The 133,809-nt window shown below is 45.3% G+C and overlaps 3 protein-coding genes and 1 non-coding gene across 9 annotated transcripts in view; 3 read left to right on the top strand and 1 right to left on the bottom strand.

Moving 5' to 3' along the window:
• Window positions 1–12,287: 12,287 nt before the first annotated feature.
• On the top strand, window positions 12,288–30,524 carry DAO (D-amino acid oxidase). Of its 5 annotated transcripts, none has more exons than XM_040250941.1 (12): window positions 12,288–12,516; window positions 16,317–16,519; window positions 18,519–18,633; window positions 19,645–19,721; window positions 20,747–20,812; window positions 22,443–22,497; window positions 23,946–24,050; window positions 24,958–25,040; window positions 26,843–26,960; window positions 27,598–27,696; window positions 28,872–29,470; window positions 29,786–30,524. In XM_040250941.1, the coding sequence occupies exons 2-11, from the start codon at window positions 16,326–16,328 to the stop codon at window positions 29,001–29,003; spliced, it is 1,044 nt and encodes a 347-aa protein (XP_040106875.1). In that variant the 5' UTR covers window positions 12,288–12,516; window positions 16,317–16,325; the 3' UTR covers window positions 29,004–29,470; window positions 29,786–30,524. The 5 variants fall into 5 exon arrangements, with proteins under 5 accessions (XP_040106875.1, XP_040106873.1, XP_040106874.1 ...); XM_040250939.1 differs by having other exon boundaries at window positions 29,555–30,524; XM_040250940.1 differs by having other exon boundaries at window positions 29,539–30,524.
• A 2,687-nt stretch (window positions 30,525–33,211) lies between these two features.
• On the bottom strand, window positions 33,212–105,606 carry LOC120871189 (SV2 related protein). The gene is made up of 16 exons (XM_040250936.1): window positions 105,370–105,606; window positions 82,961–83,121; window positions 80,380–80,465; window positions 78,620–78,718; window positions 75,103–75,174; window positions 67,450–67,574; window positions 52,187–52,250; window positions 50,644–50,769; window positions 48,881–49,009; window positions 47,453–47,526; window positions 43,189–43,265; window positions 40,951–41,058; window positions 39,568–39,679; window positions 38,547–38,628; window positions 36,416–36,505; window positions 33,212–34,855 (listed from the first exon to the last, which is right to left on the bottom strand). The coding sequence occupies exons 1-16, from the start codon at window positions 105,402–105,404 to the stop codon at window positions 34,649–34,651; spliced, it is 1,647 nt and encodes a 548-aa protein (XP_040106870.1). The 5' UTR covers window positions 105,405–105,606; the 3' UTR covers window positions 33,212–34,648.
• Window positions 74,063–74,135, top strand: TRNAG-UCC. Its single transcript has one exon. It is a non-coding gene; the product is annotated as a tRNA-Gly (tRNA).
• A 14,045-nt stretch (window positions 105,607–119,651) lies between the features above and the next one.
• USP30 (ubiquitin specific peptidase 30) overlaps window positions 119,652–133,809 on the top strand; it is a 23,827-nt gene continuing 9,669 nt past the window's right edge. Inside the window, exons 1-6 of one of the 2 annotated variants that reach the window (XM_040250930.1) lie at window positions 119,652–119,826; window positions 121,834–121,943; window positions 123,245–123,427; window positions 130,220–130,323; window positions 132,014–132,112; window positions 132,713–132,758. In XM_040250930.1, the coding sequence (XP_040106864.1) occupies window positions 119,744–119,826; window positions 121,834–121,943; window positions 123,245–123,427; window positions 130,220–130,323; window positions 132,014–132,112; window positions 132,713–132,758 (625 nt within the window). In that variant the 5' untranslated portion in view covers window positions 119,652–119,743. The remainder of the gene's footprint in view (window positions 119,827–121,833; window positions 121,944–123,244; window positions 123,428–130,219; window positions 130,324–132,013; window positions 132,113–132,712; window positions 132,759–133,809) is intronic. The other variant, XM_040250931.1, reaches the window with a different exon arrangement.

Below are 133,809 nucleotides of genomic sequence, written 5' to 3'. Positions count from 1 at the left end.
GCGCGGCGCGGGAAGCCCGAGGGGTGGCGGGAGGCCCAGGCCAGCCAGTCACATCCCTCGCGCGCACCCGACGCGCGCGCCCGACGCTCCAGCCCGCCAAGCGGGGGCGCGCTCGACGGCGAGCAAATCTTCCCCAAGAGGCCCATCCCCAGCGCAGGCCGGGAAACTGAGGTTCCGTGGCCGCGCAGCTTGGAATGCTCGTCCCTGGGCCTTGAACCTCGAGGAGGGGTCTGCATAAATTCGTTTGTTCGTTCATTCATTCGTTTATGAAATATTTATTGAGGACTTATTAAGTGCCCCGCATGGAGTATTCGACAGTAAACAACATAGAATTGACCTACCTAGGGGATTTGGCTCAAATGGTAAAGCTTCTGCCTACAAGGCGGGAGACCCGGGTTCAATCACTGGATGGGGAAGATCTCCTGGAGAAGGAAATGGCAACCCACTCCAGTATTCTTGCCTGAAGAGTCGGACACGACTGAGTGACATCACTTTCACTTTTCAGGGGATTTGATGAAAGTAAATTAAATTGCTAGAAACTCACTTTGCCCATCTTTTTATATGAATTCCTACCATGTGTCCAGAAACCCAGCTAACTCCTTGGGAAGTTAGGGAGGGCGTCTCCGAAAAGGGTGCATTTGCTCTCAGACCTGACGGTTGAGCAGGATTAACGGCTGAGGGTGGGAGCGGACTGCTGGGCGTGATCTCCCGGGGAGAGCCTGCACAGTGGCCGGAATCGGAAAGATTTCCATCAGCCGCTGGAGCCCAGGGATGGGGAAGAGGGATGGGGAAGAGAGAGTCAGGGTGCTCTCTAGAAAGCTCTGGCTAAGGCTTAGAGAATGGACTGTGGAACAGAGGCGTGAAGGGAGGCCAGGGATGGGCTGCTCTTGTTGTCCTGGGGGGAGGTGACCAGTGTGGGGACGGGAGAGAGACATGGAGGAAGATTCAAAGAGGGCGGCTTGACTTAGCGTCAGTTTCGCCCAAATCCCCTACTTCTCTTCTTTCACCCAGCCCAAGCACGCACGCATCCGCAGATTTACTGGTCCAGTGCTTGTCCCGTGCATCTCACTGCCCAACCAGCAACACAGCCAGCCTGGGCGATACTCCCGCTCTTTCCCATAGATCCAGGGGCTGGGACCTCCTCCATATTCCCTCAGTATCATTCTTCTCAACGGGGTTTGTGGCGGGTGGGGGGTGGTTTGGACTTTTTTTTTTAATGTGACATCTTAGTTCCCCCACCAGGGATGAGCCCATACCCCCTGCAGTGGAAGAAGGGAGTCTTAACTGGACTGCCAAGGAAGTCCTCCTCCCCTCTCCCGACTTTATTTATTTTCTTTTTTAATTTGTGTGAATATTTTTGAATGGCTTGGCAGATGGAGAGAGCTGTTGGTGGTTCTGGTGTTTAGAGGGCAGGAGCCGGAAATGCTGAAAATACTGAAAGTCCTACAGTTCACTGAACAGTGCCCTCCACCCTTCCCAACTCCCAAGAACTGCTCAGTTCCCATAAGACTCCTATGTGGGTGAAAGCACCCTTCATAATTATCTGACTCCATTTGACATATCAACACAAAGTATTTTTCACTGAATTTTAAGAAACGCAGCTATGTTTAAACAGAGGGCAGAATATACTTCGTTTTGTTTGAGAGCTTTGTCAGGAGCTATTCACCATTTGGGAAAGAGCTTATAGAGGGAAACATAACTCCTAATATTGGAGAAGTTGACCCAACACACTGGCATCTTGGTAGACAGACTGCTCTATTTATTTAGCACCTATTTTTAAATGCCAAGCCTGAGACAAAATTAAGGGCAGTATTCAATTGACTAATGACTATATACTTCTCAATTCTGAACACATTCATTTGAAAACAGATACGTGGGACTTCCCTGGCAGTCCAGGGTTTATGACCCTGAGCTTCCACTTCAGAGGGCACGAGTTTGATCCCTTGTGATTGAACTAGGATCCCACATGCCATGTGGCCTAGATAAATAAATAAATAAAAATTTAAAAAACCCAGACACTTCAATACAACATTGTAAATTGACTATACTTCAAAAAAAAAAGAAAGAAAAAAAAGACATACTACGGAGACTTCCCTGTGTCCTCCAGGGATGTTATTTCATCATAATGAATTTTCCTTATATGTTAGGGCATTATCAGTTAGTCCAGTCACTCCGTCATGCCCGACTCTTTTCCACTCCATGGACTGCAGCATGCCAGGCTTCCCTGTCCATCACCAATTCCCGGAGCCTGCTCAAATTCATGTCCATTGAGTTGGTGATGCCATCCAACCATCTTATACTGTGTATATATATCTTACCCTCTGTATACATATACACAGTGGAATACTACTCAGCCATGAAAAAGAATGAAATAATCAAGGCTGTATATTGTCACCCTGCTTATTTAACTTATATGCAGAGTACATCATGAGAAACGCTGGACTGGAAGAAACACAAGCTGGAATCAAGATTGCTGGGAGAAATATCAATAACCTCAGATATGCAGATGACACCACCCTTATGGCAGAAAGTGAAGAGGAGCTAAAAAGCCTCTTGATGAAAGTGAAAGAGGAGAGTGAAAAAGTTGGCTTAAAGCTCAACATTTCAGAAAACGAAGATCATGGCATCTGGTCCCATCACTTCATGGGAAATAGATGGGGAAACAGTAGAAACAGTGTCAGACTTTTTATTTTGGGGGGCTCCAAAATCACTGCAGATGGTGACTGCAGCCATGAAATTAAAAGGCACTTACTCCTTGGAAGAAAAGTTATGACCAACCTAGATAGCATATTCAAAAGCAGAGACATTACTTTGCCAACTAAGGTCCATCTAGTCAAGGCTATGGTTTTTCCTGTGGTCATGTATGGATGTGAGAGTTGGACTGTGAAGAAGGCTGAGCACTGAAGAATTGATGCATTTGAACTGTGGTGTTGGAGAAGACTCTTGAGAGTCCCTTGGACTGCAAGGAGATCCACCCAGTCCATTCTGATGGAGATCAACCCTGGGATTTCTTTGGAAGGAATGATGCTAAAGCTGAAGCTCCAGTATTTTGGCCACCTCATGCAAAGAGTTGACTCATTGGAAAAGACTGTGATGCTGGGAGGGATTGGGGGCAGGAGGAGAAGGGGACGACAGAGGATGAGATGGCTGGATGGCATCATGGACTCGATGGACGTGAGTCTGAGTGAACTCTGGGAAATGGTGATGGAGAGGGAGGCCTGGTGTGCTGCGATTCACGGGGTCACAAAGAGTCGGACACGACTGAGCGACTGAACTGAACTGAATGCTATTTACAACATCATAGATGCAACTAGAGATTATCATAGTAAGTGAAATAAGTCAGAAAGACAAATACCATATTGTTGTAGGAAGGGGGGACCCCTACAGGGCCCCAGGAGCGGGCTCTTGTCTAAAACTCGGAAAAGAATTGTCCAAGGAGACACATGTACTAACCAAGCAAGAGATTTTATTGGGAAAGGGCACCCGGGTGGAGAGCAGTAGGGTAAGGGAACCCAGGAGGACTGCTCTGCTGCGTGGCTTGCAATGTCGGGTTTTATGGTGATAAGATTAGTTTCCGGGTGGTCTTTGGCCTCATTCTAATTCAGAGTGTTTCCTGGTGGCGCACACATCACTCAGCCAAGATGGATGCTAGCGAGAGGAATTCTGGGAAGTGGAAGGACACCCAGTGTCTCCTTTAGACCTTTCCTGAACTCTTCCGGTTGGTGGTGGCTTATTAGTTCCATATTCCTTATCAGGATCTCCTGTCATAAAACAACTCATGCAAATGGTTACTATGGTGCCTGGCCAGGGTGGGTGGTTTCAATCAGTGTGCTTCCTCTAACAATATGATATTACTTATATATGGAGTCTAAAATATGACACAAACAATTCAATCTATGAAACAGAAAGAGAATCATGGACATAGTGAATAGACCGGTGGTTGTCAAGCAGGAAGGGGTTGGGAGAGGGATGGAGTGGGAGATGGGAGTTAGCAGATGTAAGCTTTTATATATAGAATGGGTAAACAACGAAGTCCTACTGTGCAGCACAGATATTCTGTATCCTATGATAAACCGTAATGGAAAAGAATATCTTAAAACAGAATGTATATGTGTGTGTGTCTGCACGTGTGTGTGTACTCAGTCATGTCTGACTCTTTGAGACCCCCATGGACTATAGCGCACCAGTCTTCTCTGCCTATGGAATTTTCTAGGAATACTGGCGTGGGTTGCCTTTCCCTACTCCAGGGGATCTTCCTGACCTAGGACTCGAATCCTGAGTCTGTTGTATCTCCTGCACTGGTAAACGGATTCTCCACCACTGTGCCGCCTCTGAGGCCCATACACGTATATGTGTATGTGTGTATGTGTGTGTGTATAGTTGAATCACTTTGTTGTATAGCAGAAATTAACACAACATTGTAAATCAACTATATACTTCAATTGGGAAAAAAAAAACCCTAAACCCTGGCCTTGCTTACCTCTCTACCCACACCCACTGGCCCAGAGGCCATCCCCACCCATTCTCACTTCCTCTTACAGCTGAGGGGCCCTCTTCCCTCCCACGTTAACTCTTGCCAGACACCACCTCCAAAAATCCCTCCCTGCTCCCTAGACTGGACTCAGCACTTTCCCAGGATGTCACTTCTCCCCCCACCTGCCCCCAGGCACACAGCAAGTTCTCTCAACATTGCCACAACTCCTTGTCTTGTCACATGTTTCTAAGAAAAACCTCAGGAGCTGGGCTGGGACCAGGGTGAGAACCCAAAATGTAAAGGGGCAACCAAAACAACAACAAACATTCAACCAAGAGAAAGACTACATTTTTTTTTCTTTTCCCCCCACCTTTTTTGGCCACACTGCGCAGCTTGTGGGATCTTAGCTTCCTGACCAGGGCTTGAATCCTGGCCCTTGGCAGTGAAAGCACAAGTCCTAACCACTGGACTACCAGGGAATATCAGAAAGATTATAGTTTCAGGAATCAAATGGTATGCCAAAAATCTTCAATGTACAAAATGTCAACATTTTGAATGGGATGGGTACTGTATTACTGGGCTTTCCCGTTGCCTCAGCCTCCAATACGGCACTTTCACTGATCCTGTCTTCATCTGACCTTGTCTGTATTTAAAATTTTGATGATTCTAAACACTTCTGTGAAAACCCAGCTCTGAAAAGACCTGTGGGCTTGCCTTGTGGCCTGTAAGGAGATGGGGCAGGGAGAAAAGAAGTGAGAGCTCCCTGGTCTAGGCTTCAGGGAATCCCAGGAGCGGAGGAGGGGAACCTGGTGAAGACCCAGCTCCAGAGTTTTCTTGCATCCAGTAGAGTCTTTTCCACTCAGTATCATAATTATTTTTTTCATCATACTTTATTTAATTATCATAGTTCTTGTAGTCTCAGTTTTGCAACTATTATAAACAGCCAGTTAATGAGTTATTTGCTGTATGCTAGGTGGTAGGCAAAGTGATTTGCAAATGTGTTGGGGACAGGGGTTTTTTATGTGAATGTCCCACATGCTACCTCCCAGGGCCACCTCCTCCAGGAAGCCTTCCTTGACCTGAGGCCAGATTAGGTATCCCTTATCAAGGTTCATGCAGCCTCTCTGCTTTGTCCTGGCTTGAACCCCTTTGTTTATTTCTTGTCACATGGTTGTGGTTCTTCTTTTATGGCTGAGGAAGCTGATGCACAGGGTGGTTTAGTCGCACGCCCATGGTCACAGAGCTAGGGCGTGGTGAACCTGGTTACTTGGACACTTGTTTTTCTACTTTAGAACTCAGACGAGAGACAGAGGTTCTTCCAGGATAGCCTAGGAGGGGAGAAGGGAAGAGAACGCTACTGATAATTCCATTTTCAGGGCAAGTGATTTGCAATTCACAAGTATTAAATAACAAAGCTCTGATAGACTGAATCATGGCTCCCCAAAGATGTTCATGTACACCTGTAATGTGTTACCTGATATGGTAAGAAGGACTTTGCAACTGTGATTAAGTTAAGGGTGTTGAGGTAGGGAGATTATCCTAAGTTATCTGAGTGGGCCTGATACAAACCCAAAGGTCTTTATAAGAAGGAGGAAGAAGGATCAGAGTGAGAAGTAGGAGATGTGACAGCACAAGAGGTTGGCGTGATGTGAGGAAGGCCACAAACCGAGGGAGGCAGGTGGCCGCTGGAAGTGGAAAAAGACCACGGAGTGAATTCCCTCCTCATCATCTCCGGAAAGAACACAGACTTGCCATCATCTTGATTTTAGACTTCTGACCTCCAGTTGCTGTTGTTCAGCCGCGAAGATGTGTCCAACTCTGCAACCCCATGGACTGCAGCACACCAGGCTTCCCTGTCCTTCGCCATCTCCTGGAGCTTGCTCAAACTTATGTCCATTGAGTCGGTGATGCTACCTAACCTTTTCTTCCTCTGTTGCCTGCTTCTGCTTTTGCCTTTAATCTTTCCCATCATCAGGGTCTTTTCCAATGAGTCAGCTCTTCACATCAGGTATCTGAAGTATTGGAGCTTCAGCTTCAGCATCAGCCCTTCCAGTGAATATTCAGGGTTGGTTTCCTTTAGGATTGACTGGTTTGATCTCCTTGCAGTCCTCTAGAAATATAAGAAAATAAATTCTTGTTGTTTTAAGCCACTGAGTTTCTAGTAATTGGTTGTAGGAGCTATAGAAAATGAATATAAAACAATACATATATACTGTATTAAAAAAAAAAAAAAACAGACCCCAAATGGAGTCACTTGGGCTGTTGACTTTTTTAAAAAATGCACATCAGAGTTGTGAGTTACGTTTTATTTGGGGCAAAATGAGGACTATTTAGCCCAAGAGACAGCATCTTGTATGGTTCTGAGAACTACTCCCAAGGGGTGGGAGGAAGGCCAGCACATACGTGATTTTGGTGAAGGGGAAGTACATGCGATCAAGCACACATTTTTTCGCAGAAGGTTTCTGGTGGTCATGAGGCGCAATCATCACCATGAAAGATTTCAGTGCTTTTCTAGGTATGAGAAGATACAAGAACTGGGTCCATAAAATCAGCTCCTGAAAAGATCTATCTGAAGACCTGTTCCGTCAGGTTTTCCCAGAGCACAGAGGGTCTTATTTCTGCCCTCACCCTGAACTCTTTTCAAGGGGTGTTGAAAGTCAGCAGCTGTTACAGCACATGATATAATCCTTATAGAGGTAGCAAGTCCTAATAGCAAGTGCCAATTTGTAGTTGACCAGGCTAAACCCCACATCAGCAAATCAAGACTTAATATCTAACCTAATTGCAGTTACAAAGTCCTCCAGGAACGTAGTCTTAACTGGTCACTCTGGAATTTTCTGGTCAGTACCAATGAGGTAATCTGCCACACAGTCCCCTTCTGTCCCTCATAGGTAGGTTTCCTAAGCCTGAAACAATTCATTCTTTTCTTCTTTCTACTATAAAAGGCTTCCTTTTTGTCCAGCACCTCAGAGTGTCTTTCTACTTGCTGGATGGCATTCTATCCATTTGTGAATCATTCGTGAATCATTCAATTAAGTCAATTAGATCTTAAAATTTTACTCAGTTAAAATTGTGTTATTTAACAACTATTAAAAAATTATTAGAATGTCATAATACAATATGTTGTAGCCAATTCTTGGGCACTATATCATTTTCACATTCACTCAATTCATTGGACAACAATTTACAGAGTGCCTATGCAACCCACTCCAGTATTCTTGCTTGGAAAATTCCACAGACAGAGGAACCTGGCAGTCTATGGTCCATGGGGTTGCAAAGAGCTGGACGTGACTGAGCATGCGTGCATCCTCCGCTGAGGACCAGTCTGGGAATTCGGGGTCCATCAGGGAACAAGCAGAGTCGCTGTCCTTGGTGGCATCCAATCAGGTGGGAGATAAAGCCAAACAGCATGTGAGTGAATAGATTTGCCATAACACATGTTAACATATGCATATAATATATGACTATTTAAATATGTCATTTTTAAATGAATCAATTCCAGTGAAGTTCTTTGAACATGACATGTACAGATGAGTATCAGATAAATAAAATATGATATCAAGTAGTAAAAAAGAGTTTGAGAGAAGGACTTCCCTGGCAGTCCAGTAGTTAAGACGTCATCTTACGAGGCAGGGGATGTGGGTTCAATCCCTGGGCAGAGAGTTAGATCCCACGCGTCTCACTGCCAAAAAGCAAAACATAAAACAGAAGTAACACTGTAACAAGTTCTATAAAGATTTTAAAAATTGTTCACATCAAAAAAACCTTATAAGAAAGAAATGGCTGGAGAGAGAAATAGAGCAGTCTTGGGGACATGGTGATGGAGGCGGCTATTTAAGTGGTCAGGGAAACCTCTGGCCAGGGTGACATTTGAGCCCCCAGTTTGTCTGTCATACAAGAGCTGTTAAAACTTTTGGGGGCAGCAACATGGATGGATTCAAGAGATTATCAAGCTTTGTATGACGGACAAATTGTTACACCCTGGCACTTTCCTGGTGGTCCAGTGGCTAAGACTCCACACTCCCAATGCAGGGGGCTCCGGGGGTCAATCAGTGGTCCGGGAGCTAGATCCCATATGCCACAACTAAGACCTGATGCAGCAAAATAAACAAACAAACAAATAAATAAACACTAAGACCAAACTCCATGAAAAAAACTGTTATATCCACGTACAATGGTAACCTGTGTGAAATGGATTCCCCGGGTCTACAGTCCTAAGGAAGGGTGTTCAGGATATGCCATATTGATAACAGAATGGAAGTCAGAAAAGCCCCATAATGTTTTAACATAAATGTTAAAAGGTTATTTTAACATTTGGGGACATTCACTCAAAATGTTAATGGCCCGTATTCTTGGTGGTGGGATTAGTGGTGGGATTAGTGTTGGGAAGTAACTAGTACTTTCTTCTCTCTACTGTCAGCGTTATACACATTTATAGAGGTTATGATGATGCTAATACTTAGAAAAGTTCTAATAAAACTAATTTCATCTGAGAGAGTGTGTGTGGGTGTGTGAGGTTAACTGGCTATTCTGTAACTTCACCTGGCCCACAGAGTTCAACCTCCTGCAGAGAACTCTCCTGGCCAAGGATCCTTTTGTCCTGGCTTGAGTATATTTCAGAGCTGCTAGAAGGCCATATTGTTATCAGCCAGCCGTTGGGTCAGAAGAATCTTCAACAGCTCCAGCCACATAGACAGAAGTCGCTTCCAAAGGTCCTTCAGGGGCCTCCTGGAGTCTCCTATCAGTATGATCAATGAACTTTGGACTTCAGAGTAGTTTCTCAATGTCCTTGTGATCAGCAGACCAAGTAAGCCCCATACCCCTGCAAGAAGAAGGGCGCATCCCTCCTGCTCTGGCCTCAGTGTACCCAACCATAAGATGGGCAGATTCAACCAGCTCAGTGTCGCTCACACTTTTTTCTTTTTTAAAAAAACAAAACTCATACTCCCTTCTGATAAAGACAAAAATCTCACATCCTTTCTGAGGGATATAGTAAATACTGAATTTGCTTTTTGCCCAGAGCCCAGGACTCTGAAGACATGGCCAGCCTCCCACACTGGGGTGGGGGAGCCCTGGGTGCCTGGTGCCTTTCTCGACTCTCAGTAAAATTCTCCAGGGTGGTGGCTGCGTGTTCCAGCTCTGGATAGAGACTGCCTGGGTGAGAGTCACTGGACATAACACAGGGTGTCCTGTATTTTTTTTTTTCCCATGGCAGATTTTCTGGTACAGACAGGAAAAAAAGAAAGTGAAGTCACTCAGTCATGTCCAACTCTTTGCCACTCCATGAACTGTAGCCTAGCAGGCTCCTCAGTCCATGGACTTTTCCAGGCAAGAGTACTGGAGTGGGTTGCCATTTCCTTCTCCAGGGGATCTTCCCAACCTAGGGATCGAACCTGGGTCTCCTGCGTTGCAGGCGGACCCTTTATCGTCTGAGCCACCAGGGAAGTCCTACCAGAAAAATTATTTAAAAACTGTAACACTTATTTTTATTTGTCGGATCTGGGAACACTAGGCTGGGTTCAAATTTGAGCCTCTGCTTGTAGGCTGTGTTCCTACGGGCAAGTTCTCTCTTTTCTCTTTCTCCCTCCGTCCCTCCTTCCTTTCTCGTACTCGCTCCTTTTTCCTTCCTTCCCTTCTTTCTTTTTATTCCCTCTCTCCCTGCCACTTTCTTTTCCACGTCAAGTCCTTTCATCTTAATCTTAAATGTGCAGCTTGATGGCTTTTCCCGTATGTATTATTGTTGGTCAGTGGCTCAGTTGTGTCCAACTCTTTGCGACCACATGGACTGCAGCACTCCAGGCCTCCCTGTCCATCACTGACTCCTGGAGCTTGCTCAAACTCATGTCGATCGCATTGGTGATGCCATCCAACCACCTCATCCTCTGTCGCCCCCTTCTCCTCCAGCCTTCAATCTTTCCCAGCATCAGGGTCTTTTCCAAAGAGTCAGCTCTTCGAATCAGGTGGCCAAAGTATGGGAGCTTCAGCTTCAGCATCAGTGCTTCCAATGAATATGACACACTCCCACAACCACCACCCAGAAAAGGGACATGCTTCTAGTGTCCCAAGAAAAATTCCTTGTGCCCCAGAAGTAAGCATGTTTCCCATATCCTCAACCACCATCTGCTAGTTTCACCTCTTCTACATCGTGTGGGCTCTTCCCTCCCTCTTCCACTCAACAAATTGACTATGAGATTCACCCAGTTGCTGTGTGTGGCAGCATTTCATTTCCTCATTGCTGTGCAATATTCCATGGTGTGCATTGTCTGAAAATATCACAATTTGTTTACCCATTCTCTAACTGATAGGCATTTTGGTTGTTTCTGCTTTGGGGTTATGAATGTTCTTGTACAGTCCTTTTGGGTGGTGTTTGTCTTCATTTCTCTTGGACATGTACATAAAAGGAGGGTTGCTGGGTTTTAAGATAGACATATGTTTAGCTATAGTGGATACTGGGAGCAAGTTTTTGAATTTCAACTATGAAGAGAAAGTTGATCGTGACCCTACCTACTATTAGGGTTGCTGCGAGATTAAATGAGATAATCTAGGCAAAATATTTAGAACTAGCACATTGAAATTCACAAAACCCAAATCATTGTTGGAATGGGGAGGGCACAAAGATGTCTAGCTGACTTTTGCTAACTTTTAAGTGTTCCCATAATGAATTAGAGGCACAAGCAATTTCCTAAGGTTGTGAGACATAATAGTGATACATGGGACTCCCCAGTGGTTAAGAATCCACCTGCCAGGGCAGGGGACATGGGTTCAATTCCTGGTCCAGGAGGATTCCATATTCCTTGGGGCAATTAAGGCCTAGAACCCATGCTCTGCAAGACCAGCCACACGCAATGAGCAGCCTGAGCACCACAATTAGAGAGTAGCTCCCATTCACTGCAACTAGAGAAAGCCTGTGCGAAGCAACAGAGACCCAGTGTAGCCATAAATAGATAAATGTGACCCATGACATTTGTTTAAAAAACGCAAATAAAATGGAATCATATAAGCAAATGGTGGAGTTCACCCCATCTTCTTTATTATTTAAGAAAAATGGAGTGCACTACTCTTTTGCATTTTCTTATGTTATCTGTACATTGTTATTTGAGGGTGCTGAAGGTAGGGGGTTAGAGGTTGGACTTTCAAAGCTAACCCAAAGGGTGACTCACGCAGGGCTGGCTGGTACCTGTCCCTGGGCCTCAGTCTCTCCATCCGTACAGTGAGGTGCCTGATGCACTCTAGGCTCTAATAATCACTGCTCCAGGTCCAGTTCTGGCAGAGGAGCGACCTGGCGTCCAGCCACGCCTGTCTCTGGGATAGAGGAGCAAAGACCTACCCATCTTTTTGGCCCAAAGAGGCATGGCCCTGAGTCTCATCCTTCTGGCATCCCAGAATGCATTAGGCTGGCTGGCTGGCCCCAGGAGCTCTTGTCCTATACCTCTGACCTCCCCTCAGGGGCCGCCAGGCTGACCACTCCCCCACCCCCTCAGGCAAGATGCACAGTGGTTCAGGAGGCCGCCGTCCCCTCCCCCAGGGTGGCAACAGGAAGAGGGAAGAAAGAGGATCGTCTCCAGCTGGCCCGGGAGACAGATCTCTCTGTGCCCATCAGCCCTCCAAGAACCCCCCTTCTTCCTCCCTCCTTCTCTGAGGCCTGTCCATGGGGACTCGGGGTCAGCCAGAAAAGTCAGGCAACTTCTCAGGGACCAGAGAGAGGGGAGGTGAGGTCTCCCAACCCGGCCAGGATCCAGCCCCTGAGAGCGGCAGCGGGTGCCCAGCCCCCCCCCCTCCCCGGCCGTGCCCTGTCCATCCCTTCAGACTTTGACCCTGAGCTCCAGTTCGGGCCGAGGACAGGACGCCCCAGAATCGGGAGCCTCCCTTCAGGAGATAGGACCCTGGGCCCACAGCAGCTGCCTCTTTGCTGCAGAGATTTGGCACGCCAGGTGACTGGGGACAGGGGTGGGGGCACAAAAGATCTGAGCGTTCCTCCCGGTGTCGCCAGAGAAGGTCCACGTTAGAGCCCGAAGCAGGTGACAACCTTGCAGGGACCACAGGTAAGTGCCTTCACCTCTCCAAGCCTCAGTGTCCTCATCTAGAACATGGGGATCATAACTCACCTCTTTTAGGGTTAACCTGGATATTAAAAGAGGTGATGACTGCAGAGGGCTTAGCACAGAACTGGGCATGTAGCAAGTACTCAATAAAAGGTTAATTATTATTATTTGGGGGGCTGGGAGCGGTGGCCTGGTTATCCAGCATTGATAGTATATGTTTCATTTTAAAAATAAACTCTGAAACTTTATAAGAGGTAGCCATAGGGAGCTGATTATATTTATTCAGATAACTCACCTGTGACTTGATTTAAAAAAAAACAAACAAGTCTTTCCTGTTTTTTGCACATGCAGCTATCAAAGGCATGAGCTGCTGCAAGGTCTGTTCTAGGGACAAGGGAGGTTATAAGCAAACTATTAGAAGACTGGAAAGTAAACAGACACTGTCATGTCAATTTCTTGATGGCTGCCTAAGAGATCTATGGTGCAGCCCAGGAAGCTCAGACAGAACTGGGTCCGGCTAAAGTCTGTGCCACACTGGCTGTGTGACTTTAGGGGAGTGACTTCCTCTTTCTGAACCTCAGTCCCCAGTCTGTAGAACCTCTCAGAGCAGTTTCGAGGATAAAGAGGATGTCTGTACTGCTTCTATGTGTGTCTGGCAAGTGGCATACGGCCAGAATTCCCTTCATGCTCCACGTATAGGTAGATATTTATAATTACACACACACACACACACACACACAAATCTAACAACCCCAGCTGTTTGTGTCTTCCTGAATGTACACTCCAAGCATGTTTGGTTAAATTAACAGCATAAAGCAGAAAACAGCAACACTAATAGAAACATCAGTAACAATAAGAAAATGGTTGAAGGATAACAGAGCTGTGTGCAAACCGAGTCAAGGAAATAATTATCAACATGCATAAATGATTTCACCCAAGGCTGGCTCTGTTAGATCCTACAGTCTGACTGCCGATTCTGATAAGGACCTTATCCATTTATATTCCACTTTAATACATGCAGAAATACACAGTTGCTGCAATTAGTATCAAATCTGATTCATTTATTCGATTGAGATAATTGACTTAGGACACATTTTTCCTTTAATTCTGTGCCTACCACCAACACACTAAAAATTCCTACACTCATTGAATTTCATGTTTGGTGTTTTTTTTAATGCAGAAAAAAAAGAAAGCAAACCCAGAAGCTTTGGCTGTTACTCTTCACCTGCTTGATTTCATGTTTCTTTTTTTCAAATCGTGGGATTAGCACATAGCCTTGTGAGTCAGGCCAGCCCGAGCTCTGCTTCTTACCAGCAGGTACCTGAACCTCAGTCGCCTCATCTGTAAAATGGGCATGATGACAACCCCAAGGGCTGTTAGAAGATTAAAGGAGATAATGCATGTCAAGTTCTTAGCACGATGAGTGACACATACTAAGAGTTGAAAAGCTCACAGCTGCTACTGTTTCTCCCCATTGCCAGGTTTTTCCTTTCACAGAGACTTTTTAACCCCAAACTCTACAAATCTTTTGATCACAAATGTGTGAGTTTGGCTGAGTGGACCCTCTTTCTGTGAGCTCTAGTTTCTTCTTCTGCATGATGCTATCGTGCTTATCTTTAAGATTTTAGACGCTGGAGAAACTGAGCTCCATGCTGTTACCTGTCCCTCTTTGTAATGGCCGGTAGGTTTTAGAACTTGCTCTGGGTCCTGCCTCATGTTCTTCTCTTGGGCACCTGCCTTCGATTCCAACCAGAGGCTTTGCCATCCCTGAGCAGCCTTGTTATCGGAGACATGCCACGTGACGGCTTTGGTCTGAAGTCTCTTTCTCCACGCCCAGAGATCTCTCACTCAGTCAAGTGAAGTGACTTACCCAGGGTCACACAGAGGGTGTGTGCCAGGCTGCTCAACCCCCAGCCTGGGCTGTCACTGACACCCCTCCATACCATAACACCTCCTCATTACAGGGAATTTTGGAAAATACAGGAAAAGCCTCTATTCCAGCCTTCTTCTTGTCAAGGTATGAAAGTGGTCAAATCTCCAGAGCCTATGTAGAGATGGAAAGCCCAGAGAGGGGAAGTAATTTGGCCAAGATCACACAGCAAGCCAACAGTGAAGCCAGATCTGACTCCCCTTGCTGTCTTCTCCTCCAGACCCAATGTTCTTTCTCTTGTTATTCTCAAGGTGCAGGGGACAGAAAGAGGTCACTACAGACTGAGGCCAGGCTCCATACCAGGAACTTTCACCAGGCTAGTTATTCAGTCTTTAGGCTGACCCGGGAGACGGGGGTTAACCCTTTTTCATGGCTGAAGGGATTGGATCTCCTGAGGCAAGGGGTGGAGGAGACGGTGAGGGGGTCCCCGAGCAGGTCCCCTGCCATCAAAACCAGGCTCGCGGCTAGAAGGAGAATTACCAGAGGACGATGCTTTTCCCTTTTTTGGGTTTATCTCCAACTTGGCTGCTGAAACCCCAACAGAGTCCAGTTCTTGTGGGCTGGAGCCGTTTTCTCCTTTATAAAACTAGGCCATATTGAGAATGTCCTGCCGTTCAGGGCCACGGGCCGCAGTTGCCCTTCCGGGCACAAAAAGTCCCCTTGTTCTGCCTTAGCAGGAGCCGGCAAAATATTTCCCTGCTGTGCATGGACCAAGCAGCTTCAAGGTCAAAAGCTGCTAGGTCTTCTAAATTTCTGAGGAGAAATTAGAAATTTAGCAGCCCAGTATCCCCAGGCAGGCCTGGAGGGGATGCATTCTGAAGGTCTGAGTTCTGAGGCCAAAAAATGCATCCCAGATGCTCACAGCTGCCAGCCTGGCACACAGTAGGTGTGCAGTAGATGTGTATCGAGTTTACGTGAATTAAAATGAAATCCTGGCAGCACCATTTACTGGCTGTGTGAACTTCTGTTAAGTTACTCCACCTCTCTGAGTCTTTGTTTCCTTATCTGTAGAATGGGATCAATAACACCAGCCCCTAAATCTTAAGAATGCAGGAGATTTAGGTGCAGTGACGCACAAGAAGTGTTTAGCACAGGGCTGGCCCACAGTAGGTGCCCCAGAAATGTCAGGAAATCGCTTCTTTTGCCCTGGACACTGTGTTAAGCTTTTTACATTTGCTGCCTTGTGAAAACTTCCATCTACTCTCTGAGGCATGAGTTAGTTTTCTCATTTCTCCAGAGAAAGAATTTGAGTCTTGAGAGGCATCTTACCCAAGGTCATAGCCAGCAGGCAGCAGAGCTGAGATCTGAGATTTGAAGTCCATTGTCCTAACCACTGGACTTCCCTGGTAGCTCAGATGGTAAAGAATCAGCCTGCAGTGTGGGAGGCCTGGGGTTCAATTCCAAGGTTGGGAAGATCCCCCCTGCCCCCAGAGAAGTGAATGGCTACCCACTCCAGTATTCTTGCCTGGAGAATTCCATGGACAGAGGAGCCTTGAGGGCTACAGTTTATGGGGTTGCAAAGAGTCAGACACGATTTATAAACTAAACACACACACAGTCCTAACCACCAGACTACCTAGCCAACAGCTGGGCTAGGCACTCTGCTGTGTACTTTTTATTCTCCCAGCCTGGGGACAGGATATTCGAGGAGGCTCCCCAGAGAAACTTGCATCATTTACTGGCTGTGTGACCTTAGGCAAGTGGCTTTGCCTCTCTGGGCCTCAGTTTTCCCCTGGGTAAGGGTCAACAAAAGGATCAAGTATAAAAAGGGCTGGGCAGTGTCAGGCATCTTCTAAGCTGTCAGTGGATGGTGTTGATGACAATGAAGGTGACGGTGATGGTGGCCCACCTCAACCCTTCCTTCCCGCAGGCTGGCACGATGCGCGTAGTCGTGATCGGAGCAGGCGTCATCGGGCTGTCCACCGCCCTCTGCATCCATGAGTGCTATCGCTCGGTCCTACAGTCGCTGAATGTGATGGTCTATGCAGACCGCTTCACCCCGCTCACCACCACCGATGTGGCTGCCGGCCTCTGGCAGCCCTACCTCTCGGAGCCCAGCAACCCACAGGAGGCGTGAGTGAGGGCCCTAGTGGGTGGTCGGGGTTGGTGGGGCAGAGTCTACAGAGAGGATGTCCCCTCTCAGGGTTCCTGTCCCCAAGAATGACTCTTCTTGGAGGCTTTGTCCTGACATGCTGTAAAAACAATACTAACACATATTAAGTCCTTGCTGTGTGCCAGACAGATGAAGGTTTTGTCTCCATCTCTTCCTTAAACTGGGTGGCAGTTAGTGCCCAGTGCACCCAGATATCAGGAAGACGTCTAAGAGGGTGGATTGATGTTCAAGGTTAGCAAAGAAGTGGCAGAGGTCATTGTTTCAGTTTAGAAACCACCAACTGCTTCAACACAGGAACCCTCAAATGAATATTGGCTTGATTAGAAGTTTCCTCTTCATGCCCATAAATTATGAAACCAATATTCCTGATCAGTGGGTGGCAACTCAGGGGCCTGACCTCCTTCCATCTCATGGCTCTGCCATCCTGCTCGTGGCTTTCGATGTTGCCAGGAGCCAGTGAATGAATGCAGAAGGAGAGAGCATGAGGGCCACCAGGGAGGAGTCTTTAGAGTCCATTGGCCAGAATGCAGCCACATGGCTGCAAGCACCCCTAACTGCAGCCACCCCTAACTGCAGCCACCCCTAACTGCAGCCACCCCTAACTGCAAGGCAGTCTAGGAAACGTGGTCGAGCTGTGTGCCCAGGAGAAAGATAAAGCATTTGGAAGCAGTAAGCAATGTCTGGGTGTTTATGGGGGGTTGGGAGCGGGTGGGGGGTATTCCCAGAGAGAGAGCCTGAACCACAGGACTCCCAGTCCCTAAAGCAGTCAAAGCTTTCATTTAAACTGGCAGCTACATGATCCCAAGCTGGAGGTGGGCTCCAAATATTAATAGTTGTGATGGAGCATTCTTTTTTGTCTTTTTTTTGCCACTTAATTTTTTTAATTGAAGGATATTTGCTTTACAGAATTTTGTGGGTTTTCTGTCATACATCAATAAGAATCAGCCATAGGTACACCCATGTCCCCTGTCTCCTGAACCTCCCTTCCATCTCCGTACCAATCTCCCTCTTCTAGATTGCCACAGGGCCCATGTTTGAGTTCCCTGAGTCACACAGTAAATTCCCACTGGCTGTCTATTTTACATATGGTACTGTAAATTTCCATGTTACTCTCTCCATACATCTCACCGTCTCCCTGCTCACCTCCCGCCATGTCCTTAGGTCTGTTTTCTATGTCTGTTTCTCCATTTCTGCTCTGAAAATTGGAACATTTTTAAAAAATGTTTAATTGAAGTATAGTTGATTACAATATTGTTTTAATTTCTGCTGTACAGCAAAATGATTCAGTTATGCATTTATATAATCTATATACACCCTTTTCTGAAAATATTCCTTTCCATTATGGCTTATCATAAGATATTGAGTATAGTGGGTGTGGTCCTCATGGTAAAGAACCTGTCTGCCAATGCAGGTGACATAAGAGATGCAGGTTCGATCCCTGGGTCAGGAAGACCCCCTGGAGGAAAGCATGACAACCCACTCCAGTATTCTTGCCTGGAGAATCCCATGGACAGAGAGGTCTGGTGGGCTATGGTCCATAGGGTTGCAAAAAGTTGGACACAACTGAAGTGACTTAGCATGCACATATTGAATATATTGTAGTTTCCTGTGCTGTTCAGTAGAACTTTGCTGTTTATCCATTCTACATATAATAGCTTACATCTGCCACCCCCAGTCTCCCACTCCGTTCCTCCCCAGCCCCCTCTCCCTTGACAACCACAAGCCTGTTCTCTGTGGTGGTGGAGGATCCTTTGTCCCTCTTCTTCCTTGTTAATGTTGAAATATGAAAACGTTTATGGAGGGTGATTAGCACTGGAGTCGCTGCAGAGTGAATGGGGTGAATTTCTGGATTTGGACACATCCTACCAGCCTGAGCACAGTCCCATGCAAGCCGACCCTTGGAGCTCTCTTGTCCAGCTCAGGGTATTAGATGACCAAGACTCTGGGGGATCCTTTCAGGCACTGGAACCAGCAGACCTTCAACTATCTCCTGAGCCTCATCGGTTCTCCCAACACTGCAAACATGGGCCTGGCCCCGGTCTCAGGCTACAACCTCTTCCGTGAAGCTGTTCCGGTGAGTGAGACATCTTTGGCCATGAACCGTACATAGAGCAGGGCCTTGATCACAGATCAAGGCGTGCCAAAGCAGGGTGGGAGGAGAGGGAGGTCCTTTAAGCCCCTTAGGCAGACTCCTGCTTCAAAACAGGCTTGCTTTAAGTTCTATCTTTGTGGGACTTCCCTGGTGATCCAGCGGTTAAGACTTCACCTCCCAAAGCAGGAGGTGTGGGTTTGATCCCTGGTTGGGTAGCTAAGATACCACATACCTCCTAGCCAAAAAACTACAACATAAAAGGGAAGCAATATTGTAACAAATTCAGTAAAGACTTGAAAAAACAAATGGTCCACATTAAAAAAAAAAAAAGTCTTGAAAAAAAGGAGAAAGAAATAACTAAGGTTTAAAAAAGTTCTATTTTTGCTTTAAAAATTATTTTTGTTTTCCATTTACTATTATTAAACTGCCTTCTAAGAGTATTATTTTAAAAAAGAGAGAGAGAGAGTGACTATTAACTCCATTATACAGACAAGAAAACTGAGTCTCGGAGAATTCAAGGTAGTCAGTAGTGAGGCCAAAATCTCCCCTTACTGGGTTGTCTGACCCTTCCCTCTGCAACTTTCCCCTATCATCCCTGGTGACTTTCACTGTCACCCCTTATTTTTCCTCCCCTATTTATGACCCTACCATATCATTCATTCTCAGCCTTATTCTTGCCCTTGCGTAGCACCATGGTTAAGAACATGGATTCTGAAGCCCCACTGTGTGGGTTCAAATCTCAGTGCCACCATTTATTAGCTGGGTGACCACAGACAACTTATTTAAACTCTCTGAGCCTCAATGGGCCCATCTGTAAAATGGGACTAAAAATAGCATCTACCTCAATGGGTTGTTGTGAAGATTAAATGGATTGGTATGAATAAAATGCTTGGAACAGTGCCTTACACATGGTAAACTTACATAAGTCTTTGTTATTATCAGTCTTGCTGATGTTCATCCATCTCTGTGCCACCTTCTCTTCTTCCTCTAAAGGACCCTTACTGGAAGGATATAGTTCTGGGATTTCGGAAGCTGACTCCCAGAGAGCTGGACATGTTTCCTGATTACAGGTAAGATTATTGTCATGGGTGAAGGAGCTGAGGTCACACAATTCAGATAGACTCATAGGGAATATGGTTTAATTGCTAAGTTTTGTCTGACCCAGGCTCCTCTGTCCATGAGATTTTCCAGGCAAGAATACTGGAGTGAGTTGCCATTCCCTTCTCCAGGGGATCTTTCCAACCCAGGGATCAAACTCTGGTTTCCTGCATTGGAGGCAGATTCTTTACTGACTGATCTACGAGGGAAGCCCAAATTTCCTGTTCCCTCCCAGGCCTAGAGCCCCTGAGACTCTGATCTCTCAGTGTTCTGTCCAACCCCTTCTGGAAACCCACCTATCCAAACTGTGCCTTAGACTGTGGTGGTAGGGGATATGGATACAGATCTCAAGCCCAGAAGTTCCATTTGTTGTTGCTAAGTCTTGTCTGACTCTTTTACAATCCCATGGACTGTAGCCCACCAGGCTCCACTGATCATGAGATTTTCCAGTCAAGAATACTGAGGTGGGTTGCCATTTCCTTCTCTAGGGGATCTTCCTGACTCAGGCATTGAACCCACATCTCCTGCATGGGCAGGTGGATTCTTTACCACTGAGCCACCAGGGAAGCCCTTGGAAGTTCCATACTACTATCCTGTTTTGTAGACGAGGGAACTGAGCTTCAGAAAGACCAAGTCACTTCCCCAGGTCACACAGCAAAGTGACCACAATAGAATTCCAACCCTGTCCAAAGCCCTCTATTCTTTTTTCTACAGCCTGATGCTTCTATGATCCTCTCCTCACCTTGCTCCATGTCTGAATCTTCTCTACAGATTCACATCAATTCCCTTTTGCACACCTCAGTGTCAAGGAGGGCTTTGATAGAAAATATTTCCTTGCTTTGAGCTGAAAATTGCTTCCCCTTGAATGTCACCTGAGGGTCCCTGCTCTACCCTTTAATGGGCCCAGAGAATGTGACAGCCACTCCTATTTGATAGCCTTCAAATACAGCTCTGATTCCAATCCTCTCTTCGCACCTTTTGCCTCTTGTGATTCTAGCTATGGCTGGTTCAACACAAGCCTGATTCTGGAGGGGAGGAAGTATCTGCAGTGGCTGACTGAAAGGTGAGATTTTCAGCTTTATTTTGAAGAAAGCAGCTCCCAGGAACGAGGGTTGTAGTGAATGACAGTTCATGGGATTTATCTTTGTACTGCGTGCGTGCTCACTCACTCAGTCATGTCCAATTCTTTGCGACCTCATGGAGTGTATAGCCTGTCAGGCTCCTCTGTCCATGGGATTTCCCAGGCAAGAATACTGGAGCAGATTGCCATTTCCTTCTCCAGGGGATCTTTCCAACCCAGGGATTGAACCCGTATCTCCCGTGTCTCTTGCAGGCAGATTCTTTACCCCTGTGCCACCTGGTAAGCCCTAAATGTTGATGAAAACCTTTAGGCTTGGTGGGAGCTATCCGTGGTCCTGACCACCTCTGTGCAGTAGGACAGTGCTTTCCACACCTGGTTGAAACCACTCGAGAAGATTTTACATGTGATATTTATTGTCAGCCTCACCAAAACCTGTGATGTTAGTGTAATAGTTTTAAATAGATTCTCCTAAGTTTTTCCAGATATATAGACATCACCATCAAGCATAAGTTGGCTTTTATTTTTATACCTCACATTTGTTTTTTGTCTAACTGCTCTGGCCAGTACCCCCAGAACAACACTAACTAATGCAGATGATAGTGGGTGTCCCTGTCTGGTTCCTTTTGTTGATAAGAATCCTGTAGTATTCTCAATTACCAAACATTAGCTTGAGAGCTATATCTGTATCTATATTCACAAACGTCATATTAAGGAAGATTCCATAAATTTCCTGTATGTTATTATTTTATTACTATTTAAAAATCTGGAATGGATGGTGACTTTCCTCAAATGACTTGGGAAGGTTTTAAAAATATGTTTCAGGACCCCATTTTATAGCTACTGATCAGATTCTCTGCAGTGGGGCTCAGAAATTTATATTTTTAAAAGTCCTCTGAGTGACTATAATCATCAACCAGGCTTGGAAGTCACTGTATCAAAACATGGTTACATCTCCTAACCTTAGGACACTCATGACTCCTGTCCAGCATCTCCAGGGAAGAGTGTCCCCAGTTTTTTTACTGATATCTTGAGGAAACTAGGAGGGTAAAGTAATTACGAGATTGTGCTTTAGCTTGTACAGTGTTTTACTTTCTATTCTCCTAATGTTTCTACTATATTCCTAATAGTGACTACATTTTTTTCCTCTGTGAAATTTAAGGGGAGAGGTGGGTGTCCCCAGCCTACCCCCTTCCTCACGCTCTGCTGCTGACAAAGGAGCATTCGGCATTGATCCAACCCTGCCCGTCCTCCACCCTGCATCTCGTCTCCTTTGATAATACAGAGCAGCATCACGGGTAGTAAGAGTTTCGGTTTCGATTGGGTTTTGGTCCCAATCCCATCATTGACTCACGGTACGACCTTCAACGAGGCCCTTCTTCCATCTCCGTCTGCTCAACGAGGGGCATGGACCATCTCAGGTTTCCCAAGGGAAATTTCAGAGGCCACTGGTCCATCAAGGTGCTAATGAACCGACTGGACTGTATAGTCATATTCTCAAGGAGCATCCTGCAGGACTAACATCCTCAAAAGGTTCTTTGGGAAATGTCTACCCCCCACCTGCCGTCCTCAGAGAACTGAATGCTTGATTTTTGGATGTGTTTGATCATCCCAGGTTAACTGAGAGAGGAGTGAAATTCTTCCTGCGGAAGGTGGAGTCTTTTGAGGAGGTGAGCTGAAGGGCCGGAAGGGGCTGGGTGTGGGAGAGAGGAAAAGAAGGGAGGCCTTTGCTTCCTGTTACAGGGTTGGGGAAGGCCTTCTCAGGCTCCCAGGGTTCCTGTGAGGCCTGTCCAAGACTTTAGGCCTATTTTTAACCCCAGAAGGACTCGGGCATTCTGCCTTGATGTGAGAGGCAGAAGCAAAGGAACAATGGAACCATGTGGCCATTAGGGGCTAATCTGTGTCTGGGCCTCAGTGGATTTTAGGGCCAGAGAGCTGGCTGCCTTTTCTCGCTATCAGCCATAGCCCACTCCTCAAGTTCTAGATGTTTGGCTGCTTCTTAACAACATCTGGATTGATGTTGATACAAAACAAAGTGACTTAGGTCCAGAGTGACACCACCATCTGTAATAATGATAGTAGCATGCACCATTAGCAGGCCCTGGGTATGTACCAGGAGCTTTGCTATATCACTCAATCCCAGCACCCAGAAAAGTGCTTAGCACATGGAAGACTCTTGGTACTTGCATGGGTGCACACTTAGTCATGTCCAACTCGTGGTGATCCCATGGACTGTAGCCCACCAGGCTCCTCTGTCCATAGGATTTTCCAGTCAAGAATACTGGAGGGGGTTGCCCTTTCCTCCTCCAGGGGAGGAGGGCATGGCAACCTGGGTTGAGGGGATCTTTCCAACCCAGGGATTGAACCTATGTCTCCTGCTTTGGCAGGTGGATTCTTTACCACTGAGCAACCAGAGAAGCCCCCTTGGTACCTATTAAAATAAAAGAGCATCTTCTCTAAGTCAAGCGCTGATGGGCACTTGGAATGCATACTTGAATTAGACACAGCTCTCATTCCCAAGGGGCTCAGAGTCCAGTGTGGCAAATACTAGCTTGTGAACAATACCAGTGTGTTTCAGGAGTGACCTGTAAGGAGAGTCACTGGGTTTGGGCTGGGAGTTTGGGTACCCATGATGCTACGTCTTTGAGTTATGGAGCATTGAATACAAATGCGTGGAGCTACGGCTTCCAGTGTGCCTTCTGCAGATGTCTTGGCAGAGAAGGAGGCAAGAGAATGAAATAAAAAGGAGGCAGGAGGAGGGAGAAAACTATCTTTGCATCCTTTCTGACTTCTTCTGGAAGGTTCCGAGAAGGGTTCCCCCTTCTGTAGTACTCCTTTCCAAACACATTATAGCATTTATATCACACTGGAACCAGCAGCCTATGAACAGATAGTACCAGCCCCATTTAATAGCTAAGGAAGCTGAACCTTGTGGAGGGCATAGGGCATTTCCGAGGTCACACAGTAGGTAAATGGCAGGGCAGTATTGGAGGCAGGTCCATGGATTCCTCATTCCTAGCTGTTCCACAGGGAGCAGGGAGCTGCAGGGTGGAAGAAGCCAAGGGATCCTAGGGTCCTCAACCCCTTTCAACCCACCTGCCCTGTCGATTGCTACCAGGTGGTAAGAGAAGGCGCCGATGTGATTATCAACTGCACTGGGGTGTGGGCTGGGGCGCTGCAACCAGATCCCCTGCTGCAGCCAGGCCGAGGGCAGATCATTAAGGTAAGTCTGAAGGTGAGGGATGAGCTCTTGCTGATAGATTGTTTCTGCCTGCTAGTTTCATCTGTAAAGATAGAGGCTGAATCGGGAACTTCTGAGAGAGGAACTCCGACCCGGTCTTCAGTGAATTTGCATGTTAAAGAAACAAGAAGAACCAAGAACACAACCCTCCCAAACATACTCCTTTTTTTGGCAGAGTTCTTAATCGTAAAGCATGTATATGCGTGTGTGTGTGTTCGTACACGGGAGCTGCATATGCCGGTATCAAAATAAAAAGAGCGTATGTTTATGAAATGTCTGCTAAATGCCAAACACAGACCCAAGCACTTCATCGTGTTAATTAATTTGACTCACAGGAACCTTTCGAGATGGGTACTATCACACCACCATTACCATCTTACAGATGGGAAAACTGAGGCATGGAGGGATTAAGTAACATGTACAAGTCCATACATATCATAGTAATTGGTGCAACTGGGATTAGAACCCAGGCGCCTGAGTGTGTAAGCATTGTTCCACCCCACCTCTCACTGTGTACATCTGTCTATGTGTGAGGCATGCCTATTTGTGAGTATGTGTGCTTATGTGTGCCCATGTGAGCATACACAAGTGCATTCATAGGTACGTGCGTTCCCAAGGTGAGTGAACGTATGTGTGCATTTATACGTGTGTTGGGTTTCTCTGTGGATGAGAATGTGTGATGCTTTGGGGACCAGGGGTGACTCTCCATTAGGACAGCTCTTCCTGCAAAAGTAAGCGGTCAAGTGCAGACTTGGGACAGAGGGGTCATGGGAGGGCCAAGGGATGACTGTGGCCACTCCTGCCAGAACATGTGGTCATAAAAGGACCAGGGGAAGGGAGCCCACTGATCTGACTCTCCTGATGAGACTTCTCTGTCCTCAATTAACAGGTGGATGCACCATGGTTGAAACACTTCATTATCACCCATGACCCTGAGAGAGGCATCTACAAGTCTCCATACATCATCCCAGGGTAAAAAAAATCTGACATTGTCGGGCGAAGGAGGGAGTACCTTCCTGTTCTTTTTATGCCCTTGCTGCTTGCTCCAGGGCTCTTGCTTAATCTTTTCAGGTTTTTTTTCCTCCAGTGTTTTTAAGTGAGGCTGAGCAAAAATTCAATCCCTGAGAAGGCAGGACTTAGCTTTACCTGGGCTTTATGTTGAACCTGATTTGGGATGACAGTAGCGATGAGGCTGGAGACGAAGGTAGTGGATGCGGACGGCAGTAACATGAGCAGCATTGTGAATGGCCATAAAGGGAGCGGTGGTGGGGCTGATGATAGTATTGTTGATGGAGGAATAGTGGGAGCGGGGATCAGTCCAGGTCAGTTGCTCAGTCGTGTCCGACTCTCTGCGACCTCGTGGACTGCAGCACGCCAGGCTTCCCTATGCATCATCAACTCCTGGAGCATGCTCAGACTCATGTGCACTGAGTCGGTGATGCCAGCCATTCCATCCTCTGTCATCCCCTTCTCTTCCTGCCTTCAATCTTTCCCAGCTTCAGGGTCATGTTGTTATAGATGAGATCAGTGTGGATGATGGATGGTAGTGAGTGGGAACTGGGGGTGGTAGTTGGTGCTGATGTAGACGACACTATTCGTGTTGACTGTTACTAATGTGGCAGGGACTTCCCTGGTGGTCCAGTGGCTAAGATTCGGTGCTCCCAATGCAAGGGGGTCGACTTTGATCCCTGGTTGGGGAACAAGATTCCACATGCCACAACAGTCAAAGATCCCACGTGCCACAACTAAGACCGGGTGCAGCCATTTTTGGAAACGTGGCAGTCACAACAGTCTCAAAGACCACGTTAATGGTGTGACTGTGCTGACTGCCTCGATGGCAATTTTAGTGGTGTGGCAGAGAGGACAGTGCTTATGCAATGCGAATGGTGGTGGTAGAGATGGTGAAGGGAGTTGATGGTGATGACATGTTAATGGTAGCAAGAAAGGCAGTAGTGAAGATGATGTTGTTGATGGAGAAGAGAGTATTTTCCCCAATATTGCTGAGATGTCATTGACATATAACATTGTGTACGTTTAAGATGTACAACATGATGATATAATATATGTATATACTGTGAAATGATTACCACAATAAGGTTAGTTGACACATTCATCACATCACATAATTATAGTTTTGTGTATGTAAGTAGATACATAACATATGTATGTAGATCTTGGTGAGAACATTTAAGATCTACTCTCTTAGCAACATTCAAGGATATAATACAGTATTGTTAACTATCATTATCATACTATACATTAGAAGGGATGACAATAAAGACTGTGATGTTCATGGTGAGGGTGGAGGTGGTAGCTGTTGATGGTGATGACAATGGCAATTGTTTAGGGTTTTTTGAGTTTTTTATATTTTTTAGTTTTATTGAGTCTAGTTGATTTACAATATTGTGTTCGTTTCAGGTGTACAGCAAAGTGATTCAGTTTTACTTACACATATATTCATCCCTTTTTAGGCTCTTTCCTCATTTATTGTAGCACAGAATATTGAGTCGAGTTCCCTGTGCTACACAATAGGTCCTTCTTGGTTATCTATCTTATAGTGTGTGTACGTGCGTGTGTGTGTTCATCCCAAGCTCCTGATTTATTCCTTCCCCTCCATTTCCCCTTTGGTAACCATAAGTTTGTTTTCAATATCTGTGGGATTATAATGTTGATCCAGGTAAATACGATGATAAGGGTGAGCACGGTAATGACTCCTCCCCCCTTATCTCAAAGGCTTCATTTTCCTTCATCTTTGACCTGTTCACTTTATCCAGGCTCCAGGCAATAACTCTTGGCGGCATCTTCCAGCTGGGGAACTGGAGTGAGACAAATAACATCCCAGATCACAACACCATTTGGGAAGGCTGCTGCAGACTGGAGCCCACACTGAAGGTAAGGTGGGGAGAGATAGTCTTGCTCTAGACCAGGATCCTAGGAAACTTGAGGGTGGGAAGATACCGTGGCTGGGACAATTGAGCAAAATAATTCCAAGAAGGGACTGACAATGGAAGTCCTGCTGTGGGCCAACGAAACCTATCCAGTCATGGCCAGGAGTCGCTCTCTCTTGAGGTGACATCCCATCCCCCAGACACCATAGGCTGTCTTCGTGTGGAGCAGATGTACTCGTTGCAGAAATCTGTTTCCACATGTGTCTGCTGGTGTTGAGAATAGTGACAGCGATGAAGGTGGGATGGAGTGGTTGGTGCTGGCGGTGAGGAAAGCTCATGGGACTTCCCCGGCAGTCTGGTGCTTGGGACTCCACATTTCCACTGCAGGTGTGTGGGTTCTGTCCCTAGTCAGGGAACTAGGATCCTGCATGGAGCATGGCCTGGCCAAAAGAAAAACAAATCTGAACGTGGTGATAATGATGGTGATGAGACCATACCATGGTGGTGGCTGGTGGTGATGGTGGCTAATAAAAAAACATGACTGGTGGTGGTGGTGACGTTCCAAAAGCTGTCTCGACCACCTACAAATGGCATCAGGAAAAAAAAAATCCAGAGTTGAATTACCAATGCTTTTTTTCCAGGATGCAAAAATTATCGGTGAATGGTCTGGCTTCCGGCCAGTACGCCCCCAGGTTCGACTAGAAAGAGAACAGCTTCGCTTTGGATCTTCAACCACAGAGGTATGTTTTCTTGGCAAGGAAAGCAATACCCTCTCCTGACACCTAAGAATGCAGTGGCATTCTGAGGAATAGTCATACTGACTTCAGGCAGGGGCCATAATGGCTAATAGCCCCTCCTCTATAAATGGGGAAATTGAGGCCCAGTGATGGTAAAGGACATGCTCAGGTTATACAGAGGGCAGTGCTCCCATCTGCTAAAGTCTGTGTTAAGTAGAAGGAAAAGGGGACGTTTACTGAGCAGCTAGTTTGTGTCCACGACAAGAATGACCCAATTGAGTCTCCCCTACAGCTCTTTGGGACAGGGACGGTTATCCCCATGCTTCAGATGGCAAACTGGGGTTCTCAGAGGTGGAATTCACTGGCCTCTATCAGACCAGTGGTGAGGGCAAGGCTGGGAAGTAGTTTGAATTTGAGTCCAGTGCTATTTCTCAGATGTCCATATTGGGTTACGCATCATCTCTTTAGGGCCCCCCTCATCTCCTCTCTCATAGGGTGGGAACTGGGCTTATCGAAAAGGTGAGAATTGTCTGGGGTTGAAGAAATCTAGGTCACCCTTCCTCCTTTATCCCGGTCATATGGTGTGTGTGTATGTGTAGGAGAGTTTTGTGTATGTAATGTATGTGTACAGAGAATTGTGTGTCCATCTGTAAGAGAAGTTGTCTGTGCAGGGGTGGGGTGGGGGAGTTGGGGGGAGAGTCACATATAGAATGTAACTCCCTGTTAACGGTTTCAGCTTTGAAAAAGGCCTCTGGGGTCTAACCTCTCCCGAGTTCACCTATACAGTACCCCTGGTTTTCTTTCCTCCCAAGGTGGGTAGGAGAATCTATTTATTAATACAGGAGGTTCAGCTGTCTGGAGCAGTATGGGAATGAGGAAAGTGATTTAGGGAACTTCAAATAATTTGATGTGGAGGTGAAGGAAATCTCTGATCAAGTTCTAGACGATTCAACTTTTTCTGTGCTGAGTGCTCAAAGCAGGTCCACTTCCTAAGTAGAAAAGTCTAGAATGTTGAACTCCAGTCCCCCAAACACCCACCCCTTACTGCTCTTCCTGGGGTCTGCCATCCCACCATGGTACCAAGAGAAGTTCTGATACCATCAGGCTTGGCCCAGGATTCTTCGGGAAGCTCCTAAATCTTCCAGGGCAGCCCAGAACTTCTCTCTTGCCTCTCCCAGGTCATCCACAACTATGGCCATGGAGGCTTCGGGCTCACCATCCACTGGGGCTGTGCCCAAGAGGTGGCCAAGCTCTTTGGGAAAATTCTGGAAGAAAGGAATTTGCTCAGGACACCACCATCCCACCTCTGAAGATGCCAGTGACCACCGCCTCCCCTCACTAACTCCCTGCTCCTCTCAGTCACTAAAAACTGTGCTCCATCACTTGCCCCACCCCTGACTTCTTTCTGCAAGAAGTACAAGGTGAAAGGAAACCACAAGGTTAATTCCAAGAAGTGAGTATGGCTCTTCCGATGGCCGAGGTATCTCTCTTGAGTCCACTTATGTGGTGTCATTGCTTCCTTTTTCCTCCTAAGTTGGGTAGCAGAATCTGTTAACATAGGAGGGTCACCTGTCTGGAGCAGGACAGCAGACACAAAGAAGTACAGCCAGAACTGTTACCCAGTGCGTTTGTAGAGGAAGGAAAGCTCAGAAAATCCAAGTGGTGAGACAGTTCTGCGTGAGGAGGGTTGAGGAAGCTTTGAGTGAGGAAGCTCTGAGTGAGGAGGGTGTGAGGAAGCTCTGAGTGAGGAGGGTTGAGGAAGCTCTGAGTGAGGAGGGTTAAGGAAGCAGTGAGGGAGGGTGTGAAGAAACACAGTAACAGAGGGTATGAGGATGGCTGAGTGAGGGTCTGTGTGAGGAAGCTCTGAGTGAGGGTCTGTGTGAGGAAGCTCTGAGTCAGGGTCTGTGTGAGGAAGCGCTGCATGAAGAGGGGTGTGAAGAAGCTGTGTTAAGGGAGGGTGAAAGTGGGAGTGTTTCCCAGATTCCCAACACTCAGGAAGCTCTGAGTGTTGGAGGGTAGAAGAAGCGCTGAGTGTGGAGCTCTGAGTGTGGCAGGAGTGAGGAATCTTTGAGTATGGCAGGGTGTGAGGTAGCTCTGAGGGAGGGAGCTCAGAGTTAGGGAGTGGAAGCTCTAGTGAGGAGGCTCTCAGTGAGGAAGGTTGTGGAGGCTGCTAGTGAGGGAGATGGTGTGGAAAGCCTGAGTGTGGGGAGTGCTGAGTAAGGGTTAATGTGGTGCAGCTCTGAGCGAGTGAGGATGTCGCAACCTTGGTGCAGTAAGGCCACAGAGAGCACTTGAGGGAGCGCTGGAACAGATTTCACGGCAGGAGGAGGCCAAAGAGGTGAGACACTGAACAACAGCATGTAATGCCTGTTCCACACCCATGCTAGAACCATGCTATCTTGATTACTTGTAGCTTTGTAGTAAGTTTTAAAATCCCAGCTGGGATTTTTGATAGGGATTTTGTTAAATTTATGAAGTCAATTTTAGGAGTTCTGATATGGACACCTTAATAGTTTTAAATCTTCAGATTCATGGTCATGGAATGTCTCTATTTTTTTAGATCTTTGATTTCTTTCAGGATTGTTTTATAGTTTGTAAATGTCTTGGACTCTTGTTAAAGTTATTCTGTTTTATCCTTTTTGATCCTATTGTGAGTAGAATTGTTTAATTCAGGAAGTGCTCTGTTTTCTGGCATGTGGGGGTAGGAATATTTGAAGTGGTTCATCATCAAATATTCTTGATTAATGGCGAATGATTCTATGTGATGTATCTAGATGTTCAAATGTCAAGGAATCAGAATACAGTAAAGTACCAACAGTGACTGAGTCTGACTGTAATCATGGAATCTGGACTGTAATCATGAGGAGCCAGAAGGGACTTCAGAATGTTCTAGAGCTTTGGGATTGGCCTCCTGTGTGCCTCCCACAGTACTCTGCATTCCTCCATCAATGCCCGTATGGCTCTGTGTCCCAGTGTGCAGTGTTTTCTCCACACTACACTATGCGTTCATGAAGATAAGGATCATGTCGTAATTCTTTTCTGCATCCTCAGTGCTGAATATCATACCAATATATGGTAGATATTCCATATGCCAAGACATAACCCATAACAGGTATAATGAGCAGACTTGAGAGTTTACCTATGTGTTGCTATGGGTTCCAGGCATACCAGTAATTGTCATGACCAAAGCTGCCATGTTTGTACCTCTTGACCCCACCCCTCCCTGACCCTACCAATTGGACCAATGCTGAACTGGACCAGTCAACTTCCTCTCTTGAGATTCTGAAAGTGGGACACTGAACAGCTGAGTCAGCTATGATTGCAGAGCTGAACCCTGGTGAGTGGAAGCCATATGCAAGGTTAGGTACATGCAGCAGCCACGAGGGGGCAGAAGGAAGCCAGTCTGCAGAGAGGGACAGAAACCAAGGCCTCAGATCCAGAGAGGGCTGGCTCCAGCCCTGGTGGCTATTTTGCAGTTCCATTTATTTCAGAGAAATTCCCAAGGCTGCAAACTGGTCGCCCATCAACCAAATCTGGCCTACAGATGAATTTTATTAGACTCACACATTTAAAATTTTTTAACAATCCAACACACTAAAGTTAAAAAAAATTTTTTTTGGTCTAGCATTCAGTATTTTGGAGATTTCACATAAGAATCCAGATTCTTGTCTTGAAAATCAGGTGACCTCATGGTACAACAATATCAGTTGGAGCTGAGTAGCAGCCACTGCCTTTGGACAGGGCCCATTCCTGTACTCTGCCACAATCGTCCCCTCTTCCTGTTGTTCCTTACACTTCTGTTTCCCACATTTATATTGCCCAGGAAGTTAACTACTGTTCCCAGTCTTATTTTAAACTTTTACTTCTTAAAGCTGTTCTATTCCTTGCAACTATAACAGCCTTCATGAGAACTCTGTGTCAAGGTTTCTCTTGGCTATCTCCCATCCCACCATCATTGCCTTCCTTCTCTGTACTAACAGAATCTCAATTTTGTGTTCAAGAAGCTCTGGGTATCCCTTGATCCAGTGGGAGGTAGGCCCTTCCTTCCCCAACTAGGGGAGATCTCATGCTGGGACTGGCATGTGACCCAGGTCTGACTAATGCAAAGCAATAGTAAATCTGTAGGACTTCTCTTTCCAGCCAAAACAACAGACTCTTTAGGAAAAAAACCTGTTGTGACTGCTCCTTCCCCATTCTACCTCTTTTGAAAAAAAACTTGATGCCTGGCACATTGGCAGCCATTTTGCCACCATGAGGTTTCACACTTAGGGTCAATGGCTGACGTGCAGAGGAAGGTGGGGAGGGAAAACAACAAAAAAAGCTGGGTCCTTGATGACACTGTTGAGCTGTGGAACCTTCCCTGGAACTGTCTGACTCTGGGCTTGTTGTTAAATGAACAATTAATACTCTAAAGGGTTAAACTACTATTGGTTGGTTTTGCTGTTACTGACAGCTCAAGGTTATTCCAGTCCTTTGATGTTTATTGTCATAACCAAGGAAGACTTCTGATATCATCTTTCAAGGCTCTATGTTGCTTACCATTATTTAAAAATAATACATATCCATATTCAAAGTCCATCTCTAAGATACTCTTTCTTTCTCACTGCCAACACATCTCATGTATGTATTCCTGAGCATACTTGAAGTAAAGGAAAGAAAGAAACCATGTAATCCTGGCTACATTGAACATTCTTTACCATTTTCTAGTCTTTCCTAACACTGAGAGAGACAGATGACATTTCCATTAATGGAAAGGGAAGCATTTGGATGGTTCAGAATTAGATACAAAGGTTTTCAGCTAAAGGTCTCATGTGTTTCAGAGGCTTGCACAATGTTTGTGGCAGCTCTTATTTCATTCAATAATATTGATTTTATAAAAGGGCATGCAATTTAGAAAACCAAGAGTGTTCACCTTTCATTTTCTCGAGAAAACCCACAATTACAAGCTTCTTTACTCCAGCCCCTGGAATACATCTATGCCCACCAAGTTCTCCTTCCCCACCACAGTCCCCAGTTACTCCAGGTTATTTGAGGGTGAAGAGAGTGGACTTTCTCATCTGGCAGTGTCTGGTCAGCTGAAAGGCAAAAAAGACAAGCAAAGGTTCTTTGTTACCCAGGAGAGCTCAGCAGACCAGAAATAATTAGAGCTTTAGCCACTCATGGTCCAAAGAAATGTGGGTGACAGAGAAAGGAAACTCTGCCAAACTGCCCCCTCTGACTGCCTGGGCCCCGGGGGTGCTGCAGACCATATATCCAGGGACCTGGGATCATTTGCAGTTGATTTAGAGCCTGGGCCTGAAGAAGCTGACCACTATGATCTCTACACCATTAGCAGAGAGTGTTGCTTCCAAACAGACTCAAAGTCAGCAGCCAACTGTGTATCTTTCCCCCCTTGTTGGAAAGATCATCATGTTAAAGCATACAAAAGCATCAAACTTACCCTGAGTGGACAAAGCTGGCAAGACCATTAAGTCGAACCATCTCTAGGACATTATGACAAACAGACAAACTCCAACCCTTTCAATGTCCATCACCAACATGTTTTAATAAAGATGAACGTACACATTTGGCTTCCTCGAAATGTTTACTTCAAGCAGACATCTCCAAGCAGAGGGTCAGTCTTCTCTGGCCTTTGATGGGATCTGGAAGCTTCTGCCCTCCTTCCCTAGGTTTCTGCCTCATGATGGGGAAAAGGCTCATAGAAACCAAACCCTGGCAGTGGATGTTGTCCGCTGAGAACAGCATCTACCCTTCCTCTGGAGGCAACCCCCAAACCTGGTTGACCTCTCTGCTCTTTCTTTGAAAATACACATTTCATACATCTGGAATTCCAATTCCTCCTCCGCACAGCATCTCTGCCATGTGGTCCATCACTGGAACCCAAGGAGTTGCCTCTATGGAAAGACAAAACCAGCCCTTGACTGCAGGGGTGGCAGAGAATCCAGGGAGGAAGGGATCCTGGTCCCCTGACCCTGATGGGAGTGGGTGGTTGGGGGAGCCTCTTTCTGTTTCCCTAGCCACATATCACACTCAACTCCCAAATGCTGAAACCTGACTTAACTGTTTTCTTGCCCCAAGAGTCACCAGTCAGCCTGACTGAAGAGGCAGCCAGAAAAGAAGCCCCCCAGAGTGGCCTTTTCTACTTCCGAAGGGCAGGCCCCTGCTTCAGCTGTGGGCTTGGTTCTCACTTCCTTTTCACCTCCACCCCCAATTCCTGGAGGTAACAACTCTATGAGGTTGTCATCTGGTGTAAGCCCGGCTGTTCTCGTGGTCACATTTGGATCCCCTGGAACCAGAGACAGTGACGCCAAGAAGGGGCCAGGTGGAAGCATGCAAGAGACTCAAGTTCAAATGCATATCCATCTTCCTGAGTCTCTGCTACTCAAGCCCTGGGGATGCAAACTGAGGGGCCCCTTCCCCAGGAGCATTTCTCAGACCCAAGAAAAAGCTGCTCAGGCCACACCCAGGTCACCTGCTTTCAAAGAAGAAAGCCTCCGGGGATGCAGGAGAAACCTAGGAACAGATTCAGTGGGTGGCTGGCCTGTGTCATCTTACTGGACGGCAGATCTCACAAGGGTCCGTCCGGGCCTGGACTGTATCTACAGAGATCTTTTGGTTGTTGTTCACCAAGGGTGTGATTGGCTGACTCTGGATGGTGTCCGGCTGGCTACTGGTGTCACTGGGCACTTCTGAGGTGGCAGTTTTCCCATGCAGATTCACAGGTTATTAACAGGTCTCCACACACACAGAGAACCTCCCAAAGCAAAGGCCTCCCCATCCCCGGGTGGATCTTGATGAATATGAGCAAACAGTCAAGACGCAAAACCTTGTTGGTCTGGGTGGTACCCTTGGATGAGTTCTTGATGTGGGCAGTGACGATCGGTGCCCCCGCTGGGCTCCACCAGCTCCTCGTGCTCTACAGCCTCAAAGACCAGTGCAGCCCCCCCATCGGTCACTACTCCTGAGAGCCCGAGTTCGACCTGGCGACACCTGTGCCGTGCGCCCCTCGGCCAACCATCTCCTGCCCCCACTCCCGGTGGCTGGACTCCTGCAGTCCGCGGCCTTTGGTCTCAATAGGCAAAAAGCAGGAGGCCAGGGCGGCCAGGAGGCAGCAGCCACTGTAAACGGCCAGCGTCAGGTACACGGATGATTCCAGCATCACCTGGGGGAGGGAGACACACGCTGGTGAGAGTGTCCCTAATGACGCACGGGCCCCACCAGTCATACAGACGATACTGAGAATGCCAGGTCCTCGTGTAAGCCCTCTTTGTCACTGGACTCCCACGGAGTCCTCATGACAGCTTTATGAGGTACATACTCCAACCCCACTTTACAGAGGGAAAAACAGGCTCAAAAAGGATTAAGTAACATACCCGAGTTCACATAAAGACCAAGGATGGGGCTGGGATTTGAACCCAGATCCCATCAGACTCGAGAGTCTGTTTTTTTTTTTTTTTTGCCACACCAGGAGGCATGTGGAATCTTAGTTCCCTGATGAGGGATCAAACCCATGCTCCTTGCATTGGAAGTGCAGAGTCTTAACCACTGGACCACCAGAGAAGTCCTTCAAGAGTCTGTTTATTTCCTCTCAAAACAGTACATCTGCTGGCTTCCTATCTTCATGACCCAGGCAAATCACGCAGCAGGTCTAAACCTCATTTCTTCAGCTGCCAAACGGGCAGAAGGGCAGAGATCACCTCCCAATGAGAAGATGCTTCACTTGGCACCATGCAGGCACTTGGCAAGTTGTCAACCAGTGCTAGTTAATAGTGATGTACAATGTTCAAACACAACGGTATCGGGACAGAACAACTTGGCCAAAACACATATTAGGATTCTATTTACACAGAAGATTCAGAAGAGAAAAAATTCACAGAGACAGAATGCATACCAGTGGTTGCCAGGGCCTGGGGGCCGGCCGGAGCTGGGAAGTACTTGTTTAATGGATACAGAGGTTTATTTGGGGGCAAGGAAAATGCTTTGGAACTAGATCAACGTAGTGGTTCCTGACATCATGAAAGTGCTACAGGCCAGTGAATCATTCACTTTCTTTTTAAAATTTTATTTATTTGGCTGCACCATGTGGCTTGTGGTATCTTAGTTCTCCAACCAGAGATCGAACCCGGGCCCTGGCATTAGAAATGCAGAGTCCTCACCACAGGATTGACAAGGAAGTCCTTGAATTAAAACGGTTAATTTTATGTTACATGACTTTTACCTCAATTTTTAAAAATAGTATTAAAAACTGGAAAAAGAATGAATTGGATATTAAAAAAGCAAAAAGACTCCAATAAAATAAGGTTCCCCCCAAATAGACAGAAATGCTTCAACATACAAAGACCTGAAAAACTCTACAAGGACATTGAATCATCCAAATCAGAAACTGGGGACTGGGACATTAGGTTCCCTCTAAGGCGTGGTGGCCTGTTTATTCTAATCCAAACTGTCCTTGGCCAAATCATCAGAAAGAGCAGAGTTTGACTCCCAGCTCGTCTACCTCCCAGCTGTGTGACCTTGGACAAGTCCCATGACTCTTCTGAGCCTCCCCTTTCTCACTTGCATACAATATGGCTGCTTTCGTAGAGCGGATTGCTAACGTGAGATCAGGTCATGCACACACACCAAGGGCCATGCAGAGGCGCAGAGGCTCAGCGTCTGGTAACGGCTTGCCACCATTGGCTTTGGTCACGCCCACCCCCTCTATATTTGGGGTGACACCTACCTGAGCAATGAACGGGGTGATGAGGGCGCCCACCCTCGCCATGCCGCTGCAGGTACCCAGGCCCAGCGCTCGGGTCGCCGTGGGGTAGACCTGAAACACAGCCGCCCAAGTGGCTGCCATGAGAAAATGCAGGCCCTCCCTCCTCTCTGGCTCAGGAATGATGGAATTCACCCCGTGGGCGGGCCGACTTAGGGTCAGTCCTGTGAGGGCGGGGTGGGGAGTCTCACCCCAAAGGGGCCAGGAAACTCAACTAAGAAGGCAGGAGGGAAGCTGGCAGTGGGAACCTAGGAACGGGGGTCCTCTCTGTCCTGCGAGCTGTGCATGCTCACTCACTCAGTCATGTCTGACTCTCTGCGACCCCATGGACTGCAGCCTGCCAGGCTCCTCTGTCCATGGGATTTTCCGGGCAAGAATGCTGGAGTGGGTTGCCATTTCCTCCTCCAGGGGATTTTCCCGACCCAGGGATTGAACCAGGGTCTCCTGCATTGGCAGGCAGATTCTTTACTGCTGAACCATCTGAGAAGCCTCTGCCCTGGGGGGTTGTATCTAAATAAATAAATGAGTAAGTATGAAATTCCTATTTTTTTTTTCTATCATAGAGAATTCCAAGCACAGACTAAAGTAGAATGATGGAATCAGTCATCTAGGACCAAGTACAGTAGTTTGTGTTGGGTTTTTTGTTTTTGCTTTTTTAAAAATTTTTTGGCCACGCCTCACGGCATGTGGGCTCTTAGTTCCCAGACCAGGGATCAAACCTGTGCCCCTGCACTTGAAGCACAGAGTCTTAACCCCTGGACTGCCAGGAAAGTCCTGCCTGTGTTAGTTTCAATCACGTTCATTTTCTTTCCCTCCTAAATTATGAAACGGCAAATCCTAGAGGGGATATAGTTTTATCCACTCGCTACTTCTGTATATGCTACTTTGAAGATTTTTCTTTTTCCCCATAGAAAAAGGCTGCGGACATCTCCGATGTCCATATTTGGTCTTCTCCAGTGTGTGATTTTTAATGGCTACATAGATTTCTATCATTTGGATCAATCATCATTCATTTAACCAATTCTTCCTTGGGCCTAGCCAGCTGGAATAGCTTAAGCCAGGAGTCAGCAAACTTTTTTTTAAAGGGCCAGAGAGTAAATAATCTGAGCTCTGGGGGCCAGCTGGTCTCCAGCAACTATTCAGCTCTGCCCCTGTAACACAAAAGCAGTTGTGGACAACAGTACAGGAAGGGCTGTGGCTTGCTCTGACAAAGCTTTATTAATGAACACTGACACATGAATTCCATATAATTTTCACATGTCACAAAATATCGTTTTGATCTGGCATTCAACTGTTTAAAAACATAAAAACCATTCTTAATTCTTGGACTAGACAAGAACAGGCAGCAGGTTGAATATGGCCCGTAGTTTGCTGGTCCCTGGTATTTGCCATTGTAGACGCCGGGCCTCCCAGTCTCTGCAGGGCCAGCAGCCTTCTCCTGATTCCCTTCTGTGAGGCTCCAGCAATCAATCCACAAGCCTCTGTTGAGGGGACACTAGGCCAGACAAGAGTCAAAGCGAAGGAGACCCAGGCCCTGTCCACAGGGAGCCTTAGTAGGAATCTCCTTGGGGGACAGGCCACTTGGCAGGACTAAAAATACCAAAGAGGGGCACAGACAGTGAGGGTAAAATGAAGTCAGGGGAGGGGGGATATACTGGAGGGCTTCCTGGAGGAGGCAGGGTTGGAGCTGGGCCTGGAAAGTTGGGTGGAGGTGTCAGGACTTAGGATGATGACTCAGAGTGAGGGCTCTGGAGAGCTGTGCAGACCTGAGCGGGGCGAGGGGGGTCCTTCTCAGTACAGCATCTGATACATACTATTCTTTCCCTCTCTTTGCCCCTATCTAAAATAAGGTGAGATAAAATAAAATAAATATAAAACAAGTAACCCATCATCCCTGAGTGTGGGAAAACAGACACGCTGTCACGTGGAGTGTAACTTCAGGCAATATTTTAGAGATTGGTGTGCTTTTTCAGTCTTTCTCAAGGACACATTTCAGTCAGAGGAGCCCACGCTTCGTGTTTCTGGAAGTAGAGCTCCTCCCTCCATCTGCCCCCTCCCCACCACTGCTCCCAGGCATCCCTTCCCACCCTCCTACCTCAGGTGTGTAAACGTAGGCTGCTTGGAAGCCTCCAGAAATAAATGCTCTTGCAATGAAGAGTAACAGAGTGAGCATGTTTCTAGGAAGAGGAAAAAAAAGAAGCAGATGAGCAAGTATTAACATTTTTTTTTTCTGACAGTTTCTTTCAGCAGTCTTCTCTGCCCAGGTAGAATTTACACCCTAGAAATTGGCAAAGCCCACCTTACCCAACACACATTCAGGTAGGCATGCAGACACACACACCCCAGTGGTCTCTCTGAAGGCCGGCTTTTATAAGTTTATCATTCTCCAAAGTTCCAGGCTGAGATGGAAACATCGGTGGTGCCCAGGGTGGGGGTGAGGTTGGGGAGAAGTGATATAGAGCATCCAAAGTCCAGGTAGGACCTAGTGGGGACAGGAATTGAGCTAGGAACCAGCTGAACCAGAGAAAGTAAACTTCTCTTCAGTATTTTGAGGACAATCCTGATCCCCACCCCGCTGTTCCATTGTTCCCACAATGTCTTTCAATATCAGCATTCCCAGATCTAAGCTACATCTCCAGACTGTTCACAGATCTCTCATCTGCAGGTTGGTCTGGGGTCTCTCCAAGGTCAGCACAGGCCAGTTCTACCTTTGGAGGCTCTTGATAGATGGAAAAAATGGAGCAATACCGAAAGCAGATTATAAAACAGGACCTTGACATAGTGCCATGGAACAAATGAACACTTATAACCCATATATGAATTAAACAGCTAAATGCATGCGCTCACTGGGAGATGATGTCAAACATCTAAATGTGATGGTGACGGAGCAAACTTTGGACCAAAGTGCCCTCCTACCCTCACCCCCATCAGAGGCCCCAACTTTAAGCATGGGGCAGTTATGAGGCAGCCAACAGACTCAGTCCTAGTGAGGGGTTGGAGGGATCTTTCAGATGACCCCCAGAGGGTGTAATCCACAGCTTGGAGGTCCAAGGAGCCACTGACCACCAGCTGAGAAATAAGCCAGCTGGCCACAGAAAGCTGGTGTCATGACCCACCTTCCGACACAGATAAACAGTAGGAGGCTGCAAAAGGAGAAGACGACGAAGCACAGGGCCATGGTCTTCTTGCGGCCCAGGCGGTCAATAATCCAGAGAGTCACAAGGACACCTGCAAGGGAGCAGGGGTGCCATGGGAGGTGGCATCCAACACGGCCCCCATGACCCCCACCTCCCGGTCTTCAATGCTATGTACTCCCCTCCCCTTGAGAGTGGGCTAGGTCTCATGACCCACTTCTAACGACTAGAATATGGCTGAAGTGACGCAATGTCACTTCATTTTTTTGAGCCAAAAAATTTTATATGGGGAATTCACTGGAGGCCTAGTGGTTAGGACTCTTGTGCTTTTGCTGTGGAGGGTGTGGGTTCAAAGCCTGGTTGGGGAACTAAGATCCCATAAACCACATGGAACAGGCAAAAATTATTTTATATCAATATTTGATTATGATCACAAAACTTACAAAAGTGTAAAAACAATCACTTAAAACTGTACTTTCCGTAAATGTCATTAATGTTACTAGACGTCGACAGTCTGCTTTAAAACGCATTGAGTTACTTAGAAACAAAAGTGATTCCTCCTGGGAAATCGAATGAGGGGTGGGAGGCACTAGGGTAGTAGACTATGGTTTCATTATAATCCCAGTACAATTGTTTTTTCCATGTGTGTGATTACTGTGATGAAGTGCTTTAAAATAATGATATTTTAATAAAGTGAGAATGGCCTACAATTCAGAGTGCTTGTACAGGTACAATAAAAACCTGGTGCTTAATTTTTTTAAAAATGCATTGCATTATATGTCTCCAGTTCAGTTCAGTTCAGTTGCTCAGTTATGTCCAACTCTTTGCGACCCCATGGATGGCAGCACGCCAGGTTTTCCTGTCCATCATCAACTCCCGGAGCCTACTCAAATTCATCACGTCGGTTATATGTCTACTACAAAGTATATCTGTGAATCTTGGGCAGGGATTAAGATTATAGCTTTTTAAAATTAAGTTTATGCCAGAAGTGACCTCCCTAGTGACAAATGGACATATGTCTATAAGACTGGCTTAAGACTGACAATCCCTGGTCGTTCAGTGGTTAGGATTTAGCACTGTTACTGCCGGGGCTCATGTTCAACCCCTGGTTGGGGAACTAAGATCCCACATCCCGTGGGGTGCAGCCAAAAAAAAAAAAGGATGACAGAAAAAGACAGATCACCTTTGCTTTCTGTGAAGCATACAGTAAAATGTCAGCCCCTTCACAGTTCTTGACTTGTAGCTAAGGTTTGAAAACAAATCCCCGGCTTTTTTTAGAAATGGGATTTGCTTCCAGCTGGCATGAGGTTACAGCCACGTTCCCAGGCTGCACTGTCCCAGCCCCACCGGGCGCAGGCCCCTCACCTGGGAACTCAGACAGGGTGGTCCACAGCAGGTCCATGTAGTCCTCCTCACTCAGGTACTCGCAGGCCAGGCTGCACTTGGCCTCTACTGCCTTCTTCCGGCTGGAGACTGGGGGGTGGAGAGAGAGAGGAAGAGGAAGAGGCACCTGCAGTGTTGAATCACGTCCTCCCATTCCCCAAGTCTCCTTCCCCGGGTTATGATTCAGCCGGGATGCTGGGGAAGGTGCACAGGCTCAGGACTCTGACCAACTCAGGGTGCCTCCCCGCCACCAGCAGTGTCAGAGCTCCGTCTCTTTAAGCCCCAGCTTCCTGACAATCCAGGGGCTAATAAACCCTCGGGGGTAAAATGGTTGAGAGGCTGGAAGCAGGCTGTGTACGTGAATGTGCTTAGACCAGAACTGGCGCTTCCCAGGTGGCACAGTCGTAAAGAATCCACCTGCCAGTGCAAGAGATGTAGGAGATGTGGGTTCAATCCCTGGGTCGGGAAGATCCCCTGGAGGAGGAAATGGCAACCCCCTCCAGTATTCTTGCCTGAGAAATCCCATGGACAGGGGAGCCTGGAGGGCTGCAGTCCATAAGTTAGCACAGTGGGACACAACTGAAGTGACTTAGCGCACACCGTGACTATTTACTCACCGCTTTCAAGTCTTTCTTTAAATCTCACCTGCTCACTGAGGCCATCTTGACCACCCTGTTTAAAACTCTGACTTACCCATGGCCCCTTACTCTGCCCCACACTCCTGACCTCCCTTACCTTGTGTGATCTTTCTGCCCTCATGTCATCTGTTAGGAAATAGAGTGAAAGACTTTGAAATGGCATAGCATCCTGTCCTGTGAATCCTTACAGTTTATCTCACCTTTCATATCCTTAAGCTCTTTCACAACTTCCCATGATAGAATACTAACACTAACGCCAATGATTCTTGTCCACAAAAATGCAAGCTGCGTCTGGCAGTGATGCATTCGATTATCGGCCCTCCACACACTGCCAATTTTTGGCATGTTGCTAACCTGGGAAGGGAGGGGCTGCAGAAACAAGGGAGGAGTCGTCAAGACATACTTGTGCAGGCTGGTTTCTCCTCAAGGAATACACATCAGAATATCTTTGAGTTCTGTAGGCACTAAGGTCCCCACCCAGAAGGAGGGTGGCAACTCCAGACTGAGCACAAGATTCCTGGGACATCACCCAGTTACCTCACCACCAACCAATCAGAAGAAAGCCACAGCTGCAGCTTTCCTCCTCTACCACCAAAATCTGCCTATAAAAATCTCTCCCCCAAACCACCGGGGAGTTCAGGGTTTTTGAGCAAGAGTCAACTCATTCTCCTTGCCTGGCCTTGCAACACACCTTTCTCTGCTCCAAACTCCAGCGATTTGGTTTGTCTGGCCTCACTGTGAGTTAGGCACATGAACTCGTATTCCGTCACGGGAGCAAAGGATTTAGGCTTAAATCAATACCAAACCCCAAATTTATAACTGAACTGCTTCCTCAGGGCAGTTCCTTTAAGACTCTCTCACACCCCCCAGGGAGATGGGACTCTGCTATCTCATTAATAATACCAATCCTCATACCAATAAACAAAACAATTAACTCAGATTAAGAACGCTTCATATGAAAAAGATAATTGGAGAAATCCTGCAAACAGACAAGAGCTCCATCCCTTTATCTCTCATCCTGAGTTCAATGCTAGGAATCTAATATTCTCTTAAAGATAGATCAGTGTGAAAGCCCAGACATCTATATATAGATTTTGCTTGTTATTCATTCCTCTCGTCCAACGGGTCCCATCTCCAGCTCCACAACAGAATCACCTGGGGAGCTTTAAAAACCCACTCACGCCTGGGCCACACCCCTAAAGATGCTGATTAAATTGCCAGGTGATTCTGTTGTGCGGCCAGGATTGAGCTCCAACCTGGTTCTCAGACTTAACACACACACAGGATGGCTCCACAGGGTCACAACCGTAAAACTCAGGGATGGACTTCACGGACCTCTTCAGGGGACGTAAGATATGATTCTGCTCTAAGGTCATGTCTATGATGATAAGATTGTCCAGGTTTCTACAGGACCTCTCAGAAACCACAACCCAGCTCTTTCATATTCAGATTTTGCAGTAACTTGCTCCTGGGAGTCTGTGCAAGGCCAGGCCCTGTGAGGGCAGGACCAGGGCTGGGAGTGTGTATATGAACTTGTGTGTTGGGTGGAGGGTGTTAACTGCTAGAGGGCTGTCATACTCACTGCTGCAGACATCTCCTGCTTGGAAGAGCTCGGTGGTGAGCAGGACTAATCCGTAGTAAGAAAACGCATTGGAAAACCTGCCAGGAAGCAAGCAAGAAGCGTAAGGAAATGATGGGAGAGATGCAAGCCCCCATTCCCATTCCATTGCAAAGGACTTCCACTCATAGCAGCAGAGACTAGGCTTTGGGCTCAGGCCACACTGGGCCTTTGGGGGTTTTCCTGGACTGCTTGAGCAAGAAGATAGCGGGTACAAAACATACTGATGGACTAAAAGGAAGTGATCCTGTGTCCTTGAAAGATCAAGAAAACTGAATTATAGGGACTTCCCTGGCAGTCTCGTGGTTAAGATAAATGCAGGGGGCATGGGTTTGCTCCCTGATCAGGGGACTAAGATTCCACATGCTGCACAGCGCAGCCAAAAAAAAATACAAACATCAAAGAACTGAATTATATCACAAACAAGCCACCCCCAAGCTGTTCACTCAACTGGCAAAAGGAGGGGAAAAAAATGGGGGAACCAAAATTTGGTAGAAAACGGTCATTTTGACAGATGTCAACAGATGTTAGAGCTTTTGGGTTGAGCTGAATAGGGAAGAGAAGGGAGATACACTTAATAATATAGGTATTCCCCACTTTCTGAAAGCTTGCTTCGCTATACTTCACTTTTACGAAATCTATATTAGTACTCGTTTTTGCTCACTGGAAGAAATCTGAAGAGGATTTTCAATTTTACAAAAAAAGGGGGGAAAGCAAAAATAGCATCCAGTGTTTATTTTATAGAGGCAATTCTTGCCCCAAGCAGCAACAGTGGCGTCACCAAGCTCCTTCCCCAAGAACTACGCTCAGCATCAGCATCAAGCTGCCATTACCTTTTTAAAAAAAATTATTTTACTGAAGTACAGTTGATTTACAATGTTGTATTAATTTCTGCTGTGCAGCGAAGTGATTCAGTTATACATAGAAATATACTCCTTTTCAAGCTGCCATTCCCTTTGAACTGTTGTCTGTGAGCATCTGTACTTTATTTCCATTTATTATTTCTTTGATTAGCAAGATGCTCTTCATTCTTTAGTCACTAAGTTGTGTCCGACTTTTTTTGTGACCCAATGGACTGTGACCCATCAGGCCCCCTGACCGTGGCATTTCTCAGGCAAGAATACTGGGGTGGGTTGCCATTTCCTTCTCCAGGAGATCTTCCCCACCCAGGGACTGAAACTGTGTCTCCTGCTTGGCAGGCAGATTCTCTACCCCTGAGCCACCTGGGAAGCCGCAAGCAAGATATATCCTCAGGTAATTATTTCTTCGCTTTATGCCACTTCAGCTTGAGAAAGCTTTCATTGGAACACTCTACTTTTGTAACATTTTAATTTACTTATTTTTAATTGAAGGATAATCGCTTCACAATATTGTGTTGGTTTCTGCCATATATCAACATGAATCAGCCATAGGTATATACAAGCTCCCTCCCTCTTAAACCTCCCTCCACCTCCCACCCGATCCCACCCCTCTAGGTTGTCATAGAGCCCCAGTTTGAGCTCCCTGGGTCATATAGCAAACTGCCGCTGGCCACCTATCTTACATACGGTAGTGTATATGTTTCCACGTACTCTCTCCATTCATTCCACCCTCTCTTTCCCCGGTATGTGTCCGCAAGCCTATTCACTATGTCTGCATCTCCCCTACGGCCCTACAAATAGGTTCATCAATGCCATCTTTCTAGATTCCATATATATGCGTTAGTATGTGATATTTGGTTTTCTTTTTCTGATTTACTTCACTCTGTATAATAGGCTCTAGGTTCATCCACCTCATTAAGTGAAAATGAAAGTCACTCAGTCATCTCCAACTCTTTGCGACCCCACGGACTTTAGTCCATGGAATTCTCCAGGCCAGAATACTGGAGTGGGTAGCCATTCCCTTCTCCAGGGGATCGTCCCAACCCAGGGATCGAACCCAGGTGTCCTGCATTATAGTCATTAGAACTGACTCAAATGTGGAATACGCTACTTTTGGAAAGCAGGGACGAGGAAACTGCAGAGCTCTGTCTCCGTGTTCAACTGAATCACTTCACCGAGCGTTAGTTAAACACCTGCGCTATGCCCAGTCAAGTGTGGAGTCTGCAGACTTCATGGGCATTTCAGATCAGAATGACACAGTTAACTAAATTCCAGCTGTCCCAGGACCCAGAATACTCGTCTGTACGGTCAGAATATTGCGTCCTATAGTACAGCTACGTGGGAGCTCAGTCATTATCAGAAGCCGATGATTAATTTCCTTGCCTTACAATATGGGCTCCCAAATGTGATTTCTATAGTATTCTAAAATTAGGCTGTAATCAATTGCTTAGGATTTAAGTAGTGTCCGTCCAACAGAATCACATGCACTCAAAGATAGATACTCTCACTTCTGTTTCCCCACCTTTTAAAATATCCTGCCAGCTCCATACGTGGACTGGGCACACAGCAGGTGTTAAAGCCTTGGTGAGCTGATTCAGTTCTTGGGGGACATTAGGGCAGAGCTGGAACCTGGTGCTGTATATCATCAAAGCTTTCCCCCACCCACTGCTACACTCCAGGCCCCTATTCCGCTGCAACTGCCCTTTTTGAGGACACTCCCCTGCTCATTAGCACCTCTGCTCAAAGGTGAATAGGAAAAGTGAGAACTGGTGAAAACATGTCACAAAGCCTCAACCGGGCTAATTTTCCGCACTGTTAATGCCGTAGAAATTACACAGTTGAAAGAGTTGAGAAAATGGCTGAAATTTGACTAGCTGTGGGGTGTAAGGTGAGTACTCACTACAAATGCCCTCCAGTCAATGCCATGGTTGTTATTTAAGAAAAACTGGAACTAGATAAAAACTGAAAATTCTGAGAATGCCCATGTTGATCAAATCAGGGGTTCCCAAAATATGGGCCCTGTGCTGGGTGATACCCAAGGTAATATAAATGGAGAGTGGGGTGGATACAGCAAGAGTAATATAAATGGAGAGTGGGGTGGATACAGCAAAAGAATCTCTTTGTGAAAAAAAGATTCCCCTAAGTTTCCTTTTGATTCTTTAATCATATCTCAGTCTTACTTATGTGCTAACAAGTCCCTAACACCTCTCCTCTCTGTCTGTCTCTTAAGCACAGAGGCTTCGTGCCTCCCGCCTTGGTAAACCATCAATTTAGCTACTTTTTACTGTATAGTCGTCCCTCAGGATCTGTGGGGGATGGGTTTTAGGAGCCCCTGCAGACACCACAATCCTTGGATGCTCAAGTCCATTATATAAATGGTGCTGTGTTTGCACATAACCTACACATGTGTGTACGTACATGCTCAGTGCTGTCTGACTCTTTGCAGGCCCATGGACTATAGCTCACCAGGCTCCTCTGTCCACGGTATTTTTCAGGCAAGAATACTGGAGTGGGTTGCCATTTCCTCCTCCAGGGGATCTTCCTGACCCAGGGATTGAATCCTGGACTCCTGAATTGCCTCTTTACCCCTGAGCCACCTGGAAATCCCACATATCCTCGTGTATACTTCAAATCATCTCTGGATTACTTATAATACCAAATACAATGTAAGTGCTGTGTAAAGAATTGTAACTACCATGTAAATGCTATGTAAATAGTTGCCAAAGCAATTTCAAGTTTTCTTTTTAGAACTTCCTGGAATTTTTTTTTTTCTATTATCTTCCGTCTATAGTTGGCTGAATCCTTGAGTGAAGCCTGCGGCTAGGGAGGGCTGACCATATTTATCTTTAAAAGCGACTTCTGTCTATGGTCTGCAATTACAGTTCTTCCTTAAAGCAGTTATACAAAGTTTCCTTTTAAAAGACATTTATCTGTCCTACTGTATGGCACAGGCAATTACATTCAGTGTCCTGGGATAAACCATAACAAAAAGAAGATAAAAAGAATGTATACATATATACATATGTGTATAAATATATCAAAAGAATATAAGAAAAGAATATAAAAAGAATGTATACATATATATGTATAATTGAGTCACTTTGCTATACAGCAGAAATTAACACAGCATTGTAAATCAACTATACTTCAATTTTTAAGAAATTATCAGAGTAAAAAGTGAGTCAAATAAAAGAACACTAAGCAAACAATAGTACAGGGGATACTTGAATAACACAGAGGCCAGGAAAATGATGCTCAGTTTTGCAAATGTTGCCCAAGACGGAAGAGTTGTCATTGCATCGAGTTCAAACAAAACCCCAAACAGGGTGCAGATGAGGGGGACCCAAGCATGAACAAATAGCTCTTACCATATAAACCACAGCAACAAGGTTGTCCATCTAAAATGGGGTGTGAAAAGGTCCCTCATTTTGCCTCGGTCTTCCTGTTTCAAGACAAAGAATGCCCTTTACTCTCCGCCCCTGCAGATGTGTGGGCCGTGGCCATGCGCCTACCCCAGAAGGACATATCCACCCCCCCAAAAAAAATAATACTTGCTGCCAGGTGCCCTGGAACACAGGGAGACCCCTGCGGCAGCCGCTCCTTTCCAAAGAGAAGCCCCCCACTGGAGCGTCCAGTCTTGTCACTTTCGCTTTGCAACACACATTGGAAATCACTGTATACTTTCTCCATCCAGAGCATCTTCACACAGAAGGGAGCGGGGAGAACGCAGTCTCTCCCCAAAGGCAACTAAGCGAGCCTCCTGCCCCCCAGGCTCTTTGGGAGGCCCCCTGCCCCACCCCTGTGCTTCCCAAAGCAAGTCTGGGGTATGTCCTTGGCTTCCACGCTGTCAGACCCTGCCTAATACTTCCTCTTGAGCTGGTGAAATCCTATTCAGTTCTTTTCACCCAATATAGAAACAATCAGAAATATAATTTTATTTTTAAAAATAATTTCCTCGTAAGCTCTGTTGTTTGCTTAACGGTATTTGTGATGTTTCTATAAGCTACAGGGTTGATTCTTAAGGGCAGGGACTACAGCCTTCAAATCTGGCTCCTTTTTCCCCCCTTGCACCTGGAGTAGGTGCTCAGCTGTTTGTACTGCAGTGGAGACCCTGATGGTGTTGCCATGGGGAGCGATGCACCATCCATTAAGGATGTCTACACGAGCACGGTGTAGTGCCCCAGATATAAGTCTATCACGGCACTTCCTAATGTGGTTTTATTGTTGAGCAACCACACCTGCTAATCAGACTTCCTGAGTGCTCAAAGATAAAATCGAAGCAGGAGTAGTTACATGACCCACGAGGGGACATTATATGACATTTCTCTGCTGCTGCTGCTGCTGCTGCTAAGTCACTTCAGTCGTGTCCGACTCTGTGCGACCCCATAGACGGCAGCCCACCAGGCTCCCCTATCCCTGGGATTCTCCAGGCAAGAATACTGGAGTGGGTTGCCATTGCCTTCTCCAATGCATGAAAGTGAAAAGTGAAAGTGAAGTCACTCAGTCGTGTCTGACTCCTAGTGACCCCACGGACTGCAGCCTACCACACTCCTCCGTCCATGGGATTTTCCAGGCAAGAGTACTGGAGTGGGGTGCCATTGCCTTCTCCGATAATATTTCGCTAGTCACTGGCTAAATGCTCCAGGTGGCACTTTTAAGACTTGGCAATGAAAATACACAGATTGAAGTTGCCAAGTTCCCCTTGTGGGTCCTGTCCACTGCACCCCCACCCTCTCAAGTACACAAGCTCCCCAGCTCGCGTGGCAACACGTGCGGTCTGTCCGCCTGGCACTGACCTGTCTGGAAATGATGAGTTTCCCCAGAGGCATAGGAGCTCCGTTTTCCGTGGCTATTCTCTTTAAGGTGGCGATGGCCTTCTCCTGGTTCCCGGACAGCACATCATACCTCGCACTCTCTGGCAGCCACTATGGGGACAGGAGACCGAGATGTGGCCGGTGGGGGTGGAACAGAACCCTTGGTCCCAACCATACGCTCTCACCTGTGTGTGAAGTCCTTAAGGCCAGAGGCTCTGGGGCCAGAAGCCTGGCTTCAAGTCCTGGTGCTGCCATTGATTATAATGGTTTTGTGACCTTAAACAATAATTTGACCTCTCTGTGCCTCCATTTCCTCATCCATCAAATGGGGATAATAATAGATCCCCCCCTCTTAGGATTGTTAACAGGATTAGATGGGATTATCCTAAGTGCTCAGCACAGTGCTAGGAATGGTTGATATAGCTGCCATTGTGGTTGTTGCTATGACTATAATTTGGTGCTTCTGAGTTCCAGGTGACAGCTGAATTAAGACTGCTGTGAAAATATAAAAAGTTTCACCTCTCAACACCATCATCATCATCACCTCTACCTCTCAGGAAACTACACCTTACCTGTGTTTAGCATCATCTTGCAAACTCAATCTAAGAGATAGAAAGAAACCAGAAATACCTTTAGGCCTAATAGAGTCCCAACCTCATGTGACTAGATAAAGGTATCTCCATAAAACAAAGAAACAGTCATCTGTGAAATAAGAGCGTATGAGACTTGGAGTTGGAAGATCTGGTTCAAGTGATTTCTGTTGCTTATTAGTTGTGTGCCTTTTGACAAGTCAGTCAACCTCTCTTGGCCTCAGTTTCCTCATCAGTAAAATGAGAATGTAGCAGAGATTAAAATTCATGCTTCCCTTTCCATAATATAGAGTTGTCTTCAGATATGGCTACCCAGCCAGAAACTACATTTCCCAGCACCTCTTGCACCTAGGCAAGGCCACGTGACATGGTTTCACCAATGGCATATAAGCAGAATATTCCTGGCCAAGTTAGGCCCTCATCAGCAAAGAATCCACCTGCTGTTGCAGGAGACATGGGTTTCGCCTCTGGGTCAGGAAGAGCCCTTGGAGAAGGAAATGGCAACCCTCCAGTATTTTTGCCCAGAAAATCCCATGGATGGAGGAGCCTGGCAGGCTACAGTCCATGGGGTTGCAAAGAGCTGGACATGACTTGGTGACGAAACGACAATAGAAGATTACAAAGCCCTACACAATAGCAGAGCTACAAGCTGAAAGGAAGCTGGGCCCAGGATCACACTTGTCAAACAGAAGCAGCCATTCTGGACTGTTCTGTGAATGAGAAATAAACTCCTAGTGTGTTAAGTTACTGAATTTGTAGGCTTTTCTTGTTACAAAAGCATCCAGCCATGCTTGAAGCCAGATATTTAAAATTCTATCATATGGGTTGAATTGGGTTTTTGTCACTTGCAACTGAAGAATGCCAGCTATTCTGAACACACTCCCCTTAAGGGTAGATCCTGCATGGGGGGATGGGGCAAGAGATCTCCCAGCCCCTTGATACCTCCCTCAAGGACATCCCAGCAGAGTCTGTCTGGAGGAAACCTGACGCCCTATATCGGGCCTACCCCTGGCCCTGTTCCTTTGTCTTGTTTCCTGATCAAAAGAAATAATCTTAAACGTGGCTTTGGTGCCCTCCTCCACACCCTCCCCACCAAAATACAGTGAATGGCAAGAGACCAAAAGCAAAGGCTGAGGTCCCTTAAAGGATACCTACAAAACACAAGACCCCAAAGAGGAGGAGCGGGACAGCTGAGAGGATGAGCAGCCAGCGCCAGCCCAGGCTGGGCATCACAAACACAGCCAGGACGACCTCGAACACTGTCCCGATGGCCCAGAATACCTGGCAGAGGAGAATGGGGGTCAGTCACGGTGCAGCTTTGGTTAACACAGCGTGCAATTCCAGGGCCACTGTAGACAAGGTTATCCATGTGGGTGAGAGGATCCTTGAGGTCAGGAAAGTAAGAATGGCCGTCCCTTTTCCTGTGGTCCATATGGGTGGGCCAGGGCCTCCACGTTTTCCAACTCCTGAGGGTGCCACCCACACTGTAGAATATTTGCATGGCACCCACTGGAGTGTGCACCGTGGCAGCTCTGGTTATGGAGATCAAAACAATCAATGCTGTGTGAGGTCAACAGAGAAGTGGACACATTGGTTTTTGTCTACTGTAATTCACCTCCCTTGTCCAAGAGTGTGCCGGTCTCCTTCATCAGAACTGCCACTCCCCTGTGGAGCTGAACATCTGTCTGCTTCTCTGAGTCACTCCATGCTTTCCCACCTTGCTCTTTGTATGGACCTCATCCACAGACTCCTCGTCCTCTGGCTTTCCATTGGGTGCAGCCAATGGGGGAACCCCATAGGAGATGACAGGAAAGACAGACCAGGGTGTTTATTCCACCAGGATGGGCATGGGCTGGCTGCACCCTTCAACTGAAGGTCCTCAGAAAGGACAGGGAGCAGGCAATGAGGGCCACTCAGAGTTCAGAATCATCAGCAGATGCATTTCAGTATTTGAACTGGTTCATCCATACCAGCGCCAGCTGACCACCACCCCTGATTGGTCAGGGGTAGACACAGTCAGGACGGTTGGGCAGTGGCATCAATGTGATCAATACTATCATGTGAAAAAAAAATACCGTCATGTGGTCATGGTGATTAGGGAGGATTCTGACTCGGTGTCCAGCAGGGACAAATAAATAATATTTCCACTGCACGGAGGAGGGCCATTAAGCAGTTGCAAATTTGTCCTGAGGGCTTCCAGGTCGTAGTTGGAAAATGGGTCATAGGACCCTGGCAGAGGGAGGGCTTGAGAGGGACTGACTGGTCCAGGAGAGTTTTAAGGCAGTCTGCTGGCCACAGAGGTGGCCGTGAATGGGGATCTCACATACGACACGAGTGAGTCTGGATACAAACAGAGGTAATGAATGGTGACGGGTGAAGGGCAGGAGTTTGGTCCACTCAAGCTACACTATTCAAAACCTACTCTCGGATAAAAGTCATTTCTAGTTCAAGAAGGACATTCTACCTGCCTGCCACCAGGTTTTTTTTTTTTTCAGGGATGGTAGACTGATTTTGCTTGTTGTTGGAGGAATTTATCCATATTGCAAAACCACCATGCTGAAATCAACATAACTGATTCATTTTAATTCTTGCATATTGTATTTTTCTTAAACTCCACTTTCTTCATCCTGTGGCTCAAGACACAGGAAATCTGCCCAGAGACTGAATATTCTTCAGACTCCCAGACCATCCTCCTTACCTCAATCAGCAAAATACACTTAGCTCTGGCTTTCATGGGAAGGAACTCAGCATACAGTGTAACCCTGGGAAAGCAAAAGAGAGAAAGGGAATTAATGTCAGGGCTGAGTGGGAAGATTGCCCTGGTTTTCTGGATTTTCTTCAGCCAAAGAAAAAAGTCAATGTCATTTAGTCTTACTTCTCAGTGTATTTCAGTAAGTCTCTCCCTGTTTGGGTGTCTCTCTCTCTTTGATCTCTCCGTCTCTCTGCTTGGAACCCTAGCTGAGACCATATTCAAGAATATTGAACCCAGCACTTCTTTGGCGGTCCAGTAGGTTAGACTCCATGCTTCCACTGCTGGGGGCATGGGTTCAGTCCCTGGTGAGGGGACTAAGATCCTGCATGCCACATGACCAAAAAAAAAAATCTCTGTGTCCTGTTTTTATCGAATATATAAATAGTATTTCTGTGCTATTTTAATAGTGTTTCCATGCTATTTATCCTCTTACACACATATATTCCACCATATTCATGGGCCATATTTTCCTTAACAATAGCTACCTTTTACTGAGGACCTACTATATGCCAAATGTTTTCCTAGATGATCTACATGAATTATCTCCCTCAATAAACGACAAACATGGAGAACCAACAGGGTAGGTAATTATAATTCCCAGTGCGTGTGTGTGTGTGTGTGTGTGTGTGTGTGTATCTTTAGCTCCTATTTTCATCTCTGTATCTGCGTCGAGTGAGTGAAGACTCTTTGAGACTGTATAGTCCATGGAATTCTCCAGGCCAGAATACTGGAGTGGGTAGCTGTTGCATCCTCCAGGGGATCTTCCCAATCCAGCGATCAAACCCAGGTCTCCTGCACTGTGGGCAGATTCTTTACCAGCTGAGCTACCAGGGAAGCCCAAGAATACTGAAGTGGGTAGTCTATCCCTTCTCCAGTGGATGTTCCTGACCCAGGAATTGAACCAGGGTCTCCTGCATTGCAGGTGGATTCTTTACCAACTGAGCTACCGGGGAAGCCGGTCAGATAAGTTGTTACTTGACTAGGATCACATAGCTAGTAAATTAGCAAGTAGAAGAGCCATACTTTTAATCCAGGTCTGTCTATATTATGCACCCCTTCATTCACTTCCCTATTTAGGTGGTTTCAGAATTATAAACAACACTTCAACAAGCATCTTTTATCTTAAATCTTTGTTCGCATGTGTTTTCCTTAGGATGGATTCTTATAGCAGAACTTGAGTCAAAGGGTATGCATATTTTAAGGCTCTTGATAAATATCACCAAAGTGGTTCCCAAAAATGTTGTTCCAATTTATATTCCTACAAGTACCTCTCTCAACACAAACCATTAGGAGTTTCATTAACTCAGCTTTGAGAATGGAGACCAATTGCCAGCATTGAAAAAGATGACAGTGATTATCCCGAATGACTTTGAAATTTTATTAATATTCTCCAAATGGTGTTCCTGTATTATTTTTAAAAATCAATAATACTGAAATAAGAAGTGTGATTGCGTTTTTCTCCACCAAATTAAAGTCAAGTTACTAACCATGAAAAAATGTGCTATAGTATATTCTGAGGACAAAGCTAATCCTTAGATGTCAAGGATTTGTTTGGACATGCTATAATGAATTTAGAGCATACAGCCTTTTTATTTTAAAGTGGTGCATGGATGCATTCTCATTGTAAATAATCTAGCAATATGCAAGAATACAAAGTATCTGAAGAATCTTCCTCTTCCTCCTTACCCCTGCTTCCATTCCCCTGCCCCAAAGCCATGACTAATAGCTGTTTGCTTTGCAAACTTCCAGCCCCTTCTCTATGTAAATGAACATATAAATTTAAAACTGAACAGACATTTTTCCAAAGAGGACATAACAGATGGTAACAGGCACATGAAAAGATATTCAACATCACAAATCATCAGGGAAATGCAAGTCGAAACCACCATGAGATATCACCCCGCACCTGTCAGAATGGTCATTATCAAAAAGGCAGCAAATAACAAGCACTGAGGAGGATGCGGAGAGAAAAGAACCCGCATTGGTGGGAATGTAAATCGGTGCAGTCACCATGGAAAACATTATGGGGCTGCCTCAAAAATTAAAAAGAGAACTATCATATGATCCAGCAATTCCACTCCTGGGTATTCATCTGAAAAAATGAAAACACTGATTCAAAAAGATACATGCACCTCCATGTCCACCACAGCACTATTTACAATAGCCAAGGTTCAGAAGCAACCTGAGTCCGACAGCAGACAAACGGATAAAGAAGATGTGGCTGCCGCTGCTGCTAGGTCGCTTCAGTCATGTCCGACCCTGTGCAACCGCACAGATGGCAGCCCACCAGGCTCCCCCGTCCCTGGGATTCTCCAGGCAAGAACACTGGAGTGGGTTGCCATTGCCTTCTCCAATGCAGGAAAGTGAAAAGGGAAAGTGAAGTCGCTCAGTCGTGTCTGACTCTTCGCGACCCCATTGACTGCAGCCTACCAGGCTCCTCCGTCCATGGGATTTTCCAGACAAGAGTACTGGAGTGGGGTGCCGTTGCCTTCTCCGAAGATGTGGCTATAAACATATATATATACACATACACACATACGTTTATATATACACAATATTAACCACTAAAAAAGAATTAAATCTTGTCATTTGCAACAACATGGATGAGCCTAGAGAGTATTGGACTAAGAGAAGTAAGTCAGAGAAAGACAAATGCTGTGTGATTTCACTTATATGTGAAATCTCAAAAACAGAACAAATAAACAAACATAGCAAGCAGAAACAGAGTCGCAGATACAGAGAACAGACAGGTGGTTGCGGGGGGCCAGGGCGAAAGCGACAACCAGGTGACAGACATGAAGAGGTAAAAACTTCCAGCTGCAAGTAAATGAGTCATGGGTGTGAAATGCACGCTGTGGGATCTACACGCTGGAATTAATTACATAATAATAGTAGTAATTGGGCTTTCCATGGGGGCACTAGTGGCAAAGAATCCGCCTGCCAATGCAGGAGATGGCAGAGATGTGGGTTTGATCCCTGGGTTAGGAAGACCTCCTGGAAGAGGAAATGATTACCCGCTCCAGTATTCTTGCCTGGAAAATTCCATAGACAGAGGAGCCTGGTGGGCTACCGTCCATGGAGCAACAAAGTCAGACACGACTAAGCACAATAGTAATAATAAATTTATCCATGACACCTTTTTTCTTCCCTTCCCTTCTCCTTCCCACACATGCAGTGTATGGCCAGTGTTCCATTCATACACATGGCCCCATTCTTACCACTTCCGGCTATGCCAGTCCCACTCGCAACTGTCAGCACCTGTAAGTCTTCCCTGAGTGCTTTCCCTGGTCGTTAAAGCTTGCTTTGCCAACCCATGTGGTAGACCAGAAGTGCCAAGGAATTTGAACTTCCCAGGAGCAGCTCTCAACAAACGACAGTTCACTTGTCTCTTAAACAGGACAATCTGGAGAAAGTGTTGCAGTCTCTCAGAGGAAAGTCCTTGCTCCTGAGTGCCTATGTCAGGATCTGCTCCTGATAAGACAGTTTGGAAGTCTTTCCATAATAATCTATATCGATCTACCAGATTATTTTTTAACAGCTGCAATCCTATTGATGAACTTAGATTGTTTTCAATTTCTTGTTTTTGTAGCCTATGCCACAAGGAGCATCTCTTCCTGTAATTGTGCCCCACATCTGGCCATTATTTACAGCAGTTCATTATGAAAAAGAGTAATTTGGGATTCATTCAAAGTAGGGGGATTATTGCAATCATGTTAAAGAGTCAAAGAACGAGCAATGAAATTAGCAACGCCAAGAAGCAAATGATACAGACCTGAGTAAATCCCCTCTGCGAGTAATTGCATTTTTGGCACTTGGCAGTTAGAAATTTGCCATTTGGATCACACGCTTGGAGAGAAATAACCTGGGATCTCCATCTGGAATTTCTGCTTGGTCTTTGGGGAAAGAGCAGTGTCAAGGTCAGATGTGTGAGCAAGCTGATTCTAGACAACAAATCTGAAGAAACTTCTGAGGCAGGGCTCAAGGTAGAACAGATGGGCAGCTACCTGGGGTATTTGTCTTTAAGAGTGGCTAAAACACTCTGTCACTCTTAAAGACAAATATAGGATGCCAGGTAAGGCAGGCTTCCAGCTCATAGGTAAGTAGTGTTTCTGCTGAGATACACGGCGCCCTCTACTGGAAATAATAAACCATCTCCCCGGGTGCTAGCCTGCGTCTTCTATATTTTTTCGTGAGGCAGGATGTGACTGGTGATGGAAGTAAACTTCGATGCTGTAAAGAACAGTATTGCATAGGAACCTGGAATGTTAGGGCCATGAATCAAGGCAAATTGGAAATGGTCAATTTACCTTGAGATGGCAAGAGGAATCAGTGATCTAAAATGGACTGGAATGGGTGAATTTAACTCAGATGACCATTATATCTACTACTGTGGGCAAGAATCCCTTAAAAGAAATGGAGTAGCCCTCATAGTCAACAAAGAGTCCAAAATGCAGTACTTGGATGCAGTCTCAGAAATGACGGAATGATCTCTGTTCGTTTCCAAGGCAAACCATTTAGTATCACAGTAATCCAAATCTATGCCCCAACAAGTAATGCTGAAGAAGCTGAAGTTGAACAGTTCTATGAAGACCTACAAGACCTTCTAGAACTAACACCCCAAAAAGATGTCCTTTTCATTATAGGGGACTGGAATGCAAAAGTAGGAAGTCAAGAGATACCTGGAGTAACAGGCAAATTCGGCCTTGGAGTACAAAATGAATCAGGGCAAAGGCTAACAGAGTTTTGCCAAGAGAACGCACTGGTCATAGCAAACACCCTCTTCCGATAACACAAGAGAAGACTCTACACATGGACATCACCAGATGGTCAACACCGAAATCAGATTGATTATCTTCTTTGCAGCCAAAGATGGAGACGCTCTTATACAGTCAGCAAAAACAAGACTGGAGCTGACTGTGGCTCAGATCATCAACTCCTTATTGCCAAATTCAGACTTAAATTGAAAAAGGAGGGAAAACCACTAGACCATTCAGGTATGACCTAAATCAAATCCCTTATGATTATACACTGGAAGTGACAAATAGATTCAAGGGATTACATCTGATAGACAGAGTGCCTGAAGAACTATGGACAGATGTTCCTGACACTGTACAAGAGGCAGGGATCAAGAACATCCCCAAGAAAAAGAAATGCAAAAAGGCAAAATGGCTGTCTGAGGAGGCCTTACAAATAGGTGAGAAAAGAAGAGAAGCAAAAAGCAAAGGAGAAAAGGAAAGATATACCCATTTGAATTCAGAGTTCCAAATATCAGGGAGAGATAAGAAAGCCTTCCTTAGTGATCAATGCAAAGAAACAGAGGAAAAGAATAGAATGGGAAAGACTAGAGATCTCTTAAAGAAAATTAGAGATACCAAGGGAACATTTCATGCAAAGATGGGCACAATAAAGGACAGAAATGGTATGGACCTAAAAGAAGCAGAAGATATTAAGAAGAGGTGGCAAAAATACATAGAACAACTATACAAAAAAGATCTTCATGACCCAGACAACCATGATGGTGTGATCACTCACCCAGAGCCAGACATCCTGGAATGCGAAGTCAAGTGGGCCTTAGAAAGCATCACTATGAACAAAGCTAGTGGAGGTGATAGAATTCCAGTTGAGCTATTTCAAATCCTGAAAGATGATGCTGTGAAAGTGCTGCACTCAATATGCCAGCAAATCTGGAAAACTCAGCAGTGGCCACAGGACTGGAAAAGGTCAGTTTTCATTCCAATTCCAAAGAAGGGAATGCCAAAAAAAGTTCAAACTACCACACAATGGCACTCATTTCACAAGCTAGCAAAGTAATGCTCAAAATTCTCCAAGCTAGTCTTCAACAGTACATGAACTGAGAACTTCCAGGTGTTCAAGCTGGATTTAGAAAAGGCAGAGGAACCAGAGATCAAATTGCCAACATCCGTTGGATCATAGAAAAAGCAAGAGAATTCCAGAAAAACATCTACTTCTGCTTCATTGACTATACTAAAGCCTTTGACTGTGTGGATCATGAAAAACTGGAAAATTCTTAAAGAGATAGGAATACCAGACCACCTTACCTGCCTCCTGAGAAATCTGTATGCAGGTCAAGAAGCAATAGTTAGAACTGGAACTGGTTCCAAATCAGGAAAGGAGTACTTCAAGACTGTATATTGTTACCCTGCTTATTTAACTTATATGCAGAGTACATTGTGTGAAATGCTGGACTGGATGAAACACAAGTTGGAATCAAGATTGCCAGGAGAAATATCAGTAACCTCAGATATGCAGATGACACCACCCTTACGGCAGAAAATGAAGAAGAACTAAACAGTCTCTTGATGAAAGTGAGAGAGTAAAAAAGTTGGCTTAAAACTCAACATTCAGAAAACTAAGATCATGGCATCTGGTCTCATCACTTCGTGGCAAATAAATGAGGAAACAATGGAAGCAGTGACATACTTTATTTTGGGGGGGCTCCAAAATCACTGCAGATGGTGACTGCAGCCATGAAATTAAAAGACACGTGCTCCTTAGAAGAAAAGCTATGACCAACCTAGACAGCATGTTAAAAAGCAGAGACATTACTATGCTGACAAAGGTCCATCTAGTCAAAGCTATGGTTTTTCCAGTAGTCATGTATGGATGTGAGAGTTGGACCATAAAGAAAGCTGAGCACCAAAGAATTGGTGCTTTTGAACTGTGGTGTTGGAGAAGACTCTTGAGAGTCCCCTGGACTGCAAGGAGACCCAACCAGTCCATCCTAAAGGAAATCAGTCCTGAATATTCATTGGAAGGACTGATGCTGAAGCTGTAACTCCAATACTTTGGCCACTTGATGCGAAGAACTGACTTATTGGAAAAGACCCTGATGCTGGGAAAGATTGAAGGTGGGAGGAGAAGGGGACAATAGAGGATGAGATGGTTGGATGGCTGGTCCATCACTGACTGGATGGACATGAGTCTGAGCAAGCTCTGGGAGTTGGTGATGGATGGGGAAGCCTGGTGTGCTGCAGTCCATGGGATAGTAAAGAGTTGGATACAACTGAGCGACTGAACTTAGTTACTTACTGTGTGCAGCTATTTTTGCCTGGAAAATTCCATGGACAGAGGAGCCTGGAGGTCTACAGTCCATGGGGTCTTAAAGAGTCAGACACGACTGAGTGACTGAGCAATTAGAGGTGGTTATTTTTTGGGGTTCCTATGTGCATTTTTCTAAAGTTTCTAAAACAAAAATGTATTGTTTACTGCCTTTCCTCTTCACATCAGTATTTAAAACACTGAATCACCCCCTTCTCAGGCTCAGTGGATGGCCCTGTGCAAGAAAGTGGAAAGTGAACAAATAATTCTTTCTTCAGCCTCCCAACATCAAGCCCTAAGAGAACAATCCATGTTGCTTTGCTTTTCTTTCTATTAAAATAGATCTTCCCACATCCAACTTTTCTTATTTAGACACTATTTAGTTTTCATTTAGTGTTAGCTAGAAATATCACTTCTCTTTTCTGGAACATAGACATGCCTTTGAGATTTATTTCTACTCATTAGCACTTAAGCCTGTTTAAAAATTAAGCAAAACAAAAACTTTAAAATGTCAACACCGCCAAAAAAATGAACACTCTAAAACTACTACTGGATTCCACTATCCTATCACTTAATTTTCATTGTAAAATAAACTGCTTAGTGGCCTAAATGAATAAACATTCATTATTTCCCCCCAAAATGTATTGTTTGTAATGATAAAGTTACATTTAACTCTTTTGCTTGGATTAAAGTCTCTTCCTTCTTGTGGCTATGTAAATTGGTATAGCCACTATGGAGAACAGTATGGAGTCTCCCTACAAAACTAAAAATCGAGTTATCATATGATCCTGTAATACCACTCTGGGGCATATATTCAGAGAAAACCATTCTCTGGAAAGACAATACACCTCAGTGTTGACTGAAGCACTGTTCACAATAGCTAAGACATGGAAATAACCTAACTGTTCATCAACAAAGAAATGGATCAAGAAGATGTGGTATATTTATACAACAGACTATTACTCAACCACAAACAAAGAATGAAATAATGTCATATGCAGCAAAAGGAACAGACCTAGAGATTACCATACTAAGTGGAGTAAGCCAGAGGGAGAAAGATAAATACCGTATGATATCGCTTATATGTGGAAACTAGAAAAAAGGTACAAGTGAACTTATATAATACGAAACAGAAATAGACCCAGAGACAGAAAAGAAACTTCTGGTTACCGAAGAGGGAGGCGGGGGAGAGGCTTAGGGAACAGAGATGAGTCAGTTATGGCCATGCTGGCCTAGCCAGTGCCCGGCCAACTCGCCAGCTGACAAAAGACACAAGAGTAAGTCTTGCAGAGGTGAGAGCCACCAAAAGACCAAACTGCAGAATCATGGGTTAAATCCATTGTCATTTTAAGCCATATGTATTGGAGTAGTTTGTTACAAAGCAAAAGGCAACTACATTCCACTTAATAACCACCTGTCCTTGGCAAATCCCTCCGGATCTCTCAGCCTCAGTTTTCTTATCTGTTAAATGGGGATGGTAGGGTTGTTCGATGGACAAGAAGAGGTAGTGTGAAGAGAGGGCTTGGCGTGGCTCCCGATGCTAGGAAGCACTCCACTCATTATTATCAGCATCACTACCAATGTTACTGTCATTGTTATTATCATCAAGGACCCATGTGAACACCTTCTTTGGGGGAAGCAAGAAAATTAACAAGAAATAAAGGGAGAGGAGTTAGAAAGGCAAAAACTAGGGCAGAGGGATGGGCTCATTATTAACAATATAATTTCTATATGAATTGATGGATGTCAGCTAAACATACTGTGTTAATCATTTGCGAGATACAGAAGTCATTATGCTGCATGTCTTAAACAGTTGTTTTGTTTAGTGGCTAAGTTACGTCCGACTCTTTTGCGACTCCATGGACTATAGCCCACCAGGCTCCTCTGTCCATGGGATTTCCCAAGCAAGAATACTGGAGTGGGTTGCCATTTCCTTCTCCAGGGGATTTTTGCAACCCAGGGATTAAAGCCACCTGGCAAGCCCACAGCTTATAAGTGCTGTATGTCAATTCCATCTCAACAAAACTAAGAGAAAAACATCTTTTCAATTAAAAAAAATGTAATAATATAATTTGCATTTATACTAAATACAGAGTATATTATAAGGATTTCTGATTGTTGAACTTTTAAAAAATAATATAGCAAAATCTTCCTCACTTGATTTTGTGAAGTGGCACAACTGGGTAAAGTCCTTCTAGAGGAATGGAAACTCTTAGTTACATTTAATTACACAAAAATATTTTCAACTAAATGTTTCCAAATAATGAACTTAGGGGAGCCATTTTTATAACTAGTAACAGCTTTGCATAACTAAGGCGTGATTATTTCATGTAAATAGCTGGCATGAAAGTGCTTGGGAATCAAGTGAGTCTCCTGGATGGCTAAAATGTTTCTTCTGTAACTTTTTTTTTTGACCTCGCCATGCATAATACAGGATCTTAGCTCCCCAGCCAGGGATCGAACCAGTATCCCCTGTGGTGGAAGTGCAGTCTTAAACCCTGGACCTCTAGGGAAGACCCTCTTCTGTAATTTTGTGTGTGGTTTTTATTTGCCCTCCTTTTGCTAACCATGTGATCTTACACATGCTACTGCTAAAAAGCCTCAGTTTCCTTACCTGGAGAATGGAGGTCGTCATATCTACGCCCTAAGGTTTTGCAAGTTTAGAATGGTCATGTGTTTGGAATGTAGGAATAGCTCAATAAACAGACAGAAATGCTACTGCAGCATTAAATAAATGAACAGCTAAATGGGGAGGCATGACATTTGGGAAGTGGGGGAAGGGAGCAGACAGGCCAACATGGAACCGTCAAGATATCCGGTAAGGGTTAAAGGCCCTCCCAGCTGCTCTGTGTCCTTAATTTTATTCCCTTGGTGTCCTGTCCTCCCTGGCTGAAGATCTCTTCCCTTTGCAGTTTCTGGAGGTGGTTTTTTCTCTCCTCCAGTGACTCAGCCATTGGAATCTCATTGGCTTACAGCCTTCCACGGGTTCCTGAGAATTTGTTTTGCTGATAGCACCTTTTTCTTGCTTTCCAGCACCATTCGAGATTTATTTCTTATACCTTCTGTATTACTTCCAGAAAATGTGGAAGATGACCCAGAAAAGAGCACTTCTCTTGGCACCATCTTCAACAAGAATCACTGGGGGTGTTCATAAGCCCCGGTTCCTTTCCCTGCCCTCCTATGGCCAGAAAATCCAGGGCGGGGATGTGAGGAGGCTGGACCTACTGCCATCTCCCCAAGCATCCCTGGGAGAGGAATATCACGTGTTCCTCTGTGAGTCCATCCCTTCCAGCCACGAGAGGGAAACAGTCCCAAAGTCAATGAATGGCTCACGAACGGGGCTGGAACAGCAGGAATTCCTGGAGTTGGGCCAGAGGTGGAACAGACTGACCACAAGCCCCTGTCAGCCCAGGTTAACAGGCTTAGCGTAATGGCCTCTGCTTTAAGCTCCAGTGGTTCTTAAGCTCATCCCCGATCCAGGAGTCCATGTCCAATACCTACTCTGCACAGCCCTGGAGGATCAATGATGAATAATAACCCAGGGAAGGGCTGAGCGGAACTGAGAGCCTCTAAGTGGGAGAAAGGGCTTCCCAGGAGGTGCTAGTGCTAAAGAACCTGCCTGCCAATCCAGGAGATGTAAGAGAAGAGGTTCAGCCCCTGGGTTGGGAAGATCCCTTGGAGAGGACACAGCAACCCACTCCAGTATTCTTGCCTGGAGAATCCCATGGACAGGGGAGCCTGGCGGGCTATAGTCCATAGGGTCGCAAAGAGTCATGACTGAAGCGACCTAGCACACACACACACGCAAGCACATTGGAAGGGTCCAGGGGAGGGACTGTAACAGATGTATCGCCTGGATTCCCCCTTCAGGGCTGAGGCACACACTCCTGTTGGGGGCCAGCGTGAGGAACTCCGCCCATGGCAAAGGTCATGAGGAAGGAAGCTTGGCATACGCAAAGGCGTGATCAAGCCTCAGGAAAGCCCCTGTTCCCAAGCATCTACTCCCAAAACCAGAGTACTTTACGGGGAGCTCTCCCCCATAACCATTTCTCTCAGAGGAGTTAACTTGCAGCTCCAGTTAATAAAAATTCCTGGGCGTGACAAGAGTGTTTCAGCTTACGAACTCTGAAGGTTCTCTGGCCTGCCTGATCAGGCTCGTCCGGCCGCATGTGATTGTTTACAGCCTCCCAACTGTGAGAGGCACGGGATGTTTTAAAACTTTCTAAATACAGACTCTTTTGAGAAGTTAGAAGATCATTAGTATAGTATTAGTAGGTTGATTAGGAATTATATTGGTGAAGGGTTTTTTCATTTGTCCTGCCAATAATTACTGCTAATTCCCTGCTCTGGGTGTGACAAGGATGTCTCAGGTCAAACCTCTCTGCTGACAGACTAGCTTGTGTGACAGCCTCTCAGCCATAAACAGCACAGAGAGTTTGGAGTATTAGCATAGGGCTTTTTTCATTGATGAGTCAATGATTGCCATCAGGCCTCCATATCCTTAGGCACCTGGGAATATATTAATAAATGTATTTGGAATATAGAAAAGGAAATATAGTGGGTTTTGATGTTAGCAATACTAGACTTTTGAGTTAATGAATCTTCTCTTTTGTTATAGATCACTGTACTTTGTTATAAATCACTATGCTATGTAAAAATGTAACTTTATCACTATCTTAGGACAAAATAGATCTTAAGGGGAACACTGGTGAACAGTTTACATTTGTTGAGCCAATATTTGCTGCTAAATCTCCATATTCCTGCCCTTATAATGAATATAACTAGCATATAGGAGAAATAAGTATTAACCTTTAAGATTAATCATGTTAAACCTTAGGTTAAGTAAATTCCTTTCTTGATTGTAACTCACTACACCCTCACCCTATAGGAATGCAGCTTTATCTGGAGGGTGGCACCTGATTTAAGAAAAAATCACCCCTGGAAAAATAAGTTTTCTGGTTAACTGACTGGTATCAGAAAGGGCCATAAAATGTCAGCAGACCTCATGGCCAGAAGATGATGAAGCTCATAAGACCTTTGTATAATTTTATATGAAGCACCTGATTGTGACAAGGGTCAGGTCTGCTGACCCCTGTGTGACTCTGTATTCATCCCTATGTATAACAAAAAGGTATATAAACAAACCTGAAAAATAAAGAAATCGGATCAGTTTCTGGAAAGACTGATTCCCCCATGTCGTTTCTTTCTTGCTCCCCACTTTCCTGGCTGAATTCCCATCTGAAATGTGGGGACTCACCAAGCCTGCTGATTCTGCCTGGGCTTCTGAGATCGGACCGGGGAGGCGTCAGTGCCTCCTCTCCTTCGGGAGAATGGAAAGACGCCTGTGGCCTACGTAGGTGGTGATTGGTATTCCATGTAAACCAGTTATTCAGCCTCTTTTCTCCACTAATTCTCCTACTACACTATCTGTTTCTAATCTCCCTCTATATCTGTAATTAAATAAGTTTTTTCTAGGAAGCCGACTCCGTCCCCACCTTCGAATTACCCTGGATCCACCGGGGCTAGACCCCGGCACAGTCCCTCTGGCACGACCAGGAATGTTGCCTGCTAAGAGCTCAGGGTTGAGCCCCTTGCAGGAACTGCCTTGGCCTAAAGCAGCTAACTTCCCCCAAGGTCATGCTCCCTCCTTGAGGGCAGCCCACATCCAAGGTGGCTGATGTGAACAAACAAAGGTCCAGCCCCCATCCTCAGTATGGGACATCTAAAGGGCCATCCCAGCTTCTGAACCCTAAGGATCAGCTGAGGCCCCTATCAGCTGTTACAATCACATTGCAACTTAGCTTCTCCCTCTGCCCAGCCCTGTTTTCCTGACTCCTTTACAGGTGCTGATCTTCATGGCCTCTTGCACACATATCTCGATTTCTGTCTGCTTCCCAGGATGTCAGCCTGAAACAGGGACCATATCTGTTTGGCTCACTGCTGTACTCCCAGTACCTACCACTGGCCTGTGTCACAACCGGAGCTCAAGAAAATACCGGTTGAGGGGATTCCTTGGTGGTCCAGTGGTTAACACTTGGGCTTTCACTGCTGTAAACGTGGGTTTGATCCCTGGGAGGGGAACTAAGATCCCACAAGCTATGTGGTACGGGGGCAGGAGGGGGGTGGAGAAAATTGGTTGAATGAATGAATAAAACTAAAAAGAAACTCCCTGGTCCTAAATTACTGCAACCGGATTCCTTACTTCCAGCCTAGCCAACCCATCACTGCCAGGTTAATTCTTTTAAAGTACCTCTCCTGCTTGAAATCTTTCAGTGGCTTACCACTCATCTGCAGACAATCCCTTTGACCTGACATTCAAGACCTTGTATGAGCTTGCCCTAGTCTATCGGAGCTTCCTAAACGGCTCAGTGGTAAAGAATCTGCCTACCAAGCTGGAGGTATGGGTCGTTCTCTGGGTGGGGAAGAATCCCTGGGGTAGGAAATGGGAACCCACTCCAATATTCTTGCCTGGGAAATCCCACGGACAGAGGAGCCTGGCAGGCTACAGTCCACGGGGTCGCAAAGAGTCAGAAACGACTTAACGACTAAACGGCAGCAGCCACATGGTCTATGTGGCCCATCTCAGGGTTCTCGATTCTCACATTTCTCAGCCTAACAAGCTAACTGAACGGGACCACTAGCCTTCCTCAGACTCAGCTATGGCTTCCTCTTTTTCACGAAATTCCCTTCTTATGAGATATCCTATATATTCCCCATCTCCTTGGGTCTCTAAATCCTTTTAATTGTTCATAGCAAGGCAGTGGAAATCAATGGTTAGAGCCCAGGCTCTGGAGATAAGAGGGTGTGGGTTCCGATTGCAACCCTACCTCTTGTAACTATGTCATCTGGGCAAGTTACCTCCCCTCTCTGTAACCTTAGTTTCTTTATCTACAAAATAGAATTAATAATAGAATCCACCTCATAGGGAAATTGGGGAGATTAAATGAGACAGTCTGGGCAAACTGCTTAGAACAGCATCTGCCCCTTAATATTGGCTATTAATCACCATCCTTTAGAGTGGGGTCAACACGTTTTTGACAAAGGTGTGGACAGTAAATACTTCAGGTTTGCAGGCCAAGAGTTTCTACTGAGACTACTCAACTCTGTTGCTGAAGCACCAAAACAGGCGTAGATAATACGTCAGTGCATAGTGTGGCTGTATTCCAATAAAACTTTATTTAGAGATCCAGTTGGCAGTTCAGATTTGGTCCAGCTGCCACAAGCTGCCAATCTCTGCTTCAGAATTCCCCAGTCTCCCAGGAAACAGTGATATCTTATTACAATGCTGACTACTCTCAGTATCTTAATAACAGTAACAATAAAATAACACATAACTTACAAAATAATTAGCCCCACCCCCTTCCCTGATAGTTCGGTTGGTAAAGAATCTGCCTGCAATGCAGGAGACCCTGGTTCGATTCCTGGGTCAGGAAGATCTGCTGGAGAAGGGATAGGCTACCCACTCCAGTATTCTTGGGCTTCCCTTGTGGCTCAGCCGGTAAAGAATCTGCCTGCAATATGGAAGACATGGGTGCAGTCCCTGGGTTGGGAAGATCTCCTGGAGAAGGGAAAGACTTCCCACTCCAGTACTCTGGCCTGGAGAATGCCATGGACTGTACAGTCCAAGGGGTCACAAAGAGTTGGACACGATTGAGTGACTTCCCCTTTCACTTTGACTTCCTGCCTTGTGGTCAAGTTAGAAACAGGTAAAAGGGAGCAGGCAGGGTAGTTCAAAGCATGGATGTTACAGGCGGACAGATTCCAGGTCTTAGTCCCAGCTGTACCCTGTGTGACTTGGGCAAATGATTTCACCTGCTGAGCCTCAGTTTTCTCAGCTGTAAAATGGGAATTGCACTAATTCAATACCCCCGCACATCTTCTGGGGCTGCTGCACCATGTCCAAGAGAAATGTCCCGTCAATGCCAGATCTACCGTTTTGACTATCATTTCACATCTATGTCTTTCCAGCTATCATGGTGCTTTTGCTGTTGTTAATCATTGCAGTACTGGCAGTAACACTCTTCTCTGGCTCCATCAGAGTCCCTGGGTAGCAGCAGCCCTAGTGTATGTACCATCTTTGCATCCTTCTGAGCCCATGAACTAACTGCCTGGCTGCCTGGCTGGGTGGCCAGAGCTGGGTCTTTACTTACGACTGGGGGACCCCTCCGATCCCGAAGCCCACCAGGCCCCGGAGCACCAGGATCCAGCTGTACACGGGCGCAAACGCGCTGAGGATGCCATAGTACAGGGTCCAGAGCACGCTGATCTTCAGTCCCTGCGGAGAAGGGAGACCAGTCACAGGGCTTCTCAGCATCTCCAGGTCACACGCCCCTGCACGTGTTGTCGCGGTAATGGGTAATCCACATAGCCAAAGGGATGCCAGGTGTTCTCTGGGTGGTGGTGCCAACTCTGAGGGGGAGTGTGGGAAAACTGTGAGGTGTCCTTAGCAGTCCCAGTGATTGGCAGTTAATGGACAGGTCCCAGGGACTTTCCTGGTGGTCCAGTGCTTAAGACTCTGTACTTCCACTTTAGGAGGTATGGGGTTCAATTCCTGGTCGGAGAACTAAGATCTCACATGCTGTGTGGTGCAGCCAAGATTTTTTTTAATAGACAGGTCCTAGAGATGCTAGATGTCCCACAGCACATGAGACATGAAGACTTACCTCACACAAGCTTGAATCGAACTTCCCACCAGATATTAAACCTTGCATTGCTAACTGTTTATGACTGTCTGCACTTAGACCTTCTTTCTGGTTTACATATAAACAGGATTTGGGAAGGTGGGTCACACCTTCCAAAAGAATTCCTGCCGGTAATTTTTCAGGAAAGCAACTTTTAGATAAATCAAAGTAAGATACGCTTTGTTGTATCTGGAATTTTACAGAATTATCTTTTCAGAAACCCATGTTGCCAGTGGAAAAGCTATGTGTGATATTTGAGTGACTGAGTGTGAATACAGCATCCATCTGCATTTATGGGACTTCTATGTGTATCTATGAATAGATCTGAATCTTATTTCGAAATGTCAGATATATAAAGAAAAAGCATCAGGATTTCATTAAATCCAAACTTATTTATAATTGGGGTGAATATGAACTCCTTTCAGGATCTAGGCAGAGTAGTATGTGAGTATTTGCATATCGAAAGGAAATTTATTAATTACTTCTTTTAAAAATGTTCTTTGTGGCCTAGTTAAGATATTATAACTGATTTCTTTTTAAAAGCTGTGTAAGTGGGAATTCCCTGAGGGCTCAATGGTAAAGAATCCGCCTGCCAATGCAGGAGGCACAGGTTTGACGCCTGATCCAGGAAGATCCCACATGCCATGGAGCAATTAATTCTGGGCACCACAACTATTGCCTGTGCTCTAGAGCCTGGGAGCCACAATCACTGAGCCCACAGCCACAATTACTGAAGGCCAAACACTCTAGAGCCCGTGCTCTGCAACAAGAGAGGCCACTGCAACGAGAAGCCTGTGCACTCCAGCTGGAGAGTAGCCCCTGCTTGCTGCAACTAGAGAAAAGCCTGTGTAGCGACAAAGAGCCAGCACAGCCAAAAAAAATTAATTAAATTGAAAAACTGTATACATGACCAGGCTACTTTATCCTGGAAATTATTTCTGGATTATTGGGGGCACTACAAACATTTTATAATTTTTTTTTTAAATAAAGGAGACATTGTAGGGATTCCCTGGCAATTCAGCAGTTAGGACCTGGTGCTTTCTCTGCTGTGGCCTGGGTTTTCAATCCTTGATCTCGAAGCTAAAATCCCACAAGCCACACGGCATGGCTGGGGGGAAAAAAAAAATAAGATGTTGTATTTTATGGGGTTGAGAATCACCTGCTGCTAAGTCGCTTCAGTCGTGTCTGACTCTGTGAAACCCCATAGTCGGCAGCCCACCAGGCTCCACTGTCCCTGGGATTCTCCAGGCAAGTACACTGGAGTGGGTTGCCATTTCCTTCTCCAATGCAGGAAAGTGAAAAGTGAAAGTGAAGTCGCTTGGTCATGTCCGACTCTTTGCGACCCAACGGACTGCAGCGTACCAGGCTCCTCCATCCATGGGATTTTTCAGGCAAGAGTACTGGAATGGGGTGCCATTGCCTTCTCCTAGGAACACAAAATTGCAGGAGAAACCTGGCATATATTCCTGGAGTGTTAATTACACCTAGAGATGAAGAAAAAAATTAAGGGCGAATGTAATTGAAAATGGCATTTTTTTATAACACAACCAACACCAAAAGTGTTCTGGAGTAGAATGCAAATGTAAAATGAATATTAGACCTGCCACGTGAGGTCTGGGCGGACTACCCTGTCAGGGAGTGTTTAACAGGAGGATTTCTACGTGCTGTTTCTCATAAGTCCTTTGCTCTTTATCAAGTGGAGCAGCAAGCTGCTCCCAGGAACTGAGCTCATTATGTGAGACAGGCTTGAATCTCCTTTAGTAAACATTCTCTTTATGACAAAACTGCTTAGTCTCGATCCCCTTTCTTGAGATATGGATTGTCTCTTGGCCTTGTGACCATTATTAATCCCTTGTTCCCTTGGTAACGGTTGCTGTATATTTGGTTTTCTGATCTTCATCATTGTCGAAAGAAATTGCTTGTACAACAGCCTATATGTACTCACAGAAAGATTATTAAAGCACCTTTGCTCCATCAGAGCTTGGGTCCCCGTGTCTTTCTGTCTTTCTTTCTTTCTCTCTCTCTCTGGCTAATTCTCTGGAGCATAGAAACCCATCGTGCTCACTCTCCTGCCCGGGCTTCCAAGACCCCCTTGGGAAGGCGCCCTGTGCCTTCGTCAGCGATGCAAGCCCTGTATCAAGGGCTTTACTGGTCCTCTAAGAAAACCAGGGAACATCAGCCCGTTTCACTGTCTTACCATCGACTCCGGACCGCCAGGTCCCAGTCTGTTAAAGAACCCCAACACTGCCCTTTGCAGCCCCCTTCCTAGATCTGCAGGATTGAGATTCCCCCTCTGTCCACCGCCCTCTCTGCACCCCCCTACCTCTCAACCCTTGCTTCAGGGAGAAAGTGTGAGATATTCTAATTTTAGCTTTAAAATGAAAATGAATTAAAAGAGACTAGAGAGGGAATTTGGAAGTCTACCACACATGACGTCAGTCTTTTGGAAAATGATTTTAGGTTGTAGAGAGCATGTTTTAAATGACTTTGCACCACTTTGCAAGAGTGTGATTAACTTTTCATTTCAATCTTCACTCTTCTGATTATGCTTAAAAGGAAGTGTCTGTGGGATGCTGGTCTGTCTTAACACCATTTAAAAAATTTTATTTTATATTGGAGTCTAGCTAATTTACAAGGTTGTGAGAGTTTCAGGTGGACAGCAAGGGGACTCAGTCACACATAGACATGTGTCCTTTCTCCCCCAAACCCCGCTCCCATCCATTCTGCCACATAACATCGAGCAGAGTTCCTTGTGCTACACAGTAGGACTTTGTTGCTTATCTATTTAAAATACAGAAGTGTGTACATGTCCATCCCAAACCCTCTAAGTATCCCTCACCCCCCGCATCCTTCCACCCTGGTAACCATCTTTAACATCTTTTCAAACATCCACTAATCTTATTCTTTAACAGAGAGAGCAATGAGGCAACCATAACAGCTAGAATTTCATAACATTGTTTTCCTTGTATTTATTTTTGCAGGTATTTCTTACTTAGGGCAATTGCTATTGATTTCCCATTTAAGACTCTAAATCAAGTTTCCTTGTCAAAAAACATGCATCTGAGGATTTTTTTAATATTGATATAAAGAAAGATATTAAGTACATAAGAGAATATGTGGGGCAGGAATGATTAAAGTCTAGGAAGATCTGGATCTATTGCAATAAACAATAATAAATAAAAAAGCAACCTTTCCGCTCCCCTTTCTAAACCCAGGGCTACACAACTAAACAACAACAAGGATACTGGTACCCGCCATAGGCTTAGTTCCTTTCTTTCAATTTGACCTAACTTACTAGGGACTGTCTTTTTTTTTTAATTGAAGAATAATTGCTTTACATAATTTTTTTGGTTTCTGCCAAACATCAACATGAATCAGCCATAGGTATGCATATGTCCCGAACCTGAGAAGTCTTGAATCAGAAATAAGACATCATTAGTGGCTGCTGCTGCTGCTGCTAAGTCACTTCAGTTATGTCCGACTCTGTGTGACCCCACAGACGAGAGCCCACCAGGCTCCCCTGTCCCTGGGATTCTCCAGGCAAGAACACTGGAGTGGGTTGCCATTTCCTTCTCCAATGCATGAAAGTGAAAAGTGAAAGTGAAGTCGCTCAGTCATGTCCGACTCTCTACAACCCCATGGACTGCAGCCCACCAGGCTCCTCCATCCATGGGATTTTCCAGGCAACAGAGAACTCAAATTATGGGCTTCCCTTGTAGCTCAGCTGGTAAAGAATCCACCTGCACTGCAGGAGACCCTGGTTCAGCTCCTGGGTGGTTAAGATCCACTGGTGAAGGAGGGATAGGCTGCCCACTCCAGTATTCTTGGGCTTCCCTGCTGGCTCAGCTGGTAAAGAATCCCCCTGCAATGCGAGAGACCTGGGTTTGATCCCTGGGTTGGGAAGATCCCTTGGAGAAGGGAAAGGCTACCTGCTCCAGTATTCTGGCCTGGAGAATTCCATGGACTGTATATCCATGGGGTCGAAAAGAGTCAGACACGACTGAGCGACTTTCACTTTCAGCGGCAGAGGAAATAAAAGAACAGAAGGAAAACAAAGCAGGAGAAGAGTGGGGAGAGAGGAGGGCGCCCAGACTGACACATGGGAGCTATACTTCTCTCCCGGGGCTGCCTGGCAGCCATGCTGCCCTGCTGAGGTCACCGGATGCCCTCATGCCAGGCAGCAAAGACAAGCAGGCTGACTGGTCCTGTCGGGTCACAGCAGAGTGCAGCTGGCCCTGCATTTGCCCGCTGATGCCAGCGCTTTCCAGTTGCCCAGAGAACAAGGACTCAGCAGCCATTTGGAGGGGCTGTCATGGCATTGCAAAGGCGTGAGCGCTGCCAGCAAGCCCCATCCAAGCACCGCTCAGGGCCTCTGTGGAACTGTCCTCTGGGTTCTCATTAACTGCACTTGTCGCTCTGCCTAACATCTGTTCTGCCTTCTAGATTGCTACCCCTCCCCCTTTCCTTCCCTCCTTCCTTCCCTATTTATTCAGCAGCCACTGTATACCTGGCTCTGGAGATGGAATGCGTAGACATTAGGCACTCACTAATTTGCTCATTCACTTCACAATAAGCAGGTATTGAATGCCTGCAGTATGCCAGACCCTTAGGGATTCTGATCACATACTATTCATTCATTCAATTCACAGGTACTGAACACCTGCTGTGCGCGCCCCACTAGAGGTACTGACATGTATCACGCATTCACTCACTCACTGGTTCACTGTGCGTGGACTGAGCACCTCTTGTGGGCCTGGCATTCATCCTTTCACCCTGCACATATTGATGGCCTGCTGGCTGCTAAACACTTGGTTTTATCCTGCACCACAGTAGGCCACAGGACAGCCAGAGGCTCTGACTTCATGGAACTTTCGTTTGCATTTTTGAAATCACTGCCTCATCGTGATGCTGGGTCCTCACCATGCGCAGTGGAAAGAGGTTGTTATTTTCATGTCCACTTTAAAAACAGCACATTGAGGGCCAGAGATGAGTGATTTGTCCAGGATCAGCAGAGTCAATATTGGAGCTAAGACTTCCAACCTCTGAAGCTGTACTTGGAATGAGACACTCCCCTCCTCCAGGACCTTCGATGGCTCCCCATTACCCCCGGTAGAGAACACACAGGCCTGATGCAGGTGGACCTGGGTGAATGAAAGAGAACTTGTCCTGCCCTGCCAGCCTCAGCTCCAGCCAAAAGCTACCGTCACAGAATGTGGGTCCTAAGCCACCAGATTACCCAGCTTTCCAAAAATCCACAACTCTTTTTATTTTTATGCAAAATATGGCCATTTTGAAACAGAGGCAACTGATTCAAAAATCCCATTAAGCACTGCATGGGATAAATTAAACACATCTGGGGGCCACTTTTGGCTCATGGCCAACCTGTTTGGAACCCATAGCCTGGAAAGGTTTCAAGCTCCCGCTCTAAGAAGCTGAATGTCTAGCTGTCACTTGGATGCCAGGCCTGCAACCCCAGCTCCAGAGAAGTACACTGATCTCATTGCCAAGAGCACCGCTCAGTCACCTGCAGGGCTGCCTGACCCAAGCCCCTGGTAGTCTCCAATCATGCTCAAGTATAGTGAAAATATTCACAGGGCAAGGAAACCCGAGCATGTTCAGAACACTGAAATGAGAGGCCCGGTGCCTGCCAGCCACCCCTTTTTATTCCTTAAAGCTAACATGGTCCTAGAGCATTTGAACTAGATGATGACCTGATCCCATTCTAAATTTTTCTTGAGTCCCAATCAATAGTAGTTACCACTGATCACAGGCTAACTATGCATCAGTAAATACTGTTCTAAATGTATTATATACATATTCTTATTTAATCCTCCCAGTGGTCCTGTGAGTTCCTACTGTTGTCAATCCTATTTTGCAGATGGGAAAACTGGGGCTTAGAGAGGGAGAGCAGCTTGCCCAAAGTTACCTCGCTTGACAGGGGGGTCTATGATATGAACTCAGATGCGTGTGTCTCCATACCCACGAAGCTACACACCCATGGTCGCCCTTCCTTTCCATGACTGCCACAAGTCCCTAGGCTGTAGAAACTTCTGTAGGGATCAAAGTGGCCCACTGAGGGAATTCCCTGGTGGTCCAGTGGTTAAGACTCTGTGCTTCCAATGCAGGGGGCCCAGGTTCAATCCCTGGTTGGAGAACTAAGATCCCACTTCTCCTCAGTGCAGGAAAAAAAAAAAAAAGTTGACTTAGAAAGAAGTGGCCCACTGAGTCTCCTGCAAAGTCACGCAGCAGAGGCTCTCACAGAAACCTCAGCTGGGCCAAGGCAGATCAAGGCGCTAGGAGGAGCTTCTTCGAGCTTGCCAAGGCTCGCCAGCTGTCTGGTTCGCCCTCTAGTCCTAGAGGAGTTCTGGGGAAGCTTTATAATTACAGCCGCATCCATCCTTCCTGATATTGGGCCAGAGTTCCATGCTGGGGAGGAGAAGGCTCTACAATCTGGGGGTACTTTCTCTCCCTCTCTCCAGTCACACCAGCTTTGTGTTGGGTGTGGGATTTAGCAAGCTGGTCAGAAGGCACCCCCTACAGGTAGCCCCCCAGGCCTCATCTATTTAGAGTAGATGACTGTTTCAACTGATCCACCAAATTCCGGCATCCTATTGGGTGATGTCTCCCAGCAACCCAGGTCAGGGTGAAGGATGTGAACTCTGGAGCCAGATACACCTTCATCTTAGCACTGGTCTTGCCATATTTATCGGCACCACGAGCGTGGTGAATAACAGGTAACGGGAATTGAGGAAACATTTCCTCTGAACCAGGGGCTTTCTGTACAAGGGTCATTTACTCCCCATAGGAGCCCTATGGGGAAGACTATTACTCTCCCATTTACAGATGAGGAAACTGAGGCACAGAGGGGTTAAGCACCAAGGGGATGGGGCTAGCACCACTACCAGCATCTGTTATGTTCTGAAACACACATGCTTGGGCCCCCTAAGGAGGTGTGATTTTTTTTTTCAAGAGTCCACAACTTCATAGCAATGGCTTTCTTTGCCCTTCAACGTAGCTCTGAATTAAAATTCTACACACACACACAAAAATTCGGTTGGCACAAGTTTTGCTGTTGTCAAGGAGATAACCCAGAGAACACAAGCTTAGGGGAAGTTGCCTTACTGTTTTTCTGCCATACTGGTCTGAGATGTTTCCCCAGAGGGTAGAGCTGGACATCATGCCGACAAAGACCACCTGTGGGGGCAAAGACAGCTTCTGTTAGACAGTGACACGGAGCATTGCAGAGAAAGGGAACACCAAAGTGAGCTTGCAGAGTCGCACTCTTAGTAATAAGAATGAACTAAGCTTTATAGCCTCCCAGGTAGCGCTAGTGGTAGAGAACCCACCTGCCAAAGCAGGAGACATGGGTTTGATCCCTGGGTTGGAAAGGTCCCCTGAAGAAGGAAATGGCAACCCATTCCAATGTTCTTGCCTGGAGAATTTCTTAGACAGGGGAGCTTGGGCTACAGTCCATAGGGTGGCAAAGAGTTAGGCATGACTGAAGCGACTTAGCAAGCAAGCATTCCTGAGATCTTGTTAAGATGCAAACACTAGTCTATGTGTTTCCTGTTATGTTTAAGTCTCACAACAACCCTACAGGGTGGGTGCTACCATTATCCCCATTTCAAACATGAAGAAACGGAGCCTCAGAGAGGTGAGGTCATGCAGCCAGGGTCACACATGTGTTAGTGGCGCAGCCTGGGCTGTAGTCAGGCTGCCTGGCTGCAGAGCTAGTATTTTTCCAGTTTCTTACAGAACCCAAGAAATGTCTTATGGCTAAGAAAATATTAAAGGTTGCAAGGTACTGAATAAAATCTGGAGGATATGAAAACAGGAAACAGGAGGTTAGGATGGGGGCTGGAAGCCATGAGCAAGAGAAAGCACCCCTGGAGTGCTCACTGCCTGCTGGGCAAAATTCTGGTTCCCTTGTTAGTCCTTGATCAGAGCTGAAGAGGTATGACTACTCATACCCATTTTACAGATAGGTAGCTTGAGGCTTAGAAGAGTTTAAGGGGACTTCCCTGGAGGTCCAGCAGTTAAGACTCCACACTTCCAATGCAGGAGGTGAAGACTGCATTCCTGGTTGGGGAACTCAAGATCCATGTGCCACATGGTATGGCCAAAAAGTTTTAAAAAAGAAAAAGAAGGGTTTTGGAAACCTGCTCTGATCCCAGGGAGGAGAGGGTAAAGACAGGTCTTAAGCCCAAGCAGGCTGACTAGAGCTTTCTTCACTGTTCTGTCCTTTCTGGAGCACTCACCAAGTGTCAGGGACCACACTGAATGTTCTTTACATTTGTTGCTCTCGTTCAGTCGCTCAGTCGTGTCCGACTCTTTGTGACCCCATGGACTGCAGCACACCAGGCTCCCCTGTCCTTCACCATCTCCTGGAGTTTGCTCAAACTCATGGCCATTGAGTCAATGATGCCATCCAACCATCTCTTCCTCTGTCATCCCCTTCTCCTCCTGCCTTCACTCTTTCCCAGCATCAGGGTCTTTCCAGTGAGTCAGCCCTTCACAAGAGGTGGCCAAAGTATTGGAACCTTTTACATACGTCTTACCACATGTTCCCAAGAGCTCCACGAAGTGGGTGCTATTATTATCCCATTTTACAGATAAGGCAACTAACTGAGGCCCAGAGATAGATAGGAACAGCATTGCTTAGTGTGGGCTGAACCCAAAAGAATTCCTCCAGGCACGTCCTAGAGCAGTGGGCTCCAAACAGGCTACACAGAGGCGTTCCAAGGGAGAGCAAATTTGGATAATTTTAAAGGAATTAATTTCCACATCCTCAACTCCCATAGAAACTCTTTCCTGAGAATAGGTTAGGGGGTCTCACCTGTTCCGGGGTCCCCTTTTCAACCACCCTCCCCCCACTTCTTCATACCCTGCCCCCTGATGTACTTCTTAGCCATCGCTTTGAGGTTAAACCCTCTAGGCTGCCTCCAAAAGGACACCAATGACACAGATACAAATCCATTCGCAAGTTGTCTTGATTCCAATTCCATTTTATTATTTTTAACCAAATTGCAGGAGAGGCTAATCAAGCTGTCAGTGAATTAGATCACTAAAAATAATTTTTCATAAATGACTGCTGTGTGCTCTTCAGCATGAAACTTGGAAGTTGCTGAAAAGAATCAAGTGGCATTAGTTTACTGAGTTATTATAAAACTCCTTCAGTTCCTCCAGCAAAACTTTTTATATGTGAACAAAACTTTTCATATTCATATCTATTCAGTAAAAATGAAAAATAGAAAAAGCATTACAGCTGAACCCTGTCTCATTTTGGCAACAGGCTTTCAAATTGTAGCACTGGAGAAGACTCTTGAGAGTCTCTTGAACAAGATCAAGCCAGTCAATCCTACAGGAAATTAACCCTGAATGCTCATTGGAAGGACTGATTCTGAAGCTGAAGCTCCAATACTTCGGCCACCTGATTCGACAGCTGACTCTTTGGAAAAGACCCTGATGCTGGGAAAGATTGAAGTCAGGAGGAGAAGGGGGAGACAGAGGATGAGATGGCTGGATGGCATCACCGACTCAATGGACATGAGTTTGAGTAAACTCGGGGAGATAGTGGAGGACAGAGGAGCCTGATGTGCTGCAGTCCATCGGGTTGCAAAGAGTCAGACATGATTTAGCGACTGAACAACAATAATTCAAGAATATGTGACATAGTTGAGAAACACTCCATACTCCTCGTCAAGAGGTACGTTCCTGATAAAAGTGACTTACATTTAGCAAGTATTTATCAAAATTAATTATATCTTGTTTTGATTGGTTGTTTACTACTAAAAATTATCATGGTTAACTTACTGCAGGAGAAACATCTTAAATCTTAGAGCCTTATGGTCTCAAAAAATTAAAAACGATAATTGAAAATGTCACAAAAATTATAATAGGCTGATTGATGAAACTTTCAAGCCTAGTAAAACCTTACATTGCTTCCTTTGTAGCTCATCTGGTAAAGAATCCACCTGCAATGCGGGAGACCTGGGTTCGATCCCTGGGTTGGGAAGATCCCTTGGAGAACGGAAAGCCTACCCACTCCAGTATTCTGGCCTAGAGAATGCCATGGACTGTATAGTCCATGGGGTTGCAAGGAGTCGGACACAACTGAGCAACCTTCACTTTCACAACCTTACATTAAGATAAAATTATATGGAGAAACTGAATGAAAATACCAGTTCAAGAAGAAAACAAGACAAGAATGAAGGGTTCTGCTTCATGCTCCTCCGAGCCTTAGCTCTAGGGAGCACCAGTTCCTACAGTTTACTGAACAAGTACTATTCTGTTTCCAACCCTGAAGTAACCTTCATGTGGAAGGAACTGGTGTCTCCTTTTTGGAATAGCGAGGTTTATGAGGTTTACGTGATCCGATCAGGTGGGTTCCAAGTTCCCCCCGCAATTGAGCAGGATATCTGGGGCCCCCGGATGTGGTTAGAGTTGGCTGCAGACCTGCCAGGATACATGAGATGGAGAAGGGAGAAGGGACACTGAGGTCCTGGTGATTCCATTGAGGGTTTAATTCCTGTCTGCTGAGCCCTTGGCAGCAGCAGGGGGAAGTGGGGGGCATCCTACAGAACACCCCCCCGGGGGACCAGAACTGAGCATGAGAGGAGAGGGCCGCTGGGCTGCCTACCGAGGTCAGCAACGCCACCTGCCAGCTGGGCAGCCGCCACTCGCAGTGCAGTTGCGGCGCAAGGATGCTCAGAATCATCATCTCCATGGCGTCGGCCATCTGCAGGGAGCAAGCACACACGTGAGGCCAGGGTGCTGCCCGGGTCGGGGGGCGGCTGGCCCCTCACCGAAAATTCTCATGGTAACTTACTGCAGGAGAGAAGAAGTCAAACCTTGGAGCCTTATGATCTCGGAAAATTTAAAACGGTAATTTAAAATGTCACAAGTCCACAGCCCCAAGCGAGTGCGTAGAAAAATCCCTTTGGACTTTCCTGGTGGTCCAGTGGTTAAGACTCTGCCCTTTCACTGCAGGGGGCATGGGTTCAATCCCTAGTCTGGGAAGTTCTGTGTGCCGCGAAGTATGGCCCCCCAAAAATTTTAAAATAAAATAAATCAATTAATTAAAAAAAGAAAAAAGAGAGAGACTCCCTCTTCTACCTTCTGCTGAGTGCCCTACCACCCATCAAAACACACTGAAAGCTCCAAAAGTTAAAACAGTGTGGTATTACACAGGAACTCGTGACTAGACATTTAACATTCTTTGGGTGTGTTTTCCCATGTTTAAAAAAAAATTTAGGGACACTCCCCAAACGGAGTGGGAAAGTAGCATATTTTGAAAATCAGAGAAACATTTTTTTTTAGAAAAACATTTTTATAGAGGTAGAGAGACAGTGATCTTTTTCTCTTGTAGCTCAATTAAAAGCTAGTTTCTCTTTGGTCATTGTTCATGGAGAACTGTCAGTATAATTAACATTAAACAGTGTGATCTTTTAATATATTAAAACATACTAGAGAGCCTCAGGAATGAAACACTGTGTTACCTTTACAGGATTACACAGACAGAGCGGTGGAACAGAAATGAGAGTCCAGAAGGAAACCCACATGGCCCTGGGCATGTGGTGGATGATAAAATGCAAATTAGTGGGGGAAATGAGGTGGGGAAATTGATGACTGGAAAAACAGGTAGTTGAATCTCAGTTTTGCACTATTCATAAAAATCCATTTCACTTGTATTAATGGTCTAGATTAATGGCAGAGGATGAGATGGTTAGATAGCATCACCAACTCAATGAATATGATTTGAGAAAGCTCTGGAAGATAGTGGAAATTCCCAGGTGGCACTAGTGGTCAGGAATCCAGCTGCCAACGTAGGAGATGTAAGAGACTCAGGTTCAATCCCTAAGTCAGGAAGATCCCCTGGAGGAGGGCACGGCAACCCACTCCAGTGTTCTTGCCTGGAGAATCCCATGGACAGAGGCACCTTGGTGGGCTGCAGTCTATGGGGTTGCCGAGTCGGACGCGACTTAGCAACTGAACAACAGCAATGATCTAGATACATCATTTGCTATAGGTAGATCTGGCAAGTTTAATAAGGAATCACGAGCCCCTTGAAAGAGAAGGCACGTTTTGATCTTGCATGTTCTTCTAGGGTGAGTCCCACAGATGACATTAGAATCTTAGAGTAGCCCTGAGCCTCAAAGGGTTGAGAACCACTTAATTAAGGAAGCTTCAACTCCTCTTTGAGGGCAATTGTCAACCACACCCAACGCCCCCTAGGCTCAGACTTCATTATCACCCAGGGTCACTCAAACTTTGTCGAGTTAAGCAAAGACTCTAAGAGGAGGGAACCGTGTCCTCCCTTGTAGAGCATGGAAACCCAGTTGAGCAGCATGGTATTCCTTGGAGACTGAAGATGACGTCATCGTCCCCAGAGATACTTGCCCAAGCCAAGCCGGTGAGAACAGACAGCTTCCATTGAAATTTTCCAAAACCAATGGCTTCCACCGCATCTTCCACCATGAAAGTATCTGGGAAGGAGAAAGGGGAGGGGAAGGAAGGAGTCAGAGCATTTTGTCCTTGTCCTAGTTCCGGGGGGCATCTTGGGGGATCCCTGGCCAAGCTCTTTAAAGCAGTGCATGCTGCTTCTAGAACTTATCCTAGGAAAACCTTCTGCAAGTGTGAAGTGTGCTACAAAGTCTAATACAACGTGGTTTCTACAAAGGGAATAAGTGGGCAACCCAGAATGTCTATCAACAAGGAACTGGTTAAATTATTTTATGTATTATATATGAATGTTTATATATCTACATCCTAAAATACAACCCACCTATTAAAAAATGTGCAGATATAGAAAGATGCATACAGTATATTGTGATTTAATTTTTAGAAAACAAAGTAAGATGGAGCAGAGGAAGTCAGACTGACTGCCCTTAGACCGTCAATAGGGTCATGGGTCAGTACTCACTTTTTTGTACATTTTGATCATGTCCCAGTGCTTTCCAAATAAACACATAGTATTTGTGTGCTCAGAAAAAAATAAGGATGTACTTTAGAAGCTCATAGGTGGCTTTGAGAAAGACTAAAAGACAAATACAATGTGGTGTGCTAGAATTGATTCCTGTAACACCACTGCTGGGAAAACTGGTGAAATATGAATAAAGCCTGGAGTTTCATGGAGAGTATTACACCAGTCTCAATTTCTTAGTTTTGAGAAGTGTGTCATGATTAGGTAAGATACTAACTTTATGGGAAGCTGCATGAAGAGTATACAAAACTAAATAAATAAATAACAAAAAAGATTAAAAAATAAAAATAAAAAGTTTACTACGAGCACTCTCTGTGCTATCTTTGCAAATTTTCTGTACTTTTAAAATATTCCAAGACAAAAAAAAAAGATTAACTGAAAAATAAAAATACTAAAGGAGCATGCTGGGTGGCCGTCCTGTGGGGGTGCCTCTGAGGATCTTATCTGCCCCTGCTGGGAGTTGTCATCTTATTGGAATTTCAATCATGAGCCTCTAACATCAACCATCATTTTCTTCTGAAGTATGAGCTGGTGGTTATCACACCAGCAGGGTCTGGTTTCCTTCAATAATATTGAGGAGAAAGTAGAGTGAGTCCTGTAACGGCATCAGTAATAAGAACAGTAATAGTAATAATATAATTATATATTAACTGGGAGTTCAGTGTGTGTCAGGCACTCCCCTAAGAGAGTGGTCCCCATCCTTTTTGGCAACAGTGACCTGTTTCATGGAAGACAATTCTTCCATAGACAGGGGCACCTTTGGGGATCATTCAAGCACATTACATCTATTGTGCACTTTGGCTCTGTTTTGTAGTGACCTCAGAGTATTCCGCCTTGACTTTATGGAGAATCTAACGCCCCTGCTGATCTGACAGGAGGCGGAGCTCAGGTAGCAATGGGAGCGATGGGGAGCGGCTGTAAAGACAGAGGAAGCTTGCTCACCCACCGCTCACTTCTAGCTGTGCGGCACGGTTCCTAACAGGCCACGGACTGGAACCAGGGGTTGGGGACCCAGGCTCTAAGAGCTTGCTGCACATAATCTCACTGAGTCCCTGTGACACCAACTAGTTAAAGGCTCAGTCTTAGCCCCATTTTTCAGAGGAGGACATGGACTTGCCCATTGTCAATACAGCTGGCACACTGCAGATCTGGGAATTTAGCCCAGATCATCCTGGACCTGGAGCCACTGCTTCTAACCTCTGCCTTCACTCCCACTCCAGTCATTGCCTCCTTAGATCTGCCAACAACGGGCCTTGGGCTCAAGCTGTTAACCCTCTCTCTGGTTGGGAATCTGGGCCCTTGGAGGAACGAATGGAACGTTTTCATGCATCAGCATTATCAGGTGGTAAGGAGAGACCAGGTCCCCTATGAGCACTTCAAGTCTCCATTAACCATCTCTACTCAGAGGGAGCACAAGGTCACAGGTAGGGATGTGGTCTCTGAGGCCAGATTTCCTGGGTGTAAATCCAGCTTGGCTAAGTTCTAACTGTGTGACCCTGGGCAAGATAAGTAACCTTTCTGTGCTTCTGTGGCCTCTCCTGCAAAATGGGGGAAGATGACTGTAAGAGTTCCAATCGGAACTGTTGTGAAGATGAAATGGGTAATATATGTAAAGTGCTTAGAACCGGGCCTGGCACAGAGTAAACCCTCAGCCTGCGTCTGTGGCTCTGATCACTGCTGTCATCTTTACAGTCACCATCACCACTATCAGCACCATCTGCTCGTCATCACCACCATCACCCTCACCGTCATCATTGTGGCTGCCATCCTCGGCCAAGTGTTAAGTCGATGATGCTAACTGTCAGGGATGGTGATGCAACCTCGCCTGCTGAGAAAGCCATGCAGGTCCAGCCCAAACTGCCAGTGTCGGTCACCCTGGGCCCTCCAGGCCCTCCTGCCTGCCCCTTCACAAGACCCCTCTGAGTGCCACCTGGAGAGGCAACCCTGAAGCCTCAGAGCCCCTGAATATGGCCTGCCCCAACTGCAGGGCCCCCTCACCATCGGTGGGATTGGCAAACTCCTTGGGCACGGCCGCCCCATCATCCAGCTCCACGGCCTCTAGGCCTGCACGGACCCCTTCAATCTGGACCTCATGCTCCCCCGAAGCCGTGTCGTCCTCTGACCTTGCACTCTCGCCTGTGCGACGGAATTTCACCACCCTAGAGGAGAAAGCAAATCTGGTCATGATGGCTAGGACTCCTCCTCAATGACCTTGTGGTATAGTTGTGCCCAAGACAGGTGAAAAGCTTTCTCTTGTGGTCCAGAGAGTTCTCTCATGGTCCATGAATGGGTGAAAGAGGTAGGGGCTGGCATTTCTGTTGAGTTGGGCTGTGGGGAGGGTGACAACGTTAAGAGTTATGTATCAGGGCTATCTAGTACAGTTGGACAGGTTGGGCACTGCACAACTCTAAGGGGAGCCCTATTCACATAGTAAGCCATGTGAATAAGGATATCTTTGTTCTAGACCTAAATACCATTTGGAAGCATATGTGTTTCAGAATTTATACTCATTTGTCTGTATCTAATGTAAGTAACCGTTCAACCTCAGCTTCTTCAGCGTTACTGGTTGGGGCATACGTTTGGATTACAGTGATACTGAATGGTTTGCCTAGGGAACATTTCATGCAAAGATGGGCTCAATAAAGGACAGATGGTATTAAGAAGAGGTGACAAGAATACACAGAAGAACTGTACAAAAAAGAGCTTCACAACCAAGATAATCACGATGGTGTGATTACTCACCTAGAGCCAGACATCCTGGAATGTGAAGTCAAGTGGGCCTTAGAAAGCATCACTATGAACAAAGCTAGTGGAGGTCATGGAATCCCAGTTGAGCTGTTTCAAATCCTAAAAGATGATGCTGTGAAACTGCTGCACTCAATATGCCAGCAAATTCGGAAAACTCAGCAGTGGCCATGGGACTGGAAAAGGTCAGTTTTCACTCCAATCCCAAAGAAAGGCAATGCCAAAGAAGGCTCAAACTACCGCACAATTGCACTCATCTCACATGCTAGTAAAGTAATGCTCAAAATTCTCCAAGCCAGGCTTCAGCAATACATGAACCGTGAACTCCCTGATGTTCAAGCTGGTTTTAGAAAAGGCAGAGGAACCAGAGATCAAATTGCCAACATCTGCTGGATCATGGAAAAAGCAAGAGAGTTCCAGAAAAACATCTATTTCTGCTTTATTGACTATGCCAAAGCCTTTGGCTGTGTGGATCACAATAAACTGTGGAAAATTCTGAAAGAGATAGGAATACCAGACCACCTGACTGGCCTCTTGAGAAACCTATATGCAGATCAGGAAGCAACAGTTAGAACTGGACATGGAACAACAGACTGGTTCCAAATAGGAAAAGGAGTACGTCAAGGCTGTATATTATCACCCTGCTTATTTAACTTATATGCAGAGTACATCATGAGAAATGCTGGGCTGGAGTAAGCACAAGCTGGAATCAAGACTGCCGGGAGAAATATCAATAACATCAGATATGCAGATGACACCACCCTTATGGCAGAAAGTGAAGAGGAGCTAAAGAGACTCTTGATGAAAGTGAAAAAGAAGAATGAAAAAGTTAGCTTAAAGCTCAACATTCAGAAAATGAAGATCATGGCATCCCGTCCCATTACTTCATGGGAAATAGATGGGGAAACAGTGGGAACAGTGTCAGACTTTATTTTTGGGGGCTCCAAAATCCCTACAGATGGTGATTTCAGCCATGAAATTAAAAGACGCTTACTCCTTGGAAGGAAAGTTATGACCAACCTAGATAGCATATTAAAAAGCAGAGACATTACTTTGCCAACAAAGGTCCGTCTAGTCAAGGCTATGGTTTTTCCAGTGGTCATGTATGGATGTGAGAGTTGGACTGTGAAGAAAGCTGAGCACCAAAGAATTGATGCTTTTGAACTGTGGTGTTGGAGAAGACTCTTGAGAGTCCGTTGGACTGCAAGGAGATCCAACCAGTCCATCCTAAAGGAGATCAGTCCTGGGTGTTCATTGGAAGGACTGATGCTAAAGCTGAAACTCCAATACTTTGGCCAGCTCATGAGAAGGGTTTGACTCATTGGAAAAGACCCTGATGCTGGGAGGGATTGGGGGCAGGAGGAGAAGGGGACAACAGAGGATGAGATGGCTGGATGGCATCACTGACTCGATGGACATGAGTTTGAATAAACTCCAGGAGTTGGTGATGGACAGGGAGGCCTGGCGTGCTGCGATTCATGAGGTCGCAAGGAGTCGGACATGACCGATCGACTGAACTGAAATGAATGTAAGTTAATAATTTGGTCACATAAGGATTGCTTTATGCTTATAAAAAGCTGCCCACACAGTATTTTTTTTAATTTAAAGTGAATATCAAAGTTTTAAAATTAGAAGAATTCACAAAGAAATCCAGATTCCTGATGTCTCTTTAAAAAATAGAATATCTGGCCATCTGGGACCCACATTCTAATAAGGGACCAACATGGCTAGACCAGAGCAGTGTGTCCCTTGAATATGGGCCACTCGATCCCCAGATGACTGACAGTCTCATCCTCTCCAAAGGACCTCCAGCCCTTACGCTCTCTTGCCATTTTTCTTTACACTTAACTCTATGTTCCTCTCACTTGGCACTTTGTTCCCTTTGCCCTCATAGGCATTTGAGTTTGAGACCCCATGGACTTTACCCTCAGTACAATACATTCCCTCACACTGTGCTGTTTCTTGTGACTCTGGGAAATGCCTTGATTTCTTTGAGCAGCAACTTATTTATCTGAGACCCAGGCAAAAACATAATAACCTGTCTCCTCTAGCTTCCTCATCCTGAAACAAAACTCCTGCTTTCTGCCAGCCCTGCAATGAGTTGCAAGGTCACAGCAGTAACAGAAGAGATGAGTCCCTACCTTCCCAGGAGACAGCCATATGGAATGAGTGATGCCCATTCCTCCCTGGGCTTTGAAAAAAGAAGTCTGGGATGCCAAGGGCATAGAGGGCAGAGGGCTGATGAGGGCGTGCCTGAGTGCCCAGTGACTCCATCGTCTCTGACTCTTTGCCATCCTGTGGACTGTAACCCACCAGGCTCCCCTGTCCACAGGCTTTCCTAGGCAAGAATATTGGAGTGGGTTGCCAGTGCCTCTTTTAGGGGATTTTCCCGACCCAGGGATTGAACCTGTGTCTCCTGCATAGGCTGGCCGATTCTTTACCACTGCGCCATCAAGGAAGCCTGATGATGAGGAACTGGAGGGCAAATTTGGGCATTTTTAAAAGGTAAAAACAGATAAATTTCTTTTTATTTATTTATTTTTTAATTTACAATCCTGTATTGGTTTTGCCATACATTGACATGAATCCGCCACGGGTGTACATGAGTTCCCAATCGTGAACCCCCCTCCCACCACCCTAAAATGGATAAATTTCTACATTTTAAAAAAAATTGCTATCATAATCATCAATTAACTATTGCCTTATTCCGCACGTTTCATCAAGAATAACTAGTGCTCTGGCATAGAAAGCATGTCTCCAGATTCCAGAAGCCTGGGGGAACATTCCTTGCTTGCGAATTGGGAGAAAAGGCAGATGATATAGCAATTTTGTAAATACCGGAAACACCATTCAATGGCGAGGCTGAACTGGGAAAGCTCCAGCTGTTAAGCTCGTCTGCGGCTGGAGATATCGGGCAGAGTACAGCGCACAGGGTCTGCAGGCAGAGCAGCTGGGACTGAACCTTGGAGCAATCACTCCACCACCAGCCGCCAGCTCTACCACGCCCCCTCTCCGCCACGGCCCCTCTCCACCACGCCCCCAACCGTCCCGCAGCTTCTGTGCCTCGTTCTAGATGTTGCTCTCCACGCACTCGCTCTGCACAGCAGCCCTGTTGTTCTTTGTTTAGTCAGTCACTCATGTTTGCCTCTTTGCAACCCTATGGACTGTAGCCCACCAGGCTCCTGCGTCCGTGGGATTCTCCAGGCAAGAATACTGGAGTGGGTAGCCATTCCCTTCTCCAGGGGATCTTCCCGACCCAGGGATCACACCCATATCTCCTGTTTGGCAGGTGGATCCTTTGCCACTGAGCGCCCAGGGAAGCACAACAGCCCTGTGAGGCTGGCATTTTTATAGCCATTGTGCAGACAAGAAAACGGAGGCCCCAGAAGTCAGGGAATTAACTGTGGTCAAAGGGGCTTCCTGGCGGCTCAGACGGTAAAGCGTCGGCCTGCAAAGCGGGAGACCCGGGTCCCATTCCTGGGTCGCGAAGATCCTCTGGAGAAGGAAATAGCAATCCACTCCAGCACTCTTGCCTGGAAGATCCCATGGACGGAGGAGCCTGATAGGCTACAGTCCATGGGGTCCCAAAGGGTCCGACACAACTGAACGCCTTCACTTTCACTTTTCACAGAGCTAAAAAGGCACTTTCACTTTTCTCTTTCATGCACTGGAGAAGGACATGGCAACCCACTCCAGTGTTCTTGCCTGGAGGATCCCAGGGACGGGGGAGCCTGGTGGGCTGCCGTCTATGGGGTCGCAGAGTCGGACACGACTGAAGCGACTTAGCAGTAAAAAGGCATGGAGCCGGGGGTCACCCTTAGGTCTGTCTGGTCAAAACCTTGTGTTTCTGGCCAAAGAGAGGATACCAGTCAAACCCTTCCATTCCTCCCCATCTACTCCATCCCTCCCCCACAAAATATTTTATTTGGAAATATTTAAAGCAGATAAAAATAAATAGATAACAACGAGAGAACTATCTTTGCTTCTTGTCCAGCTTAAGGACTAGACCCTACTAGAAGGTTGAACTATATGAAATTGCCAACATTTGATTATAATTCATTTGAAGCCACCAGGTCTCTTTTCCAATCTCCATCTCTCAATACAGCTTAAAAGAACCTAGGCTTCAGCCTGGATGTCAGTGGTAAAGAATCCCGCCTACCAATGCAGGAGACGTGGGTTCAATCCCTTGGTTGAGAAGATCCCCTGGAGAAGGAGAGGGCAACTCACTCCAGTATTCTTGCCTGGGAAATCCCATGGGCAGGGGAGCCTGGCCAGCCACAGTCTGCTACTACTACTGCTGCTAAGTCACTTCAGTTGTGTCCGACTCTGTGGGACCCCATAGACGGCAGCCCACCAGCCTCCCCCGTCCCTGGGATTCTCCAGGCAAGAACATTGGAGTGGGTTGCCATTTCCTTCTCCAGCACATGAAAGAGAAAAGTGAAAGTGAAGTCTCTCAGTCGTGTCCGACCCTCAGCGACCTCATAGACTGCAGCCTTCCAGGCTCTTCCATCCATGGGATTTTCCAAGCAAGAGTACTGGAGTGGGGTGCCATTGCCTTAGGCCACAGTCTACTGGGTCACAAAGAGTCGGATACAACTTAGCAACTAAACAACAGCAGCTTTGCAGGGGGGTGGTGGTGATGGAGATTATGGGGAGGCTCTGAAGCCAGTGTCTACAAACTGAGTCTCAAATAAACTCCCCAAGACCATACTGATGTGTAGCATTTGCCAATATCTGTGGGGTAAATAACTCCCACCACGACCCGCCTTAAGCTCTCAACAGTTAAATAAAAGGCTCTGAGATTTCCTGAATATCTAACCATCAAATCAGAACCTTGAAACATGCTGCTGAGTGAAAGCAGCCAGACACAGAGTCACATATGCGTGATCCCACTTATGTGAAGCAACTTCAGAGAGACAGAAAGCAGATCAGTGGTTGCCAGGGGCTGGGGAGGCGGGAGAGGGAGTGACTGTCTAATGGCACAGAATTCCCTTTGGGGGATGATGAAATTGGTCTGGAAGTAGACAGAAGGGAAGGTTGTACAACATTGTGAATGTACATCCATGATGGCAGGAGTATTCACGACAGCCCAAAGGTGAAAACACCCCCGTGTCCATCAGTGGATGAGTGCGTTAGCAAAATGTAGTCTATACATGCAGTGGACTATTATTCAGCTTCAGATAGGAAGGGAAGGGGCAACTCCCCAGCAGTCCAGTGGTTAGGACTCCTTGCTTCCACTGCAGGGGGCATGGGTTCAATCCCTGGCTGGGGAACTAAAATCCGGCATGCTGTGCAGTGTGACCAAAATAAATAAGTAAAAATTATTGATTTATAATTTATGAAAAATAACTAATAAAATAAAAGTGGCTTTATAAAAAGAGGTGCATACTAGGGTGAAGATTCAATAAAATTAATCATTTTTTTTTAAAAAGGAAAAAGTGAAAGTATTTGTCGCTCAGTCCTGTCCAACTCTTTTGCAACCCCATGCACTGCAACCCACCAGGCTCCTCTGTCCATGGGATTTCCCAGGCAAGAATACTGGAGTGGGTTGCCATTTCCTTCTCCAGGGGATCTTCCTGAACCAGGGATCGAACTGGCATCTCCTTCAGGAGATCATGCATTGGTAGGCAGGTTCTTTACCACTGAGCCACTTGGGAAGTCCAAAGAAAAAAAGGGAAGGGAAGGAGAAATTCCCTGGTTGCCTGGTGGTTAGGGCTCTGTGTTTTCATAGCTGAGGGCCTTCGATCCCTGGTCAGGGAACTAAGATCCCACAAGCTGTGCACCAAAAAAAAAAAAAAAAAGAACTGGAAAGGAAGGAAATTCTACACATTACATAACATGGATGAGACTTGAAGACATTATGCTAAGTGAGATATGCCAGTCACAAAAGACAAATACTGCATGATTCCATACGCAGTCAGACTCAGAGACAGAAAGCAGAATGGTGGCTCCCAGGGGCTGGGAGAGGAAGACATAGGGACTTCGTGTTTAACAGGCACAGAGTTTCAGTCCGGGAAGATGAAAACTGTCCTGGAGACGGATGGTACTGATGGTTCCACAACGCGAAGGCACTTAATGCCACAGGCCTGCACTCTCAGAAATGGTTACAACGGTGAATTTTACCTTATTTTGCCATGCCCCTCTCTCCCCTAAACCCCCAAAGCCTCAACCCTTAGCACCGCCGTGAATGTCACCTCAGTGAGATTTATCAGAGAAAGACAAACACTGTATATTATCACTTATATGTGGAATCTAAAAACGAAATATACTAGTGAATGTAAGAAACAAGAAGCAGGACCTGTGGATATAGAGGACAAACTAGTGGTTACCAGTGGGACAGGTGAAAGGGTTGGGGGCGAGAGAGGGGGAGGGGATTAAGAGATATAAACTCAGTTCTGTTCAGTTCAGTCACTCAGTCATGTCTGACTCTTTGTGACCCCATGAATCGCAGCACGCCAGGACTCCCTGTCCATCACCAACTCCCGGAGTTCACTCAGACTCACGTCCGTCGAGTCCATGATGCCATCCAGCCATCTCATCCTGGATCGTCCCCTTCTCCTCCTGCCCCCAATCCCTCCCAGTATCAGGGTCTTCTCCAATGAGTCAACTCTTCGCATGAGGTGGCCAAAGTACTGGAGTTTCAGCTTCAGCATCATTCCCTCCAAAGAAATCCCAGGGCTGATCTTCAAAATGGACTGGTTGCATCTGCTTGCTGTTCAAGGGACTCTCAAGAGTCTTCTCCAACACCACAGTTCAGAAGCATCAGTTCTTCGGCACTCAGCTTTCTTCACAGTCCAACTCTCACATCCATACATGACCACAGGAAAAACCATACCCTTGACTAGATGGACATTTGTTGGGAAAGTAATGCCTCTGCTCTTTAATATGCTATCTAGGTTGGTCATAGCTTTTCTTCCAAGGAGTAAGCGTCTTTTAATTTGATGGCTGCAGTCACCATCTGCAGTGATTTTGGAGCCCCAAAATAAAGTCTGACACTGTTTCTACTGTTTCCCCATCTACTTCCCATGAAGTGATGGGACCAGATGCCGTGATCTTTGTTTTCTGAATGTTGAGCTTTAAGCCAACTTTTTCACTCTCCTCTTTCACTTTCATCAAGAGGCTTTTTAGTTCCTCTTCACTTTCTGCCATAAGGGTGGTGTCATCTGCATTATCTGAGGTTATTGATATTTCTCCCGGCAATCTTGATTCCAGCTTGTGCTTCCTCCAGCCCAGCGTTTCTCATGATATACTCTGCATAGAAGTTAAATAAGCAGGGTGACAATATACAGCCTTGACGCACTCCTTTTCCTATTTGGAACCAGTCTGTTGTTCCATGTCCAGTTCTAACTGTTGCTTCCTGATCTGCATATAGGTTTCTCAAGAGGCAGGTCAGGTGGTCTGGTATTCCCATCTCTTTCAGAATTTTCCACAGTTTATTGTGATCCACACAGTCAAAGGCTTTGGCATAGTCAATAAAGCAGAAATAGATGTTTTTCTGGAACTCTCTTGCTTTTTCCATGATCCAGCAGATGTTGGCAATTTGATCTCTGGTTCCTCTGCCTTTTCTAAAACCAGCTTGAACATCAGGGAGTTCACGGTTCATGTATTGCTGAAGCCTGGCTTGGAGAATTTTGAGCATTACTTTACTAGAGTGTGAGATGAGTCCAATTGTGCGGTAGTTTGAGCCTTCTTTGGCATTGCCTTTCTTTGGGATTGGAATGAAAACTGACCTTTTCCAGTCCTGTGGCCACTGCTGAGTTTTCCAAATTTGCTGGCATATTGAGTGCAGCACTTTCACAGCATCATCTTTCAGGATTTGAAATAGCTCGACTGGAATTCCATGACCTCCCCTAGCTTTGTTCGCAGTGATGCTTTCTAAGGCCCACTTGACTTCACATTCCAGGATGTCTGGCTCTAGGTGAGTGATCACACCATTGTGATTATCTTGGTCGTGAAGATCTTTTTTGTATAGTTCTGTGTATTCTTGCCACCTCTTCTTAATATCTTCTGCTTCTGTTAAGTCCATACCATTTCTGCCCTTTATCGAGCCCATCTTTGCATGAAATGTTCCCTTGGTGTCTCTAATTTTCTTGAAGAGATCTCTAGTTTTTCCCATTCTGTTGTTTTCTTGTATTTCTTTGCATTGATCGCTGAGGAAGGCTTTCTTATGTCTTCTTGCTATTCTTTGGAACTCTGCATTCAGATGCTTATATCTTTCCTTTTCTCCTTGGCTTTTCGCCTCTCTTCTTTTCACAGCTATTTGTAAGGCCTCCCCAGACAGCCATCTTGCTTTTTTGCATTTCTTTTCCATGGGGATGGTCTTGATCCCTGTCCCCTGTACAATGTCACAAACTTCCGTCCATAGTTCATCAGGCACTCTATCTATCAGATCTAGGCCCTTAAATCTATTTCTCACTTCCACTGTATAATCATAAGGGATTTTATTTAGGTCATACCTAAATGGTCTAGTGGTTTTCCCTACTTTCTTCAATTTAAGTCTACTTAAAGATATAAACTACTGTGTATAAAATAGATATATTGTGCAGTACAGGGAATACAGCCAATATTTTATAATAACATAAATGGAGCCTAATCTTTAGAAATTGTGAATCACTATGTTTTAAACCTGAAACCAAAATAATATTGTAAATCAACTTTTTGTTGCTCATTCGTCAAGTTGTGTCCGACTCTTTGCGACCTCACGGACTGCAGCATGCCAGGCCTCCCTGTCCTTTACCATCTCCCGGAATTCGCCCAAGTTCATGTCCATAGAATCTGTGATGCCATCCAAACGTCTCATCCCCTGTTGTCCTCTTCTCCTTATATAAGTATTATATATAAATGTATAAGTATGTAGTTATTTATATATGTATGTATTTACAAGTATTTACATATATAAATACAAAAATGCATGTGGATATACACATATAATTTTTTATACCTCAATAAAAATTTCATGTATATATCCACATGCAGTTTTGTATTTTAAATGTGAATAATTACAAATACATACATATATAAATATTATAGCTATAAACATATAATTTTATATGTCAGTATATAAATTAATATTGCAAATATAAATATGTATTTATATATAATATTATGCATGTGGATACATATACTGCTACACAGATATTCTGTACATTGCGAGAAAAGCTGTAAATGAAATGAACTGGGTGCAGTGAGAGGCTGGGGGTGTGGTGAGGCAGGGAGACATTTCAACTCTGTAACCCACTGAGGGGTGATGTAAAGGGGTTTCCAGGAAGGAAGCAACAAAGAGTAGGGCTCTCGCTCCCCTGGAAGCAACCTCCCAACTCAAAACTACAAACAGTCCCCTGAGGTATTAATAGAAGACAGAATGTAGAGAATCACTAGGCGAAGGAAGGAAATGAACGTTTACGTGCATTATCAATTCCTTTTCAGGGGTGAAGGGAAGGTCTGTGGCTCGCCCTTGACTCTGAGGGTAACATCACAGAAGATGGCTATGTGGTCTGACACTCTCCCTTTCATCACACCTTCTCCTCCAGGACCGTCCAGGGCTCTGTGCTTCCTTCTTTGAATAATAGCTTCCACTGCAACCTTCTGGGAAGGTAAGCAGTGATATGGGCTTCCCAGGTGGCTTAGTGGTAAAGAATCCGCCTGCCAGTGTGGGAGGCACAGGAGATGCAGGTTCGATCCCTGGGTCGGGAAGATCCCCCAGAGGAGGAAATGGCAACCCGCCCCAGTATTCTTGCCTGGCAAATCCCGTGGACAGAGAAGCCTGGAGGGCTACAGTCCCTGGGGTCGCAAAGAGTCGGACACGGCTGAGCACCCACGCAAGCTGTGATGTCTTTCCAATTTTCAGAGCTTTGAGCGCCAACCCGGAATGTGAGGTTGTGCTGACAGTTCATTGTGGGGACAGTCACGGTAAGCAATGGTTTACCCTCCCAGTCATGGCAGATGTGGATCGTCAACTCGCCATTTGTCAGGCCCAATGTTTGCACTTTGCATCATTAAATTATTTATTCCCACTTTCATTGTCCCCATTTTGCAGAGGACACTTCAAGCACAGGGGGCTGGGAACTTGCCCAAGGTCACACAGTGAGTGTCTAGGCTTTGGCGAAGCTATCTGATTTCAGCATCCCCACTTCCAGCTGTCTGTATTCTCTTCTGGTGATAGCATCTCTTTGCAGCTTTGCTGCAAATAATACTAAACCAGAAATAATTACCAGGAGAGGAGTAATTAAATAGATGATGGAACAGCCACTAAAGAAAATGTTGTGTTTTTTTTTTTTTTTAAAAAAAAAAAACATTTTATTGGGACTTCCCTGTCGGTCCAGACTCTGCACTTTCACTTCAGGGAGTGCAGGTTCCATCCCTGGTCAGGGAACTAAGATCCTGGAACCTGCATGGTACGGCCAATTTTTTTAAAATTTGTGTTGATCTGTGTCACAACAGGTGAAAGTGGAAACAACTTAAGTGGCTATCAGTGGATGAATGGATAAACAAACTGTGGTCTATCCATACAACTGAGTATTACTCAGCCTTAAAAAGGATGGAAATTCTGACCCATGTTACAACATGGATGTGCTTTGAAGACACTGCACTAAGTGAAATAAAACCAACACCAAAGGCCAATTTCTGTACTAATCCGCCTATCTAAATGGGCTTACAATAGTCAAAGTCACACACAGAGAGAAAGTAGAACAGTGGTCCCCAAGCTCTGGGGGTTGGGGAGAAGAGGGGAATGGGGAGTTAGTGTTTAATGGGCACAGAGTTTCAGTTGAGGAAGATAAGAAAGTTCTGGAGATGGATGGTAGTGAAGGTGACAAGACATTGAATATAATTCGTACCATTAGCCGCACAACTGTTGAAATGGTAAACTTTATAGCGCCTATTTTAACACCATAAACACACATAATGGACAGACACACACACAAGTCGGTTGCAAGAACTAACAGGAAAAGATTGTTGGGACTCATTTGTTTTTGGCCACACAGCTTGTGGGATCCCAGTTCCCAGACCAGGGATCAAATCCCGGGATGTGGCAGTGAAAGCCACTGGACTGCCAGGGAACTCCTGCTGGGGCTCACTATGAAATGTGCTACAGTCCCATGATCTAGGTTCTTGGTACTAAGATTTAAGTATGGTCTCGAACCAGAGACACAGCCTCCCCAGGGGCTTGTTAGAAACACTGAGTCTCAGGTCCTGACCGAGATCTTCTAAATCAACATCTGCACTGTAACCAGGTCCCCAGGGAATTCATGTACATGAATTCATGTGCATGTGCAAGTGTGCTCAAGAATATTTTCTCTTCTGCCATTGAACATTCTGGAAGGATACTTAAGAAGCCTGAGACTGGTTGGTTTTGGGAAGGAGGACAGATGGGGATGGGGAGTTTTGAGGGAAAGAAATTTCTTTTTACTTTTCATTTTGGATCCCTCTGTAATATGTAAAATTTTAAACCCGCACTCTATTAACTTAAATAATCAATATAAATCCCAATAGCGACTATTCACAGAACACTTGTCAATCTGTAACATTAGCTAAGCATGTTACAGACACGTTCATCTGTGAAGTGGGATGAAGGCAGGCTTACAGGACTGCCGTGAAGATAAACTGAGCTTGATGAACAGAAAACTGTGGAGGCTTTGTGTCAATATTGGCTTTCCTCCAACCCAGCTTCGTTCAAGTCACCTTTGTACCTTGAGCATGGAGGACACTGACCTTTGTGAAATTTGACTTTGAGAAATGGTTTAGCTTCCTGGCGTTTTAAGCCAGGATCTGTTCACATTCCTTCTCTGGCAATCCACTAGAAGCCAGGGTCCTTTATTTATTAAAACTTGTTTTAAGACGGATGTAAAGAGAGACCTCTGACATTAAATTACACTCAGAAAGCCAGACTACATTTTGAATCAGATGGGTTCCTAAAAGCAGTTATCAGCGACATGAGCCAAGATTTTCCAAGGGGAAAAAAATGTAATATGAAAGAAAAAGAAAATAGCAGTGGCATATGTTAACTATATGAGGGCTTTGAAACAAGCTGGCTCACAGTTTCTTGGCATTTGTTGTGTATATATAGCATATAATTTACCAAAATAGCAGGGAACATTTGTTTTACATAATTTTTCTATTGAAAGAAGAGAAGAGCTTGAGGAAATAACTGTCAACCCAAAGATTTTGCTTGAACCATCATGTAATTCACCTCAGTACCTTAAATTAGGGTCTGAGACATGATTAGGGTGAGGAAGTTTTTTTTTTCTATTTTCATCTGAGCTTCCGGGTATTTATCCCCTGAGTTCGTGAATCTATCAGACTGAAAAAGGAAGCTTGTGCCTAATTGTGATTATGACAGGGTAGCATTTCAAGTCATGCCTAAAGATGGGGTGGGGGTGTCATAGAAAGGAGCGCCCAACTCTGCAAACAGACTGATTTGGGTTTGAATTTCCTGCCCCCACTACTCAGCAGCTCTGAGGTTAGGTTAGTTTACTTCTCTGGGTCTCAATGTCCTGCTGGTAGAATGGAGATGGTAATTCCCATCTCACAGGGTTGCCATGGAGATTAAAGGAGTCAACAGAGAGAGCATCTCAAAAGAGTCTGACACCCTTCTTCAGTATTTTATTTTACTTGGTCATGCCACGCAGCATGTGGCATCTTAGTTCCCTGACCAGGGATCGAACCTGTGCCCCCTACACTGGACGAGCACAGTGTTAACCACTGGACCACCAAGGAAGTCCCTATTCTTCAGTATTTTAATAAATCTTTATTGAGTGCTGACTGTGCGCTGAAGGCTCAGATACAAAGGGGGATAAAATACATCTGCCCTCCTGAAATGGATTCCCTACTGAGAAGACAGTTAATATACAAGTAAACAAGAAATCATTATACATTTGCAAATGAATGAACCTTGAGAGGAAAATAAATAGGGTGCCAAGATAAAGAACAATTGGAGGGAAGAGTAGTCAGGATAGACTTGCCTGAGGTCTGGGGACCAGGAGAGTCCCACAGAGATGGGGGAGGACAAAGACCCAGGGAGTAGGATCGAGTAGAGGTGGGAGAGACAGGCTGAATTACAGAGACCACAGGGTTCCTATGTTTTCCTGAGATCAGTGGGATGCCTCTGAAAGGTTTACAAGTAGGGTGAGATGGGGGAAGGTGATCAGAGTTGATTTTGAGATCATTCAGGCATATTTTGCTATAAGAGGATGAACAGATTGTGGGCAGTGTTTTAAAACACTGGAGAAGGAATGGAAACCCACTCCAGTATTCTTGCCTGGAAAATCCCACTGAGTCAAACTTACATTTATTTATTTTTTGATTGTGCAGCACGTGGGCTCTTAGTTCCCCAACCAGGGATGGAACCCGAGACCCTGCATTGGATGGGTACCGTCTTAACCACTGGATTGCCAGGGAAATCCCTAAAATATTGCTTTTATTATCATTTAGGTGTGGCAAACAGATCAGGAGATGACTGCCAACTGAAGACTTTAGACTCTGTTATACTCACAGATTCCAAGAAGAGGGGGCATGCCACATTTTGTGGAGGGGGGGTAGCCAAATGGGGAAACACTGGGATCAGTAAGGAGGCAAGTGAAACTGAAAGCCGCTTGGTCGTGTCCAGCTCTTTGTGACCCCATGGACTCTACAGTCCATGGAATTCTCCAGGCCAGAATACTGGAGTGGGTAGCCATTCCCTCCTCCAGCAGATCTTCCTAACCCAGGGATCAAACCCAGGTCTCCCACATTACAGGTGGATTCTTTACCAGCTGAGCCACCAGGGAAGCCCAAGAATACTGGAGCAGGTAGCCTATCCCTTCTCCAGCGGATCTTCCCGACCTAGGAATCAAACTGGGAGGCAAAGGTGAGGATAAAATCTGGGGCAGAGTCTTGACTGTGGTTTCCACAGGAAGGAACAGGTGAGGCAGGGCAAGCAGGTTGAGGATGAGCTAGTTTGAGTCATTTCTCCAGGCTCTGATCATAGGGACTGTCTCCAGTTGTCTGGTATTTGGCCCTGGTACGATTAGTGCAGCTGGATTAGTGGCTTTGGACTGGTTGGTTTGCACACGAAAGGTCCACTGGCAGATGACTTATTTACTAGTTAACCCTGGGAAGGGAGAGCCCTCCAGAATCTGCAAGGGCCCAAAAGGTCAAAACATCAGAATACAGAGAATAAAAAGCATGATTAATGCACAAAGGTGCACACAGGACAAACATGCAGTGAGGACATTCTATGTGTCAGACCACATTCTTGCCCTCGTGGAGTTTACAGTCTTTTACCAAAAGTATCCTGAAGCTGCAGGAAGGGGCACAAGCCACAGTCCCCACATGACTAATGGGAGAAAAGTGAGGTGTAAAGAGAGGTCTGAAGATGCTCTGGAAATGGAGAGACCGAAAAACGTATTGTCTAAACTAAAACGCTTCAGAGAAGTGGTTCTCACTGGGGTGAGATTGGCAATGTCTGGAGATAGTTTTGATTGTCACAACGTGGAGGGGGAGTGAATATGATGAAACAAGGCTATGTCTGATCTTTCCACGGGGACTCAGTGCTTTAGCTGCTAAAACTTAATAATGGTGGCCCTGGCTGTCAAGGAGAATGATTAAGCTGATGAATAGATTTTTCTGATTTTTTTCAGTGCATAAAGTTTTTACTTAATCTTGTGGCCTGATCTACCCTAAAATCCAGTATCAGATGGAATCTAGGCAATGTCCCATGAACTTGGGATCCATCAGACCCCTGGTATGTGAAGCTTTCATACAACTAAGTGAAGACAGACACTGAACAATAAATAAGCAAATTATACGGTATGTTGGAAGGTAATGTGCGATTAAAAAAAAAAGGAAAAGCATGGATTTCCCTGACAGTCCAGTGGTTAGGACCATGCCTTTCAATGCAGGGGGTGCAGCTTTGACCTGTGGTCAGGGAGCAAAGTTCCCACATTGCCTCACGGTCAAAAACACAAAACATAAAACAGACCCAATACTGTTAACAAATTCAGTAAAGACTTTAAAAATGGTCCACATTAAAAAAAAAAAAAATCTTAAAGAGGAAAAGCCGAACATGGTATTGGAGGATGGGGGAAGAGAGCTATGATTTTTTTCAACTACAGTAAAATACACATAAGATAACATTGGTCATTTTAAGCATTTTTAAAGAGTACAGTTCAGTGGGCATTAAGTATATTCACAATATTGCACAATCATTACCACTGTTCATCCACAGAACTCTTTTCATCTTGTGAAAACGGACAGTGTACCCACTACACGGATCTCCCACCTCCCCTTCCCCAGCCTCGGGCAACTACCGTTCTGCTTTATGTCTCTATGAACTTGATTGCTTTAGAAACCTCACAGAGTAGAATCATACAGTAGCTGTCCTTTGGCAACTGGCTTATTTCACGTAGCCTAATGTCTTCAAGGTTTATCTGTGTTGTAGCATGTTTCAGGATTCCCTTCCTTTTTGAAGGCTACATAATATTCCATCATATGGGTAGACCACATTTGTGTATCTACTCATCATGAAGGGACCCTTAGGAGGCTTTCATCTTTTGCCTATTGCGAACAATGCTGCTATGACCATGGCTGTGCAAATATCTCTTCCGTATTCTGCTTTCAACTCTTTTGCGGGTATATACCCAGAAGTGAAATTGCTGGGTCCTATGGTGATTCTTAATTTTTTGAGGAGCCTCCATACTGTTTTCTTTGGAGGCTGCCCCATTTTTCATTCTCACCAATAGTCAGTGTGTAAGAATGCCATTTTCTCCATATCCTCACCAAGACTTGTTGTTTTTATTTATTTTTGATAGTAGCCATCTAAGAAGCCCGGTGTGCTGCAGTTTGTGGGGTTGCAAACAGTCAGACACAACTGAGCAACTGAACAACAACAAAAATCCTAATGGCAGTAAGAGAGGGCTACAGATTTTAAGGAGGTGATGAGGGTAGGCTTGGGTGAGATGGTGGCATTTGAGATCTGAGTAAAGCAGATATCTAGGAGAAGAGCTTTCTAGGTAGAGAGAACAGTGGGTGCTGAAGCAGGAACCCACCTGGTGTGCTTAAGGAACAACAAGGAGACCATGGGCTTCCCTGGTAGCTCAGATAGTAAACAATCTGTCTGCAGTTTAGGAGACCAGGGTTCCATCCCCGGGTCGAGAAGATCCCCTGGAAAAGAGAATGGCAACCCACTCCAGTATTCTTGCCTGGATAATTCCATGGACAGAGGAGCCTGGCGGGCTACATTCTATGGGGTTGCAAAGAGTCAGACACAACTGAGCAACTAACACACACACACACACACACACACACACACACACACGGGAGCCAGAATGGCTGCATGAGGGGGTGAAAGAGTAGAGAAGACAAGGTGAAATGGGAGCCCTAGGAGGGTTTTGGAACCGAAGAGCCTTGTGAGTTGACTTCTAAAGAATCCCTCCGGGGACTTTCCCTGGTGGTCCAGTGGCTAAGACTGCACGCTCCCAAGGCAGGGGGGCCCCGAGTTCAATCCCTGGTCGGGGAACTAGATCCCATATGCTGCAACTAAAGATCCTGCATGCTGCAACTAAGACCCAGCTCAGCCAAATAAATAAATAATATTTTTTAAAAAACAATATGTTTGGTTGCTGTGTTGAGAATGTGCTGTAGGGAGACAAGGGCAGGACCGGGAAGACCAGCAAGATAACCCCTGGAATCCACCCAGGGTCAGAGACAATGGGGACTTGAACCAAGAAGTAGCAGTGGAGTTGGAAAGAAGTGATAAGAGTTTAGATGGAGTTTGAAGGCAGGACCAAGAGAAATTTCCTGATGGGTTGAAGTGAAATCTGAGGGAAGGAGGAGTCAAAACGGACTCCAAATGGGGAGGATGGCGTCACCATCAACTGGAAGAGGCTGAAAGAGGAGCGGAGTGCAGGAAAGATCAGACTTCACGTTTGGACGTGTGCTTCCATTAGCTTTCATCAGGACATCTTAGGATTCTGAAAAGGAGACCGTGGCTTCCAGGTGCTTTGCTATTTGAACAAGCTGGAGGATGAGGGGAAGATGTCCAGAGTGAAAGAAGACAAATAACACTAGTACCAACTGGTTGAGCCCTTGTGTGGAGCCAGGCACTGTGCTGGGACTTCCCAGCGGTGACCTGCCTGATCCTCACAACGGCCCTGCCATGCAGATACCGCTATTATCCCAGCGTTATAGATGAACATCCAACCATGGGGAGATGAAGTCACTAGGCCAGGGTTAGCCATATGGTAAGTGGCAGAGCCAGAGTTTGAACCCAGATCTGCCTGACTCAGAGCCTGCACTTTTACCCCAGGAAGCCCCAGGAGGAGTCAGAAGATTCATTGAGCTGATGGACTTAAGCTCAATCTTTATTTTTTTAATATTTATTTTTACGTTATTTATTGAGCTCTTCCAGGTCTTAGTTGCAGCATGCTGCATCTTAACTTGGCAGCAGGCAAACTCCTAGTTGTGGTATGTGGGATCTAGTTCCCTGACCAGGGATCAAACCCAGACCCCCTGGATTGGGAGTTGGAGTTCTTATCCACTGGACCACCAGAGAAGTCCCTAAGCTCGATCTTGAAAGACAGGGTTAGTAAGAAAAGAGTGAGTGGATCAAGCAAACACAAGATAAATGTCCAATTTCTTGTCCTTACTACAGGGTCCTGTGTGGCCTGGTCCCTGCCATCCTCTGCAGCCTTCCCTCTGGTCACTTGCTCATGAAGCTCCACTGGCCTGATTTTGAGCTCTTGCCCTCACACAGTTCCCACTATTGGAAAGCTCCCTCCTATCTCTTCTCCTGGCTGATCTCTACACGTGTCTGGGGGTTCAGCTCCAATGTCACTTCCTCCAAGAAGCCTTCTCTGATCTGCCTCTCTGCCATCTAGAACTAGACTTGTCGCACCTTCTACATTTGTGGAGAAAAGGGAACCCTCCTGTGCTGTTGGCAGGAATATAAATTGGTGCAGCCACTATGGAGAACAGTATGGAGTTTCCTTAGAAAACTAAAAATAGAGTTACCATATGATCCAGCAACCCCACTCTTGGGCATATATTCAGAGAAAACCATAATTCAAAAAGATACATGCACCCCAGTGTTCATCGCAGCACGATTTCTAACAGCCAAGAAGACATGGAAACAATTTAACTGTCTGTCCATCGATAGATGAATGGATAAAGGAGATGTGGGGTATACACACAAAACAGAATACTACTCAGGCATTAAAAAAGAAGGAAATAATGCTATTTGCATTTGCAGCAAGGTGGATTATCATACTAGAGATTATCATACTAACTGAAGTAAGTAGCCCTTAAGACAATTCTCATAATTGTTGTGAAACTGTGTCTTCAATATTCGCTTCTCCCATGGGACCAGTGCTGTGCAATAGAACCTTCTGCAGTTCCAAAAGTGCTCTGGGCCCAGGCTGTCACAATGGGGCTAAAGCAGCCTTGAGCCACATGCAGCTACTGGGTACTCGAAACGCAACCAATGCAATGAAGGAGCTGACTTTTCAAACACGACCTATTTTACCTATAAATCATACTTTATAATGTGAATGCACGTGTCACTTCAGTCATGTCCGACTCTTCGTGCCTCTGTGGACTGTAGCCCTCCAGGATCCTCTGTCCATGGGATTCTCTGGGCAAGAATACTGGAGTGGGTTGCCATGCCCTTCTCCAGGCGAGCTTTCTGACCCAGGGACTGAACCCTTGTCTCTTGTGTCTCCTGCATTGGCAGGTGGGTTCTTTACCATTAGCACCACCTGGGAAGCCCACTGTGTATTATACACGGACATTATTTCATATACCAACTACATAAGTTAAGTTTAAATAGCCACATGTGGCTACTGTATTGGACACTGTATTGGCTCACTCTAGCTGTGAGCTCCTTGAGGGCAAAGACCATGTATCTTGTTTGGTTATAGAATTCCCCAATCTAGGATGATGCTCAGGAAAACTGTTGAATGAATGAGTAAGTCAATGAATGGATGAACCAATCAGTCAATGTAGTCTACATAATTTGTTTTCAAGAACATCATCCCAGAAAGGAGAGACCCAGGAAAATCTGACTTGCACAAGATCTCACAATAAGGCAGAACTAGATACAAAATCCAGCCTTCTGAATCTCCTGTACATAGTGCTGTGCACAGGGAGAGGTTGTCTGTGGTCTCACACAAGCCATCGCAGAGCTGTTCATGAAGGCACCTCCAAGTCCTGGGAAGGACTGTTTCTTAGACATCCTCACCCCTTCCCCCTCCCCTGACCCTGTAAACAACTTAGTGGCTTGTAATCTATTAACACTTGGCTTCCCGCAAGACTGAGCCTGTTCCAAGGTCCACTCTTGCCAATCCTCTACAAGGCACTCTGATTTTTAAAAAACCCATATTTCTCTCAGGCCATCTGTTGCCGGCAGTCTGTGAATAATATACACAGGGTGTGGTTTAAAAAACACCTATGTCGTGATGTGAAATCCACTCAGATTTACACAGCCGTTCCTTTTACTTTTTTTTTTTTTTTAATAAACGAATGTTAACATGTTTCAGGGCTAATTTTGACCTCATTCAAATGTAATTTGGGGGTTGCAGATTACATTCTGGGAGACTCCAGCAGAAAGAGCCTATGGATTTTGTTTTTACAAACTTTTTTTCAGATATCATCATAATCATAATTTTATAAATTATTTTTCAGATGTTCATATGTATTGATGTCTCTATCTGCCAGGCATTTGGCACACATGACCTCACATGATCTTCCCAATAAGCCTTTGAATCAAGTACTATTATGATTCCCATTTTATGGCTAAGGAAATTGAGTTTCAGAAAGGTTAAGTCACTTGCACAAAGTCACACAGCCAGGAAGTGGCACAGTAGGGATTTGAAGCCTATTCTGTCTTATTCAAGAGCCAGTGCTCTTAGCTAGCACACAATGTGGCCTTTCTAATAGATATTACATGTATTTATGTGTGTAAAAATCAGGAAAACAATCAAGAAACTTAACACTGGGGCTTGGGAAGAGAGAGACTTATTCTTGTGCTTCTTTTTGGACTTTATTCTATGTATATACTATTATTAGTATAAAAACTAAATTAATTTAAGCTTAAGTAAAATCTTCTTATTAGGTTTGATTTTTTTCTAATGAAGGAAGGGCTTGTCACTCTAGTGTATGTCTATCTATTAGTAGATTAAATATACATGAATCTTTGAGTAATTTGCAAAGTTCACATGCCCTGACAGCATTTGAAAATTTAGTAAAACTGCAGTTCCAACATGTATCCTTATCCTGAATTCCAAATTTCATATTTTAGTTTCTGGATTATTTTTTTATTTTGAGGTAATAGGTTGGTTTTTAAACATATTTATTTTCAATGAAAATAAATGTTTTCCTTGAGAGATCTGCACTCAGGTACATACATTTTTGTGGATTCATAGATCGACTTTGGATATTATAACTGGGCATCTTTCAGCATTTGTGAAATAATGCCGTGTTACATAAGACAGGCCATTTGCAGATCAATTAATAAAAGCTTAAAAGTAAACATTTCATTAATTAAAAATTTTAATGCAAATTAATTTTACACTGAATGAGAAGTAGACATCTCAATACCCTTCAGTACTCAGAGCCTCAGAGAGCTATAGTAGTCACACTAAAAGTCACTTGGGAGAATTCCTCAGTGGTTTAGAGAGAGAGAGAGAGGGAGAAAAAAAAAACATTTAAGTCAAGAAAATATACATACTAACAATAATGTATCCTTTCCAACAATTCCAAAGGAGTGTCTGCTTTTACCATCCAAGTGACCAGTGCTTCTAAAAAATTAAAACAAAAATCCCATTAATGTTCTTTTTGTTGCTCCATTTCATACTCCTGGAATTTGCTTAACAAATCTCCATCAGCTGGAGGTTGGAGAATTTTGAATGCCCCTTTACAAGCCCTTTCCATTGCTTGACCGTATTTCCCCAGGATTTTCAGAGCAAATTTGGTATCCTTGAAAAATTAAAAAAAAGAAAAAGAAAAAGAAAAATTCCAGTCGTCTAAGCAGTGTATTCCTGAGTTCCCAAGGATACCCCCTGACAGTGAGCCTCACTTAGCTAGCTGTTACAAAATCCTTTCATTCAGAAGGCAAGAGGTTTCACCAAAGATACACAGCCCTCTCATTCACACACTTCATAAACAACGGGGACTTTGCCGAAGCCTCCTCTCTAGGAAGGAATCCCAGCTTTTCAGAAAACGGTAGGCAACATCAGTTATCATTCCCTTCTAAAAGACCTTGCAGGAAAATTCAGAATTTCACAGCATAGGAGAAGGGCTGGAAAGGACCCATGTCATTGCACGGACTCATAAATTCACTCCACATTTCCAAACAGCAGCTAACGCTTTCTTAAAACACAGACCCTCCCAATCCCTTTAGGAGGAAGAGCAATTCCAAGGGAAAATATTACACGCTTATGTCCCCGTTAAGATTCTGACGGATCTGGAAAAAAAAACAAAAACCGGACTGAGTCAGAGATAAGAGGCTGAGCCGGTGGGGTTGGGAAAATGGCTTGTCTCCTCCAGGCCTGAGTCTCTCCCCCTGAAACCGTTCCCTTTAAATTCAGGAAGGCATGCCGAGATGCTCCCCTGCAGGTTTTCTTTCTTTCTTTCTTTCTTTTTTTTTTTAAAGAAAAGCCTGTCTGCCTCTGACTCGCCCGCAAGATACTCACGGCAGCTGCCTGAGCTGGAATAAGTCCTCCTCCATGTCCGCGCTGCGCCAGGACGAGCCCTGTTCATGGCCCTTACATGGTGGTGGTGGATGACGAGCGCGCGCTCGGGGGCTTCAGCGTTAGGATGCCGGACCCGCGCGGCTGCCTCCCTCGGTGGCAGCTGTTCAGGGGAGGGAGCCGCCAGGGACCAGCCCACGAGACAAAGCCGCCGCCGCCAGGAGACCGCGGCGAGAGTGGGCGGAGAGGAGGCGGCGGAGGGCAGAGCGAGATGCGCGCGGAGAGGGGGCGGGGAGAGCCCTTCTGGTTAGCGAAATTTACAGGCTCTCCGGAGCTGGTGGTGATGCTCTGGGGTGCCGACAGGGCGCCCGCCAGCCTGTGAAAAGGCCGTCTGGGTACCAGTGAGGGCTCTTCGGTTGACGATGCCTCTCTGAAGGTTTGTGTGTATGGATTCATTTAAGGTTGCCTTCGATATTCTTGAAAACCAGGGGGCTGTCACAAACGCAGAGAATGAAAAACAAAATTTCCATGCGTTGAAGCGTTGTTTATTGAGCACCTACTGTCCGCCAGAGCTTTCCTGCTGGCTCAGGGGTAAAGCATCCGCCCGCCACAGCAGGGTTTGATTCCTGGGTGGGGAAGATCTCCTGGAGCAAGGAAATGGCAACCCACTCCAGCCTTCTTGCCTGGGAAAGCCCATGGACAGAGGAGCCTGGCGGGCTGCAGTCCCTGGGGTCGCAGAGTCAAGACGCGACTTAGCGACTAACAACTGTATGCTGGGCAAGGCGATAGTCACTGGGTCACTGATAAGAGAATAAGTTAGACATGACATTGTCATCACGGAGATGAGATCTTATGAAACGAATCAAGAAAAAAAAATTGGGTAAGTTGTGTAGGAGAAAGTCACAGATCACTCGTTTATTTAACAAGCGTTCGTTAAAGAGATCTCTGCAGTTCTGGGGAATCAAAGATGAATAAAACCCAATTCCTGCCTTCAAATTCCTCTTTATCTTGTTCAGTGGCACCCCTCCCTCTTCCACTAGAATGTCCGGGCCCACTCTGCCTCTAGAAGGTAAGCTCCTTAAAGGTTTCTGAAGTACCCCCAAGGGCCTAGAATAATAAAACTTTATTTATGGACACTGAAATTGAAATTTAATATTCCTCACTACACTCAACCCCAGGGCTTTGCTGTTGTGAGCACTCAGTAAATGCTTGTTAAACTGAAAACAGACATCTTTCAAGTGAGGAGATTCAGTATCTTTTTTAAGCCATGGAAAGTTGGGATAATAATTTATATCAGAGCTGGCAAGTTGGAGTGTTATTGGTTAACTCACCCTGGTTTGCTCAGGACTTGAGTTATAGTACTGAAAGCTTGGTGTCCTGGAAAATGCTGGATCTGAGGCAAATCTTGACAGTTGGTTGCTCTACAACTGTAAGCCAGAGAAGGGTTTTCATGCCTAAAGGGTTTTGAGTACCCTTAGGTGCAAGATTTCAAACTATAAAACTCTTTACATAAAACTATAAGACTCACAGGAGTAAGTCTTCATGACCTTCAATTAGGCAATGGTTTCATAGACACGACCTCAAAAAGCACAAGCGACAAAGAAAAAAAAAAAAAACAGATATGCTGGACTATATCAAAGTTAAAATCTCTTATGCTGCAAATAATACTATCAAGAAAGTGAAAAGACAACCCATAAAATAAGAGAAAATATTTGAAAACCATATAACTAATAAGAGACTAACTCAAAATATGTAAAGAACTCTTGGAACTTAGTAATAAAAGACAATTCAATTTAAAATCGGCAAAAGATATGAATAGACATTTCTTCAAAGAAGACATGTAAATAGCCAATATGCACTCGAAAAGAAAAACTGTAACAATACTGCAATCAAGATACAGAATGTTTCCATCATCCCCAAATTTCATCTCTGGCTGCTCAGACAACCACTAATCTGCTTTTATTACTATAAATTAATTTGTATTTTCTAGAATTTATGTAAACAGAATCATAAAGTACATATTCTTTTCTGACTTCTTCCTTTAGCGTGGCTTTGAGATTCATAAATGTTACCATTTTTTAAGAGTGCATTCTTTTTTATCACAGAGTAATATTCTATTGTATGATATGCTGCTGCTGCTGCTAAGTCGCTTCAGTTGTGTCCGACTCTGTGCGACTCCATAGACGGCAGCCCACCAGGCTCCCCCGTCCCTGGGATTCTCCAGGCAAGAAAACTGGAGTGGGTTGCCATTTCCTTCTCCAATGCATGAAAGTGAAAAGTGAAAGTGAAGTCACTCAGTCATGTCTGACTCTTTACCACCTCATGGACTGCAGCCTACCAGGCTCCTCTGTCCACGGGATTTTCCAGGCAAGAGTACTGGAGTGGGGTGCCATTGCCTGCTACTTCTACCCATTTCCCTTGTTTTCTACAGAACAGGTCTAATTGTAAAACAGTATTATATTTAAGAGCCCCTCCAACTGGCCACCGATGCCATCCTCCAATGATACCATGGCAATGCAGTATCACATCGGAAGACCAGGTATGTTTTCTTTAAGCCCTGGGGATCAAATCTATCCCAGTTTTTCAGTATACAGTTCAAAGGAGTGAGGCTGGAATTGTTAGCTCTCATCTTGTCCTGAAGAAATCAGACAAGCCCCCAAGATGAAAGGTTGAGACGCCAGGATTCTTGGCCTCCAGAGAAGAATTCAATCCGGGGCCAGAGACGAGGCTTGATCACTCAGAGCTTTTGTGTAATAAAGTTCTATTAAAGTATAAAGGAGATAGAGAAAGCATCTGACATAGGCATCAGAAGGGGGCAGAAATGACCATTTAAATTTTTCCAAATTTGGAGCTCTTATGAATAAAGTAACTGTTTGTAAATCTTTCTATAGATTTACATTTTCATTCCTTTTGGATAAATAAATATTGAAGAGTGAAATGGTTGGGTCACCGTGGTAAGGTTATGTTTATCCTCATAGCAAACTGCTAGCTTTCCAACGCATTTATTGTTGTTGTTTAGTCACTAAGTCGTGTCCGACTCTTTGCGACCCCATGGACTGTAGCCCCCCAGGCTCCTCTGTCCGTGGGATTTCCCAGGCAAGAACACTGGAGTAGGTTGCCATTTCCTTCTCCGGGGGATCTTCCTAACCCAGGGATGGAACCCACATTTCTTACATCTCCTTCATTGGCAGGTGGGTTCTTTACTGCTAGCGCTACCTGGGAAGCATACGTATCATTTTACATCCCCATCGGTGATGTATAAGAGAGTTCCAGTTGCTTCAAATCCTTACCAACAAACGGTATTGACCATTTCTTTAATTGTCATCATTCTAATATAATGTCTTGTGGTGTTAATTTTTGTTTCCCTCGTGACAAATTATGTTAACCATATTTTCATGTACCTATTGGCCATTTATATACCTTTTTTTGGTGTGCAATGCCTGTCCAAATATTTTGACAGTTTGGGGAAAATTGTGTGTCTTCTTACTGAATTGTAAGAAATCTTTACACATTATGGATGCAAGTCATTGTTAGATGTGTGTACCTTTAAAGTTTTCTGAAATTTGTGTCATACCTTTTCATTTTCTTAACAGCATCTTTCAAAGAAAATGTTTAAACTTAAATAAGATTGAGGTTATCAGATATTTTTTCTTTTCTAATTTGGGCTTTTGTGACCTAAGAAATCTTTGGGGTTTATATATATATTTGGCTGTGCTGGGTCTTAGTTGTAGCAAAGAAATCTTTGTTTACCTGAAGGTTGCAAAGATTTTTCTCCTACAAGAAAACCTCCTTAGAGAGTTTTATAGTTTTAGCTTTTAGTTTTATAGTTTTAGCTTTCATGCTAAAAATAAAACTATAAAATTTCCAGTAAGTCTAAGTGTTCCATTATATTCTTTCACAATAATATGCCCTCTATATTTTAGGTATCCTTCCTTTTCTCTTGATCTCTATGGGTTATTTGGCCATGGAGGAATAGCGTATCTTGCAAAAATGTATGAATGGGAAGACCGGAGACAGGGCTTGCGTTCTGTGATAGCATTTGTGACCTTAGACAGGCCTGGGCACCTGTACGTGGCTCAGTGTTCTCATCTGTAAGAGTGGCGCTGATCAGACCTGCCTGCTGCCCAAGAATGCGGTGAGGCTGGGAGTAGATGCTACAGGTGCCAACACTTAGAGCTGGTCCAGCTCCAGAGAAAACATGGGGTGCTATAGCTCTTATCATTTTCCGATAATCTCTATTTCTCTATCTCAGCATTTTACCTAAGATAGAGTGTACTACGCTTCATTCTGAGTGTAAGGAAGATGATTTTAGTTGATACATGGGATAAACAGTTATCCTACTTAAAATAAATACAGCTACTTATTTTTATGTATATTAGAAAAATATATTTTGTCCAAATATGAAAACAAATTAAAAACAAAAGAAATTTTAAAATATTTATGTGATATAGGCACCCCAGGTAAAAAAAAAAAAGCTAATTAGATTAAATAGTAAAGGTGATGTCTGGATATGACCAAAAAAATTTAGGATGTTATCCAAACAACAGCAGTTTGTCAAAATGCAGACCAAAAAAATTTAGGATGTTGTCCAAACAACAGCAGTTTGTCAAAATGCAGAAGGTATCACACTGATACCTTCTAATACATTTGGCTGAGATGGAGCCAAGAACATGCACCTTTTGTTGTTGTTGTTATTTTCATTCATTTTGTTTTTTAGATTCCACATATAAGTGAAAAATATACAGTATTTGTCTTCCTCTGTCTGGCTTATTTCATTATGTGTAATATCCTTCAGGCCCATCCACATTGTTGTAAATGGCAGATTTTTGATCTTTTTTATGGCTGAATAATATTCCACATCTTTATCCATTCATCTGTTGATGGACACTTAGGTTGCTTCCATTTCTTGGCTATTGTGAATAAATGAATAATGCTGCTGTGAACATTGGGGTGCATATATCTTTTCAACTTAGTGTTTTTATTTTCTCAGGATATATACCCAGGAGTGGAATTGCTAGATCATATGAATTTTAGTTTTTTAAGCAAGCTCCGTACTGTTTTCCATAGTGACCACACCTATTTACATTCCCTACAAGAGTGTATGAGCAGGGACCTGTACTTTTAACCAGAAAGTCAGGGGATTTTTGAGCTAGGTGGTATAAAGCCCACATTTTAAAGAACACTGTTTCCAGTGTCTTAGTTATCTATAGCTGCATAACAAATTATCCCAAAACTTAGGACCTTTGAAAAATATTAACAGTTATTATCTCACACAATTTCTGTGGATTGGGAATCCAAGAGCCAGTTATCTGGGTGGTTGTAACTCAGGGTTGCTCATGAGGCTTCAGTCAGATATCAGCCAGGGTTGTGGTCTCATTTGAAGATTTGAATGAGACAGGAAGGCCCATTTTCAAGGTGGTACACTAACATGGTTGATAAGTTAGTGGTGACTGTTAGCAGGGGCTTCAATTCTTAACAGGTAGACCTCTCCATAAGGAGACCCTCTCCTAAAAGGAAGCCCTCTTGCACTCTTAATGGGAATGTAAATTGATACAACTACTATGGAGAACAGTATGGAGACTCCTTAAAAAACTAGGACTAAAACTACCATATGACCCAGCAAACCCATTACTGGGCATATACCCCGAGAACACCATAACTGAAAAAGACACATGTACTCCAGTATTCATCGCAGCACTATTTACAATAGCCAAGACGTGGAGTCAACCTAGATGTCCACTGACAGATGAATGGATAAAGAAGTTGTGGTACATGTATACAGTGGAATATTACTCAGCCATAAAAAGGAATGCATTTGAGTCAGTTCTAGTGAGGTGGATGACCCCTGAGCCTGTTATACAGAGTGAAGTAAGTCAGAGAGAGAAAAACAAATACACATTAGTGCAAATATATGGAATCTAGAAAAATGGTACTGATGAGCCTGTTTGCAGGGCACGAATAAAGAGGCAGACACAGAGAACGCACTTGTGGACACAGTACGGGAAGGAGAGGAAGGGATGAACTGGGAGAGCAGCGTTGAAACATACATTACCGTATGTAACCTAGTTAGCTAACGGGATAGCTGGGTAAAACAGATAGCTAATGCATAACACAGTTTGCATAACAGGGTGCTCTGTGACAACCTAGTGGGGTGGAATGGGGTGGGGGGTGGGAGGGAGGTTGAAGAGGGAGGGGACATAGGTATACCTATGGCTGATTTGCCGTGTTGTGTGGCAGAAACCAACACAGCATTGTAAAGCAATTATCCTCCAATTGCAAATAAATTATAAGAAATGAGGAAAAAGGCAGATCCTCTCCTGAGCATCTTCACAGCCAACATAGTGAGTGGCTGCTTCCACAGCAAGTGGTCCAAGAGAGAGCAAAGTGGATATGGGAATGTCATTTATGACCCGACCTTGAAATTTACATACCATCTTTCTCACAGTAGAAAAAATAAATTAAAAAAAATTATTTATTTTTGGCCGTGCTGGGTCTTCATTGCTGGGTGTGGGCTTTCTCTAGTTGTGGCTAGCAGCAGCTGCTCTCGAGCTGTGGGGCACCAGCTGCTCTGTGTGGTGACTTCTCTTGTTGTGGAGCACGGGCTCTTAAGACTCGTGGGCTTCAGTGGTTGTGGTGAACGGGCTTAGTTGCCACTCTGAATGTGGGGCTTCCCTGACCAGGAGTCAAACCATGTCCCCTGCACTAGCAGACAGATTCTTAACCTCTGGACCACCAGGAACGTCCCTCACAATAACCGTTTGGTTACATATGTCCGCGGTATTTAACATGGGATGTGTGAATCCAGGATATGTAAGGTCTTTGGGGTCATATCTTGGAGGTTGGCTACTACACTCAGCTTCCCTTCTATGTTGTTCCGCATGTTTGAAACTCTCAGAAAAGACAATTGGAAAAAAACACAGAGTCTCTGCCAGGAAATGAGGCGACTAGTGTAACTGATGGCAGAAGTTAATTCTGCTATCAGTGAACTCTTCTGGGCCTCAGTCTCCTCACCAGTCAATGAACTGACCTCTGATGGCCTCTTCAGTCAAGATCATTCCTGATTAGAAAAATAAATAATGGTGACTCATAAGATATTATGATCAGATGTTCTGGGAACCAACGTGCTAAAGTTCTATAGGGCTTTTGTTTGAACAGGAGAAAGTGACTTTGAAACTACTGCCATTCTTTGTTACTGGAAAATGAAACAGGAATCTAGTCACTCTTTGACAACATATACATTCACAGCAGGTAGGAGGAGACACGCAAAAAAACATAAACGAGTTCTTAGAAACTTTTATGGGCTTGCTGGCTTTAGAAAGTGAATACATGTGAAATATGAATTGATCAACCACATAAATTAGGTAGTAATGCCCCCAATTATTTATTGCAAATTTATTATTTTTATAAAGGATTTATATTGAAGAGCTACCTAGGAAGGCTTAAATGTGGGTTTATTGTGAGGATCTGAGAGGTAAGGCGAGCTTAAAAACTGGGTTTTAGGGTCTCTCTGGAGATTGGAGATCCTACGAGAAAAGGAGGGTTTCAGTTACAAAGGTTGCAACAATTTAGAGCTGCTGCATAGAAATACACTTATAGAGCCATCTCTTAAAAGTGTTTCTAGTTGTGAAAGAAATAAATGATCATGATAGAAATTCAGATAATAAGAAAAGCATTCAGAAGAAAATAAAACTTACTACTAATCTACCACAAAGAGAGAACCAGAGTTACCATTTGGGGACTATAGCCTTCCAGCCATTTTTTGACACAGGGACAGTTAAACAAAGATGTCTTCTTACAAATTTGGGCTCATGTTTATCCTATTAAGTGGCCTGCTTTTTAAATTTTCATGAGCTTCTAATGAATATTTTTTTAATAGGAAGGAACATCAATTTTGATGCTGTCTTCCTGCTGTAGTTTTTTAAATTAATTTATTCATTTGTCTGTGTTAGGTCTTAGTTGCAGCATAGGAGATCTTTTGTTGCTGCGTTAGGCCTCAATAGTTCTGGCTTGTGCTGACTTGTTTGCCTCCCAGCATGTGGGATCTTATTTCCCCAACCGGGGATCAAATTCACGTCCCCTGCATTGCAAGGTGGATTCCTAACCACTGGATGACCATGGAAGTCATACCCCTGTGTTCTGATGATGCTTTTCAAGTTTAAAGTTTTTAAATTGTTTTCGGATTTTTTCTTATTTTTTGAATAAACATGGCACAAAATTCCCAAGGACAAAAGGTTGCCCTCAATCCCACAGCTGCCTTATCAGAGGCCAGCAGCGTCTCCAGTTTCTTAATTATCTCTATATTTATAAACATTTATTCTGACACAATTAAAAGCATTCTCTTCCATTGCCTTGCACCTTACTGTTTCTGCCTTAACAATGAATCTTAGAATCTCCCTCATCGATACATAAGAGCTGCAGTATTATTTTCATAGCATATAGTATTCCACTGTATGGGATTACTATAATTTTTCTAGGTATTTAGATTTCTTCTCAGCTTATTATTCATAACAATGCTGCAATAAACACCTTTATTCTTATGTGTGTGTGTGATAAATAGATTACTCTGTAGATCACAGGGTATGCAGATTTGCCATTTTTGTAAATAGTCCATACTGCCCAGGATGAAGATGGTACCCACTTACTCTCCCACAGGGATGCAGTATCTTTCTTTGAGGCACATGGGCTCAGTAGTTGCCATGGGCAGGCTTAGTCGCTCTGCAGTATGTGGAATCTTAGTTCCCTGACCAGGGATTCAACCCAAGCCCCCTGTATTGCAAGGCAGATTCTTAACCATTCAACCACCACGGAAGTCCCCTGAAGTGGAAATTTTAATAGAACCTACTTGGTGGGTTTGTTGGAAGGATAGAATAGGACAGTGCACACAAGTATTCAGCACAAGGATCTAGCCGCTAGCAAATGTTTGGCAAGCGGTTTCAATGATTATTTTTATAGACAAAGGAAGTGTGAAACCCAGTGTACTAGTCAGGATGCTCCATATTTCTCAATTTTAATTTTTAGTAGTGTAAGGATAGCTAGATACAGTGTACATGAACAAAAGCTTTATAATTTTTAGGGTCCTGAGATGAAAACCTTTGAGAATTACTGAACCAAAACATTGATTTCTTTACGAAAGCAGTTGCAGTTACTTGCTGTGGAGTTGGGGGAACTGATTACAAGGGAGGGCAAGTTCTCTCTGGCTCCAGTATTATCCAGTGTAGTAGCTACTGGTCACACGTGGCCGTCGAGAACATGAAAAACAGCTGGTGCAAATGGAGAGGTACTTAGTACAAACATGTGAAAAGTGTTACTTGCTCAGCCATGTCTGACCCTTTGCGATCCCGTGAACTATATGTTGTTTAAGTTATGTTTAAGTTGGCTTAAAACTCAACATTCAAAAAACTAAGATCATGGCATCCGGTCCCATACTTCATGGCAAATAGATGGGGAAACAATGGAAATGGTGAGACTTTTAATTTAGGGGGCTCCAAAATCACTGCAGATGGTGACTGCAGCCATGAAATTAAAAGACGCTTGCTCCTTGGAAGAAAAGCTATGACCGACATAGACAGCATGTTAAAAAGCAGAGACATTGCCGATAAGGGTCCATCTAGTCAAAGCTATGGTTTTTCCAGTAGTTATGTATGGATGTGAGAGTTGGGCTATAAAAAAAGCTGAGCATCGAAGAATTGATGCTTTTGAACTGAGGTGTTGGAGAAGACTCCTGAGCGTCCCTTGGACGGCAAGGAGATCCAACCAGTCAATTCTAAAGTAAATCAGTACTGAATATTCTTAGGAAGGACTGATGCTGAAGCTGAAACTCCAATACTTTGGCCACCTAATGCAAAGAACTGCCTCATTGGGAAAGACCCTGATGCTGGGAAAGATTGAAGGCAAGAGGAGAAGGGGATGACAGAGGATAAGATAGTTGGATGGCATCACCGACTGGATGGACATGAGTTTGAGCAAGCTCCAGGAGTTGGTGATGGACAGGGAAGCCTGGCATGTTGCAGTCCATGGGGTCACAAAGAGTCAGACATGACTGAATGACTGAACTGAAAACAGAACTGTATGTAGCCCACCAGGCTCCTCTGTCCGTGGACTTCTCCAGGCAAGAATACTGGAGTGGGTTGCCACTCCCTAAGAATGTAAATTATCTCATTAAGAATTTCTACATACAAATGACGGTATTTTGAACATATTGGGGCAAGTGAAAGATACTGATAAAAGTAATCTACTGTTTTTTTCACTTTAATTTGGCTCTTTTCAGTTCAGTCGCTCAGTCGTGTCCAACTCTTTGCGATCCCATGAATCACAGCACGCCAGGCCTCCCTGTCCATCACCAACTCCCGGAGTTCACTCAGACTCACGTCCATCGAGTCCGTGATGCCATCCAACCATCTCATCCTCGGTCGTCCCCTTCTCCTCCTGCCCCCAATCCCTCCCAGCATCAGAGTCTTTTCCAATGAGTCAACTCTTTGCATGAGGTGGCCAAAGTACTGGAGCTTCAGCTTTAGTATCATTCCTTCCAAAGAAATCCCAGGGCTGATCTCCTTCAGAATGGACTGGTTGGATCTCCTTGCAGCTCAAGGGACTCTCAAGAGTCTTCTCCAACACCACAGTTCAAAAGCATCAATTCTTCGGTGCTCAGCCTTCTTCACAGTCCAACTCTCACATCCATACATGACCACAGGAAAAACCATACCCTTGACTAGACAGACCTTTGTTGGCAAAGTAATGTCTCCACTTTTGAATATACTATCTAGGTTGGTCATAGCTTTTCTTCCAAGGAGTAAGCGTCTTTTAATTTCATGGCTGCAATCACCATCTGCAGTGAGTTTGGAGCCCCCCAAAATAAAGTCTGACACTGTTTCCACTGTTTCCCCATCTATTTCCCATGAAGTGATGGGACCGGATGCCATGATCTTCGTTTTCTGAATGTTGAGCTTTAAGCCAACTTTTTCGCTCTCCTCTTTCACTTTCATCAAGAGGGTTTTTAGTTCCTCTTCACTTTCTGCCATAAGGGTGGTGTCATCTGCATATCTGAGATTATTGGTATTTCTCCCGGCAATCTTGATTCCAGCTTATGCTTCTTCCAGTCCAGCGTTTCTCATGATGTACTCTGCATATAAGTTAAATAAGCAGGGTATCAATATACAGCCTTGACGTACTCCTTTTCCTATTTGGAACCAGTCTGTTGTTCAATGTCCAATTCTAACTGTTGCTTCCTGACCTGCATACAGATTTCTCAAGAGGCAGGTTAGGTGGTCTGGTATTCCCATCTCTTTCATAATTTTCTACAGTTTATTGTGATCCACACAGTCAAAGGCTTTGGCATAGTCAATAAAGCAGAAATAGATGTTTTTCTGGAACTCTCTCTTGCTTTTTCCATGATCCAGCGGATGTTGGCAATTTGATCTCTGGTTTCTCTGCCTTTTCTAAAACCAGCTTGAACATCAGGGAGTTCACGGTTCACGTATTGCTGAAGCCTGGCTTGGAGAATTTTGAGCATTACTTTACTAGCATGTGAGATGAGTGCAATTGTGCAGTAGTTTGAGCATTCTTTGGCATTGCCTTTCTTTGGGATTGGAATGAAAACTGACCTTTTCCAGTCCTGTGGCCACTGCTGAGTTTTCCAAATTTGCTGTCATATTGAATGCAGCACTTTCACAGCATCATCTTTCAGGATTTGAAACAGCTCAACTGGAATTCCATCACCTCCACTAGCTTTGTTCGTAGCGATGCTTTCTAAGGCCCACTTGACTTCACATTCCAAGATGCCTGGCTCTAGATTAGTGATCACATCATCATGATTATCTGGGTCGTGAAGATCTTTTTTGTATAGTTCTTCTGTGTATTCTTGCCACCTCTTCTTAACTGGTGGCCGGGAGGAGCAACTTGAGGAGCGGTGGCTGAGCAGGCACAGGAGGGCCTAGAGGAGCTATCCCACGTTGAAGGTCAGGAATGGCAGTGGTAAGGAGATACCCCTTGTCCAAGGTAAGGAGCAGAGGCTGTGCTTTGCTGGAGCAGCCGTGAAGTGATACCCCCCGCCCAAGGTAACAGAAACGCAAGTAAGATGGTATGTGTTGCAAGAGGGCATCAGAGGGCAGACACACTGAAACCATATTCACAGAAAACTAGTCAATCTAATCACACTAGGACCACAGCCTTGTCTAACTCAATGAAACCAAGCCATGCCTGCGGGGCAACTCAAGATGGGTGGGTCATGGTGGAGAGGTCTGACAGAATGTGGTCCACTGGAGAAGGGAATGGCAAACCACTTCAGTATTCTTGCCTTGAGAACCCCATGAACAGTATGAAAAGGCAAAATGATAGGATACCAAAAGAGGAACTCCCCAGGTCATTAGGTGCCCAATATGCTACTGGAGATCAGTGGAGAAATAACTCCAGAAAGAATAAAGGGATGGAGCCAAAGCAAAAACAATACCCAGCTGTGGATGTGACTGGTGATAGAAGCAATATCTGATGCTGTAAAGAGCAATATTGCATAGGAACCTGGAATGTCAGGTCCATGAATCAAGGCAAATTGGAAGTGGTCAAACGAGATGGCAAGGGTGAACGTCGACATTCTAGGAATCAGCGAACTAAAATGGACTGGAATGGGTGAATTTAACTCAGATGACCATTATGTCTACTACTGCGGGCAGGAATCCCTCAGAAGAAATGGAGTAGCCATCATGGTCAACAAGAGAGTCCGAAATGCAGTACTTGGATGCAATCTCAAAAACGACAGAATGATCTCTGTTCGTCTCCAAGGCAAACCATTCAATATCACAGTTATCCAAGTCTATGCCCCAACCAGTAACACTGAAGAAGCTGAAGTTGAACGGTTTTATGAAGACCTACAAGACCTTTTAGAACTAACACCCAAAAAAGATGTCCTTTTCATTATAGGGGACTGGAATGCAAAAGTAGGAAGTCAAGAAACACCTGGAGTAACAGGCAAATTTGGCCTTGGAATGCGGAATGAAGCATGGCAAAGACTAATAGAGATTTGCCAAGAAAATGCACTGGTCATAGCAAACACCCTCTTCCAACAACACAAGAGAAGACTCTACACATGGACATCACCAGATGGTCAACACCGAAATCAGACTGATTATATTCTTTGCAGCCAAAGATGGAGAAGCTCTATACAGTCAACAAAAACAAGACCAGGAGCTGACTGTGGCTCAGATCATGAACTCCTTATTACCAAATTCAGACTTAAATTGAAGAAAATAGGGAAAACCGCTAGACCATTCAGGTATGACCTAAATCAAATACCTTATGATGATACAGTGGAAGTGAGAAATAGATTTAAGAGCCTAGATCTGATAGATAGAGTGCCTGATGAACTATGGAATGAGGTTCATGACATTGTACAGGAGATAGGGATCAAGACCATCCCCATGGAAAAGAAATGCAAAAAAGGCAAAATGGCTGTCTGGGGAGGCCTTAAAAATAGCTGTGAAAGGAAGAGAGGCGAAAAGCAAAGGAGAAAAGGAAAGATAGAAGCATCTGAATGCAGAGTTCCAAGGAATAGCAAGAAGAGATAAGAAAGCCTTCTTCAGCGATCATGCAAAGAAATAGAGGAAAACAACAGAATGGGAAAGACTAGAGATCTCAAGAAATTAATGTGGCTACTAGAAAATTTAAAATATGGCCTTCCATATATGCTATTGGACAGTGCTATTCTTGAGACACAGATTTGCCTGACAATCTTGTTTCCACCACTTACACCTGTGTAAAAAACTTACTATTTCTCTGAATTTCTTGCGTTTCCTGGGATGTAAAATGTGGATAGTATAAGTGCGAAGATTAAATATGAATAATGCATGTGAAGTACTTAGCAATGCACTGAATTAAACAATAGGTTTGGTGGCTGTTATTATTCAAGGTCTGATTAACCTATAGATGCCATCAGGATGGTCCACGCGCTTCTTAAAGGCCCTTCTTCTGCGACCCGTTTCCACTCCGAAGACAAGTTGTGATCCCGCTTTCAGGAGGGAATCGCCCTCTTCACACCGAAAAATAAAAGTGAGCCAGGGTCCCTTTTGCAAATGGGACATTTGTATATAAGAACGGGGCCCGAACTTAACTTTAAAACCAAGCGGTCCTGCGCCACAGGGCCTCCCTTAGTAACCGACGCCGACATCCGTTGCTAAGGGGGAAAAGGAAGTACGTGTTGTGGTCCTTCGACTCTAGTCTTCCGGTGAGAGCCACTTCCGGTTTATCTGGCAGCCCGTCCGTCGGCCTACCCTCCCCGGAGGAGCTGGGACTTTGGCCACGGGTTCCGCCGCCTCGGGAGCCCTCGGAGCCCTGGGTCCGGCCGCGGCAACAGCGGCGGGGGCGGCGGCTCGCCTCCCGCGCAGCCGCGATGCTGAGCTCCCGGGCCTCGGCGGCGATGACCGCGGCCGACAGGGCCATCCAGCGCTTCCTGCGGACCGGGGCGGCCGTCAGGTGAGCTCTAGGGGGCGGGGCGGCCGGGGAGGCCGGGGCCGGGGCGCCTGTGGAGGCCCTTCGACGCTCCAGTCAGGGTCCCCGGGGCCGGAGTGGGCATTCCGGAGACGTCTGCGTCGGCAGGGCTCGAGGCCCGGGCCCTGGGGCGGGGGTGCGGGTGTCGGGCCTCCAGGGCCTCAAGGCCACGCCGATTCTGTCCGCGTTCCCCGGTTCTGCTGGGCGCCCCGTGTTATCAGTGCCCCCTCCACCCCCTCCTTCCACCTGCCAGTGTCTCCTCCAGCCCTGTCGCTGTCGCCAGAACTTCCAGGGAGACTCAGGCTTGTCAAGGCCCCGAATTCCGCGAGTGGCCTCTCGGAGCTCTCAGCCCCTCGGAGGACTTCCTGGACTCCCTCATCCTATCAGGATACCCCCAGTCCTGTCAGTTCCTGGCCTGCTAGGTTTCACCAACCTTGCCCAGCCCCCCAAACCTGCCATGATTCTCACGACCCTGTTAGAGTACCCCGAGCTTGCTAGTGTCCCCCCACCCCGCTTTGTCAGTACCCCTCTTCCTGCCACCGCCCCCACCCCCCCGCCCCGGTTTGCCAGGGGTCCCTTAGTCTGTATCCCTTATTAGTGACTCCTTGTCTTGCAAGGGCTCCTAAACCAGTCAGGACCCCTTAACCTGTTAAGGCTCCCAGTCTTGTTGAGATTCCCCTATTCCTGTCCGGACCTCCGATTGTATGAATCCCCAGTCCTGTCAGGGTCCCGATGTCCCTTCTCTGTCTGCCCTCCTCCCACGGGCTCCAGGTTCAGAGCTGAGCACTGTGGCTACCCCTCAACCCCCACTTCCTGCATAGGTTCTATATATAGTGTTTGCCTTATTTAGTGGAAATACTTAACTGTGTGTGAAGACAGTGTTTTAAACTGCTGGTGAAATTTCTTTATTTGTAGTAAAAGAATAACTTCAGTGTTGAAGTCAAGCTTCAAATGAAGAAATACTTAATATTTAATAAATATTTAGAAGATCTTTCACTGCTGAGTTTTCCAAATTTGCTGGCATATTGGGTGCAGCGCTTTCACAGCATCATTTTTATTAAAAAAAAAAAGATCTTTATATGATTGTATAAAGACCTATTTATACATCTATTTGTCTTTATACTTTATACATCTGTCTTTATACTGTTGTATAAAGATCTCCCCCCATTTAATAACCTAAAAGATAAATCCATTTCTGTATTTCTCCAATCATTCGGTAAATACTGTCAAGAACCTACTGTGTGATCTAAACACTTGGAAGCGCTTGGAACATGTTAGTGTGTAAAACAAAGATCCCTGTCCACGGGGACTTTGCATTTTAGTTGAGGGAGACTGAAAATAAACGTGGTGAATCAGTGTATGTTGGAAAGTGGAGAGCACTATGGTGAAAAGAAAAAGTAGAACTGGGTAAAATGTCATGAGAGCAGGTTCTAATAGTTTGTTAGATGTGAGAGGGAGAGACTTTTCCTGGCCGCCCAGTGGTTAAGACTGTACTTCCGCTGCAGGGAGCACAGGTTCAATCCCTGGTTGTGGAACTAAGAGCCCCCATGCCACATGGCAAGGCAAAAAAATAAAATAATAATTTTAAAAAAGGAAGGAGGGGAGGGAATGAGCCAAGCAGTGGGACCTGGGGGAAGAGCACCCCAGGCAGAGAGGGCAGCCAGGCAAAGGCCCTGGGGCAGGAGCATGGCTTTGACTGGGGCGGTGGCCAGCATGGCGGTAGAATGAGAGACACAGCAGGAGGAAAGCCCTGGACCCTGCTCTCGAGTGAGGTGGGGCTTGTGGAGGTTGTGCTCTGACTTAGGTTTTAAATCCTAGTATCTGTGTCTGCAGATTTTCAAGACATACCCTATACTGTATATTACTTTAATTTGAAAGCTAGGTGGACCAGTGGGTTATTTTGATGAAATGTTATATCTGTGTACCTGTCCCTATATATACATGTATTGTATTTGTTATGAGGAAAGACAGTCAACTTATTTTCCTTTTTAGATACAAAGTCATGAAGAACTGGGGTGTTATAGGTGGAATTGCCGCTGCTCTTGCAGCAGGAATCTATGTTATTTGGGGTCCCATTACAGAAAGAAAGAAGCGTAGAAAAGGTAAGAATGAAGCCTTTGCATCATAGTCTATAGACTCGACCCAAACCTTTAATTATTCAAAAACATTACCAAAGGGGGAGGACATGTATGGTTCTCTTGTATCTTCAATTTTGTCAACAGTATTTGCTTTTAAGCAGAAGTTAATTTTAATGACTCATTATTTTATATCCTGTAGTAAAAAGATTTCTGTTTCACCCCACTAAGGGCATGCGTTTGAGACATGCTTTGTAATGAGAAATTTCAAGTGGTTTAATTGTCTAAATGTCCTCATTATTATGGCCATTGTGTTTTCAGCTGTACAGCTGCCTAATTGTGTGATGCCTTTGTGCTTTCACCAAATGGCTGCTAGTCACTAGTAAATAGTCACTAGTAAATGTTTCAAGTTCATTTCTTCATTAACAAAAAAATCTATTTTCTTATTTTTAAAAATGCTCCCTTTTGTCAATGTTGCTCTACTTATATTGATTAAAATTCAGCCAAAATAAATAACATAAAAGGGACAGATGTAGCAAAATATTGATCATTTTTAAAAAATTTTATTTATTTTTAATTGGAGGATAATTGCTTTACAATGTTGTGCTGATTTCTGACATACATCAACATGAATCAGCCATAGGTATACATGTGTCCCCTCCCTCTTGAACCTCCCTTCCACCTCCCACCCCATCCTGAATCATTGTTCAGTTTGGGGACGGTTGTTATTGGGGTTCATTAGATATCTGTTCTTCTTTTGTGGATGTTTGAGAACTTTCATGATAAAAATTTTGTTTCTGTTGTTTTCAGTTTCAGCAGAAGAGGGAAGTATGTCAGATCTTGTTAATCTCTTTGCAGAAAGACTGATCAGAATGGCAGGAGCAGTGTCTTTTCCACTGATTATAAGAACAAAATCATTGTCCTGAGGGAGCAAGAACAAAACGATTGTTTTCTTCTGTTGTGAGAAACATTGCTTTCTTAACAAAGGAGAGAGAGAGTGTGAGGGAGAGAGAGAGAGAGGTTACTAAGTGTTTCTGTACATTTAATGTAAGCCAGGCTGTGCCAGTCACTCTGGTGCTCTGGTGAGTTTCACGAGTCCCACATGGGTAGGACCTGCCCTTCTGCAGCCTACGATCTCCTGAAGGAGCATCGTTAGGGCCAGGCCTCGGCTGGGGCGGAATGCTGGGCCCCCTGGGCTCTGTGGATGAGGGCTTTCTGCGATTGGGGTCTCCAGCGCAAAGCCACGGTGCAGGAGCTCTGGGGCCCAGATGGGAGAGGAACAGAGCCGGTCCAGTGTGATGTGCTGTTCTCTTCTCCCCCTCACTTAGGGCTGGTGCCTGGCCTTGTCAACTTGGGGAACACCTGCTTCATGAACTCCCTGCTGCAGGGCCTGTCCGCCTGCCCCACCTTCATCAAGTGGCTGGAAGAGTTCACCACCCAGTACACTGGGGGCCACAAGGAGCCCCCCCAACACCAGTACTTATCGTTGACACTGTTGCACCTCCTGAAAGGTACTGAGTTGGAAATGGAAAGGGGATTGTGTGCATTTTCAAAGCAGCAGCCCAGATGGCAGGCGAAGGGTTAATAACCTTCCTGTAGGAAAAAAAATGACACAGATTCTTATGAAAAAAGTGCTAACGGCCCAATAGATACACTCAGGGTGTTGTTTTTTTAAAAATCAAAGATGTAATCATTTATTTTAAAAATTGTCAGTTTAGTAATAGCTTTTTAAGGAAGGAAAAAAAAAAAACCCACTGCCATTTAAGCATTTGGATTGTAAGAAGTACTCCAGTTTCAAAAACATCAATATTTTAAAAAAAAAAAAGTATCTTATCCTAGGAAATGAGGTAATTCACAAAAGCAATAATACAGATTGTATTTAGGTAGAGACAGGATATATCTGGGCTTCCCTTGTGGCTCAGACCATAGAGAATCTGCCTGCAATGCAGGAGACCCGAGTTTGATCCCTGGGTCGGCAAGATCCCCTGGAGGAGAGCATGACAGTCCACTCTAGTATTCTTGCCTGGAGAACCCTATGGGGAAAGAAGCCTGGTGGGCTGCAGTCCAGTCCTTGGGGTCCCAAAAGAGTCGGACATGACTCAGCGACTAACACATAGGATGTATCTAACAAATAAAACAAGCAAAATAAATATTCACTGTGTCCACCATCAAAGAAATATTAACAGCATAATAGTGAGGTACTGCTTTTTGGCCTTTCAGCAAAGATTCAAAAGCAGATCTACAATCCTGAGCTGCCCCTGGGTGACACGTTCATACATGCTGGTAGTGTCACTTGGGACAGCCTTGGCGGAAGGCGGTTTGGAACCACATAGTAGCAGCTTGCAAAACACCCAGGACCATTTGACCTAGTAGTTCAATGGACTGTGATCTATACTAGCTGGGAGTGGAGTTTGTTCCCAGGGCAGGCAAGTTTGGGAATGGCCCCGTACTAGCCCTGAGGTTGGAATGCCACGGTGTACATGGGCTTGGTAAATGTTTTAGGAAGCCACCAATCTAACTTCTTTAAAAAAATATATATATTGGAGTATCACTGCTTTACAGCGTTGTACTAGTTTCTGCTGGACAACAGCACGAATCAGCCATGTGCACACAGATGTCTCCTTGTTCTTGAGCCCCCTTCCCAGCCCTGACTTCCATCTTCCCGCTCTCCAGTCCACCCCCTGGGTCATCACCGAGCACTGAGCTGAGCTCCCTGTGCTAGGCAGCAGCTTCCCACTAGCGGTCACTTTTACACACGACAGTGTGTATGTCGGGGCCACTCGCTCAGTCCGTCCCACCCTCTCCTTCCCCCGCTGTGGCCACAAGCCCACCCTCTACGTCTGTGTCTCTCTTCCTGCCCTGCAGATAGGTTCATCAGTACCGTTTGTCTAGATTTCATAATAGATATATGTTAATAGGCAGTATTTGTTTCTCGCTTTCTTTCTTCACTCTGTTTCAGGCTCTAGGTTCATCCACCTCACTACAAGTGACTCAGTTCTGTTCCTTTTTATGGTTCGGTAATATTCCATTGTATATATGTATCACAGCTTTATCCATTCATCTGTAGATGGACATCTAAGTTGCTTCCTCTCATTTTGTTTCTAACCACTTTTTTTTTAACTGTAGAACTGGTTTTTCCTCCTGCAGCATCTGTACACCCCTACAGGCAGACACCAAAACCTGCAGATGCTCAAGCCCCTTATGTGAAATGTCATAGTGTTTGTGTATAACCTGTGCACATCCTCCCATCAACTTTCAATAATCTTTACATTACTTATAATGTCTGATACGATGTACTGCTACTGCTGCTAAGTCGCTTCAGTCGTGTCCGACTCTGTGTGACCCCATAGGTGGCAGCCCACCAGGCTCCCCCGTCCCTGGGATTCTTCAGGCAAGAACGCTGGAGTGGGGTGCCATTTCCTTCTCCAGTGCATGAGAGTGAAAAGTGAAAGGGAAGTCGCTCAGTCGTGTCAGACAATGTAAATTCCATGTAAATAGTTGCCAGTGCCTGGAATATTCAAGTTTTGCTTTGGGGGACTTTCTGGAATTTTTTTCCCTGAGTATTTTCAATCTTTGGTTGGTAGACTCTGAGGATATGGAACAAGTGGGTATGGATGGCCGACTGTATGAGCAAAGACTTCCAACACCTTGTAATGGGGGTTTGGGGAGCAAGGGAAGAATGTGGTTATCCAGCAGTAGGGTGATTAAGCCAGCAATGGAATGTTACACAGCCATTAAGAATCATCTTTCTGAAGTGTTTTAGTTTTAGTTTTAATTTGGGAGGAGGCATTGGCTATCCTATTAAGTTTAAAAGAGCAGGATACAAAATATGGTATAATTTGACTTCAGGAAAGTGAAAATGTACACAGATAAAGGGTGGACAGAAAAAGGCCAAAACGTTAGCCATGGATATTTTGGTATGGTACAGGTGACAATTTTAAAAGATGAAAAAAAAAAACCTACTAAAACTTCCAATAATGATTGTGTATTATTAGAAAAAAATTGGATTTTGAAAACAGTTAGCTGAGTGTTGCTTAACCTGAGGTATGATCTCACCTTGACCAGAAACCTTTATGAAAAGCAAGTTCTCTTCTACATAAGAGGCAACTTGAAACTCTTTTCTTTTACTGGCCTGTTTAAAACAAAAAAGATTACCATCCCAAAGACTGTGAAAAACTGACATGTCCACATGGGTGTCCTAACGCAGGCTGGGTGCTATCACAGTGGAGGGTTAGGTGTTGTCCTCTTGCCACATGCTGCCTTCTCTGCTTCTGCCTCTTCAGTTCAGTTCAGTTCAGTGGCTCAGTCGTGTCTGACCCTTTGCGACCCCATGAATTGCAGCACACCAGGCCTCCCTGTCCATCACCAGCTGCCGGAGTTCACTCAGACTCACGTCCATCGAGTCAGTAATGCCATCCGGCCATCTCATCCTCTGTTGTCCCCTTCTCCTCCTGCCCCCAATCCCTCCCAGCATCAGGGTCTTTTCCAATGAATCAGATCTTCTCATGAGGTGGCCAAAGTATTGGAGTTTCAGTTTTAGCATCAGTCCTGCCAGTGAACACCCAGGACTGATCTCCTTTAGGATGGACTGGTTGGATCTCCTTGCAGTCCAGGGAACTCTCAAGAGTCTTCTCCAACACCACAGTTCAAAAGCATCAATTCTTTGGCGCTCAGCTTTCTTCACAGTCCAACTCTCACATCCATACATGACCACTGGAAAGACCATAGCCTTGACTAGATGGACCTTTGTTGGCAAAGTAATGTCTCTGCTTTTGAATATGCTGTCTAGGTTGGTCATAACTCCTTCCAAGGAGTAAGCATCTTTTAATTTCATGGCTGCAGTCACCATCTGCAGTGATTTTGGAGCCCAGAAAAAGTCAACCACTGTTTCCCCATCTATTTCCCATGCAGTGACGGGACCGGATGCCATGATCTTCGTTTTCTGAATGTTGAGCTTTAAGCCAACTTTTTCACTCTCCTCTTTCAGTTTCATCAAGAGGCTTTTTAGTTCCTCTTCACTTTCTGCCATAAGGGTGGTGTCATCTGCATATCTGAGGTTATTGATATTTCTCCTGGCAATCTTGATTGCAGCTTGTGCTTCTTCCAGCCCAGTGTCTTTTATTTTGGTTTTTATAAATATAATTTTTAATTTCGTAAGTAAAGCCTGAATAAATTCTCCTTGTGAGAAGTTAAAGCATTACAGAGAGGCCTGAAGTTCTGTTTACCACTGTCCCAGCCCTGTTCCCCTCCTTCCTTCCCAAAGCAAAAGATAAGTGTAATCTTCCAGACTATTTCTGAGCATTTAACTGCATTTCTACCTACCCACAGAAATGGTATATTATTTTCTTTGCTTTTTCATGAGCAAATAATCTTATGTGCATTAGAGAAACAGCCGTTTCATACACATATCTCTCCCTCATTCACTGTTTTTTTTCTTTTTCTGAATTTACTGGTCTCATGTATTTTGTCTTCTGTGAACTGCTAGCTCGTATCCTTTGCCCATTTAAAAAATCGTGGTAAAATGTTCATAACTTAAAATTTAGCATCTTAATCATTTTGAAGTAAACAGTTCAGTAGTAATAGGTATATTGACACTGTTGGGCAACCGTGACCACTGTTCGTCTCCAGCACATTTTCATCTTCCGTGAAACTCTACCTCCATTAAACAGTAACTGCCTATTTCCACCACCCCCAGACCCTGGTCACTGCTCTTCTGCTTCCTGTCTCTGTCACTTTGACTGTGTGCCTTACTGAAGTGGACTCATACAGTATATCTGTTCTTTGGTGCCCGGTTTGTTTCACTTAGCCTGATGTCCTCGAGGCTTATCCACACTGGAGCATGTGTCCGAAGGTTGTTCCTACAGGCTGAATATGAGCGACTTTCCAGTGTGTGTGTGTGTGTGTGTGTGTGTGTGTATGTGTGTGTGTGCATGTGTATTATGTACACGCCGCATTTTGTTTACCCGTTCATAGGTCAGTGGGCGTTTAGGCTGTTTCCGCCTTTTGGCCATTGTGAATAGTGCTGCTGGGGACATTGGTGGACATATATATCTGTTTGAGCCCCTGCTTTTGATTTTGGGGGGTTATATACCCAGATGTGGACTCACTGGATCAGATGGCAATTCGTTTAATACTTTGAGGAGTCACCACACCGCTTTCCACAGTGGCTATAGCCTTTTACCTTCCCTTTGCACAGATGTTCCCGTTCTCCACATCCTCACCAGCACCTCTTATTGTCTGTCTTTGTGATAACAGCCACCTCAGTAGGTGTGCAAGTGATGTCACTGTGGCCTTGATTTGCATTTCCCTAATCGTAGGTCACGTTGAGCATCTTCTCATGTGTTTATTGGCCATTTATATGTTTTTTTTGTAATGTCTATTCTAATCTTTCATCCATTTTTGAAATCAGTTTTCTGTATTTTTATTTTTGAGTTTTAAGATTTTTTTTTTGTTAATATATTTTGACTCTTAATCCCGTATCACATACGTGGTTTGGAAAACCTCATGCACCTCTGCTGCTGTGCCACGTCCCCCGTCCACTTAGCTATTGGCTTCTGGTGCCTTGTCTAGATAAACTGGCTGTAGTGAACCTCCTTGTACAGGACTGTCAAGCACGCAGTCACTTGTTTCCTTGGGCAGATCCTGAGAAAGTCAGGTTGCTGGATTGTGAGACAGGAAAATGAGTAGACATTGACGTGTTGCCCCACAGTGTTGTAGGCAGAACTGTGCTAAAGGGGATGTTCAGATGTTCTTTGGGAGGGAAGAAGCTAGTAGGGCTGCCTGGGGCTCTAGGAGGAAGAGGGAAGGAATAGTACCTCTTCAGACAGGTAGGGTAAAGGTCTGACCCCAGGGTTTATTGCACCAGTAACTGGCTACCAGCTGTCCAGGCTGCTGCTTCTCCTCAGGTCACCAGCCATGCTTTGACATGCATGGGGTGGCAGTGTTCAGGGTCACAGCCATCTTGCCAGTTCACTGACTGCAAATCACAGAGAAGAAACACCGGCTTAATTTATCTGGAGAGTCACTGAAGTCCCAGAAACTGCACTGAGAGGCAGGCTCCTCCTGTATTTTTATCTTCTTTATCTCATGGCAGTGCTGATTCAGTGTGATATATTGGTCCTTAATAATATGCTCAGGGAAGAGAGTGGTCAGGATCAGGAATCAATAAAGTTTGGCCCTGGGGCCAAATTTGCATGCCACCTGTTTTTGTGAATAAAACTTTATTGAAACACAGCAACCCACTCCAGTGTTCTTGCCTGGAGAATCCCAGGGACGGGGGAGCCTGGTGGGCTGCCATCTATGGGGTCGCACAGAGTCAGACGTGACTGAAGTAACTTAGCGGTAGCAGCAGAAACACAGCCATGTCCATTTGTTTACATATTATCTATGTAATATTACTTATGTATCTATGTAATATATACTATTATATCCCATCTTTATAATATTGCATATCTATATAATGTTACATATTATCTATCATCTATGACTGCTTTTTGTGTTACAGTGGCAGAGCTGAGTAGTTGCTACAGAGACCTGCAAAGCCTAAAATCTTTACTAGCTGACCTTTTACAGAAAAAGTTTGCCAACCCCCGATGTAGATTTAATTGCAGTATAAATTCATAAGCTCATCAAACTTTTATGTGTATCTGTTAGGCTTGATTCTACTCAGATTGAATTCCCTGGTTGTCCAAGGGTTAGGCCTTGGTTTTTTCACTGCTGAAGGCCGGGTTCAATATCTACTCTAGGAGTTAAGATCCCAAAAGCCAGGTGGCGTGACCAAAAACAACAATGGCAGAAAAAAGTAAACCATTCAGAGGACTCTTTCAAGCTGCCTCATAGAGCCTGATGCTTTGTAGCAAGAGTCAGAAACTCTAATGCAAGCAAGGCCTGGTGGTCCTGGGACAGTCCTGTAGAGAAGGAGATAGGCAGGAAGTGTAGGGTGGGGCCAGCTGGATGTTTAAGGGCCCTCCTGTCCCTCCACGTTGAGAGTTAAAATCATTTTATTCAACATGAATCTTGCAACAGTAAGTTTCTGTTGATGATAGTAATTCAGATATCTGAAAGTCAGTTACTAAATGCTGCAGCCGCGTGAAAAATTACATTCCTTCAGCAAACTCCAGGTGTCTACCAGCGTCCTAACTGGGTAAGGCTACAAGGAAGAGTAACAAAAGAGATATAATTCCAGGGTGAATTTTCCAGTCCTTCCGTTTTTAATTAGCTTTGACACATCTTTCTGCACAGGTTTTCTTGGCTAGTTGTTGTGTTGGTTCACTTAATAACTGTGTTGCCTTTTTTGATTCCAGCTTTATCCTGCCAAGAGGTCACTGATGAAGAGGTCTTGGATGCAAGCTGCTTGCTGGACGTCTTAAGAATGTACCGATGGCAGATCTCTTCGTTTGAAGAGCAGGTGAACACAATATTCAGAACAGGTTTCCTCGGAGACTCCTTCCCAGTCATGAGCTGGGACCTGAGCTCCAGAAACAGCGGCATCGCTGCAGCAGGAGGAGTAAATGCCAGCATTGACTTCGCAGTTAGTGGCCAGGCCTGCGCGGATGTTTCTGTGACATTTCAGACAGCTTGAGTGTCCTGAGACCAGATTGTGATTGGGGACAGAGAAGTTTCACAGGACAGGGCGTAGGCACACTGTTGCCAAGGAGGGGAGATCTTTTTAGTTCTCTAGTGACTTTACACTTCAGTGGCTGATGGGGACATGTGAGGCCTTCAAAGAGAGGTGAGTGGCTCTACCTTCTCCTCCCCTTCCCCAGAGGACAGCGCTGGGGCTGAGAGCGTGAAGGTCTGGGGACCGATGGTTTCACCCCCGTGGGTGCACACTTCCGGCAGCGCCTCCTCCTGTCCGCCAATGTTCCAGGCTGGCCCCGGCCAGCTTTGTGCTGGCCGCTGCCGCCTCCACTGTCCATCCCGTGGACCAGAGCCTTTGGGCTCCCCACACTGTGGGGCTGAAGTGAGAGGCATTTAAAAACTCAGGAAAGTGAGGTGGGAAGGCTTTCTCACTCCCCTTTTCTTTAAAGATGGTCTCCATTTCCACTTTAATCAGAAGCCATGTATGTGTTACTTTTTAAATACGATGTTGAGAGTATCTCTGCTTTCTCATGATGCTTCTTGACTAATCCATTACATGTCAAAATATTTTTCCATTTAGAAACTACTTTTGTAATCCTTCTCTGGTAACTGGAATTATTTAGCTACAATTCACATTTCTCTAAACTGAGAGAGCGACTGGAGTTTAGTCCTTCAGGACATCACATACCTGTTGGCTGAAAAAAAAAAACGTACAACCTTACAGCTGAGAATCAGGTTTTATTTGACTGGCATACTGAAGGCAGTCCTGAAGCAGGGAGACAGCCTCTCAGATAGCTCTCGGGGGCTTCTCCGAAGAGGTAAGGGAGGACCCAGGATATATCAAGTGTTTGCAAAAAAAAAAAAGTAGAACATCGAAAGATTACTGTTAATTAAAGAAAACCTGGACTTCCCAAGTTAATGAATTAAGCACTTTTCTACGTAAGGGAAGATGCACACATCTGGGCTCATTGAAATCAGTCCTTCAGTGCACACCTTAGCTATCTCGGGCCCATCTCCTGCTCTTCTCCATCCCGAATCCCCTCAGGGTGCACAGTGGGGGGCGACTGCAGGGCCGCTGGTCTGGTGGCCACACCATCCTTTGTTTACTGATGTGACAGGTGACATTCTTTATCCACATTCCTTAAGTCCTGCTCTTCTGTCAAGGACCCCCTTGGGTCCCAGATGCTCCTGAGGAATGTTTCCAGGGTCTGACACTGAGCCGCATGGCGCTGTGATGTGTGGGGGGAGAGAAAGCACATCTGTCTGTGGTTCCCTTCCTCTCTGAGCACATCAGAGCATCTAGCATAGGACCTGGTACACAGCTTCAGTGTTAGGGTTCAGGTCAGCCAGCCACTTTCATAGCCATTTCTGTTGAATGCACTGGGTCTTGAGAAGCTGGAAAGCAAACTCTACCCAGCTTAGCCATAGAGGGTCTGCCTGGCGGTACACACGGCGGGTGGTTCTGACATTGCCCGGCCTCTCCAGCCACTCTGAAGAATGCTCTGCCCTCTTGACAGGACGCCCACGAGTTATTCCACGTGATCACTTCGTCACTGGAGGATGAGCGGGACCGCCAGCCCCGGGTCACACATCTGTTTGATGTGCATTCCCTGGAGGTAAACCGTTAACACTCTCAGTACATCCAGTGTGCACATCGAGCAGGTCCAGGGGACACAAGTGTGATTTTCCTACAACTTTAAACTGAAAAGTAAAATTCGATTAAAAGCCAATAGTGGGAGTGAGGCTGGGGGAGGGTCTGAAACGTCACAGTTGTCAGGCAGTGACTATGCTTAGCAGTGTTGAAGTTCTTGAAAGCAATCCCTTGCTGCAATTTGCATTGGCCTTGAGAGGAAAGAGTGTATTTCCCCCGCCCCCCCACTTTTAATACAGGAAAGCAAGGAGCCACAAGAATGCTCAATGAATCTCACTTCCCTGGCACATTGTAAATGTTAGGGAGTTGATAAAAGTTAACCAGTCAAAGGAGGGGGGTGCAGATATTCCAGAGAGGAAGGGCGTTCAGTTGCATTTGGTGAAGGAATAGGTATAGAAATCAGTCATAGAGCACAGTTAAGGCTGCTTTTAGGAAGCTTAGCTTAAAGTTGATTTTTGAACAGGGCAGTCAGGACAGAAATGAGAGATTTAAGAGGGGATTGCGGGTGGATGGCCAGAGGGAGAGCAGTAGGGTTTTCAGCCTCTTTCTCTTTCTTCCCCTGCAGCAGCAGACAGAAATAACTCCCAGACAGATCACCTGCCGCACCAGAGGTAGTCGTTTCCCTTAAACTGTAATATGTGAGATGTGTACCTTTTCGATAGGACAGTAATTTGCTTTATGTTTTCTAAAAAGAATGTTTTTTTTCCGGTGACATCCGTCCCGACTTGGAGTGTGTGCATTTGAGAGGACCTTGTGTTTCGGAAACAGGTCTAAACCGTACCCCCAGTGAGTACCTCGAGTGTTCCATCACAGCCGAGTCCTGCTCAGTTTCTGCTTAATGGACCTGTTTCTGCCTCAGACGGTGGTCTCTCTACCTTCTTGAATTGGTCCTGTAACTTCATAAGGCGAAGTTGCCATGTCCTCAGCGTTTCCACTGTGGCCAGCTGTTCCTGCAGATGATCCCAGGCCTCCCTAGAAGGAAATCATTGTTTTCTTAAGAAAATGACACGTCAATTCCTTTCCAATGAGAACAGTTATCTTTTGGGTCCCTGCTGTGTGCCAGTCACCATAATACCTCACAGAAGCTTGCTCTGTGAAGTTGGTGGTGTGGGGCACACGCTTAGTCGCTCAGTCGTGTCTGGCTCTGTGACCCCATTGGACTGTAGCCCGTAAGGCTGTTCCATCCACGGGATTTTTCAGGCAAGAATACTGGTGTGGTTGCCGTTTCCTTCCCCAGGAAATCTTCCCAATCCAGGGATTGAACCCATGTCTCCTATGTTGCAGGCAGACCCTTTACCTGCTGAGCCATCAGGGAAGCCCGAGGTGTGGGGCATAGTGGGATCATAATTATCCCCATTTCCAGAAAACTGAGGCTTATAAACATGAAGTCTGGCTCTGGGCCGGTGACTGAAGAAGCAAAGCCAGGACCCAGCCCAGGCCGGCCTGTCTTCTGCCTGTGGTTCTGACTGGCACACCACACCGCTGTGATTATTCCACTAACCCCCATCCTACCCCTCCAAACCCCAGTTCTTTAGAACCTGCTCATTCTGATGTTTTCAGAAGTCTTTTTTTTTTCCTTTTTTTCTGCCTTTATTTTCTTTTGGCCTTGCCTCATTTAGTTCCCTGACCAGGGATCAGGTCCAATATCTGTGCAGTGAAAGC

Source organism: Oryx dammah, unplaced genomic scaffold, assembly GCF_014754425.2.
Source record: "Oryx dammah isolate SB20612 unplaced genomic scaffold, SCBI_Odam_1.1 HiC_scaffold_12, whole genome shotgun sequence".
Lineage (NCBI taxonomy): Eukaryota > Metazoa > Chordata > Mammalia > Artiodactyla > Bovidae > Oryx > Oryx dammah.
The sequence above is the reverse complement of the archived record's forward strand: the minus strand, read 5'-3'. Positions and strand labels throughout refer to the sequence as shown.

Coding starts and splice junctions, on each gene's coding strand:
- DAO (XM_040250941.1), top strand. CDS start 16,326: ATGCGCGTAGTCGTGATCGGAGCAGGCGTCATCGGGCTGTCCACCGCC. Junction 22,498..23,945: donor AGGTGGAGTCTTTTGAGGAG/GTGAGCTGAAGG, acceptor GATTGCTACCAG/GTGGTAAGAGAAGGCGCCGA. Junction 27,697..28,871: donor TTGGATCTTCAACCACAGAG/GTATGTTTTCTT, acceptor TGCCTCTCCCAG/GTCATCCACAACTATGGCCA.
- LOC120871189 (XM_040250936.1), bottom strand. CDS start 105,404: ATGGAGGAGGACTTATTCCAGCTCAGGCAGCTGCC. Junction 83,122..105,369: donor TTCCAGCTCAGGCAGCTGCC/GTGAGTATCTTG, acceptor TTTCTCCTCTAG/GGTGGTGAAATTCCGTCGCA. Junction 78,719..80,379: donor TTCTCACCGGCTTGGCTTGG/GCAAGTATCTCT, acceptor TGCTCCCTGCAG/ATGGCCGACGCCATGGAGAT.